Genomic DNA, 135,801 nt, shown 5'->3' on the forward strand with positions numbered 1-135,801 from the left:
CCGTAAGAGATCAGGACTCCTAATTCAAACCGAACAATTTACAGATATAGCTCGGCTATGTCTACCTGATCTCTAAACTTTCTATAACAAACATACATTTCCTATTTGAACATGTAAAACTCCCAAATATCTATCTGAATATGTTTTAATGTAGTTCAACTTTCTTTAGATTCGACCAACTCTTCCATCCGTCCGGAGACTAACTGCAGGAACAAACCTTGGTCACTGGTCACCTGGTCATTGGTCGTGACCACCGGTCGGAAGCTACTGTTCATCAGTCAGAAATTACTTTCATCTAGTCAGACACTGTTCATCCGGTCACGCGACTGTTCATCTAGTTGCCCATTAAGCCAAAATAAGAATCTAGTTGCGGTACCAGTCGAAAATGCCAAATCTTGTCATTAACATACGCCCCCTATTTTTTGGTGAAACTTGCTCACTGAAAAACATATTATCTTCCTTCTACCTTTCTTAAGACAATGATCAAGATATCGGCCATGAATACCCCTTAGGACGATGGTAACCAATACATCGGCCATATTTCTTCTAAGCATCTTGCCATACACTCAGATAAAATTTCTTCAAGTATCGTCCATTAATAGCTTTAGACAGTTTCTCTTCTTGCAAACTTTCTAGCAAATAAGAATTTACAGAGACGATACCTACAACTCTGTATGGACCTTCTCAACTCGGAGATCATTTGACAAACTTGTTGTCCTTCGATTTTATAGGCAAAATAGTTTTCCACACAAGATCACTAATCTGAAATGACTTTGCTTTTACCTTCCTGTTGTAGGCTTTGGCTACCCTTACCTTGTCTTTCTCAATCTCTCTCAAAGCCTTCAAACTTTCATCCGTTACTTCATCAATCCTATCCATCATTAGATCATAATAATCCACAGCCGACAGGTTATTCTGCTCGACCAATCTCAAAGCATTAAGATTCACTTCAATAGGTAAAACGGCTTCTTGTCCATAAACAAGTCAATACGGCGTTACTTTAGTGGCACCATGTCTAGATATACAATGTGCCCACAAAGCCTCCGATAGAACTTCATGCCATCTCCTGGGATGTTCCTCTATTTTCTTCTTGATAAGCTTAATCAAAATTTTATTACTAGACTCGGTCTGACCATTGGCCTGAGCATAATAAGGAGATGAATTAAGAAGCTTAATTTTCAATGATTTGGTAAATTCATGTACCTAGTGCGACATGAATGAAGTATCTTGATCCGTAGTTAAAGTCTGTGGAATGCTAAATCTATGAATAATTTGCTCCAAAATAAAGTCAATTACCTCCTTATGTGTCACGTTCTTGAGAGGAACAGCTTCAGTCTACTTAGTAAAATAATCAGTAGCCACCAAAATAAAGCGATGACCTTTAGATGACGGAGGATGTATTTGGCCAATGAAATCCAAACCCCAACCTCGGAATGGCTATGGTTTGATAATAGGATGCATCATAGCAGTAGGAACTAATTGGATATCACCAAACTTTTGACATACCTCGTATCCTTTATAATACCTGAAGCAATCATTAAGCATAGTAGGCCAATAAAAACCAGCTCTCTTTAAAAACCACTTCATCTCTGATTGATACGTGCCACATGTGCCTTCATGCGATCATCTAAATCTTCATTTGAGAAGCACACCATCCACAGTCCGGCGATATAAATCATCATTTAACATACTTGAAAGCTTGCCGTCGAATCTTTCTATCGACACTCTTGCTTAGATCTTTCAAGTAATCAATGAGATGCTTTCTCCAGTCTTCAATTTCAGCAACTTCAACATTCTCTCCCAATGAAGAAGATACAACTGAACCAAAAAATTCATGTTCGGCTATACAGAAATCAACACTTTCAAGCATCGGTTTTTCAATCACAAAGAATTTACCTTCACCAACTTAATAACCGGATGCTTGTTGTGCTAAATCATTAGCTCTAAAATTATTACCTCTAGACACATGATTGATAGTAAAATCATCCAAAACAGCAATAATGTCTAGACACTTATCAAGATAACTATTTAGTGATCCGTCGAAACATTGATAATTACCGGAAAGTTGCTGCACAACTAGCAACGAATCACCAAAAGCCTCTATATTCTTTACACCCATGGAGCTCAAAATTTCTAATCCTATCAAGAGAGCTTCATATTCGTCTTGATTATTAGCACAAAAATATTCTAGACGACAAGATATTTCAAAAATAGCACCTCTAGGTGACACAAAAATAATACCAACACGTTGTCTAACCCCGCAAGCCGAACCATCAAAATAAAGCTTCCATAGTTTAACAGATATAAAACCGACATCTAAATTATACTTATCATTGATCCGATGATCAACACTAAAATTTGCTACAATTTGACCTTTCATAGATTTCAAAGATTCATAAGCCAAATCATATTCTATAAGCGCATAAGCCCATTACCAATTCTACCACTCAAAATTAGCTTTTGCAACATATACTTAATCACATCGGCTTGACATGGTACTACACAAGTATTGGATAGCAAATAATGCCTTAACTTTGTGCAAGCATAATATAGCGATAAGTATAATTTTTCAATAAAGACATATCTTGTCTCCGCTTCCAAAAGACGTCGACTCAAATAAGCGATTGCATGCTCTTTACCATCAACTTCTTGTACCAAATAGCACCAATCACATTATCTCCCGCAACAATATATAGCCGAAAAGGTAATTCGGCTTTAGACGCCTGAAGCACCGGAGGAGTAGATAAATATTTTTTAATCTCATCAAATGCACGCTGCTGCTCTGCCCCTCAAGTACATTCGGTCTCATTTTTTAACCGAAGTATAGGTGAAAAAGCACTGATTTTCCCGAACAAGTTTGATATAAATCTTCTCAGGTAATTCACCTTGGCCAGAAATTTCTGCACATCCCTTTTACAAGTAGGCGCATGAACCTTTTGTATAGCTTCTATTTTATTAGGATCTATCTGTCGGTGACACAGGAACCAGGGGTCCTCGAGTCCCGAGGCCAGGTCAGCAGTTTGCCACGTTGCGCCCTCCCGCGGGGATAATCTCCGCGGGGTACGAGAAGACTAAGTCCCAGGAGAGGTTGCTCGGGGCTATAAACAGTAGTCCCCGAGTACCCGAGTTCCTCGATGACCCGAGAAGACCAAGTGCCGGGAAGAGAGTACTCGGGGCCGTGAACAGTGGCCCCCGGGCACTCAAGTCCCCTGACGACCAGAAAAGCCATGTACCGGGAGGGAGGGTGCTCGGGGCTGCGAACAGTGGCCCCCGAGCACCCGAGTACCCCGAGGACCGAAGGAAGTTAGTTCCGGGAGAGAGTGCTTGGGGCCGTGGTCAGTGGCCCCCGAGCACTCAGTTCCCCGATGACTAAGAAAGGACATATCCGGGAGAGAGTGCTCGGGGCTGTGGACAGTGATCTCCGAGCACTCGGTTCCCCGAGGACCTCAGAAGTCCTTCACCGGTGGCCCCCACAGAGGTCCAGCGGTGAGGTGTCAACCAGTGAAAGGCCCGATGCCGCATTTAAGATGGTGCGTGGCCTGTCGCTTCCAACTGCTCCTGCCACGCTCGTTGTCAGTCCCTGCCACGGCCTAGCACGGAGGCGTGGGGACATTTAATGCACGGGTCCCATCGCGGGACATCCGGCGCGCCTCGGGATAACATCGCGAAGCCCAAGGCACCCCGCCTGCCGCCCTGCTGTGTCAGGTGTACAAGACCGAGCGGGCACGCCGAGCTGTTCAGTGGCTGCCCGGTGGGCCCCCTCCGCGGCGCCCGTTGCAGAACGGCATGATGACGAACAAGACCGGATGGAGGCGCATTTTCAACCCTCCCAGTTACTTCACGCAACAACCCATGATGGTTGCTTTCCATTTATGGTGCCTCAAAACTCGCACCCTCCCTTTCTGGGCACGCTACCACCCAGCGAGTATTTAAGGCGGGACGGGCTCCCCAGTGAAAGGGACACAGAAAGTTGAGGACAGCAAGACGAGGAAGAAGATATAGGTTCAGTACAAGCACAGAAGCTCAGATCACTGAAGAACAAGGAGCCCGAGGCTCTAGGCTAGACAAATATTCTTATAACCAGCAACATCTCTGAGAGACATTCTCAGAGCATTTATAGCATATACACAGGAGTAAGGTGTTACACTCAGTGCGGCCCGAAGCTGTCTAAAAAACCTCCTGTGCATTTACTACTTCTGCATCCGATCATTCCATTCCACCTGTATCACATTTACGCCCATTTATTTCACCCGCAAAACATATTTAGAATCATCCCCTTGGCCGAATCTCAAAGGGGGTCCCTCCGGATCCCTGCTTGAGGAGTTCACCCTCCGACACTATCTCTATACCTTTCTCTTGTATAATAAAGTCTAAAAACTTCCCAGCCGACACACCAAAAGCACATTTGAGTGGATTCATTTTCAAACCATACCGACGCATCCTTTCAAAGGCTAAATGTAAATCAGCTAAATGAGAATCATTACCATCCGATTTAACAACTATGATATCAATATATACTTCTAATATGACACCAAGCAAATCATGAAAAAATAAGTTTATAGCCCTGTGATAAGTAGCACTGGCATTTTTCAACCCAAATGTCATAACCACCCACTCAAATAAACCAACAAAACCAGGACACTGAAAAGCCGTTTTAGACATATCTTCCTCGGTCACAAAAATTTGATTATACCCAGCATTACCATTAAGAAAACTAATTATTCTATGTCCTGAAGTATCATTGATTAGCATGTTGGCTATAGGCATAGGATATTCATCTTTAGGAGTAGCTTTTTTCAAATTTCTAAAATCAATACAAACTTGTAACTTATCGCTACTCTTCTTCTCCACCGAGACGATGTTTGAAATCCAATCAGCATATCTGCATGGCCTAATAAACCCTGTTTTCAACAATCGGTCTATTTCTTCCTTGATCCGATCATACATATTAGGATTAAACCTTCTAAGGGGCTGTTTATAGGGCCTAAATCCCATTTTGATAGGCAACTGATGTTCTACTAACTCTCGGTTAAGTCCTGGCATCTCATGATATTTCAAGCAAAATAATCTATGTACTCTTTAAGTAACTCGATTACTTTAACCTTGTAATCGGCTTTCATATTCTTATTTACAAATGTCGGCCTTGTAATACTACCGTCACCTACATCAACTTCTTCTAATTGATCTTCGTAGCATTGCTATGCCCCCCGGGGGTCGAAGTGTTCAACACAACTTTGATTAATTCCTTGCCTCCGGGAGTCTTCTCAAGTAGCACTTCTCTTAGCAAATTCTTGTTCTCTTCCAAAGGTTTTGGCCTATCTTCACCGACGATCACATTTTTTCCTTTAGCTGATTCGGTTTGGGTTGGTCGAATTAGAACACTCTTGTCCTGGAGATCAATTACATTAACCGGGAACGGTTGCTTGTCAACTTGCATCTCCGAGAATTTCAATCGTCCTTCGTTAATGGTCGATTGAATCTATCGACGAAAAATATTACAATCGCTAGTACCATGAGAGTAAGAATTATGCCATTCGACTACACACACATCAGCATCATCATCATCCGAATTCTCAAACTCATACTCCAGCATGTGAACATTAGGACGATCAACTTTAAATTTATCATTTGATCTCTGAAAATTTCTAGATTCTTTAGCCCGGCTTTCTAATGCCAGAGCTCTTTGCAAAACTTGGCTAACATCCTAAAATTCATAACCTTCCAGTTTTTCCTTAAAATAAGACAACAAACCCAAATAAACTAATTCGGCTAAGTCTTTTTCAAAAAGTGTCCAGTTAAAATATCGGTTTTTTTTTATCTCTGAACCTTCTAATAAACTCAGCAACATGTTCATTGTGTTTTTGTTTAACCGATGTCAAATGTGAAAGCCTCGATTCAGTATTAGTACTATAAAAATATTCATGGATTTTCTCTTCTAATTGAGACCACACATGAACAGAATTAGGAGCAAGGGATGTAAACCAAGTAAAAGCTGTTCTAGACAATGACAAAGGAAATAATCTAATTTTCAGTACATCATTGGAACTAGCTTCACCTAATTGTACAAGAAACTAGCCTACATGCTCACTAGTTGTTGTATTGTCCTCCTCGGTAAATTTTACAAAATTAGGAACCTTGAAACCACAAGGATATAGGATTGTATCATAGTGTTCGGGATATGGTTTTTGGTATGCACGAGTTTTCCTTCTAACCTTCAAGCCGAATTGCTCTCTAAGCATATTAGCTACTTGTTCTCGCATGATTTTAGTATAATCGGCTACAAGCCGAATAGGGTTTGCTATTGGCTCAAACGGTGGTGTGGATAAAATTGGCACATAAGAAGTAACAGGAGGTGCCATAGCAAAATTTTATTCAGGAATCAGCTCATAAGGGATCAAGACTCCTAATTCAAACTGAACAAGACTTACAGATATAGTTCGGCTATATCTACCTGATCTCCAAACTTCCTATAACAAACATATATTTTCTATTTGAACACGTAAAACTCCCATATAATCTATCTGAATATGTTTTAATGAAGTTCGACTTTTTTTAGATTTGATCAACTTTTTCATCCGTCCGGAGACTAACTGTAGGAACAAATCATAGTCACTGGTCGCCTGGTCATTGGGCGTGACCACCGACCGAAAGCCACTGTTCACCGGTCGGAAGCTACTGTTCATCAATCGAAAGTTACTGTTTATCTAATAAAAGAACTATTTATCTGATTAGCGTACTGTTCATCTGATCGTCCATTAAACTAAAATAAAAATCTAAGTCACGGTACCAGTCAAAAATAACAAATCTTATCATCAATACTATGCAATGCAATTAGCATGCATATTTCTTTCGTGCAGCAGAATAGAATATTTCTCTCCCTTCCTTTCGGATGATTCGTCCATATATGAGTTCTTCGTACTACCAGTACAAGCACACGAGGAAAAAAGCGAAAGACAAGTGAACACTATCTCGTCTGCATTGTCTGCTGTCCTATCATTCAATATTTCCATTTCCTCCGGCAACAGCCAAAAAAAAAAAAAAAACACTCTCAATCTCCCATTCATTAGGATTCAATTGTTACTTCAAAACTGTTAGATTTGATCTTTTCACTTAACAGGCAAAACTCAAAGAAAGAAAGAAAAAACATCCCATAGCGTTGTACTATGTGCTTATACAGATGATGGTTATGATAATCCTTTAAACAAAAAGGAAAAAAATGCTACTCTAGTTTCAATACATATGATTCTTCCAATGAGAGAACAAACAATTTAAGTTGTGAACAAGCTAAGAGTTCTCGACAGCTCCTCAATGAAATAAAATATTTCTCAAGATTACAGTTTGCTTCTCACCAGAGTCCTTCATCACCGTATAGATCTGCTCAGACCGGATGAACGGCTATTTGTCGGGTATCTTATTTCACGAGCTTTTATTACCAGATTCTCTCCTAGAAGAACTAAAAATCCCATAGCTTTTCGGCGAGTCAGGGTTAGTAGATGCATCATTTGTCTTCCTCAACTCAGATGACGCAGGCTTTGGAGTATTAAAGATTCCGAAACTCTTGCTTGTGCCATTCAATGGAGAATGACCTCTCCTTTCGTTTCTTGAGTCTTGTGGTAATCTACCTTGATTGAACCTTGGTAATGGTCGGTTATGCTGCTCCAGAGGTCTTTGTTTGTCATTCACCGCGTGGTGGACATTTCTTCTATGATCTCGCGGGGATGTTCCTTGGCTCAAACCTTGGTTGTCTCCTCTTGTCGGCTGTCTTTGAGCAGCTACCTGTTGGTTTCCCCAGGTTCCTTATCTCGACCAATTCAACTCCCTTTTAAATCCTCTATCATGCCCTTCTTTTTGGGCGAAAGATTCACTGGAAAGATAGGCAGCTGCTTTGTCAACATGATCTGAGATGGCCTGATCAACAGCTCCCAAACCACATTAAATTGTCTCGTCTTCGCTATCATTGCCAGCAACTGGTGATTCAGGGGCAGTGCTGCGGGTACCTTTTCCTGCATCTTCCATGGCCTTGCTGGAGCACTAGATATTTTTCCCTTCCAATCCTTACAGTTGAAAAATATAATTCTATTTATTTTATACAGCTGTACAGATCTAGTTAATCTACACAGTTGTAATCTGGCCCAACTAACAGATCTAGTTGACATAAGCGGTGCACTTACTCTTTATCTCTCAATTAATGGGAGAATTTCTAGAATTTTCTTTTTATTATCTATTTTCCTGATTTAAGGACCAATGAGGTGTGTTGAATCTGACCAGTAAGGACAGAAGGTAGCAGATTCACTAAGGAGTAGAATACCTTGGTTTTTAATCGTTCTTTCTCCTTTGCTTCTTTCTTATACTTCTCTTTGTGAAAATCCATGATTTTGCATACAGGAGGGTCTGATTTTCTGTGGACCTGCACAATAAAATAACGATGAACATGAAGATAATTGAAGTAATTAAAACAAATGCTCACGTTTGTTTCTCCTAAAGGCTAACAGGATATTCTTGGAAAATACGAGAAACTCGGCCAATCCTAGTATCCTTAAGCATGTAGTTCAACTCTTATCAACATCTTAAATCACATCCAAAAGCAAGGAAGAAAACCTTCATGACACTCACATCCCCCATGTGAGCATCCTTTGCAAAACACCCTAGGTAAAAGCTGAAGAACTAAAATCTTTCCATTTATGCGTGTTCTTTGAGTAGATATGATGTGCCATACTAGAAACCCATGAGTCAGTAGTTCAGAATCACTACGAAAATGTCTTTTTTTTGGGGGGGAAGCAAATGAGCAGAACGAGTGGAAGTGAAATGCAGCATGCAGTATTGTACCTCAACTAAATCCATGCCCATCCTCGCAGCTAGCTGAAGAGCTTCGTGCCTGGGGACAACATTATGCGCTGTAAAACAGAAACACACAAAACATGCTCAACGCCACAAATACTGGTGAAGTAAGAGATGAGAGTGGTAGCGCAGAGAGTACCTTCATCGGTGACAAAGGGAGAGGTGATGGCGTTGTTGATCCGGGGACCTGCGGCATCGTCGTCCTCTTCCTTGCTTTTTCTATTGACCTTATTATTTATTTATACACACACTAGGGATCATGATGATGATAAGCAGGAGGAGGAGGGAGGAGGGTTTGAGAGGGGAGGGAAGAGAAGGGAAGGGAAGAATAAGGAAGGAGGATTGGAAGGATACCTGACCTGAGGCGGAGCGGTGAAGTAGCGGCAAGGGGTTTGGTTGTTCGGGGAGGTTGAGGGCTGAAAATAATTTTAGAAATTAGTCCATCGTATAAGAAGAATATTAGTGAATTTTTCTAGACTTTTGAGAATTTATTTGATGACCCTAACAATTTCTAGAAGTTATAAAAGTACTTTTTTTAGAATTTTATTTTAAATTATACATATGATTTTTAAGTGAATCCAATTAAAATAGGTTGCACATGGATTATAGAACATATACAAAAAATTTTAAGATTTTTGGAGCAACAGAAGACGTCTATTCCTGTAATTTTTTTTACCGAGAACTATTTATTTAATTTTTAAATTAGAAAATGTAAAAATAAAAAAACTCTCCAACCCAACCAAACGAGGCCTCTTCTCTTCTCCTCTCCTCCGTAGGGCTGGGCTGGGCTGGGCCTTGTTCCCATCCCATCCACTAACAACCAGAGGAAAAAAAAACTCTTCTGTGCGGCCCAATTAGTAATCGAAGAAACTGTTGGGCTTGGATGGGATCGTGTACGTGAAGGAAGCACAGCACACTCCACTCCACTCAAAAAATAAAAAAAAAATCGAATAAAAAATCAGCAGCATGCAGATGCAGATGCAGATGCAGATGCAGATGATGGTAATGCAAACAAATCTATGGTCGCTCGCTGCCCATCTGAATCCGACATCCATCCATCCATCCATTGGTAGCTGTCGTCGGGCCACGGAGAAGAAAGAGAGAGGTGAACAAGTAGAGCCTCTAATAAAATCATAATGCTTCTGTCGTCGTTGGATTACTTATTACTATATCTAATATTCTCAGAAGCAGCCGGAGTGACAGGACATACAAGATATTTAGCAAAGTGATTCGATAGATCAACAAGAGGGACATACAAGATACAAGTGGCAATCAATCTATTCCGGAGGAATCCTCTTGGCTTCCTGCTGTCTGCTGCTGCGGCCTCTTCTTCTTCTTCTTCTTCTGCTGCTGCTGCTAATAAAAGCAGACGAGACCCGAGCGAGCGAGACCCGAGCGGGCGGGAGATGAATACGACGAGCTCCATGTCGGAGCACAACCTCATCATCGAGAGCGACGACGACGACCACCAATCCAACGCCGCCGCCAACGCCACCCGTGATGATTCACCAGGCTCCGACTTGGACTCCGACTCCGACTCCTCCTCGTCCTGCGCCACCCCACGCCCACGCGGCCCCACCCCCTCCTCCTCCTACACCCAACAATGGCCGCAGAGCTACAGGTCAATTCCTCTCCTCTCCTCATGAGTCTGTGTCCTCTCTTCTCTTGCGTTGCTTTGGAATTCAAGTTTCATCTCCGGAACGGACCGACTAGATGATTGATGAGTGGATCTGCAGCAGCAACTCATATACCACTGGTAGCTAGAGCCTTATCTGTCTGTCCTTGCTTGCTCGTGCCTGCAGCTAGCGGTGGTTGTGGGTGCTCCATCTTCCATTCCCCATCCTCTCAATTACCTGCCATGCATGCTGCATCTTTTAATTTGCTCACCACCACGTACGGCATCAATCCTACTTCTTTTTTATCCATCTATCTATACTATCATTCGGAGAGCAGAGCGATGATGGCATTTATCGAACAAGCAGAGTAAGGCGACCTTTCCATGGCCGCGGCGGCGACGTGGTGCCGAGAATGCAATCCCGTGTCTCTGTCTGTGGTCGTCATTGCGATCCATCGACTCGTTCCGTTTCCCTCTTTGCATCTCTCACTCTGCCTACCTGGATAAGATATGCTGCTCATGCGCAGCTATACAATCAGTTCGTTATTGTATTCAAGGTGCAAAAGTTTTATTCCTATTTCCATTTTGACCACCATTTTTTTTTTCATATCAATCCTCCTTCTCTTTTTCTTTCTTTCATTTTTATTTTGACAAGGAGGATGATTCTGACTAGTATCTCCAAAAAAATGGTGTCCACTATTTTGAATAAAAAGAAGAAATAATATCTTTTCTTTAGCCTAGCCTAGACTTACTGAAGGAGAAAAAAATTAATAGTTGCTCATAACCAAATAATTCTTGCTTGGGCATTTCAATCGCTCGATCCAGCTCACAACCGTGGACCAACAGCTGCCATTTCTCTGGTTTCCTCCCTGTTTCTGAAACATTTCCTGCTCAGCTCATTTTCTAACATTTTCAATTTAACGAAGGGCATCTGGTTAATAGTACTCACTGCCTCCGTAGTGAATCTGATGAATTTAATGTACCTACATGCTTTACCCCTCAACAAATATAAATATACAATGTACATCCATGGATGATAGCAACGCCAAACGGAAAAACGTTTTTATAAAATTGCTCATACTTGCAACTCCCTGGCACGTGAGATTGAACCAACATGCATATTGCATTAGTATGCATATTGGATTAGTACTCAGGGCAAGATTTATTTAATTTATATCAGGTATAATGTTTGATTCTTCTGCATGTTCTTTTACTGCAAGTTCTTTTTTTGTTTTGTAAAAGATCACATGGAATTAATAACATATCTTTTTTTTTTCTGTCTTTCCTTTTCACAGGCAATCAATTGACATTTTTAGTACCGTGCAGTCACCCAATCTGAGTTTCTTAGGGACTCCAACTCTAAGCAGATTGTCCAATTCTTTCCTCACCAACTCTTTTCGGGGCAAAACCCCTGAAATCAACTCTAATCTTGTCAAGCCACTTCTGCGCCCCACTACAAGTGATGAGCAGCAGCAACATGAAGATATCCGAAAGAGTTCCCAATACCTTCTGCCCTCAAGAAAACCCTCTTTGCAACAGATCCCTGAGGATCAAAAGCCATTGGTAGTTGGTCAAGAGATCTCTCCTTATCAAAAATGCTCTTACACCCAGGCAGTGATGAACGGTAAGCACCTACAACTTTTCTATGATTTTTTGAGGATATGTGGTTTCATTTCTGAACTGGGAAAGAAATGCCATGGTAATGTTAGGTTTAATTGATTGATACTAGTAAATCAGTTAATAGATCTGATTTTATACAGCGTGCATGTACGGCTGTCCAGAAGTGGTTTTGCTTGTTTTGTGAATTCGTCCTGATAATAGTGCCCTCAATCATCAGCCTCGCAGAATATTCTTGTGAAGTGCCATTGTTGAATACCTGAACCTAGACGCATTCCCCACAGACCAAATGTCCAGATTCAATGTACAAATGCTAAATCTAGACCAGCTCTGCCATTTTATTTGATATAGCACTGAAGCATGAGTCCATGGCCCAAACTGTTACTGCTTACTTGAGCAAACGTACGTTTGGATCAGCTCTGCTGAGCTAAGTGGTTAGAGGTTTTAAGCATAAAGCGTCAAGTGCATCAGATGGTCAGTTATGTTTGCTTCAGTATGCTCTATTCTCTTTGTCGATACGCCGCGTCACAGGTCCACCAATTCGACTTTGCTTCTTGTTCTCCGTATGAATATCGACATCACATGGTTGATGAGTCAGCACAACAATGTGGCAGTGGTCACACAGAAAATAGATCTGCAAGCTGTACTTTTGCTCCATGAACAAGCCACATTATCACGTTCTAGAGAAAACAAAAGACAAGCCCCATTATCAAATTATGTAAAGTTACCAATATAGCGATGCGGTTTTATCTTCTTTTACCCAAGGAGTTACCATGAAGTTTTAGTATGTGGGATTCTTTTAAGTTGGATCTATAACTGTTACAGGAAAATACCCCAGTCTGCAGACATTACTAAAGGTTCACCATAAAGAGCTCCTTCAGAGCCCTTGGGCTCCAGATCCTCAGCCGGAAGTCTGGCTTCTGAAGACCGTGAACCCCTCTGGCCACTGCCTCTCGAGACAGGGGAAGTTGCTGGTCTTCGGAAGGGATTGTTGGGGGGCGCATTTAAGGAGCCTCGACGCCCTTGACCTCGTCAGCCTATGCCTGTGAATCTCAGGTCCCCGAAGGCCTCTCGGGTCTCCGGCTCCGGAGTTCTCCAGAGCCCTAGCCTCCTGGAGCCCCAATCCTTCGGAGCTTGGGCAAGCTCTCCGGAGCCCGGGGAGTGGGTCATCAAGCCTTCGAGAAAAATCAGCCAGACGGGGCCCACGAGCTATCCTCCGCCTGCAAGGAAGTGACCGGTATTCAATATCGGTGCACGTGGTGATCATCCTGACATTCCAGTGCAAGTGAAGATCATTTTGACATTCGGGATAGTGCAGCGCTGTGTAGCAATTGACGACTGGCCGAGTATCGCACCCTCTGGGTCACCTACGCCACTGTATTTGCCATAGTAGATAATATCTTCTAGTTAGGGGTAAATGTATTCCGCCTGAACCCAGGCTCTGTAATTCGACCAGCCCTAAGTCCCTGTAGCATGACCGTAACTTGCATCGCTATCTCTGTAAGGGTATATTTGTATATTTACACCTCAAATGACACTACAAATACAGACCCCTGGCCATCAGACCAAGGGCCAATCTCTTGGTGGTAAACACATCGGTATTCCTTCCTCTCCACTTCTTCTCCAAACTTGTTTGTGAAAGATATTTTCTTGCATTAACAACGCGTCGTCCGTGGAGAGTCGAACAGAGAAGTACAAAGAGAGGTAGGATGTCACCTAAAAAGAAGACCATCAAGACTGCAACATAGGCAACTGACTCCTCGGCCACGCCTGTGCGAGGGTCCACACGACCACCACAACCATGCGAGCTATGTACATCCACCAGTTCCGCCACCGGACGGAACTACGACCCTCTGACCACCGCCGACCCGGCGATGGCCATGGCCCGGGCTGGCGCTGAGGCCCTGGCCGGTCCGGAGGCCTTCCAACAATAGCGTAGCGAGGACCTTGCAGCACCCCAAGGGGTTACGCCCAAGGCCGCGGCCGTGCAGACCGCCCTTCAGTGGTTCTGGGCGCTCGAGCCCAGGGGCACTCACGCCTGGGCCCACCCTCACGGCGTCTCTTGTGACGGTGCTCAGGACACCTTTGTCGAGCTGGTGTCTTCTAAGAATCTGGCTGCCGGGCAGCCTCCTCTACCTCCCTTAATGGAAGGAGGCTCCGGAGAGACCACAAGCTCTGGTACGTGCAAATCCCGCCAACACCTTCAACGCTGACCGTAGACTCCGGTACCACAGGGAGGGTACTGGTGCATCCTGCACGAAGCCGGGCGTGGCCATAATACCGATAGCCGAAGCCTTATAGCCTTCTGGACGGAGTACCTCGGGAGGCAGGCGGGACACTTGGTAGGGGAAAGAGCTGGCGATAGGCGGTCCAGGGGTCGTAAAACCAGAACGGGCCACCAGGTAGGTCTCCGGACCTTACCGAGCCACTTCGGCCTGCTCTATCTCCTCCTACTCTGCCACCGACGGTACAATACCCCAGCGACGAGGATTGAGTCACACCAACAACCCTAGCCAGAACGGAGTCCGGTTGGCCCTCGGAGTAGGGGGCCCGCCTGAACCACCGGAGTAGTGGGACCTCCGGAGTGCCTCCCATGCTGGGTTCGATACTAGGTGAGTTGGTCATGGAAAAGGACGAGGGCTCCGGTAGGAGGGCCCTAGGTGTCCAAAAGGTTCGCGAGGCCAAGACCCTTCGGCGGACGACACGAGCCGAAGAGACCAACCCTTTCCCCGTCTAGGAGCTGCGAGGGTTTTCGGGTCCCCGACCCTGCTGGGGAGGCCTTATTTTGGCAAAAGTACGCCCATGACCACCTAGCAACAATTTTCCTAGCTGGTTAAATTTTCAAGACATAAAGTGCAGCGTACTCTAAAAGTAGTTAGCCTAGCTGTTAGGGGCCTCTACAGCAGATAACTATTTGGTAACAACAGTAGACAGTAAAACTTAACTCATATCTCTGTTCAAACAGTATACAGTAAAACTTAAGTCACACCTTTGCTCAAATGGCGCACAACACTTTAAAACCCCACAACATAGAGATGTTTTCAAAACCCCCGTAAAACGGAGATATCTTGAAAACCTCTGTAAAACGGAGATATCTTGAAAACCTCCATAAAATGGAGATATCTTTGAAAACCTCCGCACACGGAGATGTTTTAAGAAAACCCTCCGGCATCTTGAAGGCGATAGCCTCCATGCCAGAGAGGTAAGAGACCCTCCGGTATCTTGAAGGCATAGCCTCCGTGCCAGCGAGGTGTAGACCCTCCGACATTGCTACATGTCGGAGAGGTGTGGAACGAGCAGAACCTCATTATCGTCGAGGTCTCAGACCCTCCGGTATTGCTACATATCGGAGAGGCGTGGAACGGGTATAGCCTCAGTACCGTCGAAGTCCCAGACCCGAGGCGTGGAACGAGCATAGCCTAAGTACCGTCGAGGTCCCAGACCCTCCGGTATTTCTACATGTCGGAGAGGCGTGGAACAGGCATAGCCTCAGTATCGTCGAGGTCCCAGACCCTCCAACATTGCTACATGTCGGAGAGGTGTGGAACGGGCAGAGCCTCAGTACCGTCGAGGTCCCAGACCCTCCGGCATTGCTATATGTTGGGGAGGTGTGGAACGGGCACAGTCTCAGTACCGTCAGGTCCAAATCAGCTTATTGATTAACCCAAAAAGTACTTCATACACATACATAAATGCATGCACGCATGTATACACTTGTGGCATACATGACAATGGCGTTGATAGAACGCGCCCTCCGCCCGCTTGCGACCATAAGACGCAAGGGGGTCGGGGGAACAACGTTCCGTGCAATGCACATTGCACGAAATGTGTGAGATGCGCTCTCCGTTCGACCGCCACCAGAAAGGGCCAAGGGGGTCGCAAATTGCCTCCCTCAATCTAGCCATCAGCGTCACCTCTGGCAACCGCCGTCAGGCTCTGGAGGCAGAGGCACTCCCTCAGCCTAGCCATTGGTGTCACCTCCGGCAACCGTCACCGGGCTACGGATGGCCCTGCCTCTAGAGCCTCTCCGCAGTTAAGGGCCGAGGGGGAGGGCCATCCGAAGCCTCACCGCGGTTAAAGGCCGAGGGGGTCGCAAATTACCTCCCTCGGCCTAGCCATCGGCGTCACCTCCGGCAACCACCGTCGGCCTCCGGATGACCCTGCCTCCGGAGCCTTGCCACGGTTAAGGGCCGAGGGTGTCGCACACTGCTTCACTCGGCCTAGCAATCGGCGTCACTTCCGGCAACTGCCGTCGGGCTCCGAATGGCCCTGCCTACGGAAGATCGCCGCGGTTAAGGGCTGAGGGGGTGGCAAATTGCCTCTCTCGGCCTAGCCATCGGTGTTACCTCCAGCAACCACCACTGGGCTCTGGATGACCCTTCCTTCAGAGTCTCGCCGCTGTTAAGGGCTGAGGGGGTTGCAAACTGCCTCCCTCGGTCTAGCTATCGGTGTCACCTCCGGCAACCGCCATCGGGCTCCGGATGGCCCCGCCTCCGGAGCCTCGCCGCGGTTAAAGGCCGAGGAGGTGGCAAACTGCCTCCCTCGGCCTAGTCATCAGCGCCACCTCGGGTAACCGCCTAGCGGCGGTTTCGGATGGCCCCGCCCCCGGAGCCTCGTCGTGGCTAAGGGGCCGTAGACTGCCTCCCTTTGCCGCAACTGCCGCCCGGCTCCGAATGGATCGATTTGAGTTGGAAATCCGGAACAAATTTGGAAATGAGTATATACTGGTATCGGATAGAAGAATGTTCATATCATGCTGGAATCTAGCAGCAACCAGGGCTGAAGGGGTCGCAAACTGTCTCCCTCGGCCTTAATCATTGGCTTCGCCTCCTTCCACCGCCACTAGGCTCCGAGACCACCTCGCCTCCGTCAAAGAACTCGTCTCATGACCTCACAAGCGGTTGTACACTCCGCCGCTAGGAACGACAAGGTCCATGTCCTTCGCCAAAGGCGTCGGGAACCAAACCCTCCGCACCTCAATACAACATGCCGCGGTCGTATTTAGGCCTAAACCTATGCGAGGCTTCGTCGCTCCAGTTGCACCTAGTACCCTACAGTCATACCTGCCATCACACCCTTCGCCCGCCAAAAAACCGCAGCATGCGAGAAGGGGGGGGGAGGGGGTCGGGAAAGGTGAGGCATGGAGGCTTAGGTGCACACAAAAACACGAAAGGCTACACGTCTGGACGATCGCCATGCATTTTGATCCAAGGAAAAACAATGAGCGGGTCCAAAGATTTAGTTATCTTCTTAATAACTTGTATATCCAAAAGACGCTTACAAAGGAAGCACCGACTAACCGGTGATACATAAAGAAACAAACGATTTAGTTATCTTCTTAATAACTTGTACATCCAAATGATGCCTACAAAGAAAGCACTGACAAATCCTAAGAGAGAAAACCAGGGGGAGAAAGAGTACAAGATGACTATCTAGGAAACCACGAGCCCTAGCAGCGGTGCATGATGCGGTGTATGCGCTTCATCTGCAGCCTACCACTGCGGAGGCTGATGCAGTAGCCTACCCCCGAGCCGTCAGAGGACGAGGATGAAGAGAACTCTTCTGCGGCTTTCTTTCCCTCCTGCTTGGGATGCCTCCTTCTTTGCTTCCGCCTTCTCCTCCTTGTCGATCTCCTTCTCCCAGAGATCCCAGTTGACCTCCCCTTTATCATCAGAGGTATCGATAATCTCGACTGGAGTGGCCGGTCGGACTGAAGATCGAGACAAAGCGGCGGGGGGTGACTCCCTCTGCAAGGATGAAAGTACGATGGCCATCGGCTCCAACCTTGCAAGCATGCCAGTGGGACTGCTCAACCTCGGAGGCACCACAGCAGGCAGAACTGACGCTGGCGTCGGAAGCGACGAGCCAGTCGAAACCATTGTCATCTGTGACGATGAGGAGGAAGAGGACGACATACTCAAGCCATAGCGGTGAAGGATTAACTAGTGACCCCTAGCTTTTATAGCCGAGCCAATTGCTTGCGCACGCCAGGGGAGGAAAACGGAGTCGTCACGTGTGTCGTTTCGCGGCACTCCCAATTACTCCCCTAGGGGGGCTTGTGGCCATGCCTTGGGTCGATCCGTGTCCATGTGGGACGTCTTGCGGCGGCTCCCTAGTTTTTTGTGTACGTCTCGTCGCATTTATGGCTCAGACCTCTTTCGGTGCATGAGAGGGTCGTGGGCACAGGACCTGTGCATTAGCCTGTCAGGCAAACCTGCACATTACCCTGTCAGACACATTGCCAGTACCGCACGTCATCCATTACCCAGGCCAAAAAACAAGGAGAATACCTTGCTGCCACACGCAACCTCCATCATGACGGTGCAAGTGGCCAAAAGACTCACCATCAAGGGAGCTGAAGGGCTTACTCCGCATAGGCCCTGGAGCGCATTGACTCTGTTAGGCCTCGTCGCGGTAAATTGCTGAGGGGGTCATGAACTCCCTCCTTCAACGTACCTGTCGCCATCAAGCTTCGCCATCGTCACTCATGGTCATCACGGAGAGGCTCCTCAATGGTGAGAAGCTATATTAGGATATATTGACTATGATGCTGGGCTGGAGCTAGTTCATTTTGCATCCGCTTGTCCCTCCATACCTTGAGGCCAGTGGATGAGAGGGTACTGTTGGGGGGAAATACCCCAGCCTGCAGACGTTACTAATGGGTCGCCATCAAGAACTCCTCCGGAGCCCTTGGGCTCTGGATCCTCAACCGGAAGTCTGGCTTCCGAAGATCGTGAATCCTCTGGCCACTGCCTCTCGAGACAGGGGAAGTTGTTGGTCTCCGGAAGGGATTGTTGGGGGCCGCCTTTAAGGACCCCGACGCCCTTGGCCCCATCAGCCTATGCCTGTGAATCTCGGGTCCCTGAAGGACTCTTGGGTCTCCGGGCTCTGGAGCTCTCCAGAGCCCCAGTCCTCCGGAGCCTGGGCAAGTTCTCCGAAGCCCGAGGAGTGGGTCATCAAGCCTTGGAGAAAAATCGGCCAGAAGGGGCCCATGAGCTGTCCTCCGCTTGCAAGGAAGTGATCGGTATTTAATGCCGGCGCAAGTGGTGGTCATCCTGACATCCCAGTGCAAGTGGAGGTCATTCTAACATTCAGGACAGTACAGCGTCGTGCTGCAATTGACAACCGACTGAGTATCGCACCCTATGGGTCACCTACACCATTGTATTTACCATAATAGATAATATCTTCTAGTTAGGGGTAAATGTATTCCGCTTGAACCCAGACTATGTAATTCGACTAGCCCCAAGTCCCTGTAGCATAGCGGTAACTCGCATCGCTATCTCTGTAAGAGCATATTTATATGCTTACACACCGAATGACACTATAAATACAGACCCATGACCATCAGGCTAAGGGTCAATCTCTTGGTGGTAAACACATCGGTATTTCTTACTCTCCACTTCTTCTCCAAGTTTGAGTCTCCTCACTAGAGGAGGCTCTCGCTGTACTTGTTCGTAGAAGACATTTTCTTGCACCTACAATAACATGCCATAAGTAGCAAAAAATTTATTTTGAAGGTCTACTGTGAAAGTTTTGTTATAATGTTATATTTATCCTGAACGCTCTCATAAATTTTGCACCATAGATAATTCTTAGAATTCGAGATGATAAAATTCTCTTGTTTTCTCATTGAGTATTTATATGCTTTTGTGCAGGAATAAATGTACTATGTGGTGTGGGAATCCTATCAACACCTTATGCCGTTAAACAAGGGGGTTGGCTTGGACTGGTGATACTCTGTTTATTTGCTCTGCTAGCATGGTATACTGGTCTGCTCCTGCGCAGTTGCCTGGACAGCAAGGAGGAACTTGAGACATACCCAGATATTGGCCATGCCGCCTTTGGCACCACCGGCCGTATAGTCATCTCGGTAAAATCTCCTTCAGCTTATGATTATACATTCAACTGTGCTTCAAGTTCTGCACATTTCAGTATGATATGCAATGGAAGAGTGCTGCTGTGCTAACTTATTTCCCCCCCTTGTTTGTGGCTTGCAGATAATCCTGTATGTGGAATTGTACGTAAGTATTTTTTAATTACCAACCAGCTATTTCAATCAGAATTAGCCGATCCAAATAGTGCATTAAAACAATTCACGCCAACCACTTGCATACTCTATACAAAAAAACACACGGCTCTGATATGTAATATTATGTACCGAGGCAACCAGACAACAAGATCAACTATAATGCTATCTTTCAAGAAAAAAAGAGGGTTCCCTTCAGAAAAACGCTCACCTCCGATGCAAACATGAGCTCATATGCGTGCTACTTCATATTATGTGATAATAGTTGTACTTTCATTATCTAAAAATGTGATGTGATAATTGATATTTAAACTGAAACTGCTAGGGTTAGACAAGAAACAAAATAATACCAACCACTCGGACACTTGTAAGGCCATGAGTTGGGCAACCTGAAACTTTTCATTCTTTCAGTAAATAAATGCACAGAGCAGGTTTAGGGTTTTATTGGTTGCGACCGAAACGTAGTATTTCTTGCTTTCCGAAGATTAAAAGTATTAATTGGTCCTAATCTGTTGTGCAGGCCTGTTGCATCGAGTATTTGATATTGGAGAGCGACAATTTATCAAAACTATTCCCCAATGCACACCTTACAATTGGGAGCTTGACACTGAACTCTCATGTATTTTTCGCAGTCTTGACTACCATCATAGTCATGCCGACCACTTGGCTCCGTGACCTTAGCTGTCTGAGCTATCTTTCAGGTCTCTATTTGCTTGTTGCTTTTCATCTTGTTGGGCCTCGTTATTGCAGGCAACACAGTTTGTGTGTATGCTCTGAAGTAGTTCAAATATATTATGTACCCTATGCATGTACCACACACTAATTCTCACAATGTTGTTGTGTTTGTAGCTGGAGGTGTCATTGCATCGATCCTTGTAGTCATCTGCCTGTTCTGGGTTGGGGTTGTTGACAATGTCGGCTTTGAGAACAAAGGGACCGCGCTGAACCTCCCAGGAATACCTATTGCAATTGGATTGTATGGTTATTGCTACTCAGGGCATGGGGTGTTTCCGAACATCTATTCTTCCCTGAAGAATCGCAACCAGTTCCCTGCAATTCTTTTTACTTGGTAATTAGCTTAATCGGGACGACCCACATTAGTCCATATTCCATAATTTCTTTTGAAATGCAGCTTTCAGATTTGGTTGATGTTTCTTGTCAGCTTTGGTCTGTCTACCATTTTGTTTGCCGGTGCTGCGGTGATGGGATACAAAATGTTTGGTGAAGCGACAGAGTCTCAGTTCACACTCAATTTACCAGAGAATTTAGTGGTTTCAAAGGTCGCTGTTTGGACTACGGTAATTGCGCTGCCCAAACCATTCCAAATTCCTTTTTTTCTTCAGTCTTTACTATGCAACAAAGTCAAAATGGTCTTAACACTGTATTTGCTTAGTGTATGGGATAATCATAACATGCTAGCACAAGTTTTCGTCATATAACACTGTATTTGCTTAGTGTCACGATTGCCAAAACTGGTCTTATTCGGATCTTTCATCTGATCGAGTAGCTTTTTTGTATAATTACTTTTGGTTCCTTCATGTTTAATCCTGTCGACAATACTCATCTCTTGTATATTTATTGCAGGTGGCAAATCCAATAACCAAATATCCTTGATGTGCTAGTTATTTCCTTGAACGTGATTCAGTCTCACAAATCAAACAGATGAAGTGTGTTCTTGTAGCTCTTTGCACTGTGGATTTTAGTACAAATTTTGGTACAGCTATAGTTGACTAGATCGAAACAAGGATGGACTAGAAATGGGTTTAATCATGGTGACGCATCTTGCCTAATAAGTGGTTCAAAAATACATGTTTTTTGTTGGATACCATACCTGCTTTGTTACGTTCTCAAACTATTGTATTCTGGTTTGCCTACGATGTCCTTAACGAATATTCACATATGCATTAACCATAATCCCGCTGGCTATGAGTTTGGAGGAGTTGCTGCCACCAAATCAACAGAAGTACTGGAACATAATCATGCTTAGATCAGCACTGGTGGTGTCAACCCTCCTCATTGCTCTATCTGTACCCTTCTTTGGTAAGTTCATTTCGTCGGTGTACTGTTCATGTCCATATTGTATAAGATCCAATTATGGCACCATCCAACAACCTCTGTTCTTGAGCTTTCACAGGACTTGTGATGGCCTTGGTTGGTTCTTTGCTCACCATGCTTGTGGTAAGATTTTCGTGTTCATCTAAGATGTTATATGCTTCCAATTGGTGCGGCTAAAATACATTTTCATTGTAGACCTATATTCTACCATGCGCGTGCTTTTTGGCAATCCTTAAGAAAAAAGTGACTTGGTATCAGGTACGAAAATATGCAGATATTTCCAATGTTGCATTCTTTCACGATTATATAAGCAGAAAGGTTAAACCATTTACTTCAGTGATATCCCAAGTGAAATAGCACAACGATAAAAAATACGATATGAATATGATTGCAATAAAACAGGGTCAAACTAAAACTGTGTAATCTGAGTCCATCACCTACATATATATATTGGTACCATTTAGAGAATCATGCACGCCTATTAATCGGATCTGTTCGATTCACAGATTGCAGCTTGCTCATTCATCATCGTGGTCGGAATTTGCTGCGCGTGCGTGGGGACATACTCATCACTGGCCAGGATAATCCAGAGCTACACCTGAGTGGACATATATAATACAGCTGTTCCTGAAATCCTACATATACAGCTCCCCGTCGATATTATGTGTGCAATATTAGGCAAACATCCGTTGATTTGTATAATTTGATTTGTGGCACGTCAAAGCTTGCATGTTAATGGATCAACAGTATGTAATAAGGCTTCGAGGTTGTGTCATGCATAAATAACAATATTTCTTTTTTGGTGCAAAAAAAATTGATTTAGTGTTCATGCTAATTTCATGGTTCAATATTGCTATCAATATGTCTTCTCGTGGCAGGTTTCTTCAACAAAAAAGAAAGGTATGAAAGGGAAAAATGAATAAAAGATATGCTTTTGTACGAGATGGAATAATCATGGTGGCAAATATGGGATGTGCGTCCTCGCGCTCCATTGTTGTGTGCATAGTATGTTTGGTCGATCAACGTTGATGAATCACCTAGCTGGAAGATTGAAAATAAAAACCGACTAGGATAATATCATTATCCCAATCGGTTCTAGTCACGAACCAATTAGGATGACTATCGTTTATCAGCCGACAATGAACTGACAAATTACACCACATATATACCACAAAGGCACAGGCATATACAACCATACATTCATTTCATCATAGATATAAATAGCCATATATTTAGAATTCATACACAACATCGCGGTCAGTAATTCATACATGTTCCGATTCACATTGGAAGTTCATTGTCGGTTCATGAATTTCACATTGACATTCACATTCAAAAGTTTGCTTTCGAAATAAAGATAGCATGAACAACAATTTAAAGTTCACCTTGCCTCTTATTTCCTCACATAGCAATAAAATGACAATAATAAAGTTAAAATTATAAGTCACATTCTAGAATGCAAGATATATACAATATATAGTGGTTGAAAACTCACATTCATTATTTGTTATTGTCATAAAATAAGCTGTTTGAGTTGATGATGTTTCTCAAGATGAAGTTCTGTTGCAGATTCTGTTAAGTTTTGAACCGTGAAATGCGCTTTGAAACATATATAAGCCGGCGCTATGAAAATGACAAAAACTTGCTACATTAAGTAAACACATATGGAGTTGAAACTGGTATAAGTATCGGTGCAGTGACAAACTTCCTTAAGATTATGGAAGCCCTTCACTTTACTCATAAAGTGGCACACATAGTACCCACAGCATACGGAGCCTGATGGCTGCTTGTTGCACTATACATAATATAGTAATAGTATCATCATTTGTGAAGTCTTTGTCATTACAAATTACGAGTAAAATGCATAAGTGTTAGTAATTACCGGGAAATTAACACAAACGGTCATTTTTTTCTTGCTCGGGTCATGCTTCCCACCTCTAGCGACATAGTTCTCGAAGGCATTGTATATAAATGAGACCAAACTATTGTCACCAAGCATAATTTAACATTTTGTAGAGGATTTTTTTACCTTTGCAAAAGGTCTATTAGTTCTTAGTACGAGGACTTTGGGAAGTTTGTGGAGTCGAAGAACACCATCAAGCTCTGATGCAGCTTCAGCATAACCATAATCCAGTGATTATCGCACATGTATCATAGCCAACAAGAGTTTGGTTAGGTTCTCTACCACGTGCCAAATCAAAAGTATTTTCATTGAATCACTTACTTAAACATGTAGGCGCTAGCAATGTACTCATTGTCTTGCAATTGGATCATAGCGCTTGTCACATATTTCACAACTTTAGTAGGAACATGTTGGACTTGTGTCTGGCATATTGATTGGGGGCTGAGCAATCTGCCAGGCTCCTTGAGGGCTTTGTATTGCACATACATGTGTCTATAATCAAGAAAATAGTTAGGCATGCCATTTATCAAGAGTTACGTGAACTATGAGGTTTTAGACACTTGCAATGTTCAAACTCTCATAAGCTGGGCGTTGAGTTTGTCGTAATGGAACATGACATGCAAGTCATTGAAAGATATCAATAATTTACCATATGGGCGTAAGAATTGCTTATACTTGTATGCCGCAATGATGCAATACATGCGCAGCTCATTGGTTGCTTTCATGTAATATGGATGCATTCGTTTCAACTCGCATGGCATTGCCGCTAGCTAGCTATGCCTCCATGCAAAACAGGCACCCTTGCACGTATTCTTTTGGAACTTCCTTCTTTTCATATCCTTGGCATTTTTTGCACTTTGTCACCATTTGACTTAGGCGAAGGCTCATTGCACGATTTGCGCTTTGATTTGCCCTTTGACCTCTTAGTCATATCGGCTTGCGTTCGATGTCATTGCTTCATAGGAGAGGTTATGGACCCTGACTTTTTCTCCTGTGTAGTCTTCACACTATTTGCTTTCTTTGGCTCTCGATGCATAGGTGATGATCTTTACAGAGCAGGTGGCAAAGAAAAGTGAGGGCCTAGAGAGGCCAACGACAAATGTACTGGAGAAGCTGACGGGAGATGTACAGGAGAGATCAGCATCAAATATTCCTGGGAGGTTGGCGCCAGATCTGCCAAGACGATATGCTTCTTGTACCATAGAATATAATTGTGGAGGGCATCTCCTAAAGTTGTGATCCCATCATCTGCGGGTATACCCAGCCTAATGCCACAATAGGCTTCATTTACCCTATACACATAGATCTTTGCGTAGCTAGTGGCTATCGGCCGGTTATGCATGATCCCTCTTGGGCTGCCTCAACTGAAATATTTTCAACTAGAACATTGAGCTTGCACGATGTTGCCTTCTGGATGTGGTCCACCGAATATATGCCGGTGTCTACTTCACCGTGGGTAGACCTAACACTACTACGAACACCGGAGGGCTGGTCGTAACAATTAAGCCTAACTGTGACCGACCGCTGAGTCATTGCTTTAGCAGTTATTCTACGACTTGGTGGAGAGTCGCCATCCACTTTGCTTCGAGTTGTTCCAACTTTTCATTCATCTCATGTTCTTGCATAGCTTTGGGTCTCTCCTGACTCCTATACGAGTCATGATGCTTGGGGAAGCCATCCTTCTAGCACCCATGACATGAGCGCGACCCTGGTGCTCCTTATTGCCAAGGGCCACTATAAGCTCATAGTTCTCTCTATTGGGTTGGAAAGACCCTTGTGAAGACTCGTGTCGAATATCTAACCATAGGTTATCTTTACATGTTTACCTTCCTAGAGTAGTTTGCTAGGATTGGCTATAGGTTACAAACCTTTTTGAACGGTAGAGTAGACACACTAGATAAACCTAGAGCACATTTAGATAGAAATTGATATAGGCTTATCTTGTAAAGTTTTTAGAGCCGATTAGTTTTAAGTATCCTAATTCACCCCCTTCTTAGGACGTCACCGATCTTTTCAATTGGTATCAGAGTCGGGGCTCACGCCTTTCATAAGGATATGCCAATTCAAGTGGCATTTGAGCCGTGTTCTAATTTTGATTGGTTAGGCTTCACCGCCTAGTGAATTGTGACGTCTGGGGTTGGGATGGATACCGGTAGTGCTCCATATTTTGACGGCACTCATTTCCCCCGTTGGAAAATTCTAATGACTTGTTATTTGCGAGCCAAATGTTTAAATATTTGGAGAGTCATTGAAGAGAGGATAAAGCAACGTGTCACAAACAAGGAGAGACAATTCGATGCTTTAGCGAAGAATATCCTTATATCATCTCCAAGCATTGATGCATTTAATCGAGTTTATTCTCTCACCAATGCTCATGATATTTGGACTAACCTCATTGAAATACATGAAAGCACAAAGGATATGTGCAATGATAAATATCATGTGTTAGTCTCTGAGCTCAATAGCATTAAACAACTTCCCCATGGAAGTGTTAATGACATATACTCACGTTTAAATATTCTTGTCAATGAGATTAATAGGCTAGGTTTGACGTCAATTAGAGACAATTAAGTGGTGAGAAAAATACTTCAAGCTCTTCTTCCAAAGTTCAAGTGGATTGTGTCCATCATCTACGACAACAACAACATTAGCAAGATGACTTCAAGCCAAGTTCTCGGCAAGATCACCGCCAGTGAGATGACTATGAATATGAAGGTTGAAGGTTCATCCTCATCCGGTGTCAAAAACCTTGCCCTCAAAAGTAATCAAGCTCATTGCCCACATATGAAAGAGAAGATGAGAATGCAAAAGCAAGAGTCAAACTCAAACGAAGATAATGATGATGAAGATGAAGAGAGCAATAAAGAAGATGAGCAAAGCACCTCAAGTGATGAAGAGATGGATCCCAAGATTGTCAAGCTCATCTCAAGATTGGAGAAGAACCTCAAGAGGATCAGCGCTAAGATTGATCATCCAATCTGTCACACCCGGTTTTAAGACCAAATCGAATGTAAACTACATGTATGCCGAGATCAAGTTATATACACGTAGTGACATCATAAGTGAGTAGTAGATACAATATCTTTTACTACAACATTACTTTATTACTATATGCAGAGGAACCTAGGCTCCCTACTGGTCCTCACTGCAAAAAGAGGCATGGAAAGGAAGATTGTGAAGTGGGCCTACAGTATTCTGGAGACAACCGTCATGGAAATCTTCGCCAAATATGGATGGATGTTTACCAAATAAGCTTTATGCTTGAGTGCATTTTCATCATGTTTGCTTTCTTGGCGTTAAGCAATTTGTTGGCATTTCGTTCATGGCCCTTGGCTCAACTTTGTAACAACGAATGATTGAGTGCATATCTTATGCAGATGCCGAAATAAATATATTTCTTTATTAAGAAAATGATCTAAGTGGGCTGGGGGAGTCAATGTGATAGAGGCTCTCCATGGGCACATGGGCTAGGTTCTGTGCCGAAGGAAAAGGACGGGCATGTGCGGTTTTTCGTAAATCCAATGGTTAGATTATAATAAGTGACTTGTTCATAATTTATTTCTAATAAAATTTCAGGCACGATTTATCAATAGTAAATATGTTATGTTTGTGTGGTCGTTCATGTATGCACACGTACATATATACAGCAAGCATGTGATGGTCGCACACTACTAAAAAACCCTCTTCACTGCCGGCCTATAAAGGGGTTTCACTGTTGTTTTTGGAGCCGGAAGTGAGACTATCACTGCCAGTTGAAGGCTTCAGCCGGTAGTGATAGTCGGGCGCCAATCGATGTTTTTGGGGCCGGAAAAATTGGAAAAAAATTGGCACCCGAGGAACCCCCACACCCACGCAAGTCACAAGTCACGCGATTTTTCGCACGAAATACGCGCACGTGTGGTTCATGGCACTCCAGCGCGCGTCCATCGGCGGCGGGACCTCCCAAGTTGCCTTCTGGGGCTCCGCCGCCACCTCCGGCAGGGTGAGACGGTCGTGGGGGTTGACGTCGACGTAGAACTAATCGTGTCGCCACTCCTCCCACTTGCTTTGCCGCACTTGGGGGATGTATCGCTCCCCCAGGCCGTCCCGCAGCCGGAAGCTGCAGCACCCCGCGACGCCCGCGGTGGAGAAACCCCTCTTCTTCCCGGCAGATCGCAGCGCGAAGAAATGCCGGAAGAGTGTCACCGATGGCGGCACTCCCATGAACATCTTGCAGAAGTGGGCGAAGACCGCCAGGATGACGACCAAATTAGGGCTCAGGTGCACCAGCTGGATCCCGTAGGTGTCGAGGATTTGAAGAAAAAACGTGGAGAATGGCGGCACCAGCCCGGCAGCCACGAAAGAGGTGAACAGGACGATGCGCCCCGGGCGGGTCGTCGCCGGCGGGAAGCTCGCCGGCGTCACCACCAGGGCCCCCTGCTGGCCCTCGGGGACCAACAACTTCCTGATCTTCCCCGTCGCCTCTTCGTTCGTCAGGCGAGACTCCGGCAGCACGCCGTCTGGAGTCTTGTCGCGACGGCTTCCTCCAGCTCTCGGCATTTCGTCGGGGGGGGGGGGGGGAGATGGTCTGGACGGTGGAGAAGGAGATGTGCTCTGATCACCTAGGGAGATTCTAAGGGCTCAAGAGCGTGAAGAAAGCAAGGGCTGGATCACGAGATGGCGTAAAGAGGAGGGCGGTTCGCTCCCCTCCCCCTTTTATACCTCAGGAATTCAAACGTCTCCTGCCACAGCACACTCGACGGGACGGTTTCCTCGATGCGGCGTAACCTCCAGGCGAGTCTCCCACAGGTCGTACGGTGTCAGCGGTTGCCAAGCGTATTTTCCTCGATCTGCGCGGCTGCCGCGCGTGCCGCCTGCTCTGTCATCACGCACCGCCCGTCCCATTGTCATGCCCTTCGGGAGTTGTGTGGACGCGTGTCCATTCAGCTCCCCGTTGGGCCATACCGAAGGCCCGGACCGAAGGGACCACCTTCTGAAAGCTCGCCACATGGCGTCCGTGCCGGCTTCGGCCTCGTTCGCGACGAAGGGCCCATCCGCAGTCTCTGGGCCATTGCCTGCCAATGGGCCCGGGGGCTACTGTCGGTGTATCAGGAACTGGGGGTCCTCGAATCCCGAGGCCAGGCCAGCCATCCGCCACATGGTGTCATCCCGCGAGGTCTCTCCTGTAGGATGAGAAAAGGTTAAGTCCCGGGAGAAGGTGCTCGGGGCCGCGGTCGGTGGCCCTCGAGTACCCCAGTTCCCCGATGACCCACGGAATCTAAGCACCGGGAAGAAAGTGCTCGGGAAGGTGTCGTGGTCACCCCCGAGCACCCTAGTCCCCCGACGATCAGAAGAGCTAAGTTCCAGGAGAGAGTGCTCACGGCTGCGCGCGGCGGCCCCCGAGCACTCGGTTCCCCGAGGATCCGTACAAGAGTGCTCGGGAGAGAGTGCTCGGGGCTGCACGCAGCAGCCCCTGAGCACTCGGTTCCCCGAGGGTCCGTGCAAGAGTGCTCGGGAGAAAGTGCTCGGGGAGGTGAATAGTACCCCCGAGCACTCGGCTCCCCGAGGACAAGGAAAGGCATTCTCGGGAGAGAGTGCTCGGGGATGTAAACAGTACCCCCGAGCACTCGGTACCCCGACGACCCAGAAAGACCCCCGAGGGGCCTACCGATGAGGTGTCAACCAGTCAGAGGCCCGAGGCCGCATTTAATGAGCGTGCGTGGCCTGACACCTCCAACTGCTCCCGCCGCGCTCAGCGTCAGTTCCTGCCATGTTTTGGCAGAGAGGCGTGGGGTTATTAATTGCACAGGTCCCGTCCCGTGCCATTCGGCTTGTCTCGGGATAACGTCGTGAGGATCAAGGCGTTCCGTCTGCCGCGCTGCTGTGGCAGGGGAACAAGACAGGGCGGGCACGCCGGGTTGCTCTGCGGCTGCCTAGTGGACCCTCTCCACGGCGCCCGTTGCCAGGGCATTTATGGTGACGGGTGACCGGGCGTGCGACGCATTTTCCACCCCCGGTCACTTCACCCAGAAGAAATGATAACGCCCTTTCCATTTATAGCATCTCGGAACTCGAGCCCCTCCTTCCGTTCGGGACATGTCGCGGCTGGCGAGTACTTAAAGCAGCCGGCGGCACAGAAGCAAGAGAGAGAGACAGAGAGAAAAGGAGAGGAAAAAAGACAAGAGACGAAGAATAGCACAACAGAGACCAAGAGCAGACACGAAGAACACAGCGCAAGAGAGCACTGTGAGGAAGGCTGAGCCCAGTCCCAGCCGAAGAACAAGGAGCTCCAAGTTCTTAGATAGGCCAACATTCTTGTAACCAGCAACATACTTGAGGGACTTCCTCAGGACAGTTATAGCATCCATACAGGAGTAGGGTATTACGCCCCTGTGCGGCCCGAACCTGTCTAAATTCCGGTGCATTTACTTCTTCTTGCGCTAGGTCAACACCCTCACCACCGGCCGTTGCATTCATTCCCATTTATTTCTCCGACGAACTTATTCAGGATCATCCCCCCGGCCGAATATCTAAAAAGGGGTCTCTCGGGATCCCTACGACAGGAGTTAATCCTCCGACACCCACGCCCGCGCAAGTCACAAGTCATGCGATTTTCCATGCGAAATACGCACGCGTGCAGTTCATGTCACTCGAACCCGGAACCTCTTAGCTCGCGCGATACGTCCTTACCATCCTACCACAGAAGTACTAGTGATACCATTAGCATATACAATCCTTTTGACATCTTCTGTCTGAAACTTCAAATAATTATTTGGATATCTAAATGACATCAAATGAAAAGTTTTCAACTACAAAGTTGCAGATCGCGTCGAGGGATACAGTTTCGATATAAAGTTTGTCCCATCTGACTTCGTATGAAAAAGTTATGAATTTTTTAAAATAAATTGTCATCCACTATCATTGCCGGCTCGAGCCAGCAGTGATAGTATCACCGTCGGTTTGTGGTTAGAGCCAGTAGTGATTATCAAGTTTCACTAGCAGTTCTTTTCGAATGACCTTTTAATGTCAGTCCTTGATATGAACCGGCAATGATATTCCATTACTGTCAGCTCGTAAGAAACCAGCAGTGATGGGTCAGCATATAAGTCTATTTCTGTAGTAGTGTTCACCCCTACTTCATCAGGTTCGACAAATTTTTTGAGGCCAAAAATGGCCTGGAAGATTGAGTTCTCGCCCTCTAAAGTTTCTGCACTGTTTTTGAAACGCGCGTTTGTGTCCATAACCGCCACCCTTACATCAAATTTGAGTAGAAATGTACAATGGTTCCTATTCTAGTGCTACTAAGGTGAGAAAAAATAAGAGAAAAATAAAACTAAAATAAATTTTTTTAACATCATATACATATATTCCCAAGACTGTATTGTGTGTGTGTATATACCCCTGATGGTTAGAAAAAAAATAACATAGAATAACTGGAGTATATGGATATACCACTATATGTGTATATATATGAGTATATGTTTGTACTACTATACATATATATACACATATGACATAAACCAGGAGTACATGCACTTTTACACCACATGAAATGATAGCTCTATGTATCGATCATGTACATCTATAAAAAAAACCATAAATATTGTGTATATATATCTACATAAACCTAAGTATATAAATATGTAGGGGTATACACACACGCGCGCACAATACGGCCTCGGGAATATGTGTATATGTTTAATTATAGCATCATATACTGAGCCAAGTATTTATGAATATCGTCATTAGTGATGTGTCATAATTGACCCGTCACTAATGATTGCCTAGGATGACCCGTCACTGATGAGTTAGTTACAACTTGATCCGTCACTAATGACTGGTTAGGATGACCCGTCACTGATGAGTTAGTCATTGGTGATGGGTCACAACTTGACCTGTCACTAATGACTGGTTAGAATGACCCATCACTGATGAGTTAGTCATTGGTGATAGGTCACAACTTGACATGTCACTAATGACTGGTTAGGATAACCCGTCACTGATGAGTTAGTCATTGGTGACAGGTTACAACTTGACATGATACTAATGACTGGTTAGGATGATCCGTCACTGATGAGTCGTTATAGGTGACGAAATGTCATAAGTGACGGGTCGTAATTTTATTCTGTCACCTATGATTGATCTAGGATAACCTGTCACTAATGAGTCGTCATTAGTAACATATCATAACTACAACCAATCACTATTATTATCAATAACAGACCATGCTATTACTTATTACTCATTTTCCGTCTTTTATCTATTCTTGATGGAGTGTGGTTCGTGTATGCATGAATGGTGATTTGAGGCCGGGTAAAGTCCTGCAGCCGGATGTGACACCTGAACCAATGAGATATGTTACACGTATGCTTGGAGCTACAGAGTCGCAGCAGCTAGCTAGATTGCAAAACAGAGCGTCTGCCATGCGTTCTTTTAGGTGACTTAGAAGTAGGATGCCATACATAAACAGATCACTGATCATCATACACAGATCACTGATCATACGATAGATACAATGACATTTAATTTCATGAAATAATAAATCACATACAGTGGAAAGAGTCAGAAGTATATATGTATTATGTACTTCAAGCTATATATATGGAGTAGTAGCACTGTTGCCGGTTGGTCAGTTCATCGACCATGTATACGTTGCATATATACATGGATCGACTGGATGCCTCCTAAACCCCTATAGCTAATTAAGCTAGGCAGCAGCTAGATGCATGCATGGTTGATTTTGGGTGCATCGTTGTCCCACAACTGTTGGTTGCAGCAGCGGCTTTGGCTCCCGGATGTCACCTCCAAACCAATCCTGGAGGAAAAGCCTCTGCACGCGTTGCACCTATACGTCAATTAGTATTGCCTACAATTGTGATGTTGCCCCCATAGAATCTTGGTTGTATCATCAATTGACACACATCTTTGTATTGTGTACTCGTAGCTACTCTCTCTCTCTCTCTCTCTCTCTCTCTCTCTCTCTCTCTCTCTCTCTCTGTGTGTGTGTGTGTGTGTGTGTGTGTGTGTGTGTGTGTGTGTGTGTGATGACTACTATATATAAGCTACTTCCGTTTGTTTTGTGCAACCTTGAACGTATTGGTATTTGAACCTTAAGTTGATGAATGGAACAATAACGTGTTGCACACAAGGTATATATCATGCAAATATATATGTACGTCCTGCTAGCCTAAGAATGAAGTTTAAGTGCGTGAAGGGCACTGTGCATTTACATATATTGCATTTTTTTCAACATGCAAAGTGGTGCATATGATCTGATGATATGTCGTCCTATCAAGCTAATTAAGCTAAGCTAGGTGTTTAGCAGTGTTCATATATAATTCTCTGTCTCCCTCTCACGTGTGCAGAGATCGATCGATATGGATCAACATGCATGCACACGACGACCAGAAGACCAGCGCTTTGACTGGAGTACGTTTTGGGACGACGAGTTGCATGCACATATTATGCGCGTCAGTGCATGTTTAATTTGCTGATGAGTATACAAGGCAAGGGAGAGGCCTACCCATTTTCAGTGCTGATCTCCATATAGCTCTCTGGATATATCATTCGAGAATCGAGATATGATTCTGGTCGCTTGACTGCTACATTTATAAGTACTCTTTTTCCTGGTTGTTGATTACTAGGAAAACTGAACTACGAATATAAATATGAACAGCTAGATAATATAGTAGTAGATGGCTTTGCATTGAGAGGTCTTGAATTATTAATTTATTGGGATACATGCAGCTAGTCCAAGTCTTGTTCTGCCTCAACAAGCTAGCCGGCCAGCTGATCATCTTGGATTGCGATCTGCACGTGGACGTGATGTGGTCAAGCTAGATAGCTGCTGAGCAGAGAGGACTGGTAAAACTGATGGATTCATGCTTGAGTGGACGGCCAGCAGCAGCAGCAGCCTGCAGTTTGCTATCTAAGGAAAGATTTTCACTGCTCACGTTTGACAAACGAGAGATGAGATTACCGAGGAAGCCATTTTGGGATGAGAAGAAAAGCCCGGTCACGCATGCATCGGGCCTCACATGCTGCCAAGCACAAAACAGTGAAATGAAACTGCTACATGAATGTATGCAGGATCTACAGTACCATCTGTTCCAGGTCCGGACTCTCTCAGACCCTGTCATCTCGATCTCTGTTGATGAGAGAGCTCCGGTCAAGCCCAAAGCCATGATAGCACTGCTCAGTCGAGATGTTGAGAGAGAGGGTCAGACGCAGTTGTACGCATAGCTTTTCCGAGTACAAATAGCTGGCACTACTGCTACCATTTCGTTTCACTTCACTTGTCGTCCACCTAGCGAGCGAGCTCCTCTTTCAGTTTAATTGGCTCTCTCTCTCTCTCTCTCTCTTGTTAGGTAGGTACCTAACTAGCTAGTTCACAGGTAGCGCGTCCTATGAGCAGGCAACAGGGCACAAGAGAGCAGCAGCCACGGAGCTACAGCTGTGGCTTCATGGCCAGCTTCACCTGGCCGCCGAGGTCCTACACCTGCAGCTTCTGCGTAAGGGAGTTCAGGTCTGCGCAGGCCCTCGGGGGGCACATGAATGTCCACCGGAGAGACAGGGCCAGGCTCAGGCACGGCTCCCCTCATCCTCTTCTTTCTCCTCCGGCGGCGGCTGCTGCTGCTGCAAGAGTGGCTAGCCCTAGGGCACCGGTGCCAATGACGACTCCTATTCCCAACCTCAACTATCCGCCACCGCCGCCACAGTACCATCGTCATCATCGCCCCAACTGCAGCAGCAGCAAGAAGCAGCATGATCGTGATGATAAGAGCTCATCGATGGCGGCGGTGAGCTTGGAGTTGGGGGTTGGGGTGGTGTGCAACTGCAGCACCGCAGCCACTACGACTACTACTACTCCAGGTGGCACGGAGGATGACGGTCTCGACCTTGAGCTTAGGCTCGGCGTCTCTTGATGATCCGCACGTACATGTGCATGCATGATCCATGTACTACATATACATACCTTGTGTGCTGTGTGAATGCATCGATCCATCCAGATATATGCAATATGCATGTATGCTACGTACGTATGTGTTGTGTAATCATGTCTGTTCGAGTGTGTGTGTTTGCGCGGGTGTGCTTGAATTCAAGCTGAACTGATGGACCGTGTTGTCAGTCTGCACTTCAAGCGTGTGTGCGTGCGTGAGTTCAGAGTTTGTTGAGCACTTGACCGAGCAAGGCGGACGCGTGGGGCATGTTCAGCTCACGAGCGCTGGAATCGGTCAAGGAAGTTTTAATTGTGTGATTGTGCGGAGTGTGCGTGAGTGCCTACGGGCTAATAAATGAAAAAAAAAACCAAAAAAGAAGGGGTTCGGTTTTTGACCCCCGAAGGAACCATCTCTCAGTTCGTTCGTTTTCATTAAGCCCGTTCGTCTCTACGCAAGCTGTCGGAGTATAAACTCCTCAAGCAGGGATCTGGAGAGATCCTTTTGAGATTCGGTCGGGGATGATTCTGAATCTGTCTCGTATGTGAAATAAATGAGAATGAATGAGATGCAAGTGGAATGGATGATCGGATGTCGGAGGAAATAAATGCTCTGAGGATTTTAGATAGGTTCGGGCCGCACGGAGCGTAATACCTTACTCCTGTGTGTATGCTATAAATGCTCAGGGAATGTCTCTTTGAGGATCTGTTGTGTTACAAAGATGTTTGTCTAAGTCTAGAGCTTCGTGCTCCTTGTTCTTCGTCGGCCTGTCTTCTGAGCTCGTTCAGTGTGTTCCGTCCGATGTGTTCCAAAACTCATCTGCTTCTCCGGGGAGCCCGTCCCACCTTTATACCCATCAGGGCAGGTAGCGTGCCCAGAAAGGATGGTGCAAGTTCCAAGGCACCATAAATGGAAAGCAACCATCATGGGCTGCAGCTTGAGGTGACGGGGAGGGTTGAAAACACGCCCCCGTCCGGTCTTCATCATCATCATTCCGCTTTTCAACGGGTGCAACGGGGAGGGCCCGCCGGGCAGCCACCGAGCAGCCCGCGTGCCCGCTCGGTCAGAGTGAGTCTGACACAGCAGGGTGGCAGGCGTTACGCCTCGAACCCTGCGACGTTATCCCGAGGCGTGCCAGATGATGCGCGATGGGACCCGTGCATTAAATGTCCCCACGCCTCCCTGCCAGACCGTGGCAGGGACTGACAGCAGGTGTGGGGGAGTGGTTGGAAGTGGCAGGCCACACGCCCTCTTAAATGCAGCATCGGGCCTCTCACCAGTTGACACTTCACCGCTGAGCCCCTGTGGAGACCACCGGCAAAGGACTTCTCGGGCCCTCGGGGAACTGTGAGTGCTCGGGGACTACTGTTCACAGCCCCGAGCACTCTCTCCCGGATATGCCCTTTCTTGGTCCTCGGGGAACTGGGGTGCTTGAGGGCCACTGTTCATGGCCCCGAGCACTCTCTCCCGAAACTTGACTGTTCGGGTCCTTGGGGAACTCGGGTGCTCGGAGACCACTGTTCATGGCCCCAAGCACCCTCTCTAGGAACTGACTTCTCTTGTCATCGGGGAACTCGGGTGCTCGGGGACCACTGTTCATAGCCCCGAGCACCCTCTCCCGGAACTTGGCCTTCTCGGGTCGTCGGGGAACCCGGGTACTCGGGGACCACTGTTCATGGCCCCGAGCACCCTCTCTCGGAACTTGATCTTCTCGGACCTCGGGGAGATAATCCCGGAGGAAGGGCGCCACGTGACACCCTGCTGTCCTGGCCTCGGGACTCGGGGACCCCTGGTTACCATGTCACCGACACAAGCGCATTCTCAGCTTGCCGGAACATCCGGTGTCACACTCAGTCTGCACGCCGGAACATTTCTCGACGTCAACAAGTGGCATCAGAGCCACGAGAAATGCTTCCGATGTCCGGTGATGGCGACGACACCGTCTCCCCCGAGACCTTTCCAGCCAGGATCCGCACCGACGATGGTGGATCTGGCAGCCGCACGCTTGGCGGCAATGACGGCTCAACCGCATACAGCGCCAGTGGGAGCCAGCAAGTGGTGGTCCAGAGGGTGGTACGGGAGTCCAGTGGCGCTCTGTCGCTCCCAATGTTGACGCGCATGAATTATTCGGATTGGGCGCTCTTGATGAGAGTAACCATGCAGGCGCAAGGCACCTAGGAGGCTATTGAGCCTGGCACGGTGGATTACCACATAGATTGGATGGCACTGGCGGTGATCTTGCGTGCTGTACCGTAATGTTGCAGTCTCTGGCGACGAAGACCATGGCAAAAGATGCGTGGGAAGCGGTGAAGGTGATGCAACATGGGGTGCAGCGTGTCCAGGAGGCCAACGCCCATAAGCTCCGGCAAGAGTTCGAGTCGATCAAGTTCAAGGACGGAGAGTCCATTGATGACTTCTCGATGCGGATTTTGGGGCTGGCAAATCGTCTTTGTGACCTCAGTGACGTGCTGCTGGAGGAGAAGGTCGTTCATAAGTTTCTTCATGTTGTTCCTGGCGTGTTCTCCCAGATTGCAATCTCAATCGAGTCCCTGCTCGACATCACAACGATGTCGGTGGAGGAGCTGACCGGGCGGTTGCACGTCGTGGAGGAGTAGTGTGCACCACCTGAGACATAGTCGGCCAGCAAGCTGCTCCTTACTGAGGAGGAGTGGCTGGCACGCGCGAAGAAGAAGGAGAAAGACGAGGGATCTCAAGGCGGCGACTGGAGTGGTGCTTGTCACGGTGGTGGCTGGTCATGCTGCCGTGGGCGTGGCAGTGGCCGCGGACATGGTGGCCGAGATGGAGGCACGCAAGGCGGCGCGCGCAATCGGTCCAAGGACAAATGTTACAATTGTAATAAGTACGGCCATCACGTGAAGGAGTGTCACAAACCTTGTCGGGAACGGCGAGATGAGGCCAACTTGGTGAAGGTCGACAATGATCAACCATCACTGCTCTTGGCCGAGGTGTGCCAGGACGCAGTGGTGCCTGCTCCAGCCCCCGTCCCTGCTCATATGCTAATGAACCAAGTGACGGGCATCGATGCCAGTGAACAAGCAGTTGTTTGGTACCTGAATACAGGGGCCAGCAATCACATGACCGGAAATCGAGCGGCATTCACATCGCTTGATCAGACGGTGAATGGCATAGTGCGGCTCGACGATGACACATTGGTGCAGACCCGTGACAAGGGAGCCATTACTCCTTAGTGCCGGAACAAAGAACACAGAGCTCTTACTGAGGTATATTACATTCCCCACCTTCAAAACAATATAATCAGTGTTGGATAACTTGAGGAAGGGGGGGTGTAAGGTGAACATTGAGGATGGTGTCATGACGATTCTTGATCAAAAGCGCAGACTGTTGGTGAGAGCACCACGGTCTGGTAACCGCATGTACAAACTGAGATTGAATCTGACTGCACCGGTGTGTCTGTTGTCTGAGGTAGGTGATCAGGCATGGCTGTGGCATGAGCGCTATGGTCATCTGAATTTTCGTGCTCTGAAGAAGCTTGGGCAACACCAGATGGTTGGAGGAATGCCGATGATTGAACACCCTGATCAGTTCTATCAGGGATGTGCTCTAGGGAAGCAGACCAGAGTGCCATTCCCACAAGCCTCTGCTTACCGTGCTGAAAGGGAGATTGAGCAGTGCCATGGACATATGTGTGGTCTTGTGACACCATCAACACCCAGTGGTAACAAGTACTTCCTATTGGTGGTTGATGATTTCAGCAGGTACATGTGGGTTGAGGTGATGAGAACAAAGGCAAAAGCCCTGGACATGTTTAAGAAGGTGAAAGCTCAAGCAGAGGGTGTTGCCCGTATTAAGCTCAGAGCATTTCGCACTGACAGAGGTGGTGAATTCAACTCGGTGGAGTTCACAAGCTATTGTGATGATCAGGGAATCCGAAGATACAGAACTGCTCCCTATTCTCCCCAGCAGAATGGGGTTGTGGAGAGAAGAAACAGAACCGTTGTGGAGATGGCTAGGTGCATGTTAAAGAGCAGGAATGTGCTTGGAGAATTCTGGGCTGAGGCAGTGAGAACTGCCGTTCATGTGCTGAATCGATCACCCACAAGAGCACTGGAGGGAAAGACACCTTATGAGGCTTTGCTCAGGAGGAAGCCCAATGTGGAGTACTTCAGGACTTTTGGATGCCTAGCTCACATGAAGAAGTTAGGGCTTGGTCAGTCAAAGCTCTCTGACAAATCAGTACCAACCGTGTTGCTTGGGTATGAACCAAGGTCAAAGGGTTATCGAGTATTCGATCCAGTTGCTCAGAAGGTTCACACAACTCGTGATGTGGTGTTTGAAGAGGTGAAGAGCTGACAGTGGGAGAATGCAGTGTAAGGTGGTGACTCAGAGATACTCACCGTGGAGTATTTGTATGATGGAGCTGCAGGTCTTCCCGGTGGAGCAACAAGGGAGCTGGGACAGCAGACTCGAGTGTCTGCTGGTGTGCCAGACAGCCTTCAGAAAACTGTTGGTGTGCCAGATAGGCTTCAGAAAGCTGTAGGTGTGCCAGACGAGCTGCTGACTCCTCTCCCAACCAGCAACTGATCTCAGCTAGGAGTCCTTCATCAAGCCAAGGTGGTCTTGAGTGGGTTTCACCACCCACCGGAGAATCACACGATTCGAAGGGAAACCCCCTTCTGTATCGCACGGTTCAGAATGTATACGCCAACCTTCCCCCTTTGCAAGTGACCGACGAACATGATGTAGACGACGAAGAGTTCTGTCTTGTGGCTACAGAAGAGCCATGGGACGTTGAACAAGCACTTGGTGAGGAGAAATGGAGGATGGCCATGGAAGAGGAGATGAAGGCCATTCATGACAACAAGACCTGGGAACTCACATCACTTCCACCGAGTCAGAAAGCTATCGGGCTGAAATGGGTCTTTAAGCTGAAGAAAAATCCTGAAGGCAAAGTGATTCGGCACAAGGCTCGCCTCGTGGCAAAAGGCTATGTACAGCGACAGGGGGTGGATTTTGAGGAAGTTTTCACGCCGGTGGCAAGGATGGAGTCAGTACGCGTGCTGGTGGCGTTGGCTGCGCACGGTGGCTGGAAAATTCATCACATGGATGTGAAATCTACTTTCTTGAATGGAGATCTTGTTGAAGAGGTATATGTGCAGCAACCTCTTGGTTTTATTGATGCTAACCACATGGATTCAGTGCTCAGATTGCGCAAGGCGCTATATGGACTTCGTCAGGCCCCTCGTGCTTGGAATTCAAAGCTGGACTCCTCTCTGCTGTCTTTGGGATTTATTCAGAGCCCAACTGAGCACGCTGTCTACCGGAGGGAGAAAGTCGGTGAAGTTTTGTTAGTTAGTGTGTATGTGGATGACCTGGTAATCTCAGGGTCAAGAAGCCAAGACATTGAGGATTTCAAGGCCCAGATGTGTTCTATGTTCAAGATGAGTGACTTGTGTCTCCTGAGTTTCTATCTCGGGTTAGAAGTGAAGCAAAGTTCATAAGAAATCACTTTGCGCCAGGAGAGCTATGCACAGAAGATCCTGCAGGCAGCAGGAATGTCAATATGCAATTCAAGCTCGACACCAATGGAAGCTAAAGTGAAGTTGACGAAAGAGGGAGGGGGTGTTCTGGTGGATCCAACTGAATACTGTAGCATTGTGGGAAGCTTGCGGTATCTAGTTAACACACGACCAGACATCGCCTATGCAGTGGGAGTGGTGAGCTGTCACATGGAGAAACCCACAACCATGCACAAGGCCTCACTGAAGCAGATCTTGAGATATATTCAAGGTACACTCAGGTATGGCTATGTTTTTAGAAAAGGGGGAAGTCTAAAATTGAGTCTTGTGGGGTACAGTGACTCTGATCTTGCTGGTGATTTGGATAATCGTAAGAGCACAAATGGTTGTGTAATTTTCTTGGGAGACAGCCCGATCTCCTGGAGTTCTCAGAAGCAAAAGATTGTGGCCCTGTCCTCTTGTGAGGCCGAGTATATTGCTACTGCCGCTGCTGCGTGCCAAGGCTTGTGGCTAGCTCATTTCATTGGTGATTGGTTGGCAAAGATGTTGGGATGTACAAGCTGAAAGTGGACAATATGTTAGCTATTGAGCTGTACAAGAATCCAATGTATCACAACCATAGCAAGCACATTGATACACGATTCCATTTCATCCGGGAATGTCTTGCATAGAAGAAAATGGAAATCGAGCATGTAAGTTCAGAGGGTCAGCTAGCTGATGTTCTGACCAAACCGCTCGGGCGTATCAAGTTCATAGAGATGAGGCAGCGTCTGGGTGTTAGGGAAGTCTGAGGCAAGACATACTTAAGGGGGTGAAATGTTGTGTAATCATGTCTGTTCGAGTGTGTGTTTGCGTGGGTGTGTGTGAATCCAAGCTGAACTGATGGACCGTGTTGTCAGTCTGCAGTTCAAGCGTGTGTGCGTGCGTGAGTTCAGAGTTTGTTGAGCTCTTGACCGAGCAAGGTGGAGGCGTGGGGCATGTTCAGCTCACGAGCGTTGGAATGAAGTTTTAATCGTGTGATTGTGTGGAGCGTGCGTGAGTGCTTACGGGCTAATAAATGAAAAAAACCAAAAAAGAAGGGGTTCAGCTTTTGACCCCCGAAGGAACCATCTCCCAGTTTGTTCGTTTTTTGTTAAGCCTGTTCGTCTCTGCGCAAGCGCGTTCTCAGCTTGCCGAAGCATTCGGTGTCGCACTCAGTCGGAACATTTCTTGGCGCCAACAGTATGTACGTCGAGTTCCATCTAATATAATGTAGTATCATAAGATCTATCTATCTCTACTTAGCTAGTTAGCTAGAGTGAACTCGTGCAGATATGCATGCCTTTTTTATTCAGATAATAATTAGTTGCTTCATGTACAACACTTCATATTAGGGCTGTTAATTTCAGCTTCGATGTCTTTGAAGTTAATTTGTAGTACTCCTACCTCAGCTTGCTATGTAATATACAGAGAGAGTAAATTTCGCAAAACTATATTATGATCATTAAAACTATCTTAAAACTATATTTTTTCTCTTCTATTTTACAAAATCATATTTATTTTGTATCACTTGATCATAAAATTACACTTTTTTTAACTATCACAAAACTATATTTCTCCCTCATATTTCATAAAATCACACTTACTTTACATCACTTTATCAGAAAACTACATTTCTGTTACAGTAAACAGATCTGACTAAATGATGTCATGTTAACCCCCACTAACACCAATTTTTCATGCTTAGGAATTCAACTCACGTCAGATCGGTAACTTCCGAGAGAAGGATCCCAAAGATCACGTAGGATCTGCTAATTTGGCAAGCAATTGTGACATGGCGTAGTCGGCCATGTCAGCAAACGGTGAAGACTGAAGTTTGTAATTATAATGTGTGGGTCCATCTTACCAGATATGTTCACGGTCTTGTGATAAAGTGATGTAAAGTAAATGTGATTTTGTGAAATAGGAAAGGAAAAATGTAGTTTTGTGATAATTTTACGATATATATATATATATATATATATATATATATATATAGAGAGAGAGAGAGAGAGAGAGAGAGAGAGAGAGAGAGAGAGAGAGAGAGAGAGAGAGAGAGAGAGAGAGAGAGAGAAGCGAGCTACAATTTTATGCGTGGCACGAGCAACCTGCATGTCGTCGAGGCCCATGTGCCCCAAGTCTGGTTTCGGCCCAAGTCCAGCGGAGCCAACCCAACCCCCCAACGGCTATCTTCTCCGCTCGTCTTCTTCCCGGCTCGGCTGCCTCTTGGTTGGTTCCCCCGACGGACCAGACCAGACCAGACCGGTGGTCAAAACCCTAGCCTTCCCCGGTCAAACCTCGCCCCTCAGATCTCCGAATCGCGCCTCCGATTCATCTTCTCGCCACTCCAATCTATCCAATTCCAAGACCAATCCGGATGGGCAATGGGGCCGATGCTGCGTCCGCGTCGGGGAGGAGGTGCCCCAAGCACCCCTCGGAGCCGCCCTTCACCGGCTTCTGCTCCGCCTGCCTGCTCGACAGGCTCCACGCTATCAATCTAGTTGGTCTTCTAGCCTCCCCGCAGCCTCCTCCTTCCCTTGCCCCTCAGGAGCACCTACAGGGCCTGGACCTGGAGGAGGGAGAGGACCCGCTGCCTCCTTGTTCCACAGCGACATCGGGGAGGAGGACAGGAGCAGGGCGGACCACGCTCCTTCACCTCTTCCAGTTAGAGGACCAAGGAGCAAACCAGGAGGAGCCGGAGCAGAGCAAGGCGGCCCCCTCGACCAGCGGCGCCGACGGCCAAGATCCGCCTCCCTACCTGCAGCGCAAGCGATCCCTTCGTCAGTCCTGCAGCGATTGGATCGCCTGCTGCGACACCTCTGCCTCCGCCAACCACTCCTCCTGCCTCCCCTCCCGCCAGTCCTTGGAATTGGATGCCTCCTCCTCCACCATCTCCGCTGCTCCTCCTGCTCCTTGTACGACAAGCAATGGCGTTGCTGTGGCCGAGAGGAGGACGGAGAGCCTCAGGTGGAACCAAGTCTGGGCAATCAGGGGCTTCCTCGCCAGGCCTGCAGGCCATCTGCTCAACAGGTCCTTCTCCGAGTCCTCCAGGTCCAGGTACGCCCACCACCCGGGCAATGGCGCCATTGCAAGTTCCTCCTCATCACAGTCGCAAGGTATTCGCCTCAACGGCAGCCACTCCGTGTCTTCCACTGGGAATGGAATGGACTCTTCTGAGATATCACTCCCGGGTGATTCTGTTGGGCACGCTCATGTCCACCATTACCGGCCCCGGCTCAAGAACAGACTCCACTGGCTCCGCCGCAGCCGCAGCGTTCACTATTCGTCACCTACCAGCCTAGCAGATGCCGGTCTCACTCCTTTCAGAAGCAGAAGCAGCAGCACCAGGAGCACGGCAGACAAGACCCAACCAGTCAGGCGCCTCAACCTCAGCCTGTTTGCTGCTGGCTTCTTTGGCACCCAAAGACATCAACACTGATGGATGCTACTAGTTCTTTCCGCTGCCATACTAGCTAGCTAACTTTATGACAGCATGGCCGTTGAATCTGTATTTATAAGGTACCTAAAAATTGTATACTAGCATGGTCTCTGGTAAGTTGATAGTGCAGATAATTTTCCCCCGTTCTTTGTACTATGTCTATGTATGTTAAAAATAGAATAAATTGCTCAACTTAGATACTCCTAGTGCCATGTTCATTCCTCTCTGTCAATCTGTCATTCTGTCATGACTATTGAGCAAACTCTGCTGTGATTGAACAATTGTTACCAACTGAATTCATACTTGTCTGCTTACAATTGACTGTGGATGGAGTTTCCTAACTGATATGCATGTTATCTATTCCAGATTTAGATGTCATGAGCTTTTGGGCAAACATTCCGTGTAAACAGGTAAAGACCATGAATCTGGATAGACTCTAATTGGCTATGGACTTCAGCAGTTGTTTTTTTGCCTGGCTTCTTCTTCTTCTGTTTAGAGCTTGTAGGTCCATTTGGTTGGTTCTGAATTGATGGTTTACCATGTTAACTTGTAGCACTCCGGATTTTGGCCAATTTAGTACCCCAATTATAAATAATTCATGATGGTTCAGTTTCACGGGTTCAACCATATTTCACATTTGAACGGATCAGTATCCGGTATGTCTCGTAAAATTTGTTTGGTTCCTTTTTTCTTTTTGATCATATGAGCTTTTGAGTACATTATTTAGCTATATGAGCTGTGATAGTGATTTTCAATGTTCTAGTTCATTGCTTTGGGTAAATCACATATGATTAAATAATTATCAAGCTATTGCCCGATTTCTGGTTCCCTTTTTCTCATTAAGTCATGGGCTTCTGACATTTTGGCTTTGTTGGCATACTTATTACTAGTACTCTCATAAAGGCAACAAGGCAGACACAAATTCATAAAAATAAAGTTTGGTGATTGATTTGTCACATGCTAACCATGAATTTGTAGTCCAGTAGCAATCTCAACACATGTATTTCCATCGCTTCCCTTGGATGACTTCACCGTGCCGTCTCTTCTTCTCCATCTCGAGCCGAGCTAGCAAGAAACGGAGCACTTGTTCAAGTAGGACGAGGACGAGGAGCAGCAGGATTCAAGCAAGTGCTTGCTGCTAGCTCCAACTAAAACATGAAGGAATGTTTGGTGGGCTACTTAATTTGGAAGCCCAGCAGCCCATTTTAATGATCAATTCAGAGGCCGCTAGCCTAGCCTAGCCTACAGACGGTCGTATTAGGGTGTCTCATATAATATAGTCAGCTTGCTAGTTATTAGGTTATTCATGTCACTAGTAGATATTTTCTCTGATCCCTTAGATATAAGTCTATCTAGCTCTTCTCACAATAAACCAAAATATAAGTTCATCAATAACTCCTATGCATCTTTTTACCTCTATTTTCTTGTTTTGTTCATATATAAATACACATAATCAATAGAGTGAACAAGTCAACAATAAGTGAAGGGCAATAGGGATCTACCTTAATTCATGTGTATAAGTCCGAATGGACTTGTATAAGGAATCAAATGAAGTACTCCCTCCAGTCTAAAATAAGTGTCGTTTTAGATATTGACACGGTCCTCAAAATACAATTTTTACTGCTACTTTTTGTTATAATAATCCCTTCGGTTTCATATTAGATGTCGTTGGAGAGTTTTAGGTGGGGTGTTTGAAAAGCTGTTGTCGGTGGGTGAACACCGCAAGCGGGAATCCTAAGAGGCCCCCTTTGAGATTCAGATGGGGGATGATTCTGAATCTACCTCGTACGTGGATTTAATGCGAGTATGTGAGATGTAGGCATGACGGATGATCGTCTGCTAGTGGGAGTAAATGCTCGGATTTTAGACAGGTTCAGGTCGTACGGAGCGTAATACCCTACTCCTGTGTGTATGCTATTAATGCTCTTGGAATGTCTCTCTCTGGATCTCTTGTGTTACAAGGTTTTTTGTCTAAGTCTAGAGCTTCGGTCTTGCTTCGAGCTTGATGAACCTCTGCTCAGCTTCTCAGACTTGTGTGCCGTATGCTTCGGCTTGTTCAGGCGTGTTGCTTCTTAAGGCTTCTACTTCAGCTTGTAAGACTTGTGCTTGAGCTTCTCAGACTCTGTCTTTCTCCGGAGTGCGCCCCCCCTTTTATCCTGTTGGGGGGAGGTTTGGCGTGCCCGGAAAGGAGGATACGAGTTTCCATGAGCCATAAATGGAAAGCAACCATCATGGGCTACTGTTTGATGTTACAGGAGATTGAAAATGCGCCTTCGGCCGACCCTGTCGCTCATTACGCCAACTTTAGCAGGTACAGGGGGACCCACTGGGCAGCCGCCGAACAACCCCGCATGCCCGCTCGGTCAAAGCTGGTCTGACACAGCAGGGGGCAGGCGACACGCCTCAAGCCCAGCGATGATATCTTCAAGCCGTTTCTTTTATGGGCCCCGCAGGGTGACGCGCGATGGGACTCGTCGTATTAAATATCCCCACGCCTTCCTGCCAGGCGGTGGCAGGGACTGACGTACTCAGTACGACAACCGTGGAGGAGTGGTTAGAAGTGACAGGCCACGCTCCCTCTTAAATGCAGCATCGGGCCTCTCACCAATTGACACCTCACCGCTGAGCCCTTGTGGGGTCCACCGGCAAGGGGCTTCTCAGATCCTCGGGGAACTCTGGATGCTCGGGGACTACTGTTCATAGCCCCGAGTGCCCTCTCCCGGATATGTCTCTTCTCGGGTCCTCAGGGAACTCCGGGTACTCGGAGACCACTGTTCATGACCCCGAGCACCCCTCCCGGAACTGGCTCTTTTCGGATTCTTGGGGAACTCCGGGTATTCGGGGACCACTGTTCATGGCCTCGAGCACCCCTCCCGGAACTGGGTCTTCTCGGGCCTCGAGGAGATGGTCCCCGACGGAAGACGCCACGTGGCATTCTGCTGTCCTGGCCTAGGGACTCGGGGACCCCTGGTTCCCATGTCATCGACAGCTGTCGTTTAAGGATTTTAGGGGTCATCTAGTCCGTTTTACCTTTGCAATTACTCCAATCTTGTATGCACCATTAACTTCATTCAACTTTTATTGTTGTATTGAATAACTCTCAGATACTTGAGTTATGATGAGTAAAATAGTAAAGAAATAACCTTATTTAAGCCACGTTGGTATTCTAAATCCTGTCTAAAATGACATCTAATATGAAATCGGAGGGAGTATATTGATAAAAACATAGCAAAAGTATACTACTATGAAAATACTTTTCGAGACAAATCTATCTATGCCATTTTCAAGTATCCAAACTCAATACATAAAAAGTAATTTGCAGCCAAAGTTAGAAACAGTTGACTGCACGCAAGCCAAAACGACATTTAGTTTGGATCCGAAGAAATAGTATAATTGACAACCTCTTCAATGGACTAGGTATAGCACGCTTTTCAAAACTAATATGGGTCCGCGTATAATAGTGTTATTAAAGGTTGCGTGTATCTTGGAATCCGCTATAGCCTAACTACTACTCTCTCTAATATCAAATATATGTTCATTAAGACATCGACAATGTCTTCAATATGATACTTTGACTAGAAATATATTATTTTGAATAGAAAGAGATAAATATTATGAGAATATTTTCCATAATAAATCTAGTAACATCAACCTTTAGCCACTTCCAATGCAAATGTTTTATAGCAATGTCTATCTCCTTTCACCTCACATATACAATAGTGAAGAAATTGTCTCTCCAATGTAAAGTTTCTTCCACATCTTAAAATATGTGCCCACATCTAAGTTTTAATTGGTCTACATTTATTTACTTGCTTCATACAACACATGAACATGGATATTGAACACCCCAATACATTTCTTAGCTTGTTTCTTGTGTTGGATGTTGTGCCTAGCTTATGTTTTATGGAAGACACTAGCTCATTATCTCTTTTCTTTAATTATTTGTCATGTCATAAAAAATCCTATGTGACATGATTATTTAATGCCTGAGAAATAAGCTAAGGTAGAGCATTGGGGTGGCCTTATATTGTCAATCTTTATGATTTTTTAATTATTGATGGCTAAAGCTAAAAAGATTTGATTCAGGATAAACCTAAATAGACTTATATTTAGGATTGGATGGGGTAGTTACTAGCTAGCTTTTATCTCTACTCTCTTCCACATAGGATATATAAATGCACATATACTATTCTAGCTAGCTGATTTGGCATTGTTGGAGATCTTACCTTACTCTACGAAAGAATACACCATGGATCGAATAAGCCAACCAACAAATTAGTAAAAAGGACTAGGAATTAGTGGAGTAATAGAGAGATTCTGGGTATTTGCCATAATCAAACCACCCACTTGTATTTTGGATTTGGACCACAGCAATAGTTTTTATGTTGATGGCTCCTCTTATATATGCATGCATGGATCAAGCCATAGCCTAGGTTGTTAGAACCAGATGAGAGAAACAATAACATCGATATCCATCCTGCCATGGAATTCTTGCGAGTTGGAACAAGATGGGAGAGGGGAAGGACACAATTTGGGGGTCAGATATATGAATTCGTATTGGGCTGGCTTGCAAAATGTTGAGCAGCGTTGCTGACGTCTTATTGCAAAATGTGCGTTGAACTGGTGGGGGTTATATTGGTCGTCGATTATAGACGTTGGAACCTAACCAACGTTTCAGATGAATTCATTGGTTGGTTTGCAAATGTTGAACCAGCGAGGTCATTCGGGTTGAGCCTGGGGTGGCAGCGATTGACGAGGAAGGATTGGCGACGGGGCACCGGGACCAGCATATATTCGACGATGGTGGTCTCACAAGAGTTGAGATAAATTAAATATTAGTGGGATCCAATCCTTTTACAAAATTAGGCATCGAATTAATATATAAGTGGTGAGATTAATCTAATTTTTGGCCATCTAGTAGTGCATGTATCTTTGTTTGCCTAGGTTGATGCACTTATATTGCTAGCACTATATGAATGGGAAGTTGGGAATGGACGTTGGTATGTATAGCTTGGTGCAATGTTCATTATCGCATTCGCAACGGCGGAGCTGGATATATGCATGCTACTTCTCCTTTTTCAGCATGTCCTCCTCGACAACACTTACAAAACCAATTACACCATTGATGTACTTGCCGTCAGCTCACGACGCATCATACACTTATCTTCTATCCATCTATAAATTTAAATAAAAAATATGTCAATTACCAATTTAATTATTATTTTTATCTAAATATGGTGTACAATTTACAAAAATACATCCAAATTAAATGAAAATTAAATTTATCATCTAATACCTATTATGTGTGTGTGTGTGTGTGTGTGTGTGTATATATATATATATAGATATATATATAGACCTAAATAATTTAATTCCTCATTAATGAAGCTTTTTAGATCGAATCTATATCTAATGAATTAAAACTCAAATTGACTGCAAGATTTGTGATCTCAACATGAAAAGATTGTTAGATTCAAGTAGATCTCATCCATGGATCAAGAATTATATCTAAATTTCAAGCCATATGGCAAACTAATCATGAATCTAGAGCAAACTAGCATGAACCTAGAGCAAACTAACCATGAATCTAAATCAAAACTAAGTAATCCTATCTTCTGCATGTTGTCAAGTGTAAGGCCTCTTTGGAATGGAGTATTCTCAAAGGATTTTTGTAGGATTCTAGTTCTTAAAGAATTTTTTTTATCCTACAGGGTCCTTTGGATCTTAGCGAATAAAAGAAAAAATTATTATGGATCACTATCCTATAGCATTCCAAGGGGAAATAAACAAGAGGTTGAACCTCTCAGAAACTTTCCTTTTTCTCTAGCTCTCTCTCCAATTCATGTATTTTTTCTATGTTGCATCCAAACATTTCACTAGAAATTATCATGTGTTCTGAATTCTTGTAGAATTGCAAGTGCCAGGCAACTCTAGTCCTTTGTTTTTTTTTTATTCCTGTGTTTTTATAATCTTGCATTCCAACACTACTGCATAGAGACTCATCTCAAATGGCTCAGGAAAACTCATCTTAGACGATTTTTGAGCCATCAACGATCGTGGGTCAGTGATAATCAGATGATTAAGGATAACACTTAAGATGATTTCTAGAAAAATCAATATTTTAACACCGAAAAATTGAGAGAGAGAAATCAACTAGGAAGTCCGCCCTCAACTATCTACATGATCACACATCGGAACTCACCAAGTCGCGCAATGTTTCGCGCTCATGCAATTAAGTGATAATCAGGTGACTAAGGATAACACTTAAGATGATTTCTAGAAAAATGAATATTTTAACACCGAAAAATTGAGAGAGAAAAAATTAACTAGGAAGTCCGCCCTCACTATCTACATGATCACACGTCGGAACTCACCAAGTCACGCAATGTTCGCGCTCATGCAATTTTAGCGACTCAAACATGTGACCTCTTAACTCCGCGCAAACTCACCTAGCCAACTCATCTAACACACATTGTTGTCTACAATGGGAAATGTATTCCTCTTGACCCTTGTTGCTCGAATCTTTTAACAATTATTTGGACATTTTGATGGCTTCAAATGAAAATGTTGTCAACTATTTGTTAGAACTCATCGAGATCTACAAGTTTCATATAAAATTTTTGTTTCATGTGACTTCATATGGATATTTATGAATTTCCGAATATCTCACTACAAACAAGGAACCAACACTTGTTTTTCATGGCTTTATCATGAACCAACTTAACCATTGTGTAATATCATCATTTTACCATCTAATTACTAACATTAAAACTGATCCTTTCTCTGACCAATATGTTTGTATCATTTCATGTTTCATCCAACTTGGAGTTGAGTTGGCACATATGAAAGTCAGAGAAGAGCTTCGATGTTTCATATATACAACATATTAATCTTTTTAAGTGCTTAAAGTCGCATATATCATTTCACCATGTTATTACTAATTTATCTTTTTTTCATGTAGTTTAGGAGTGCTAGGTACTATCATGAGCGAACCACGACGAAAGGAGTCAAGCCCGATAAGTTATGAATGCCAGATTGGTTGTGAACTAGATTTAGACACCTATAGGATTTCAAATAAAAAGTTGTTTATCTCATCAAGAGTTACAATTTTTATTGAAAAAAAATATCTCCATTCAACTTTCGTATAAAAAAATTATGAATTTTTAAAGATGAGTTAAAAACTTGAAACTACAAATATATTAATTGTGAAAATATTACCCCTGATAGTTCGTGATTGAAACCGTATGGGATATTATCCTTGGAACAATGGGGAATAAGTTTCTATCTCTGATGGTTCCAGTCGTATGCCTTATCTCAGGCAGTTCCCTGCCTGAAACGTCTGTGATCCTTTGAAACCGTCCGAAACAAAATGCCTTATATGAGTCTTTTTAGTGCAAAGAGGCCCTAAAATGATACTCTTTTTTGTCTTTGAAAAAATCTAAAATGGCACTCGATTACTAGATGTGCTGCACACACACAAACGCACACCGATCGATCGATATGATCACATGGATGGATACTCCTATGTTCCCAGCTACATTCGATTGGAGTAGATATATATGGATGCATGCGTTGTTTTTTATTGTAGCTAGCTAGCTAGGGCTTGGGTCAACCCCAAGCTAGCTTAATTATTTGAGGGCCGGCCGCGCGGGGCTCTAGAGATCCATCACGGGATCCGATCAGCAGCTAGCTACTCCTACTCCACTTCCTACTCCTTCCCGGCAAGCAATTGCAATTCAAGGTCTGTTCGTAGATCTTTCTTTTCTAATCTTTTTTTTTCAGGAAGTGATTTTCCCAAGCAAATAATTTTGTGATTAAAAATAATTTTCTAAAATAAATTCTATAAAAAAATAATTCTGTGAGGAAAATAAATCAAAGTAAACTGATTATTTTTAGCTCATAGCGTCTAGTTTATTTTAGATAATTATTTTTATAGAATCACTATAAAAACTAAAAACTATTATTTAACAGAATTTTTACTAATTTTTAAAAACTGATCTAGAAACTCTGCCACTCAAGCAGCAAGGCTCATAGATCGATCTGCATATATAGGCTCCAGCAATAGTGCTCTGCGCCTCCAGCTGGTCCGGCGCGGTCCCGTCTCTGCCAAGGAAGCAAGAAAGCTTTTCAACCAACCAAGGAATCATCAACCATGTGTGTTCATTGCTGCCAGTACTTGCCATCAGAACACTAGTACTGCAAAAACTTTAATGCAGTCGGTTTTCAAAAACCGTATGTAATTATAAAAAATTATTTTCAAATATGATTCGTAACTAGTTTTTATATACGTTTAGTGTATCTATTTATGATCGAAGATATATGAAAATTGACGATTTTCACAGACGTAAAATAAATCGTCTGTGAAAATCTATTTCTACAGACGGTTCACTTATAAAACCATATGTGGAAATCGCCTGTAGAAATGATTTTTACATGTAGTTCTCTTAAGGAATCGCATGTGGAAATAGATTTTCACAGACGGTTTCTTAAGCGAACCGTCTGTGATAATCGGTCTCCGAATCGACGTTTTTTTTTTCCGAAAAAACTTTTTTTTACCTGAGGAACCCCACGGCCGCGTCGTTGCAAATCAACGGCCACGCTATATTTTCACACTATTTTCAGTTTTGCGTTTCATAGGAATCGAACCCGCGACATCCCTCCCCTCTACCCTCGCGCGTGAACCGCCTTACTACTTCACCTATCAAGTAGCTGTGATTGAAACAGGGTATTTTATCCTTTTAACCTTTTATGCCGAAGGTTTTCACAGGCGGTTCCTTAAGTGAACCGCCTATGATAAATACTGTGAACCGCCTTCCGTAAAACGACCATAATTTTTACATATGAACTCCGATTTGGATATTTTTTTTTACTATACAGACATCTACAGAAAAAGTTACATCCAATTCTCCCTCCACTTCTTTAGGTTCGGTGATTTTTTCGAGGCCAGAAACGGCTTGGAAAATTGAGTTTTCGCCCCTGAAAGTTTCTGCACTGTTTTCGAAATGCGCATTTGTGTACATAGTCGTCACCCCTTACGTAAAACTTGAGCAAAAATATACTATGGTTCCTATTCTAGTGCTACTGAGGTGAGAAAAAAATAAGATAAAACAAAATAAAAATAAAAATATTTATGACCGTGCTGACGCTTGATGACACTTGATACTATTGTTATCACTAGTACTTCTGTAAGTAGAGTCTTGTTATTGATAGTGGGGGCCTTTGATCTTACTAGAAGTGTTGAAGTTGGTAGTATTCTTTTTTTCTCTGAGTTTACTTGCATGAATAGGACTTATGGTAACAATAGCATATGGGTGATCGAAACTTATGTGTAAAACTTCAACTGATTATTTGGATACATAAATTACTTTAAATAAAAAAGACAACTACAAAGTTGTAGATCTCATTGAGGACTATAATTTTCATATAAAATTTATCTCCATATGAGTTCATATGAAAAAGTTATGAATTTTCATATAAGCTGTCATCTATTTTTAGATGTGGTTCCTTATGTGAACCGCCTCTGAAAATAGCTCTCTATTTTCACAGATGGTTCACAAGAAAATGATCTATTTTCACATACGATTCCTTATATGAACCGTATGTGGAAAGCGTACCATCTTCATATGCAGTTCATATAAGGAACCGTCTGCGAAAATAACCATTTCCACAGGCGATTCCTTATGTGAACTGCCTGTGAAAATGGTATGATTTTCACATGCGGTTCACATAAGGAACCGCCTGTTAAAATAACCTTTACACAAGCGATTTCTTCTGTCACCCGCCTCTAGAAATCGCTCAGGCGGTTTGCCATATGACCCGCCTGTAGAAATGCACTCTGAGTATTTCAAAAAATAGTTTCTGTAGTAGTGATAAAAATAGTAATCTTAGTCGGTTTTTGGCTCCACCGGCCTCCAAATTATCACAATCGGTTGAAAAGTTATTATCTCAATTGGTTGGTGTAAACAACCAACTGGGATAATACAGTGCATTCTCACAATCAGTTATTGCCCTTAACTGACTGGGATAATTACTTTTTCCTAGTCTATTTCACTTACGAACTGACTTGGATAATAACTGGCATTATCACAGTCGGTTGTTTACAGAAACCAACTAAAATAATGCCAGTCCTATTTAGTAGCAACTTCTTCCCCGAGCAGCCATAGTTCAGACAGAGCAATTGCGATCTGATCAGTGGCAGCTCGAGTTGCTCCTTCATACTACTACATAGGGTGCTATAGGAGCATATTTTGATGGAGGGCGTGGAGGATGATTAAGGTAAGTGATCTACCTAGCTTATTGATTACTTAGTTTTGATTTAGATTCATGGTTAGTTTGCTCTAGGTTCATGCTAGTTTGCTCTAGATTCATGGTTAGTTTGCTCTATGGCTTGAAATTAGATATAATTCTTGATCCATGGATGAGATCCACTTGAATCTAGCAATCTTCTCATGTTAAGATTACAAATCTTGCTTCAATTTGAGTTTTAATTCATTAGATATAGATGGGATCTAAAAAGCTTCATTACCGAGGAATTTAATTATTTAGGTGTGTGTGTGTGTGTGTGTGTGTGTGTGTGTGTGTGTGTATCTAGTAATTTAGGTATACCAATTGGACCCTGTTAACGCGCGACCTATCATGCTATGGGCGAGCGACAATGCTCCCCCTTCCTTTTTTGGTGCGGCCCCCTCCTTGCTTCCTTTTGTCTGAGCCATCAACTATGCATGCAATTTATGTCCACTATGTCAAAACAATACATTAGTGACAGGTGATAACTATCATTAGTGATGGGTCCTATACCCATCACTCCGAATGTGTCACTAATGATGACATATTAGTGATGGGTCCTGACCTGTCACTAACGACGGTCATTAATGACGGGTCATAGTTAAGACCCGTTACTAACGTGCGTCTCCTATGACCTCTTGGGGTCGGTTGCCTGTCACTAATGGCAGTCTTTATTGATGGTTATACACAACACACATCACTAAAGACAGTCATTAGTGACGGCTATGTGATGGACGCTCATCACTAAAGACTGTCATTAGTGACGGGCTTCATGAAGAAAGCTGTCACTAAAGACCCTCATTAGTGACGGGTTCTGAAGGATGCCTGTCACCAATTATCTACATTAGTGACGTGTTATAATTTGACCCATGACTAATGACCTACATTAGTGACGGGTTCTCGTTTCACCCGTCACTAATGTGCTAGGCCCCCTAGGGAGCCTTCCCTTCTTCCTGACTGCATCCTGAAGCAAAGTCAGGATTTGACAGTCGTCTTCTCCTGCAAACATATCCACCATCAAACATATATATCCACCCACAAACATATCCACAAGCAAACATATCCACCATATCGACATCAGGATAAAACATCGAGGTCACTCAAGTTTAAATAATAATATACATAAGTCAAACAGAGAACTACAAGTCAAACAGGGGAGGGGGGGGGGGCGATTGTGTACATCGAGATCACCTCAAAATAACTCCAAATTACATAAGTAAAAAATAGAACCACAAATTACTTAAGTCAGTATGCCGCCTCCTTACAATAGGACTCGCCTTTCAAAGAGACGATTTCGGTCATTATGAACGAGGCGATCCGTCCTCGAATGTTGAAGAGTGCGGACTCCTCGATGTTGCCGTCCGATAAGCTGAATTCTGCTGAATGAAAATAGTAATAGAAAAAGTAGGCAGTTAGTGTGAGCAAAATCATTTTATCATCGGATATTAGTAATGAATGAAAGCAGTTATGAAAAGACTGTGGAATTATCTTACAATTGGGGATTTCATATCCTTTGCTGCCATGATTAGCAGCATGTGACGCGTAATGTAGAAGCTGTAGGTGTTGTCTGGTGGTTGTTGGTGGTACTAGAAAGAAAAAAATCCGTTAGTTCGAAAGAAAAAAGGTAGTAGTAGAGTATTTGCAAATATATTTGCTAGCATTTACCACAAAGACGGTCTTATGTGTCAGTGTGTGGGGCACCTTCGAATCATACTTTGGATCAGAGCGATTACACATGTCGAAAGCTCTACATGCAAAGAGGGATCGATTAGTCAACATTTATAAAAAGTTTGAAAAATTCACTATGTAACCTAAGTCATGGAAAACTTACTCATCAAAAATTTCTTTGACCAAAGTATAGTCATGTTCTCCCCGTCCACCGTCATGTCCTACTACTGTTCTTGATGAATCGTGGTACCAGATCAAGTTCTACTTGAGGGCAATGACCAGTAAGATCCAATGACCACTTGTGTTGTAGGCGGCCATCTAGTAGTTATTTCTCGAAAAATGGCTCATTGCCCTAGCCACATATCCCACAACGGTTCCCTATCTCATTGCATCACCAAGATCGTTATCATTTGGGGGTCAAGGAATCCGAAGGGCTCCTTCTTGCTCGATTCTTGCACCATGTGTCTACAGATAAGAAGTTAGTTAGATTGGAGAATTAGTGGTAATAATTAATGAATGTCTAGTTTAAAGGACTTACAATGTTCAACATAGTAATAACCCCACATCCATGCCATCGAGGTTGAAGAGGTCGTATAAGTCGTTGAAGCCCACGAGAAAGTAGTTGTTCCTATTCAAGAACTGACGATTCTAGTACTGGATGACAACATAACTCTACTTCACTCTATAACCTTGAAGGTAGTAATTATGCAACTCGACACAAAGGTTGTCCCGCCCTCCGAAGTGGATCTACCGTCGGCAAGGGCTTCCCAAGCTGGAATTTTGGGTTTGCCTTAGTCCAAATTGCCCCTATGTCGTGCTTCTCGATGATTGAGTCCTTACCAGAGGGCTTGGACTTCTTCAGCAACTGCTTCTTGGACCCTAGCTTGGACTTCTTCTTCTTCTCTCGACCGCCCTCAGGTTGCCTAGCTGTAGACGATGAAGTGGGCAAAGGCGACGCAATTGGCTCATCTCGAGGTTGAGGTTGGGGTAGGGAACTCGTTGCACTTGAACATCGAGACAAATCGCTCCTAGATGGTTCCGTGTCCACCACGATGTCCTCCTTCTTTCATTGAATCCTTTAAAGACAAGCTTCACCATTTTTCAGATCTCATCATTGGGGGGGCGGACAAATCTGTATCCACGACATTGATATGTACAAAATCCATGAAGACCACAACATAGTCAGAACGTATTGGGACTGTATGTAACATCTGGACATCTGGATGCACCTGGCCCTTTGCAACCTCAATTTGGTAGCCACCAGGTCTTATGACCAACGAGCATGGCGTGGGCCCATCGAGAAGGCATATAGTATGCGTCTAGCAATGGGGCTATCACCCGCTGGTGTACTAGGAACTACAACTCCCTATGACGTAAACCTTTGCAGGAGGTCTTCATAAACGCTCTCCGTGATTGACTGGGTCAATGCTTGCACATCGATTGCACCTGACATCTTCCTCTTCCTAGCCCTAGGAATTGGACATGCCTCGCTCGCGACCTAGGTGCTTAGAGTTTCCCAGCGCAGTGGAGAGCTCATCATGTTCTCTGACCTCGATGAATAAACCTTCGGATGATTGGACTACTATTTCTTTCACCTTTTCAGCGGCTGCCTCGGTTTATGCTGGATTTGAAGGTGATTTCTCCACTATCTAACAGTTTACCCCTCGCTCGCAAATACGATTGCAATCATCTCGAGAATTGCAACCAAGGATTCTCGTGATCTTTATTGGCTAACTTTTCATCCTCCACTTGCTATTTCTCCCTTTTCCCCACGTACCCACATGTGCCTAGGTTGTGGTTATGCTTGTTATTTGCCCAAAGCTGTCTCTTTGTTGAACTCTCCGTTTGGAACATCTCTGAGCTCTTCAACCCCACAAAAAGCTTCTCAATCATCCCTTTTCATATATGGGTATTTGCTGAAGGGCTCCAATCCTTTTTCCATATACTCTTCCACAAGCTTGCTCTTGTGGCTTCTCCAAAGTTTGGCGACCATTTCCATAGCAGCCCTATAACCCTTCACCTTCATGTTCTCTGGGAACTCCAGAAACGTATGGATGTTGTCATTGAACAAGGCGTTCTTTTGAGACACAATGAGGTCATCGAACTTCAGAAGGGTCAATGGCACCCTCTCCTGAGCATTAAGGACTGCGAGCTTCCGCAACCTCTGTAGGGCCTTCTTCTTCATAGGAATGTCATCATCATCGATTTCTGTGATGGTAATCTTGTCCGTCGACCACTTTTCTTATGCCCTTAGCCTTCATGCTGTGCTCCATTGGGACCTGTTTGCACAAACGTCTGATTAGGAGCTTGTCCTTCGTCAGAGGGTCCTGATGAAGACTCATTGGCAGACATCTAATAGATACGAATATACAAATACAATTGTATAAGTATTAGTAACTATATTCACTTTTAGGATTTTCCTATAAAAATATGATATATTTCTTATCTATGGCGAATGATCCTAGCTAATTTCTACATAGGGAAAGATATGCCATAATCCCATTCGAGTATATGTGGTCTGAGTAGGTTTCTATGCTCTTATATGGCTCTAGAGAAAATTTTGTTAGCCCTCTCCCCACTGTTCTCCAAATACACTTCTCAATAACAAGTCAAGAGTGTGTGTATCCGGAGAACAACAGGGAGATGACATCGAAATTCTCTCTAGAACCATACAAGAGCACAAAAACCTACTACGCAGGCTATATCCTCGAACTATCCAAAGTTCATGGACAATTTAGGAGCATCTTCTTGTAAATATGACGAGTTGCCAAGTCATATTTATAATTAAACAGTCCCGAACAAGAGACGTAGGTTACGCAAACTGGATTACTTTTAGGAATATAATTAATATAATTACACCATAAACATATCAAGATTTGCACCTAATAGCACCATAATTTCACCACAATAGCAACATAATTTCACTTTTAGGAATATAATACCACCATAATTGCATCATAAATATATCCAGATTCTACTCAAACCCTAGAATCTAGCAAATAGTAGCAAGAGGAGGAGGAAAGGGGATGCAAACCTTCAAAGGCCAAGGGGTACAATCAACATGTATCAAGATTTGGGAGAATGAGTAAAATCGTTGATTCCAATTCAAACCCTAGAATCCACCATATATGAGCAAGATGAGGAGTAAATGAGGGAGTCAAACCTTCAAAGGCCAAGGGACAATCCCAACTTCAAATCACCAAGATTTTGGTTGGTCTTCAATAGAATCATGAAAAAAATTGGCCCAACAGCCGGCGGACAGACACTGTCTGGTCAAACTGCTCAGCGCAGAAATAAACCTAAAATCATTAATTAGTGATGGGTGATAAGGAAACATGTCACTAATGTCTCAAATGACCGAGACATTAGTGAGGAGTGTCCTCATAACCCGCCACTAATGAGTGGCCCCGGCAGTGAGCCGTCCGAGGCTATATTTAATGGCGTGTGCCCTATCCAACCGTCTAATGACTAGATCATTAGTGACGGGCTTTGAGGTGACCCGTCACTATTATCTTTAGTGATGGTGAGTAAACGACCTGTCACTAATGACCCCTCATTAGTGATGGGTCTTCGTCGGGTCCTTGCTCGGGCCACACATTAGTGATGGTCATCACTGGATCCGTCACTAATAGTGCATTAGTGACGTGTTCTGTTCGGTCGTCACTAATGCTGTGTCACTAAAGGTGGTTTCTTATGTAGTGGTTAGCCACTTGATTTACATCTAACGAGCAAAAAAAAAAAAAATTCAGATCGGACAAGCATGCTGCTCTCGTGATGATGTCAACATACTAGTGGTTGTTTTGGTTCATTTGATTTACCATAATTTTTTCATCGAGTATCTGCTCCGAGTTCTATTTGCACCACTATGTTCTATTTAATGAGAGCTTTACAAAGCGGGGTCCCGATTGTATATGTTTTGGAGACATATATATCTGCTAGCAAGTCATAAAGTTGATAGCAACTTCAATGGATGTTACATAGCAACTTTGTGAAAAATAGGTAGCAACTTATGAAAAAAATAGGGTAGCAACTTTAGTGAAAAAATAGGTAACAACTTCAATGAAAAGTTAGGGTAACAACTCTGGGAAACATTGATAGCATTTTCACTGAATATGGTGGCAAACTATGCAGAGGTTGTGTAAGAAACAAAAAATTACTATGAACTAAAAGCCTAGAAATTATTTCGCAAACTTTATTATGGTTTGTACCACGTCACAAGAGAATGAAGGCAGCCAACCCACGTGCACGCGGTCTGACATGACGTTGCTGTATAAAGATTCAGAAAAAGTCCATTTTGCCTCCCTCAACTATTGCCCGAGTCTGTTTTCCCCCCTCAACCGCAAAACCAGTTACACAGGCTCCTTTAACAATTAAAACCTTTATTTTTCTTCCCTGAGCGGGTTTGGACGGTGGTTTTTTCCGATGTGGATCACACATTGCAGTGGCCCCACATGTCATGTGATAGCTAGCTCTACTATTCATGGGATCCACTTGTCATCCTCTTAACCGAAGTCGGGGGGCTCGCTTTTCGGCCGCACAGAGCAAGAGCACGGCCACAACGGCTCTAGCCACGCTCACCGGTGGCCGGCGTGGCCGATGAGCTGCACGGTGTAAGACCCGCGTTGCCGGGATCTCCTGTGCCTCCTGTATCAGTCCCTGGATTACGTAGCTGATACGCACAGTACAGCAGTTGTAGTATCACAGTCAAACTTCGTACAATACATTAACGTACAGTGTACTTTAAGTTACAAACCACATTGTCTCTTACAAATATGGCCTAGCGGCCTTCATGAAAAGCACAGCGGAAAAAGGACCCAAGCCAGAAGCAGCGAGGGTGCGAACACGACACTTAGACTACTCTTCGTCTCTGGCTTCGCCCCCAGCAAAGTCGGCGTCATCTTCTTCATCTGAATGACAGCAAGAGTGAGTACAAAAGGTACTCAGCAAGCCCTATACTACTTTCAAGGGTTTCATAGATGCATAATGAAGTATTTCAAGGATAAGGCTTTACGGAATAGTTTTAGCGTAAAGCAATCTATGCAGGTATTAGTTGTATCATCAATGATTATCTTTAAAACTGTTTTAATAGTTCAAAACCAGTAACAAGCTTTATCTGGGGGTTTTTGGTCCTGGGAGGGGCTATACCTCACTCCGCAGTCCCTTTTATCACAACTGGTGTACCTCTAGTATCACACAGCTTCTGGCGGAATCGAGCCAGGAACATTAACATACGGACATCTAGTCCACACACTCACTCATCAAGACACACGCACCCTGAGTCTAGTCAACGCGATTGCTGCTTTCGCATGTCCATGACCGTGGACACGGCTATTCGAATAGTTTTACACTCTGCAGAGGTTGTACAACTTTACCCACGCGATATGCTCAGCCTCCCACTGTTGCATGCAGGGGAGCGAATCATACCGAGACCCTCCATAACACCTTTCCTGCCGGGCTTTTCCACGAGACACGCCCAAGTACCAGAGCTGCATGCTTCCGAAGGCCAGCATCCCTTTTTAAGCCTTGGTCGGTACTAGAAACCTCCAAGCATGCGGGACAGGATAGTACTTGCCTGCTCGTTGCTCTCAGCCTCCTGGTATGATGTCCGACCCAGTCCAGTGAAAGGAAAGTCAAGTCCTGCCCATACAGGACGCATGGTTGTACGTAGTGGCTAAGCTAGACGGGCCGCAATGACTCGGTCCTTAAGCGGCCGGGGTGGGCATCTCCCAGCACGAGTATTCCTACAATACCACATGCCCCCAAGAGCATCCCCTCCCACAGAGGACTACTCTACCTGCCCCCGCCAAAACAGTTTTCACTAATTTTTACACACCACCCACCATATCCCACACACCGACAAGGATCTCACATCCATCACGAAATTCATATCCATCAAGGATTCATGGTATATGACTTGTCATTGGATAATGATAATTTATCATCCCCGAGGAGATGCAGTTTTAAAAGCGACGCCTCTGAGGAGACGTATTCAATCCTAAGCATGCTAGATATCAAGACGTCTTCCATCGTTAATATAGATAACAATAGGTAATCCTAGGGTGATATGTATTCTGGGTGAAGTTAGTTATTGCATGGCAAGTGTTGATAGGATTAACTACTACAAACAATTGCAAAAGCGTAATACATAGCACATGCAGTAATATTCCCAGTTTTAGTTGAGCATGTAGATTATCGGAAAACATAGGTTCAATATGATCAAGGAAAATAGGACTTGCCTTCTCCGGAGTTCTCCTCTTGATTTTGGTCAAAGTCAGGATCCTCCTCAGCCCGAATAATCCCAGCACAGATCTCGCAAAACAAATGTCCTTGTTCTTGCTCTTGCTCCTCTGTAATTCACAACTACTATCAATACGGCTAAACTAAAGAAAAATCGATCAACACCCATTGAAAATCCAAACAAGTCTTAACGAACACCACGAGGTGACCAATGAGTAGATCTTAATTTTTGATGAATTTCGGCGAAAGAATCGCCGAAATCGGAGCCAGAACAGAGAAGTTACGGCTCTCAGAAGATTTAAATCTAGAAAATTTAGAAAGACAATATTCATGGGTGCGGCCCATATGAACAGTGACCAGGTGGGGCCCACTTGGGCTCCACCTGGGCCTGGATGGGTCGGGCCTGGATCTACAGTAATGGGCTTGCACAGTGCGGCCTACAGAGTATTTGGACTGGCTGCTAAATGGGCTACTGGAGCTGGGCCGGCCTGCTGAGGCCTGGCCCGCTGGCGGTTGGCTGCTTGGGCCGAGCTAGCGGTGCACGGGCCGAGACAGCCGTTGGGCCGAGCCGAGGCCGGTCTGGCCAAGCCAGGCCACGGCCCGTTGGCCAGTTTGGCATGCGCGCGGGCGTGCGCGCGTGCCTACGCGAGCGGACGGTGGAGAGGGAGAAGTTTGGCCGGCGGCGAGCAATCTTGCGGCGGTGCGCACCAGAGAGCTCGCCGGAAAAGTGTTCCGGCCAAAGCTTCACAACGACGAAGGCACGCCGGCCAACTTTGAGAACTGGCGGACTTGGCAGGGGGCACCTTGACGGCAGCCGGTGGCGGAAACGATGCCAGTTCGTCGCCGGAGGGGGAACAAGACGCGGAGAGAAACGGGCGGCACCTCCCCTGTACGGGAAAAGGGCCAACCTGCAAGAAAAAGAGGCATGGGGCCTCTTTAACACACGGCACGATGGCCGGTGACCACACTACTCATACGCACGCGCCGGCGGCGGCCAGACGCGGTGGCGGAACCACAAACGCGTCGGCGTGCGGCTATCAGCCAAATTGGCACATGGGGTGGCCTACTTAGCTAGCCTAGGGATTCTAGGGAGGCTAGGGGGCTCACCAGTGAGGTCGGACGGCGGCAAGCGGCGGCTGCGGTCGGCGGTGGGGACGACGAATGACGGCGGCTCGGGCTTCGCGCGAAGGCAGCTCCCGTCGAGCTTTCCGGGCCAACAGATGGTGGCACGCGGGCAGCGTCGGCTTAAGGTCCTCCTCGGCAGCTCGTCGGCGATGGCGTATGGTCGACGGCGAGCAGTGGCGAGGCGAGAAACGGGGCGGCGGTGGCGGATGTGGTGAAAGGGATAAGGAGGGAGCGCTGGCCTGCTATTTATAGCTGGGGGGGGAGGCGGCACTAAGGTGAGGGCGAGGGACATGTGAGCGGGCGCGGGTGTGCACCGCGGGTCGACGGCGAGCTGTGGAGTGCAGCGAGGCACGCGACGCGGTGGCGGTGGCCTGTGGTCGGCCGACGCGCGGCAGGCTACCGCCAGCACGCGTACTGCGGCGCCAGCGCAGTGGCCGGGGCAGGGGCAGAGAGAAGGGAGAGGCATGGGCTCGGGGCGGAGCTGTCCCGCGAAGAGCGGCGGCCAGCGACGTGGCCTGCAGCGTTGGCGGGGAGAGAAGGGAGAGAGGAGAGGGAAGAGGGGCGTGCGGCGATGGTCGACGCGAGGCAGCGGGGTCGGCATCAGAGAAGGCGGCATGGCCAGAGGCGCCTTCGGCTGGGCGCGCGCGAAGCTGGGCCGTGAGACGGCCCAGGTGCGCGGGAGGGGAGGAGGGCGGTCGGGTGGGCCGCGGGCGCCGGCGTGGGCCGCACCCAAAAGAAAGAGGGAAAGAGGCCGGTTTAGGCTGTGGAAAGAAAGAAAAGAGAACCGGCCCACTGAGAATTTGGAGGAGAAAAAGAAAGAGAGAAAAAGAGAAAGAGAATCAAACATATCTTTGGAATAATTCAATTTGGAAATTTTTATTTGGAACTTGACTTTGGATTAAGATCAACTTCAATTATTTATTGGGAGTTGATTTAATCTGGATCTCTGAGCTTGGAGATAATTTGATTTAAGCTGATCAGAGTCTAAGAGTAGGTTTGAATTGAGAGACATTCAATTCAAACCTCCACACAAAGAATCATAAAATCCAATAATGCATGACAGTCAACCTAATGCAGTGATCATGCTAGAATTTGCACTGGTAAACTTTGGAACAACTAGTCAACTCAATACCTCCAACATGTATGAAGGTGTATGCACTGGCATACATACACATCCCTGTACATGTACTAGCTTACTTAATTATCCTTAAAAAGTTTTAATTTGGAGCTAATTCTGTAATTATACAACATGCTAAACACAGGGTGTTACAGATCTACCCCACTTAAATGGAATCTCGACCCCGAGATTCTGAAAGTCCCTTAAATAGATCCGGGAACTCCTTCTTCAGTTCATCTTCACGTTCCCAAGTTGCCTCAGCTTCTGTATGATTACTCCATTGTACTCTACAGAACCTGACAGCTGTCCTCCTGGTTTGACGGGTTGTCATATCCAAGATTCGGATGGGTTTTTCCTTATATTGGAGATCTTGCTGGAGATCCTCAACTTCCAAGGGAATCTGTTCTTCTGGTACTCTCAAGCATTTCCTTAACTGTGAAATATGAAATATGTCATGTATATCTGACATTTCTGCAGGAAGTGCCAACTTGTAAGCCACTGTACCAACCCTACTCAGTATCTTATAGGGTCCCACATATCGCGGTGCTAGTTTACCATGAACTTGGAACCTCCGAGTACCTCTTATCGGGGACAGCTTGAGGTAGACGTAGTCTCCTACTTCGAAGGTCAGGTCCCTCCTTCGGTTATCTGCATAACCTTTCTGTCTGTTTTGAGCCGTCTTAAGATTCTCCCTGACCTTGGCAACTTGTTCTTCAGCATCCTTAATTAATGCAGGTCCGAAGAGTGAACGCTCTCCTACTTCTGACCACAGAAGGGGTGTTCGGCACTTCCTCCCATATAATGCCTCAAAGGGTGACATCTTCAAACTGGCTTGATAACTGTTATTGTAGGAGAACTCTGCATATGACAGGCTTTTCTCCCAGTCCTTGCCATAGGTGATTACACAAGCTCTCAGAAGATCTTCCAAGATTTGGTTTACTCTTTCTGTCTGACCGTCAGTCTGTGGGTGGTAGGCAGAACTAAAGTCCAATTTAGTTCCCAAGGCAGAATGCAGACTCTTCCAGAATCTTGATGTAAATTGGGGACCCCTATCAGAAACGATCCTGCTTGGTATCCCATGTAGCCTCAGGATATTATCAATATACAAATATGCCAACTTGTCTCCACTATAGGTTGTCTTGACGGGTATAAAGTGGGCCACTTTAGTCAGACGATCCACAATAACCCATATAGAATCATTACCCTTCTGAGTTCGGGGTAACCCGACTATGAAATCCATGCCGATTTCATCCCATTTCCATGTCAGAACCTGTAGTGGTTGCAGTAATCCTGCTGGCCTTTGGTGTTCTGCCTTGACCCTTTGACAGGTGTCACACCGAGCAACGAACCCTGCTATATCAAACTTCATCCATGTCCACCAATACTTGACTCTCAAATCTGCGAACATTTTGGTGCATCCGGGATGAATGGAATAGGGAGAGTTGTGGGCTTCATCCATAATCAACTCCCTAAGATCATCTTTATCTGGCACACATATCCTATCTTTGTACCAAACAGTACCTTGTCGATCTATTCTGAAACCAGGTGCTTTATTCAACCCAAGATTCTTCTTGACCTTCAGAATTTCACTATCTCCTATTTGAGCTTCACGAATCTTTTCCTCTAATGTTGGACGCACCACTAGAGTGTGGGCTTGCCCTTGTACTATATGTAGATCTAAATGCTGAATTTCCGCAAAAAGCTCTGGCCTTATCTCCTGCATTTGTAGGCCATGACTATAGACTTTCCTACTTAAGGCATCAGCCACAACATTAGCCTTGCCTGGATGATATTGGATACTTAGATCGTAATCCTTTATCAACTCCAACCACCTCCGTTGCCTCAGATTTAACTCTGACTGAGTGAAAATGTACTTTAGGCTCTTGTGATCAGTATAGATCTCGCACTTATTCCCGAGAAGGTAATGTCTCCATATCTTAAGTGCATGTACTACTGCTGCCAATTCCAAGTCATGGGTTGGGTAATTTTCTTCATGCGTCTTTAGCTGTCTAGAGGCATAAGCCACAACCTTGCCGTCTTGCATCAGCACACAACCCAGTCCTTGGCGTGAGGCATCACAATAGACCACAAAATCCCTCTGGATATCCAGTAACTTCAATACTGGGGCTGTAGTCAGCCTCATCTTGAGCTCTTGGAAACTTTCTTCACAGGCTTCATCCCATTCAAATGTGGCATCTTTTTGGAGAAGCTTCGTCATTGGTTTGGCTATCTTCGAGAATCCCTCAATGAACTTGCGGTAATAACCGGCCATTCCTAAGAAGCTTCTAATTTCCGAGACATTGATTGGTTGAATCCAGTCAACTACTATCTCAACCTTGGAAGGATCCACTGAGACTACTTGAGCCGTCAAAACATGTCCGAGAAATGCCACTTCTTGAAGCCAGAACTTACATTTACTGGATTTGGCATAAAGTTGGTGTGCTCTTAGTCTTTCCATAACCACTCTCAGATGTTGTTTGTGCTCCTCTGCACTCCTTGAATAGACCAGAATATCATCAATGAATACTATTACGAAGTTATCCAATTCATCCATGAATACTTTATTCATCAGATTCATGAAATATGCCGGGGCATTGGTTAGTCCAAACGACATAACTGTAAACTCATATAATCCATACCTCGTCACAAAGGCGGTTTTCTGGATATCACTTTTCCTAATCTTCATTTGATAGTACCCAGATCTCAAATCTATGTTCGAGAAATATATAGCTCCTCGGAGCTGATCAAATATATCATCAATTCTTGGCAGTGGATATTTATTCTTGATGGTTACTTCATTCAGGGAGCGATAATCCACACACATCCTTTGACTCCCATCCTTCTTTTCTACGAAAAGAACTGGCGAACCCCAAGGTGAAGAACTTGGTCTAATGAAGCCAATTGCTAGCAACTCTCTAATCTGTTCCTTCAACAACTCCAGTTCATTAACTGGCATCCTATAAGGTCTCTTGGCAATTGGGGTTGTCCCTGGTAAGAGATCAATCACAAACTCCACCTCTCGATCCGGTGGCATACCAGGTAATTCATCAGGAAACACATCTAGATACTCGCATATTACTGGCACATCTTCAATTAACTGCTCGGCCATACTGTATGCCATTGGGTCAGTCCGGGGATTCTTGGGCTCAAACTCTACTTTGACCCCTTTATGATTGACCAGTGTAACCTTTCTGCTTGCACATGCTATATTGCCCTGGTGCTTGGTCAACCAATTCATTCCCATAATGACATCTATTCCACTTGAATCTAGAACTACCAGGTTTGCTAGAAACTCTACCCCACTTAACTGGAGTTTAACCCGGGGGCATCCGAAACGACACAGGATATTTCCCGCAGGGGATTGAACCATCTTAGGGTTCTTAAGAACCACAGTAGGCAACTTATGCAGTGTAACAAACTTTGAAGAGACAAACGAATGCGAAGCCCCAGAATCAAACAAAACCGTTGCAAGGGTTGAGTTAATGGGAAACTCACTGAGTACAACTTCCGGTGCTTCCTGAGCTTCTCGAGCGTCAATATGATTGATGCGGCCTTGTCCAATATTCCTGGATTGACCCGCTGATCGATTTCCTCCTCGTCCTGCTCCTGCTGCTGGGGCTGAACGGGCTGGTGCATTGTTCGGGTTAGCTTGGGGGCAGTCCTTCATAAAGTGCCCTGGCTGGTGGCAGATGAAACAAGTCCTCTGCGTAGCCGCTGGCGTCTGAGCACTGCTCTGTTGAGACCTTCCTGTATTGGAGCTGCGAGAACCTGATGCTGCTGTACGGGATATGGATCCCGAAGCTGGATACTGCATGGTCGGCTGTTGTTGATACTGGACTCTCTGCCTCTGGCCAAATTTGGTTCCTTGGAACTTATTGCCCTGTTGTTTTCGATCAGCAAACTTTCTCTTCTTTTCTGCCTCGAGAGGTGCGCAAGCCTCCTCTAATAGGAGAGCTTTGTTCATTAATGCATTAAAGTCAGTATAGAACACTGGCAAAAGCTGCACATACAAGCTGTGCCGCAACCCCTTTTTGAACCGATCTTGTTTCTTCTTATCAATCGATATCTCCTCCGGCGCATATCGGGAAAGGCGGATGAACTTCCGAATATACTGATTGACAGTCATTGGCCCTTGTTTCAGCTCCCGGAACTCGTCAGCCTTCATCTCCATAATCCCCGTTGGCACATGATACCTCCTGAACTCCTCACAGAATTCCTCCCAGGTGATGGCCTCGGCATCTGCCGATGCCTCGCAGTAATTTTCCCACCATTTTGCTGCTGACCCAGTGAGTTGGTGAGCGGCAAGCTTCACTCTGTCCTGGCCTTCACAATTGATAACCTGCAGCTTCCTAGTGATTGCCCTGAGCCAATCATCAGCCTCAAGGGGATCATCAGTACTGTCGAAGCTTGGAGGTCTAACTCTCATGAATTCTCCTATCTTACTCTGAGGTCCATAACCTCTGTTATTGAATCCCGCTTGCGCGATTGCCTCCATCAGACGGGTCTGATTTGCCATTACTGCCACCAGATCATTCTCCGGTGGTGGGGGCAGCTGGGTTCTCTGACTGCTGTGGTGGCTCTGGAGAACTTCATGACTGGGCTGTGGACCAGCACTCCTATCTCTCCTTCTGTACTGTTCTCCTGAATTCATCCCTCGAGATCCATCAGTACTACCCGAGCGAGATCCTCTCCTATGGACTTCACCAACAGGTACTATCTGGCGCTCCGCATGATGACGGGTAGATCCCTCAGACGAGTCCATCTGTTTCTGCGATAAGAGAGGGAGTAAAAGCTGAGATACAGCTATAAGGTAGGGGCAAGTAAGGTATAAGCAAGGACATCCTTGCTAATCACACAATCAAAGATACAACAAGAAGCAACACCATATATCATATACAAGCAACATGTTCTAAGCAAACCTAGGACTATCTCAACTAGGTCACTAGTACAAAAGCTCTCGACCTACATCGGCAAAAGCGTGCTTCGCAGAGCATCTGACTACATGGTTATCTACAACAAAAGCTATATCAGGGCCTATTCCTACTGCTAACTACACATTATGCGACGTCCTCAAGTGTCGCTTGGGGACCTGTCAGCGGTACTGCCGACGGCTGACTCAGTAGGTGAGTAAGTCCTGGCTGGTGTTGAGGTGGTGGCGAGGCCGGTGCCCCCGTCTATGTCGAAGTCATTGTCGTCGTCAACGAGCTCACGCTCGCTGGGGTCCTCTTCCTCGGAGCCATCGACTGGTAATTCTATGTCACCGTCCTGGATCGGTTCCGCAGGCGCTAAACCTCCAGTGGCTGCTGGGACTGGGAAGGGTCCGACCCGGCCATCTGCTATGGCCTCTGCTATGCGAGCCGGTAAGAGGGGAACACCTGCGATGAAAACGTCCTGAGTTCGACTCACCGGTAGATGGTAGGTACTCTTCCTCGCGGTAGTCCTGGTCCGGGAGCCACTCATGGCGTGCCCTCTGTTGAGGTCCCGTGTGTGAGCCCTCACTGCTCTCTGCCAACCCTCGCGGTACCTCACCACGGTGTCCTCTGCGGCGGCTGCCTGGACTCTAGCCTCGTCTAGCAAGATACGGAGAGCTCGCTCCCGTATCTCCGACTCCACTGCCCTCTGACGGGCACTCTCAAACAGCCGGTAGTAGTCGTCGTACAGGTGCTCCTGAGCGTGGACGTACTGGGCTGTAACTACTGCAGTGGTGTCGTCCTCAACGTCTCCACGTCCGGAGTCCGCCATCGCTGACATACGCGCGCACCAGGCAGCGTACTGGCCAGCACTCGCTGGAAGGTGCCTCATAGGTCCGCGAGTCACCTCCCGCACGTGAATCCCACAAAGGTGCTGAAGGGCCTGACTGGCCGCCAACTGGTAGGTGTCAGTGAACCGGACGCCTACGGTGTGGACGCGCCACGGCTGCAAACTGACGTCTCTCGAGCAGTCGAACATCTGTAGGTACACCTCACACATCTGGGAGCCACACTCCTCGTACTCGCGCCCAGTGTACTCGGGCGTTTGGTGTACCCCAAGCGCATGCAGGCTTCCCACAACATCTTGGGGAAGTACGGCACCCGCTCACAACGGACTGTCGTCCAGTCCTCGTCCTCCATCTGCCAGGAAAAGGGCAGATCAGAACCAGAATAACAACTCCAATTAAACAACCAGAAAGTATCAGAGAAGGAAGTTTTATAACATAGTTTTTGACAAGCACACCGACACGGCAAGACTATCCTAAGGTCACATCCTACAGCCAAGCGTGGCTCTGATACCACTCCTGTAAGACCCGCGTTGCCGGGATCTCCTGTGCCTCCTGTATCAGTCCCTGGATTACGTAGATGATACGCACAGTACAACAGTTGTAGTATCACAGTCAAACTTTGTACAATACATTAACGTACAGTGTACTTTAAGTTACAAACCACATTGCCTCTTACAAATATGGCCTAGCGGCCTTCATGAAAAGCACAGCGGAAAAAGGACCCAAGCCACAAGCAGCGAGGGTGCGAACACGACACTTAGACTACTCTTTGTCTCCGGCTTCGCCCCCAGCAAAGTCGGCGTTATCTTCTTCATCTGAATGACAGCAAGAGTGAGTACAAAAGGTACTCAGCAAGCCCTATACTACTTTCAAGGGTTTCATAGATGCATAATGAAGTATTTCAAGGATAAGGCTTTACGGAATAGTTTTAGCGTAAAGCAATCTATGCAGGTATTAGTTGTATCATCAATGATTATCTTTAAAACTGTTTTAATAGTTCAAAACCAGTAACAAGCTTTATCTGGGGGTTTTCGGTCCTGGGAGGGGCTATACCTCACTCCGCAGTCCCTTTTATCACAACTGGTGTACCTCTAGTATCACACAGCTTCTGGCGGAATCGAGCCAGGAACATTAACATACGGACATCTAGTCCACACACTCACTCATCAAGACACACGCACCCTGAGTCTAGTCAACGCGATTGCTGCTTTCGCATGTCCATGACCGTGGACACGGCTATTCGAATAGTTTTACACTCTGCAGAGGTTGTACAACTTTACCCACGCGATATGCTCAGCCTCCCACTGTTGCATGCAGGGGAGCGAATCATACCGAGACCCTCCATAACACCTTTCCTGCCGGGCTTTTCCACGAGACACGCCCAAGTACCAGAGCTGCATGCTTCCGAAGGCCAGCATCCCTTTTTAAGCCTTGGCCGGTACTAGAAACCTCCAAGCATGCGGGACAGGATAGTACTTGCCTGCTCGTTGCTCTCAGCCTCCTGGTATGATGTCCGACCCAGTCCAGTGAAAGGAAAGTCAAGTCCTGCCCATACAGGACGCATGGTTGTACGTAGTGGCTAAGCTAGACGGGCCGCAATGACTCGGTCCTTAAGCGGCCGGGGTGGGCATCTCCCAGCACGAGTATTCCTACAATACCACATGCCCCCAAGAGCATCCCCTCCCACAGAGGACTACTCTACCTGCCCCCGCCAAAACAGTTTTCACTAATTTTTACACACCACCCACCATATCCCACACACCGACAAGGATCTCACATCCATCACGAAATTCATATCCATCAAGGATTCATGGTATATGACTTGTCATTGGATAATGATAATTTATCATCCCCGAGGAGATGCAGTTTTAAAAGCGACGCCTCTGAGGAGACGTATTCAATCCTAAGCATGCTAGATATCAAGACGTCTTCCATCGTTAATATAGATAACAATAGGTAATCCTAGGGTGATATGTATTCTGGGTGAAGTTAGTTATTGCATGGCAAGTGTTGATAGGATTAACTACTACAAACAATTGCAAAAGCGTAATACATAGCACATGCAGTAATATTCCCAGTTTTAGTTGAGCATGTAGATTATCGGAAAACATAGGTTCAATATGATCAAGAAAACTAGGACTTGCCTTCTCCGGAGTTCTCCTCTTGATTTTGGTCAAAGTCAGGATCCTCCTCAGCCCGAATAATCCCAGCACAGATCTCGCAAAACAAATGTCCTTGTTCTTGCTCTTGCTCCTCTGTAATTCACAACTACTATCAATACGGCTAAACTAAAGAAAAATCGATCAACACCCATTGAAAATCCAAACAAGTCTTAACGAACACCACGAGGTGACCAATGAGTAGATCTTAATTTTTGATGAATTTCGGCGAAAGAATCGCCGAAATCGGAGCCAGAACAGAGAAGTTACGGCTCTCAGAAGATTTAAATCTAGAAAATTTAGAAAGACACTATTCATGGGTGCGGCCCATATGAACAGTGACCAGGTGGGGCCCACTTGGGCTCCACCTGGGCCTGGATGGGTCGGGCCTTGGATCTACAGTAATGGGCTTGCACAGTGCGGCCTACAGAGTATTTGGGTTGGCTGCTAAATGGGCTACTGGAGCTGGGCCGGCCTGCTGAGGCCTGGCCCGCTGGCGGTTGGCTGCTTGGGCCGAGCTAGCGGTGCACGGGCCGAGACGGCCGTTGGGCCGAGCCGAGGCCGGTCTGGCCAAGCCAGGCCACGGCCCGTTGGCCAGTTTGGCGTGCGCGCGGGCGTGCGCGCGTGCCTACGCGAGCGGACGGTGGAGAGGGAGAAGTTTGGCCGGCGGCGAGCAATCTTGCGGCGGTGCGCACCAGAGAGCTCGCCGGAAAAGTGTTCCGGCCAAAGCTTCACAACGACGAAGGCACGCCGGCCAACTTTGAGAACTGGCGGACTCGGCAGGGGGCACCTTGACGGCAGCCGGTGGCGGATACGATGCCAGTTCGTCGCCGGAGGGGGAACAAGACGCGGAGAGAAACGGGCGGCACCTCCCCTGTACGGGAAAAGGGCCAACCTGCAAGAAAAAGAGGCATGGGGCCTCTTTAACACACGGCACGATGGCTGGTGACCACACTACTCATACGCACGCGCCGGCGGCGACCAGACGCGGTGGCGGAACCACAAACGCGTCGGCGTGCGGCTATCAGCCAAATTGGCACATGGGGTGGCCTACTTAGCTAGCCTAGGGATTCTAGGGAGGCTAGGGGGCTCACCAGTGAGGTCGGACGGCGGCAAGCGGCGGCTGCGGTCGGCGGTGGGGACGACGAATGACGGCGGCTCGGGCTTCGCGCGAAGGCAGCTCCCGTCGAGCTTTCCGGGCCAACGGATGGTGGCACGCGGGCAGCGTCGGCTTAAGGTCCTCCTCGGCAGCTCGTCGGCGATGGCGTATGGTCGACGGCGAGCAGTGGCGAGGCGAGAAACGGGGCGGCGGTGGCGGATGTGGTGAAAGGGATAAGGAGGGAGCGCTGGCCTGCTATTTATAGCTGGGAGGGGAGGCGGCACTAAGGCGAGGGCGAGGGACATGTGAGCGGGCGCGGGTGTGCACCGCGGGTCGACGGCGAGCAGTGGAGTGCAGCGAGGCACGCGACGCGGTGGCGGTGGCCTGTGGTCGGCCGACGCGCGGCAGGCTACCGCCAGCACGCGTACTGCGGCGCCAACGCAGTTGCCGGGGCAGGGGCAGAGAGAAGGGAGAGGCATGGGCTCGGGGCGGAGCTGTCCCGCGAAGAGCGGCGGCCAGCGACGTGGCCTGCAGCGTTGGCGGGGAGAGAAGGGAGAGAGGAGAGGGAAGAGGGGCGTGCGGCGATGGTCGACGCGAGGCAGCGGGGTCGGCATCAGAGAAGGCGGCATGGCCAGAGGCGCCTTCGGCTGGGCGCGCGCGAAGCTGGGCCATGAGACGGCCCAGGTGCGCGGGAGGGGAGGAGGGCGGTCGGGTGGGCCGCGGGCGCCGGCGTGGGCCGCACCCAAAAGAAAGAGGGAAAGAGGCCGGTTTAGGCTGTGGAAAGAAAGAAAAGAGAACCGACCCACTGAGAATTTGGAGGAGAAAAAGAAAGAGAGAAAAAGAGAAAGAGAATCAAACATATCTTTGGAATAATTCAATTTGGAAATTTGAATTTGGAACTTGACTTTGGATTAAGATCAACTTCAATTATTTGTTGGGAGTTGATTTAATCTGGATCTCTGAGCTTGGAGATAATTTGATTTAAGCTGATTAGAGTCTAAGAGTAGGTTTGAATTGAGAGACATTCAATTCAAACCTCCACACAAAGAATCATAAAATCCAATAATGCATGACAGTCAACCTAATGCAGTGATCATGCTAGAATTTGCACTGGTAAACTTTGGAACAACTAGTCAACTCAATACCTCCAACATGTATGAAGGTGTATGCACTGGCATACATACACATCCCTGTACATGTACTAGCTTACTTAATTATCCTTAAAAAGTTTTAATTTGGAGCTAATTCTGTAATTATACAACATGCTAAACACAGGGTGTTACACACGGGGAGCTGCAGCATACGAAGGCGAACTCGAATGGGGGCTCTGTTGCAGATGGGTGTGGCTGGAGTCGGTCGGCGGCGAAGAATGGCAGCAGTGGCGCTTGGTCCTTCAGAGAGCACTGTGCCGATGGCGAACTAGGCCATGGCTTGGTTAGCTAAGGATAGCAGTAGCTTCACTACGCTCTAGCGAACCCGCTCGTGGGGCTCCCGCCCGATGGGCACGACCGGCGACGGGGAAGCCGCTCGGCGTTGCAAGGGTGCTTGGCAGAGGGCTGGCCAGCATTGATCTTGAGCCAAATTGGTGCTGGAATCAACATCCACGGGTCGAGGGGGATGTCATCGCAGTGCCAACTAGCCTAGAGAGGCACTGGTTCATGTCGATGGTTTGGCGCTCCTCAACGCGGGCAATGGAGACCGACGGTGAGGAGATTGCCTATGTCGGACTGTACAAGGGCAGATCCACAACAGTGAGCAGCCAATGAGCAGCATGAGTGACCAGGGAGCGACCTCACCGTTGTGGTGGATTTGCTGGTGCGGTGGAGCTCGGCCTAAGACTAGAGGTGGAGAAGAAGGCCCTAGGATCGACTTCTTTGGCGGGGAGGCGAGGACCTAGTGGCTATGACAGCACCAGGAACTCATGGCGCACCTTCCTACTACGGTTTCTTTGACAGGGTGTGGCCAAGGGTGGCAGCAACTCGAGCTCCTTCCCGTCGACCGCCGCTCTGCTCGGTTATGGAGCAAATGGGGAAAAATAACGACGGGAGAGAGGGAGAAGGAAGGGGCTAAGGTTTCGGTGCCGACCGACTTTGGTGAACCAGCAAATGGGGAAAAATGGTGGTGGCGAAACGGTGGCCGGCACGGTGCTCTCCAAAGGACCGATCGTCGCCACCGCCGTTCTTCGTTGTTGACCGACTCCGACCACGTCCATCTGCAGTAGAGCCCCCATCTGAGTTCATCTTTGTGCGTTGTAGCTTCCCGTGTAGCTCACCGGCCGCGCCAGCCACCGGTGAGAGCAAGGCAAGAGCCGCCATGGCCATGCTCTTGCTCTGTGCATCCGAAAAGTGGGCCCCACGAATTTGGTGAAAAGGATAACAAGTGGGTCCCACGAACAATAGAGCTAGCTGTCATATAACATGTCATATGATATGTGGGGCCAGTGCCACGTGTGATCCACACTATGTGAAAAAAGGCCATAAGCGACGGGTGATAACTATCATGGATGATGAGTCTCGCATCTGTCACCCTGAACGTGTCATTGATGACTAGTCATAAGTGACGGGTTACAACTTAACCCATCACTATTGAAGGTCATAAGTGACGGGTCATTACTGTGACCCGTCACTTATAAAAAGTCATAAGTGACAGGTCACAGTTATGACCTATCAATTATGACTGATTAACTTTTTTCGTGTTTTTCAGACACGAAAAAAGTCCAAAAAAAATATTTTTTTTCACCCGAGCCATCCCAACACAAGGGCTATCACCACTCGCCACGTGTCACTTGCTATTTTCACACTATTTTTATACTCTGTGTTCTGTAGGAATTGAACTTGTGACCTCCGCTCGCGCGTGTTGCCTCTTACCACCTCACCCTCACGTGCGTTCTAAAGGAAGCTGGAGGGCCAGCTGGTGTCAATCTTGAGCCAAACTGGCGCGAGAATCAGCATCCTTGGGCCAAGGGGACGTCATCGCAGTGTCAATTGGCCTAGAGAGGCACTTGTTCAGGTCGATAGCTTGGCGCTGCTTAGCGGGGGCAATGGAGATTGATGGTGAGGAGATCGCCTATGCCGGACTATACAAGGACGGATCCACAACAATGAGCAGCCAGAGAGCAGCATGAGCGTCCAGGGAGCGATCTCACTGTTGTGGCGGATTTACTAGCGCGGTGGAGCTCGGCCCAAGATCAGAGGTGGAGAAGAAGGCCCTGGGATTGGCTTCTTTGGCGGGGAGGCGAGGACCTAGTGGCTATGACAACACCAGGAACTCATGGTGCACCTTCCTGCTGCAGTTTCTTCGACGTGGTGTGGCAAGGATGGCAGCAGCTCGAGCTCCTTCCCGTCGACCACCGCTCTGCTCGGTTGTTGAGCAAATGGGGAAAAATGGCAGCGGGAGAGAGGGAGAAGGAAGGGGCTAAGGTTTCGGTGCCGACCGACTCCGGTGAACTAGCAAATGGGGAAAAATGGTGACGGAAGACCGTTGGCTGGCACAGTGCTTTCCGAAGGACCAAGCGCCACCGCCGCCATTCTTCGCCACCGACTGACTCCGGTCACGTCCATCTGTAGTAGAGCCCCCATCCGAGTTCACCTTCATGCGCTGTAGCTTCCCGTGCAGCTCACCGGCCACGCCGGCCACCGGTGAGCGAGGCCAGATCCACCATGGCCGTGCTCTTGCTCTGTGCGGCCGAAAAGTGCCCCCCCCCCGACTTCGGTGAAGAGGATGACAGGTGGGTCCCACAAACAGTAGAGCTAGCTGTCATATGACATGTGGGGCCACTGCCACGTGTGATCCACATCGGACAAAACCACCGTCCAAACCTACTTAGGGAGGAAAAACAAACAATTTTAATTGTTAAAGAAACCTGTGTAACTGGTTTTGCGGTTAAGGAGAGAAAAATAGACTCGAACAATAGTTGAGGGAGGTCAAAAGAATTTTTTCTTAAAGAGTCCCATGCCAATTCCTAGATAAACTAGCCGGCCAGAAATGGGCTACGGATCTCAGTCTCGGTTTTACTGCATTATTAATTGAGCCCGGCCGGCGCTGATGGGCTTTAGTGGCCTGGCCCATTTTTCTAATTTAATTCTTTTTTGGGGCCAGTAGCAAGGTTCCTTTTTTTTTCTTTTCTTCTCATCAGAAGAAAACAAGTTTCTTTTTTTTTTTTCACCAGGGTCCACGTTTAGCTGTCGCAAAGGAATGGGACCTTTACAAGATGAGCACTTAAATCTCGATGCCAATGGGACGGTAGATGGGAGAAAATCTCTCGGTGATAGTATATTTTAATTTGGGGTACAATGTGATGTACACACAAACATGATCAATTTTTATTTATTAGATGGATGCATGGATATATATAATTAGGGTCACGTTTGATTTTGTTCGATCATAGTTCAGTTGGCTGTCGCTGATCAACTGATCACTTGCAGATCTGCTTGGTCGTGCTCGTTTAGCTGATCTAGCTGCTGCTGCTGCTGCTTCTTGAAGAGCTTGCGGTCGAGGTGCTGCTTGAACGTGCGCGGCGTGAACATGGCGGGCTGGGCGTCGGTGACCAGCTCCGGCAGCGGCCGTAGCAGCACGGCGTCGGGTGGAGGCTCGCAGAAGACGACCCAGGAGACGCGCACCGCCTCGCGGTTGACGAGGCCGCGGTGCAGCACGCTGGTGTAGCGTCCGTTGCTGAGGATCTCCAGGGCATCGCCCACGTGCACGATCATGGTGCCCGGCTCCGAGCGCGCCGTCACCCACCGCCCGCCGTGGAGCACCTGCAGGCCCGGCACGCCGTTGTGAAGGATGAAGGAGAGCGCGCTGACGTCCGTGTGGGCCTCCACACCCACGGCCAGCTCCGGCTGCGGGCACCTCGGGTAGTAGTTGATCTTCATCTGCAGGAGGAGGCCCTCTGCTTCTTTCGCCGCTCCTGCTGCCTCTGCCTGGGTGAGCTCCTTTTCTAGCCTGTCCTCGTTCTGCAGGCCGAGCCCCAGCGAGAGGATGGCGAGCAGCCTGGACGCCACCTCCCGGACACGGTGGCCGAACTCGCGGGTGGCGGCGATGTAGTCGGGCGGGTGCGCGGGCCAGAGGGCGTGGTCGGCGAGGCTGTCGGGCAGGAGGAGGTGGAAGAGGTAGTCCTCCCACTCGCGCTGGCCGCTGGCGTTGGTGGCGAGGCGACTGCCGTAGCCCTGCAGGCGGCCGGCGGCAGGGTCGTTGGCGTAGGCCTCCTTGGCTTGGATGGGGAGGGCGAAGAAGGCGGTGCCCGCGGCGCGCAGGCGGTCCATCAGGACGGCGGGGATGCCGTGGCCGGCGATGTGCATGACGCCCCACTCGGCAGCCGCCGCGCGCACCGCCTCCACGCACTCCTGCTGCTGCTGCTTACTGGTGGTCATGACGAAGGGGGAGATGTCGACGACGGGGATCCGCGGTTCGTCATCCGCATGGGTGCGGGCGAGGTCGAAGGCGTCGCCGAGGCCGGCACGCTCGTGGGCGGGGCGGACGTACTCGGGCGGGATGGCGGAGAGGCCGCTGAGGCTGAGCGACTCCACGCGCGCCGGCGGCTGCTGCAGCATCGTCGACGACGACTCCATGGATGGATGGATGGATGGATGGACGGATGGATGGATGAGTAGCATGCATGTATATATATACACATGCAGAGATAGATCGTAGCTGATGGAGAGACACACAGCACTAGAGTACTAGAGCAGGTAGCATAGCATAGACTCTCCACTCCACCTAATGGAGTAGGTTGATGGAGTTTTTAGGTTGCAACAAACAACTCGCGCCCTTGCTGCTTTGACTGACCGCTGCTGGTTGGCGCGCACGTGCCTCACCGACCCACCCCAGCGACTGGTCGCTCTCGGTCTCTTGCCGGCCCATTCACACAGGATTGACATGGGCTACCATGTTGGGCTGCGAATCGTGAAAAAGTTCGTACTAGTACGGAGTATTTCCTTTACCAAGAAAAGAAAAGTATACTACTCTTTTATCTCTACGCGCTTACTGACATACATACATACATACATACATACATACATGAGTAGCTCAGCTCCTTGGTCATCAGAGTACGTACGTGGGTGGCGCACTGGGAGGAGGACCCCTGCTAGCTGCACCACGCCAACAGCTAGCAACCCTTGCTGCTAAGCTGGATGACGGCAAGGCCATGCGTGCCGGACACCTTTGACACGGAGCAAAGCTTCTTTACCAAAGGAAGGTAAAAAGATGGTCTTTGTTTTTAAATATTCAAAGCCATTGACAGCTCATACTCTCAAATTTATCTGACATTTTGGACCTCCATTTTATTCTAACCCCTCCTGCAAATTGTGACTGGCCATAAAATAAAAAGGTGGCCAAGATAGACAAGCACCCCTCATGCAGTTGGGCTTGGATCCATCTCATGTCATGTCTTTCAAACTGTGTTGGATGGCTGGCTGTTTTGATCAACAAAGAATTCTTTGAGCACAGCGAGCTTAACTACAAACACCCTCACCACCTCTTAGTGATCCTGCACATGAACATGCATGAACCATTTTCAACTTCAATGCATCAGAATTGCGCAGCATGCATACACAAACAAAACAACAATAATCTGCTTCCTTCATCAGCCGCCTTCTTTACCACCAGTACATAAAACAAGCCATAATTCAGCACATTTCAACAGACAGGTAGAAGAATGAAACATAACTGTCCTTAAGAGTCATACTATCTGCGAATCACCGTCGCATGTCTGGTACTCCTGTAGCAGGTAATAACAGAAGCGAGTATCCCCACGAATTAAAAACATCTTTCTGCATACATCCCTACCGTTTGATTGATGTCACTAGCTCAACGCACCTCCAGGTGCACAAAAAGAAACACCACCTACTGTCCTGTCCAACAAGCTTTTGCTACACACAAAACCTCATATTATCATCAATAAGCAACCTCACCACATAAGCTCACAACGTTCACTGGGACCCATTGAACTTCCCCATCATCTTTTCTATGATAGGGCCCACCTTAGGATTGGCCTGGTGCCTAGCGAAGCTGGCAGGATTGTTCATCACTGCAACCAATTAAAACACTGGGTGAAATGACTGAATGTGTTTAAATAGGAGTACAAGAATGTAACCTTGCAAATATGCATGTAGTTCTAGAACGAAGGAAAATCGCTGATTTTTAACTCGATTCTGTCTAAACATGCTTTGCTAGCCATATTTACTTGGGCTTGCATGGGAACTGTTATACTAGCATTTGGACCATGCAAACCACCATGAACTATCAAATATACCATCGATTCAACACACAAGTCGTTGTAGGGCACTAGTACTGTTCACGAGAAGGTAAAAACCAAATGTAACAGGCTATTCTGATAAGATCTTCTGAGAGCACTAACCCATAAGTCAAAACCAAACCCATCGTTGATTTGAACTAACATTACCCGCATGAGCACTCTCAATTCTGATTCCACAAAGCTATATGTGGTATATATAACATGACTCTTAAGGGGAATTGAATAACCAACCGGCACCTCAGCAGCAACAGAATCGACCAAGAAGATTGATTCTATTCGGATAACATAATAGACAGGAATCTGGAACTTGAAAAATAGCATCAATGCATCACAAGATTCGTGTTGGAAGCTTACCATCTTGAAGAGCCGCCATGACCTCTGGGTCACTGAATGCTGCCATCAGGTCAGGGTCCTGTTGAACAAAGCAATCAGAACATTGTAGAAGGGACGATCTTCCACTACAAAGCAGATGATAAGGAACAAAGCCGAGAAGGTAGCAAGCTCTTAAGTACTTACGTTCAGGATTTGACTCATATCGACATTACCAGGAACACCCCCGGGCATGGCACCCCCAGGGAAACCCCCAGGCATGGCACCCCCAGGAAAGCCACTGGGCATGGTACCCCCAGGAAAGCCACCAGGCATCCCTCCAGGGAAACCTCCACCAGGCATCCCTCCTGGGAAGCCCCTGGGAGATGCACCTCCTGATGAGCGACTTGATGATTGCTCCTTCCTCTTTGCCTTTTCATAAGCAGCCTGATAAAAAAATACACAAGGCACTACTTCACATACAACCATAAGCAGCACCCTTGAGAAGTAAATGCCTGGAGGCTTGTTTGAGTGTGAATTACCTGTGCCTCTGCCCTTCGACGAAGCCGATCACGCTCAGCTCTCTTTTCTTCCCTCTCTTTTCTCAGCCGCTCATACTTCCTGTGATGTTCCATTATCTTGTGTGCATTAGGTTCCACCTGCAAGATCACCAAATTCAAGATAATATGTGCTTGTAAGCTTGCCATGTAAATAGAGAACATATTTCTCAAAAAGTTCACCTTCTTGAGCACAGCATTGATCTCCTCATCATAATCCATGTTTGATGCTGTGTGCAGATCACGAGCAGCTGCCTCCCACTTGCCAAGCATGGCATAAGCCATTCCACGAGTTTTATAGCCTTTTGCAGAGTCTGGGTTAATCTGTGTGTGTGGGGGGGGGGGGGGGGGCACAAAATGACAGGTTAGGTACAAACGTCCAGTGTAATCTACAGGATTAATGCTTTCTTAATTTTCTAGGTTTCAATTCCACCTCTTGACAACTTCTAAGCACGTGTTACATAGCATTTTGCTTGAGAAGAAATGAAGTACAAGATGAGACAAACTTATCACCTCAAGAGCAGCATTTGCATCACGGATGGCAGCAACTGGTTTCTTCATTTTTATAAACACAGATGCTGGATGAACATATGAATTTCACAACACAATTAGTACTCGTCACATGAGTAATTTCATCATGCATAGGTGGTAAAATATGGTATTTATGGAGCATAAATGACTGCCAGTTACCTCTAGTACCATACATGATTGCCGAGAGCGGATTCAGCAGTATTGCGTTGGTAAGATGTTCAACAGCATCTTCGAGTTTACCTGTGATTACAACACAAGCAACGCCACAAATTGGAGAGGAGAATCAAACATAATCCAGATTGCGATAAGCAGAAAAGGATCGATGAGGTCAAACTAGAGTACCTTCTGACATTGCTTCCATAGCCTTGCCTTTTGCTTCTTGTGAGGCATCACGATTTTCCTCATTCACCTCGACTGAAGGATCTCCCATCTGCCACAGCGAAAACAGTGTCATGGACATTAACAGAAAGGCTCAGGCCATCATGGCCAGATGAGACTCGGAATTCCTAGACTCGAGAATTAATTAGTGGGTACCTTGTGCGGTGGGTCATCATGGTCAGATTGTACAATGTCTCCTTCAAGCTCAAGATCAGACTCCACTATCTCTTCATCGAGCTCATCTGGCTCGGTAGTGACATCCCTCATATCCAGATCTTCATCATCGTCATCGTCAATGTCATCCATGGGAGATCTCTGCATTGCATATTAATTAATTAATTAAGACGAAAGAGGGGTCCATGAACCCGGGTGCGCAAGAGAACAACATTGGAAGCAGCCATATGTGACTGGCACGGAGAAGGAAAGAAGAAAAAAAAATCAAGTAGAGCAAGCAAAAAATGTAAATCATTCATTCTGCACCCTAGTAATTTCACTTGAAGAGATGGTTTTGCAAAGAGGAACATCCCTAATATATGAGAGTTTTCTTTTATTTATTCTTAACAAGAGGCTGCAGAATGAAGGAAAAAAAAAAGAAGGGATCGGAGCAGGTATAAATTTACAGGCGGATGATGGAAGTTGGGAACGAAGCGGCTACCTTTGGTTTGTCGAAGGTGGAGGCGGCGGCGGGGATCTTGGCACCCAAGCTGCAACAAGGGCCAAGTCATACTCGCAATTCAGATCACAAGGGGGCGGCGGACAAAAGGAAAGGGGAAAAGGAAGAGGGAGAGGAAGGAATCTGACCTGTGGAGGTAGTCCCGGAAGAAGGCGAGGTTGGGGTCGGCGAGGAGGGAAGGGTCCTTGTTGCACGCCTCCACGAATTCCCGAAGCTCGCGGACCTTGGAGGCATCCATCGTCTCGTCGTCTTCCTCCTCCTGATTCTTTTGGTTCTTGGATTGGGGTTAGGGTTTTTGCTCTCAACTCGTCTCGCGCTGCTCTGCTCTGCTTTTGTTGGAGCCGTTCGGGATGGGATGGGATGGTCTGTTCTGCTCTCGTGCTAGACAGAACGTGCAGAATTACCTCTGAATTTTATATAAATTACTTATTTTTATGTATGTTGCTCCTAAAAATTCCGCTCTCATATTTCGTCTCTATTCTACACACCTATTTACCTACCCGTTATACGGCAAAAATCCAAAATTAGACAACATACGCGACCGTATTTACCAAAATAGACAACATGTCAGCGTATTTATAATTTTAGCATCCGTATTCGGCATACCGTGTGCCGAAAATGGCACTGTAGCACCGTATTCGGCACACGGTGTGCCGAAAATGGCACAGTAACAGCCGTGTGTTTGAATTTCGTTTTTCCTCTTTTTTTCAAAATTGTAGTCTTCTGTTACTCTAAAAATATTAAAACTTTTTTTTACATATTCCATAATCCATGTGCAACCCATTTTAATTGGATTCATCGAAAAATCCTTTGTATATTTAAAACTAAAATTCTCCAAAAAAGACTACTTTTATAACTTGTAATAATTGTTAGTGTCTCAAATAAATTCCAAACAATCTAGAAAAATTCACTAATATTCTTCTTATGTGATGTACTAATTTTTAAAATTATTTTCAGCCCTAGTTTATATAATAAAAAAGTGAGTTCCTTTTGTAATGCTTCATTTATATGCATTTTATCATTTCATGTCAGCGAAGTATTACAAAGGAACTCACTTTTTTATCATATAAATTAGAGCTAAAAATAATTTTAGAAATTAGTCCATCATATAAGAAGAATATTAGTGATTTTTTCTAGATTTTTTGGAATTTATTTGAGACACTAATAATTATTACAAGTTATAAAAGTAGTCTTTTTTTGGAGAATTTAAGTTTTAAATATACAAAGAAATTTTTCGTGAATCTAATTAAAATGGGTTGCACATGGATTATGGAACACGTAATTTTTTTTTAATATTTTTGGAGTAACAGAAGATCACCGTTTTGAAAAAGGAGAAAACTAAATTCAAACGCACTGCTGTTACTGTTCATACGCGGTACTGTTTATTTTCGGAGTATGGTGTGCCGAAAATGTCACTGTAGCCCATTTTTTGTACACCGTGTGTCAAAAACAGTGCTACAGTGCTATTTTCGGCACACCGTGTGTCGAATATGGGCTACCATATTCGACACACGGTGTGCCGAATACGGATGCTAAAATTGTAAATACGCTGATACGTTGTCTATTTCAGCAAATACGATCGCATATGTTGTCTAATTTTAGATTTTTGCCTACGTTATACACGTCAAACGCCTCGCGTATATGAATAGATCCAATGACTAAGTTGAGAAAAAAAAACACCACCCACCCACTGTCAGTGACTCACCCACACACGGTCGCGTCGCCAACTGACAGGTGGACCCAAAACGATGCCGCCGGTTGGATACTTACTTTCATATATATATATATATATGAGGAAGGTGCACACAAGAATACTTGTTGCAGCGTAGCGTGCAATCGATCAAAGGACAGGACTTTTTTGCTTCATGGTGCCAAGCTAGAAATCTTTTTTGGGGGCCTTGGTTGCACAAGCCGAAATTAGTGTTCAAACCTTCATCATAAACGTTTTTTTAAGCCTGCAAATAATACAATCATTGGAGACTAGCAGCCCACATATCTTATTCGAGATACAGGAGTTTCATAGGGACATTGTATTTGTATACTTCCCACAAAAGTCCTATGGAACTTTCTTGCTTAAATCCATGTAACAGATCAAACTAAACTCAGAAAATGTGGTAAACACTACAAATGACTCGTACCAACATGACGACAAATTGGTTCCGCATGAGCTAACTCATAACACATGGTTATGTTAGGTGACAACTGCTGAATCCGATTACCCATTCCAAAACCTTCAAAAGTTCAAATACATGCGAAGTAATTAGAGAAGGGCCAAGGGTGGGACTACTTACCTTCTTTTGTTTACCTACCTATATTTACCCCCAAATACAAATATACAATGCAATAAACAAGTGCCATCTGCAAATTTAGGGTTTACTTGCATATCCAGGACCGATCTCGCTTTGCAAGTCAATGAGAAGAATACACTGTGTAGAGCAGAATGCAGGAACAGAATCTCTAATGCTGCTTGGACTGGATTTTTTTTGTTTTGTTTTCCTATGCCTCTTCAGAAGATTCACCCAAAGGGACCTCAGTTTGTTCACTCGCTACAGCAGAATCCTACTGAAAAGAAAATAGTTAGATATACAGGCAAAGTAGATGCACAAGCTACCATTGTGCTGCACTGATGCAAAAAGGGGCACCAATCAGGAGACATTACGTGCATTTTATCCCAGTCCTTCAGTTTAGAACCAAGCATGTATGTGCCACGCAGAGGTGCTCACCATGGTTCGTCTTCATCTTCCCCGATTTGCTTAAAAAAAGGTAGATCAACTATCTCCAGGCGAATTAAAATTCAATTATATATACAAACATTGCTTAAAGTAGGTTTAAACATTCTGATGTTGCTCAGACAGCTATTCGCCTAAGAGTCACTACACATCACCTGACTTTTTAATTTGTGAAGGCAGAAATTTCGCCTGATATCTTTAATTGGTGCTAAAAAGATTAAGAAAACCCTAGGGTGCCATTTTTTTCCAATTCCCCTTGTTATTCTTGCCATGTGATGAGAGGTCTACATGTCAACTACAAATCTTTCAAAAATGTTTTTTTAAACACAAACCTTTGCAAATAAAACAATAGGACGAAAGTTTCTTAAACCAGAATTAATGCGACTTAGTGTAAAATGTACTTCAATAGTTTAATCTGAGGTTTTCTAAACCATGTGAACAACCACCTAGGGGTTAAGTGCAATGATATAAAAAGTTACACGGTAGGTGGTGAGGGTGGTGGGTACCACCTACCACCTAGGGAACCTAGGCAGCGGACTAGTGTAAAGGGGACATCAGGCATGTCGCCTTTGTCAAGGAGAGAAAAGGGAGGAGAGGAAGGAGGTGTTGGCGCAGGTCGTCATGGTGGCCATGGTCACTGCTGATCAGCCAACTCCTCTGATGGTTATAGTTGCCAGATATAGCCCACCTAGGCCCTCTAAGTCCACCAATCCGTCCAATTTGCTGACTCTGGCAAAAGAGCAACGGCCAAGCGGCCACCTTTTAGAACATTAATTAAGTGTAATTACTCTAATTACAATGTACTTGTCCAATCAATGGACTAGCAACTTAGCTAGCTTGATCAACAATCCAGCATTATAACTATGGGTTAAATAGCTTACTCACCCTTACGAGAGGTTGTCTAGCTATAAATTTTGCTGCTCAACATCTCTTGCATCTCTTAATGCATAATGGTAAAACCCTCATTGCCACAATCCCAAACTTTAACAAAGGGAAGTTATAATGGGTTGAGCTCCATGACACTACGTGCTCAGACTCACGTGCATAATGACGGTAGTGTGCTATGGATGTTGCTTGAAGTTTCATGCCAAGTTACAGTATGGAATTTTTTTGCACACAATTCCACCCATCAATCTATAAATGTAGTGATGGAAAGTAGTAACATGTTCCTGTCACAAGTTCATCAAATGACATGCTGTGCAGTTAGTCTGTTGATTTATTTAAGAACAGACATTGAAATTTTAGCCTGAAACAATGTTTGCCAAGAGAAAAATGCAGCGGATATGCGCCTGATGTGAACTAACTTGAATTTGAAGATAGAAAAAAATATATTAGCATCAGAAGCATGTAAACTAAATGGATCAATTCTTAGTAAAGAAAGAGTTAGTAGTCACTACCTTAGAGAAGTTAGAAGAGGCCTACCACTTTTGATCTTGATGAGATAATTTCTTCAGTTCCACAAGGAATATGTTTTCTTTCTTTTTCTAAAACTGTCAGGATTATCAGGAGATTGTTCAGAATATCCGGATATCATTGTAGAAAGGTTGGTGATTGTCAAAATGGAATGCATAAAAATAAACATGAGTACATGACATGTACAACAAAAGTGTAGTATAACGGTAAAATATCAAACAAATGCTGCTTATGCACAGCAATGGAAGGCAGCACCGCAGCAGATGCTGATGTGTTTGCACTTCTTAAGTGCTATGTTCTTAGGCACAATATCAAAAAAGTCTGCATCTGCATGTATTTATAGATCATATATCAAGGGTTCAAATTCAGAGCTGCCTTTCCCACCTTTAATTCAATGGTCCATCAATTGTTGTGGTTTTTATAAGGCTATAGATCATATATCAATAGGTCTAATTCAGAGCTGCCTCTCCCACCTTTTATTCAGTGGTCCATCAATTGTTGTGGTTGTTATAAGGCTAGGTAACAGAGTTCTACAGTCTACACTGCTAAGTACAATGCAGACTAGCCCGAATCTGAAATTTGAAGTTCCAGATAAGACCTAATTAGATAAGGACTTACCAAAATGCGGGACCAGCTCATCCAATTTAAGTCTCACAACTCAAAATCTTGAAAGATCCACCTGCACACGCTAATTGGAGCTTTGTAAGTGACGTATATTGAGCAAAATATCAGTTGATTGCTTTCAAGCTGGACTAAACTAGCTACCACATCACAAACTAATATGGCTTGACCGCTTGACATGCTTACATGCTGATGCTCATCTGTCTGGTACGATGTCTATCCAGAAAGTAGAGAACAAAACTGCAGAAGCAATCCAGGGCTCCAGGCCCACGATTCTACCAGTTCTACAGAATTTACCAGTAACTAAATTCACTCTCTAGCAAGTGTTTGGACAGGCACTTTACATATTGGACATTGGGCTCCTCCGATTAAAAACACTAGAGAATTGATGAAGATAACCATAATACAACAACATTAACTACATGGTGTTTCTTACAATGAAAAGTGTGTATGGGTTTACTGTTATCTCTTTAGAAGCTTTTTCCTATATCAATGAGCACAAACATGCTGGAAATAGGCACTGAAAACCATAATATAATCTGTCCACAGTGCTTCTAATAAGCACTGTTTTATCCACTACTTTCGAAAAGGATCTTTTCCACTACTCTGTTTTTTGTAAATAATTTCCCCCCAAATAAACGTCCATCAGAAGGGAAGTAAGGAACCCACTATAGCTTTCAACAAATAAATTGTTTCCTAGATGGCCCAAACCAATTTGAGTTTTAGCAGATGTGGAATAGAACAATGACCAAAATAATTCACAGCAGAATCCAAAACTAGCAGAGGATGAATATCTACAGCATACTAATTACTAGCACAAAAAGGTGAAAGACACACCTTTGGCGTTTTTACTTCTTGCTGGGTTCATTCAAACCTTTCCGAGGATTCTGTGCTTTGCTCAACTGTAAAGAAAAACCAAATTTCAATAACTACCAGTGCATAAAAAATTCAAAAGCATGTGAATCATTGTTCGCTGTCAATTAGTAGGTAGGTAAAGTTGTTTTTTTTTTTGCGCATTGAACCATGCAATTCTCTTTGTTGAATAAACATGGACAACCGAATTAAGCATGCATGAGCTCATAAAATGATGTGCTTCAGAAAGAAATAAAGAGTGGTCACCAACAGCTTTCTCTGTCCTAAGACTTGGAATACAACCCATTATCATATAATGGATGAATGCCCAAAACAATTAAGGAAGCAGCAAAAAAGCTTTGGGTGGAGCAAATGGCAGCTCAGCTCACTGCAGTAAAGAGAAGTAGCGTGCCAAGATGTATTACATCAGCTTTGGGATCGAGATAAGCTTAGTGTGCTTACCGCATTGAACAGCCTGGCAACTGAATCGCCAGCAGCCGGATAATTCATGAAAAAGATATCAGAGGGAAGGCATGCAATTAGTCAACAACGCATTGATTTTGATGAACAATAAAATCAGAGATATGCAAAATGGCATGGTATTAAACAGAACATTACCCCCCTTGCGTTGCAACCTTGATGAGCTCGTTCTCTTTGTTGTCTATGTGGTTTTTGGGTATGACATGACCCTTCTCTGCTGCCTACCTTGATGAGCTTCTTCTACTTCTTGCGCTTGTTGGGGTTTGGGACGGCGGCGGACGGAGGAACTGATAGAGCTTGAGGGGCTGCGGCCACGAATGGTAGCGTTAGGGTTTGCTTGGATTTAGGGCTCGGCCGCCTCCTCCAGTTTCGAGGGATGGGAGGACGCCGTGGAGGAAGGTGGCGGAGTGAGGTCAGGGGCCATAGTGGAGCCGAGCGGGTGGGCTGGGCACCATTCACGCGTTCCTTCCTTCGCTTGCTCACACTTGGCTCGCCTCGGCCCGGCCGTGCCTTTTTCTAACAGACTCCGTCGGCACCGCACAGGCACAGGGAAGTCATGAGCTGACACGCCGGAGAGAGAAGAGCAGCAGCGGAGTGTGGACTACTCTACTCCCTAATAAATCTAGCGCTCTGCCTGGATCTCCGTATCGGTCGGGGATTCATCACGGCAGCGGAGGGAGAGAGGAGATCAGCCATGCCCCCTCGATCTCTCGCCGTCTTCGTTGTCGTCCTCCTCCTCGCCGCCCTCTCCGCCAGCGCCGCCACCAACAGAAAGAAGGATCAGGAGGACGACCTCCAGTACCTCATCGACAACGCCGATGACATCCCCGCCAACGACCCCGACGGATGGCTCCAAGAGGGCTCCCCCGACGACGACCTCCTCTTCGAGGACCACTCTGAGTCTGAGCCAGAAGACGACCACCACCAGCAGATCGACGAGACCCACGTCGTGGTCCTCACCGCCTCCAACTTCTCCACCTTCCTCGCAGCCCGCCGCCACGTCATGGTCGAGTTCTACGCCCCATGGTGCGGCCACTGCCAGGCGCTCGCCCCGGACTACGCCGCCGCCGCAGCCCACTTCGCCGCCCACCACCAGAACGACGTCGCCCTCGCCAAGGTCGACGCCACCGAGGACACCGACCTCGCCCAGAAGTACGACGTCCAGGGCTTCCCCACCATCCTCTTCTTCATCGACGGCGTCCCCAGGGACTACACCGGCGCAAGGACTAAGGACGCCATCGTCGCCTGGATCAACAAGAAGCTCGGCCCCGGGGTGCACAACATCACCACCGTCGACGACGCCGAGAGGATACTCACTGGGGATGAAAAGGCCGTCCTTGCCTTCCTCGACTCCCTATCCGTACGAACTGAACCTACCCCTCTTCTTTCTCTTCGCACCCGATTCTCTTGTCCAGTAATGCTGTTGCACATATCACTCTGCTCAATTGAAATCCACCAAATGGTACTGTTTTGTGCGGAATTCGTACAGTTTGGCAGGCAGTAAGCATGAACCTCATAGCTCATTTCAGATTTCGAACAGACCCACCGGCCACCACCACCACCAAAAAAAATCCTTTTTATCCTTGCATATCATGCTAATCTTCAGTTTAACAGTGTCGATATAGTACATCTCAAACCTGAAAGGCATCACTGCTATTTTTCTCAGAGGAAGGAACACACCCAGCTGTTCTTATACTAGTTTTTGATAAAGAAGCATCGATGGCTACAAGTTAGGATCTGCATGATCTATCTCCATGTGTCTAGGACCAATGGTGATGGTTGAAGATGATTCGAAAGAACAAAAAGGAGTTATAGATAGTTAAAATCGGATGAACTTGTATGTTTAGACCTTGGATGCTACTTTGATTCTGCTTTCATCTTCTCAAATCCTGTAGGGCGCTCACAGTGATGAGCTTGCTGCTGCTTCAAGGCTGGAAGATAGTGTCAGCTTTTACCAGACTTCAAGTCCTGATGTTGCTAAGCTTTTCCACATTGACCCAGCAGCAAAGCGCCCATCCTTAGTATTGCTGAAGAAAGAGGAGGAGAAGTTGACCTTCTATGGTAGGTATCTTCATCTATAAGTTACTCTAGCTTTCAGTAGGAGCCTTCTCCTCTATTTTCTTTTTCTGCTGTTTTTTTTAAGCAAAATTCTTATGCTGGTATTGGCTGTTAAGTTGTATGTAATGCAATGTGTATCATGCAGATGGGGAGTTCAAAGCATCCGTCATTGCTGATTTTGTGTCTGCAAACAAGCTTCCTTTGGTTATCGCACTTACACAGGAAACTGCCCCTTCTATTTTTGATAACCCAATCAAGAAGCAGGCATGTCATCTTGTCTACCATGTGATTCTTTTTCTGCATTTTCTCACATTATCTGTCCATGTATTGTTCCCTTACTGAGCTGCTTTGTCTTTGTCTCTATTTTTTTTAAAGTCAGATTTTACTATTTGCTGTTGCAAACGAGTCTTCAAAATTTCTTCCCATCTTTAAGGAAGCAGCAAAATCATTCAAAGGAAAGGTAGTTCTTTATATTGACCCATTGGATGCTTGATGTACTTCTTTCCTTGTCTTGTTTTATGTGCTATATTCAAATTTACATCCAATTCACTAGCTATTTTCCTTTTAGTTTTTTAGATTTCTTGGTGTCTTTTACTAACCGCTGATGAGGTGTGTTGAATCGTGTGTAGCTTTTATTTGTCTCCGTGGAGCGAAATAATGAGGAAGTTGGCGAACCAGTTGCCAACTACTTCGGTATTACTGGACAAGAGACCACAGTAATGCCTTGTGTTTTTCGTCATCTTTGTTTTACCATTGGTTTCTGGCATAGAAATAGTACCCATCACTGACTTTAATTTCATTTCTTTGTGATATCATTTTGTAACTTCCTATGCTATGGCTCTGCAGGTTCTTGCATACACTGGGAATGAGGATGCCAGAAAATTTTTCCTTGATGGTGAGATGTCACTGGACATCATTAAGGTAATTGCTGAAACATGCCCAAACATTATGCACCTTATTACAAGGAAAAATTGGTAAGAGTGTGGTCAACGGTTTACAAGAGAATGGTCGTTATGTTACTTGTTTGAAGCTGACTTGCGTGTTTTGCTAACCGTTACTTGACTTTAATTGTGCTTTCGATCCATGTGTTTTTTCTGTAATATTGTATTATATATAACTTGAAAAGCTTGCATGTCTTTGTGCATTATCAGTTAATTAATATGCGAATTTTCTCATAAACAGATTGTAGTGTGCTTCTTTTCTCAAAATTAGCACTTTGCACTTTGTTGTAGAAGATATTTTTGAAAAATCAGTATACTGACCTCATTTTCAGTATTTTTCCATTGTTTATGGGAAGTTCTGCTAGTGCTAGGGAGGAGGGACTTGGGAATCAGCTGTATTTATTGAAGAAAATTTTGTTTCCTCATCTATTTAATATCTTTAATTTTTTGGCCCTTACACAGAAATTTGCTGAAGATTTCTTGGAGGATAAGCTCACACCATTCTACAAGTCTGAACCAGTACCTGAATCTGTGAGTCTCGAGAATTATCTGATATCCCCTTTTTTCAGTCATTATACTTCGCTGAGACATTCTGCATTGTGTTCCCATACAGAATGATAGGGATGTCAAAATTGTTGTTGGGAAAAATCTAGATCTAATAGTTTTGGATGAATCTAAAGATGTCCTTCTGGAGGTATGTCTTACCAGATTTCTGAGAAAACAGAACTTATATGTTGTCCTTAGCAACATGTCATTTTGGCTGCAGATATATGCACCGTGGTGTGGTCATTGTCAGGCACTGGAGCCTACTTACAACAAACTAGCCAAGCATCTCCGTGGCATCGACTCCCTTGTAATAGCCAAAATGGATGGCACTACCAATGAGCATCCGCGCGCCAAGGTCTGTATTGCTGCCTTTGATGGTTGGTTTTGGTCAAACTTCAGTTTTCTTTAAACTGGTTATTACTTCCCTCTGTTCTTTTTTGGCTTTTTTTTTTACTTTTTATGGTGCGATATGTGACTTTGACCTTAACTTTTTTGTAACTTTATGTCACTAGGATTTAGAAAAACTGCAATATTACTGCACCGGTTCTAAAACATAAGAACAGCGGGAACACTCAGTCTAGGAGGCACTGCAGTGTCTGAACTTTGTCGTGCTGTGCCATCAGTAGTCATAAAACCTGCGCGTGTACGATTTGAACCATCAGGAGTTGTTAGGGCCTGTTTGGTTGCTCGCATGCCCTCAGCCTGACTGTATGAGTCATACAGGCTGAGTTGAGATAGGCTGGGGAGATGCAGTAGGGTCTGTTTGGTTGATTGCATGTATTCAGTCTGGTTGAGAAGAGATTGTGTTTGGTTGTCTGCATGAGTATATGTTGTATTACAAAGGAACTCACTTTTTTATCAAATGACCTAGGTTGAAAATATTTTTATAAATTAGTACATCACCGGATAAGAATATTAGTGAATTTTTTATGATTTTTAGAGAATTTTAATTAAATATTGACTTAGGTTTTTTAGATCAAACTAATTAAAATGGGTTGTTAGTGACCTCTAATTTGCTCACGAAAACATTTAGAATTTTTAGACCTCTAAATAAAATCGAAAGTTAAATAAAAAAATTTGTACGCACAGTGTTTTTGCATCTCCCCAGCCAGGCCCAATGGAAACGGCCGATTCCAGCGTTTCCCCAAGCCTGGCTGGGCGGATGCAGCTGCATGGGCGGGTGCAGGCCTCGAGCGTTGATCCAGGCATCCAAACGAACGTCTCCGTGAGCGTACTGCATTGGCGGATGCATGCACGAGCTGAGCCACCCATCTAAACACGTCCTTAGACATGTGAAAGTTACATTTACCTTTGTTTTTTGCTCAAAGTTGCACTGTCTTATGATGCACGAAAAAATATGGATCTGTTCTTGGTCTGCTGCTGCATGCATGTCAAAGTGTATTTATTTCCCACCTTTGTAGCATGCCCCACAGTGTCATGGTATGATATGCGAATCATTGCTTCAGTACTTTGGTAACTTACAAGCAATGCCTGGGGAAGCTGTTGCCCTTTTATTTTTTTGACGGAAAAAAGCTCCTGTGATGATAAGAAAAGTTCTTGCCCTTTGATTTTTTTTATTCAATGCTTGTGAGAGAAACCCATGGTACTTTGACACTAAGGATTATGACCTGTGATGCAGCGTACCTGTTTCGCTTTCCCCTCTATACATGCTGAAGCTTTAAGCGTGGCTCTTATTGTGGACATAATTTGCTATATTTTCCTTAAGTTGTCTTCTTGAATTTCAATGGATGGGCAATATAATTAACTGTATGCCCAAACGCATATGTTCAATTTTACTACCATACAAACTTTGCACGATACAGAATTGACACTTGCTTCCTGTTACAGCCCGACGGATTCCCCACGATTCTCTTCTATCCAGCAGGGAAGAAAAGCTTTGAGCCTGTAAGTGCTTAACTCTATTGTTTCATTTGTTGCTGGGTGGTATTTGTTAGGCATTGATCACATTATTCTCAGTAGCACTATATTTGTGTTTCATTGGGATTGTCTCCAAACTGCTTATACTCAGCTAGAACTGAAACGCCTGTCTTAGGTTCAGTATGAAGTTGGCTCCTCGCTAAAAAGATTCCTACATTGACTGCACTGCGTACCTATAAACATTTCATCATTTGTCTTAGAGTTAAGCATTATTTACTCCCTACAGTATTTTTTTTATTTATGGAACACGCCCTACAATATTCACTCTCCGAAGTCCACATCGGTTCACTATTTTGTGATTTGAGGAATAGCAGGTACAGTAGATAACCAGTGTAAGATAAAAGGAGGAGCTGGAAATGGGCACAAAGCGCCAAGGGCTTTGGGTTTGCTCGCCATAGTCAATAAAAGAGTTTAAGTGTTTCTCTCGTAGGCTCTAGCTTCTCTGATAAGCCCAGTTTATGAGGTTTCTGGAGAAGCTCAGCTCTCCTGAACCAGGTGTTAATGGACCCCAGTCAGCCAATGTATTGTTTTGCGACTCCTAACATATGAACATTGATTGATTCATTTGTTGGTTTGTTTGCTAACCTTTCAGATCACTTTTGAGGGGGACCGGACCGTGGTAGAGATGTACAAATTCATCAAGAAGCATGCTAGTGTCCCTTTCAAGTTGAAGCGCCAAGACTCATCAACGACGAAAACTGGGAGCACTCAGAGCCCAACTTGGGCCGAGGGTGAGAAGAGCTCTGGTACAAACCTGAAGGACGAACTGTAGGGCATTAAAGGATCAAACAACTCAGTGCTGGCTGCTAGTTCTGAGGTGGATCTTCCTTCGCAATCTTTCTTTTCTGGAGGAGGGAGGAGGAGAAAGCAATGCTAGTAGTTGGTCAAGTAGAGTGAGAGGAGTTGGGGATGAGTCAGATTGGAACAGGTCGGGATATAATAATCGAATAAATAAAAAACAAATCCTTTCCTTTCTATGCTTGTTTTGCATCAATTGCTTTCCTTTCAGTTTTGGAGAAAAATGGATTCGGTGCTCACTGTCTCATATTTCTATTTATACCATAGAAAGGAAAAATGGGCCATTCATACAACGAGGTTCCAAAAAACAAAGGAATGGGATATATACAATCAAACCGAGCTGGAGTGAACTAGAATGAACTGAACTGAAGATGGTTGGATGATAGAATGCAGCGAGCTACGGCGGAGGCAGAGCGATCTCAAGGTCTGCCGCTGGGGGCTCCCTGGGACCACGGCCACGGCCTTCTTCTAATTCTTCTTCTCCGGTTGTGGTTGTGGTCGGCGACGCCACACGCCTGGCCCTCCATCTGAGAATCTGGAGGAGGACGGAGTTGGCGCAGATGGAGACGCTGAAGCCAGCAAAGGTGGACAGGATGATAGCGATCACCGCTTGCATGCGCACCTGGTTCAGTGGATATACAGCAACTGTGTCAGATTGATTATGCCAATGCATGCGACGGCTGATTCAGCAAGGGTAGAAAAAAGAAAGATCTGCTCCCTTACGTATCTGTAGAAAAGGTTGGTGAAGAGTACAATGAAGAGGAACTGCACCGCAGAGTAGATCCACACATATCTCCTTGACACCATCTTGGTTGTGGTTAGAGAGGAGAAGAGGCCGAGGACGCAGGCGAAGGGCAATGAGATGGCCAGAGCAGCTGTGCCATGGTCGCCTACCTGCAATTCATTTCGGAGTTCATTCATAGGGCTAATTTGGTATAGTAGTTACTTGAAAAACTCAACAGCATGCAATATATAGCCAGGTAGAGACAGAGTGCAGCAAGCAACCAGCAGCTGTTCCAGGAAGCAGAAGTATGCGAGCATGCTGATGATCACGAGGATTGGAGTGCCGTGCCACACTCTGTATCGACGGCTGCTGCTGCTGGTCGAGTCAGCTTGCTGCTGCTGCTGAGTAGCCTGAGCCACCGCCGCCTGAGGAGTAGACGGATGATGGTCATGGAGGCGGCGCAGGGTGACGGGGAGGTTGAGCACCTCCTGGCTGCAGACGTCGCAGGTGCCGTTGCCCTTGATGCTGAACCACTTGATGGCGCAGTCCCTGTGCGCCAGGGCCAGCTCGCCCTTGCAGCAGCACTCCAGCTTCAGCGCCGCCTCCTCCGACAGCGCCACCATGCAGATCCGGCACACCGCCTCCTCCGCCGCGATGTCTTCTGCTGCTGATGCTTCGTTGCCGGCGCCTGTCTCTTCTGGATCAAGTGATTCTACTCTGAGCCGGAACACTCCAGCAGGGCCGGGGCCGGGGCCAAGGGCAAGGGCAAGGGAGCTGGAGTCCGCCACTCTCCTCAGCCCTGCTTTGGTGTTGAATCGCCTCACGCTCGTAGGCACCGACTGGGAACGGCATATCCGCTTCAGCTTCTCCTCCTCCCCGTTCTTCTTCCTTTGATTCTTGTTAAGCGAATCAAGGGATTGGTTAGCGGAGGGAGTGCAAAGGTTACACACACTCTTGAAAAAGAAAAACAGTTGGATCGGTCGGTGCTTACTAGAGTTGCACTTGGATCAATGTAATCCAAGGTGGACAACGATGACGGCGCCCTGGGCATCCTGAAGCTGAAGAGCTTGGAGAAGGACATCGACCGGATGCCGCCGGATGCCGATGTCTCTTCTTCGTCGGCTTGAGATTGAGCAACAGGAGCAGTGGTCGTTGTTGATCTAAGGCTGCGTGCTGGCAAAAGGCAGCTCGTCACCGACAGCGGTCGCTTCTTTGTGGAGGAAGACTCGTCTTGGTCCTCTGCAGATAATGTGCCGCCATGTTCGATTGGAAGGCCTCCGTGTGCGCCATGTTCTTCATCTTCTTCCATCGACAAGCTAGCTGCATAGCTGCCAACAGTGTCTTCCTCCTGCACACACAATGGATCAAATTAATCAAAGCCCAAACACGGACTGTCTTTGGGAAAGAAGAAAGTCGATCGATGAACAGAGCAGGCAGCTCACCTGTGGTCTGTGATGAGCCATGGCAACCTGCAGACTGCAGACACCTCTGGTCTGCGAACAAGTAACTTGTGCTGCCGCTGGCAGCTGCTTCTTTTCTGCTTTTTCCACGGTTGGTTAACTGTGGTGTGTCATGCATTGCATTGCTAGCAGCGATAGCAATGAAGCAGCGGATAAAGACGGATGAGACTCTGATCAGTGGAGTAATAATAAGGAAAGCTGATTGGGGTGGGGTGAGGTGAGGTGAGGTGGGAAACGGAGAAACAAAGATCATTGCCCATCGGTTGGTGGGCCGGACGGACTTGCTTGAGAGAGAGAGAGAGAGAGAGAGAGAGAGAGAGAGAGAGAGAGAGAGAGAGAGAGAGAGAGAGCGATCGGGTGAGAGCGCGCGCCGGTGTCTCTGTCCATTGTTGAGATGATAAACTAGCTAATTGCAACTACCATCTCGCAGTGCAGTGCAGTACAATACAGTCCTTAATTGTTGCAAATGCATGACCCGTCACCCAATTTCTGCCTTGGGAAATACCGAGGAAAAAAAGAATAAACGCTAGTGTTTGGTTATCATTTTCTGTCTACTATTTAAAATGCTCTTGCGGTGACAGACACATTTGTCACACTACTCCTCCCTTCTCCAATCCCAGATTAACATGTTATAATTTAAGAATCCAAGATAAGTTGTTCCAGTTTACTCTCCCCAAATTAAGTCCAAACTCTCTCAATGGTGGTACATGGTTGAGATTTTAATACTTTGCACTCTGCTTTCTTCTTTTGCTTTCTTATTAGGATAAATTTCTCTTATGTCACTGAAACTTTTGGTATTGCCATAACATTGAGACATTAATGGCATATAAGGGAACTATAAAAATTTGTAGTAGCATAGGAGGAATTCTCTCTTCTTATTAAATATTCTTTTTTTTTTCACTTCTTCTGAGACGACGTTCCCAAAAAAGAAAAAGAAAAACTTCTCCTGAGATGATTCTTGAAGAAATTCATACGAAATATCTATGCAATGTGAATAGGAAGATGCAGCCAAAGATGTCGGAAATAAGTCACTGCCACGGAAATGGATTGGCTGACAAACGCAAGCCATTTCGATTGCTAGGTTTTGCCAATACTCGCTAGCCAAATATCTTTCTTTTTTATTTTTTTGACATGCACTAGCCAAATATCTTGCTGGTTTGCAATGGACGAAGGTAGGAAGGCAGAGTTACATCAGGAAGAAGCCAATATCTGCTGTCCTCACAATCATGCGTAAGAAGCTAAGTTTCCTGATAGTATTAATTAGCGTTGATCTTTTTCCTGCAGTACTAGTAGTGCTTTGGAGTCACCTTGCTGTTGCTTCGCTGCTACTACCTGTTTTTGAACTTGTCCACATGGTGTCCAATATATACATTTTAACATTATTTTTATAATTATTTCTTTGTGAAATCTATTAAATATATAGTCATATGAAAGTATTTTCATAGCGAATCCACACATATCATTTGCATATATTGAATCCTAGGAATTTTATATGTATTAATTGTCAAAGTTTTTAAATTTTAATTGTATGTATTATAAAACATCTAATATATTTGCTCTATGCTTCAGGGCCACCGTTACAAACCCAGATCAAACACAAGTCTTTGTTTTTCGTATCGGATTAGTTGCATGCCAAGAACAGCGAAACCCAGATGCTTCAATCAAGAAAAATGAAGCCAAGATACAACAAAGACGCTTCATATCCATATAGGAGCACTGATAATGACAGCCTTCGGAAGTGCTTATGAAAAATTTCTCCGGTGGCATATCTTCTTATAGATACTACATATAAATATAAAAAAAACTAGTTGTCAAGTAAAACATGGGACGAAAAATGCACGGGAAATTAGATCTTTGATGTCGCGTCTTTGATCTCCACCAGGGTGATAGCCTGCCACAAGTATACAGGTATATATTAAAAGATATCGTTGAAGCAGAGATAAGGGACAACTAGAAAGTATTATGTGGTACACAATGAATGTGAAAACCGGGCATGCCTGGTCCTGTCCAGCAAAATCATTGTCCGGAGTAAGAAAAAGCATACAATGGCATTCCTTCCTGCAAAAGTAGATAGCTCAATTCAAGCAAACATGCTCCTTGACAGCTCATCATTTTTCTATATGATTTTCGTTTCAAGGAAAAAGAACTAGAAATTACACTCCAAAGTTGTCTATAAAAAATAGATAGTATCAATACACGCTAGGTACGGCAGGTTGATTTTTGCACTTTTGCGAAGCATGTGCCTTCATAGCAAATACTAATTCTATGGGATTGGATCAGAGAGAAATAGGCGGCCAATCATTCATCCAACACAGCAAGTGAAAAGAACCTCACCCAGTTTTGCAAGAGAAGCAGAGCACTACATAACCTCAATACTTTTTATGAACCACCATCGCAGATATTAAAAAAAAGAGTTGATAAACAAACCTCTCGCGCATGGGAACACATGGGCAATTCCAAAATCCTTGTGCTACCTCAGCAGCTTTGTCATCATAATGCCTAATAACATTTGGATGATGAAGGGAAGGAAAAATAAGTACAAGCTGTATAAAAAAAACGGAAGAGCATTTGAGAAAAAACCATACATAAGATAAATTACCTACAAGGGCATAGAGGAGCTCCGAGTTGATCCTTATGGTCAGCAAGTCCCTGCATGCATTTTGTAGTTTTCACTCATCATAAAGTAGACACACGAGGCATTCTCATTAATGCTCTATCATCAAGAAGGGGTTGCACAATTCCATATTTATATTTATCATCAAGATGATTACTCTTAGAAAATCATCGTAGAGTACTTAAATTCAACACATATTGCATAACTACCAGTTGGTATCACGAAATGACTTGAGTAATACCAGGAGCTAGCAGGTGGCAGAATTGTTCAATCTACTACAGTCCCTTGTTGTCTTTTTGGTCTCTTATGTACCCATGTGCTTTATATACTGCTTTACAATGGTAATGCATCGGTTGTTCCCTCAATTCCTAAAATGGCATTGAAGCTGACATCTTAAACCTAACCTCTAAACACACCCTCCACCAATCCACTGGCCCCAGGAGGTGTATCTCCTGGGTTGGGGGCAGGAAAAAAGAATTGCTTAGCATTGCAGTTTGCCACCTTTCTCGACCTCGTGGCGCTGTTTACCACAACCAGTGTTGGCATATTGCACGAATTTTAAAGCCATCTTGTCTGCATATCTTGTGGCCCCCTTGCGCAGATGAGCTGCCGCATGGCTGTGGAACCCTGCCACACGGCAGAGGCAGTTTGACCTCTATGCAAAAAGGGAAGCTGTAGGCCCCTGGAGGATTACCAAGGAGTCACTGGCATTACCCAGTGACATCATCATAGTTGTAGGCTCATGCAAATGCTCATGAGAGCAGTAGCACCTAGAATGAAGGCAGAGGGAATTAGTTCTCTCTGATACGTATGGGGAGTAACATTGGTATTTATGTTTCTTTCTATCAGCTGTATTCTTAGTACAAAGTAGCTTTTGTTCTTCCCCCAGTGCAGGGATCTATTTATACTCGTAGACATGGTTTGACCTGGTTGTAACTGTGGTGGATGTGTTTATTTGGTTTCTCAACATTCCGTGTCTCATGCTTTTATGACATCTGCACGGGGAATTTGAGTATCTGCCACCCTTACAAATGGCACTTCAGGATTTATCACCATGTCCCACTGTCATTGGCTCAGAGTGGCTCCACATGTCAGTGAGATAACGGTGGCAAAGTCTGAAGGTGCAAATGAGCATCCACTAAGACAATGATGATCTCCCCACTACATCCTCTTGTCAATGGTGGTTGACACAACAACTGCCATAGTGGTGCTCGCCATAACTAATCACCGTTTGCGCCTCGTTGCTATGCTCATCCTCTACTAGGCTACAACCATGGCTTGTCATGCTCAGGATCTTTTCTAGTCTTTTTATCCTTCTTTCACATAGATGCGGAGTCATCAAATTAAGTATTCCAGATCTCCATACAAAAATTAAAGTGATATAGATCATGTATGGTCACAACCATTAGTGCTACGTACAGTGGTTGCAGACAGGTATCATAACTACATGGACGAGCCATGCTGTGGAGGAAAGAGCGGAACACTAAGTACAAGGGGTTGCAGACAGGCAATTGTAACTATTCCTGTATCTTCCGCTATTTGTAACACAGTAAAATATCCTTGTGCAACATGGTTTAGAAAAATGCAGCTAACGAAAAAATCAAAATATTTGAATGTGGTTCCACCAAACAAGGTCATCGGGATAATTGACTGTATACCACCGGTGAAGTCCCCATTTTTCCACTGCATAAGAAATTCTACATAACCCATATTAACTGAGAAACAAGTAGGAGTTTCTTAGATAGCAATCCAGTATGTGTCAAAGAATGACTTTACATAGAATATAAAAGCTAAGTATTATTGCCTTACACGCGCTGACTGAAAATTAAGTGAGATTTTAGCAAATGATTCTAAATACAAACTATGGTATTCTACATATTTAAGGAAAAATAATAGCCCATTATATGAATCTCGCAGGCAAAAACACACGCCTGAAGCACTGAATGCCTACATGGATAGCCTGGCTCAGGCGTCCAAAATCGAATGCCACAGTTAATATGGCAAACCTATGCTAATCCATCACCACGGCTCGGGTTGCCTGGTCCTCTCACATCAAGAATCTTTCTTCTTGGATTTGTACGGTTAATTCATTGTACCACTCTTTTCCTTGGGTATGTTGAGGCTCAGAGCGCATCTATTCTATTCCTACCCTACCTAGGACTAGGAGAGGAGTCGGGATGGTTTAGTACCTTGATGACGACGGCGGTGACGGACTTGTCGGCGCAGAAGAAGGTGTTGGAGCGGCGGGCGTACTGTTCGGAGAATTTGCGCATAATGTCCACCGACTTGTCGTCGGAGGCTGCATCCGCTCCTCCGGCTGCGCGCGCAGCCCAACAAAGATTTCATCCCAATCAATTTCACTATTTCAGTCAGTCAGAGAAGTAGGAATAAGGGTTGGCGTATACATACCTTGAGCTCGGACGCCGCATCTTCGGGGGCGTCCTCTCGGCGTTGGTGATGGGCGGAAGAGAAGCCCCCCGCTCTCGACGGTGGTGGTGGACATCGCCCGCCCGCCCGCCCGATCTACAGGAGGAGGTGGTGGTGGTTGGATGGAGGACGAAAGGGGGGAGTCAGGTTGGAATGCTTGAGGAGTTGCTGCCTTCACTATCGTCTCGTGGTCGAGGAGCTTCTCTTCTCCGTCGTCTCATCTCCATCTACGGCACGGCCACAACCACACGCGCCGGCCGGGCCACCTCCGCCGCACACCACACCCACCCCTGGATTGTTACAGGCGAGCGGCAGCAGCCATTGGATGGAGAAATGACGGACAGGATCTGTGCTGTCGGAGATTTTCTTTGACTATTTGCGCAAAACGCCCTCAATAAAGGGAATCCCTCCGATTCTCTACTACTTATCTTACTACTTAAAAAGACCTCTTCCTCCTTTCAAAACCATGCCCAGTCACCACCTCCATCCTCCACGACGCCCCTGCTCCGCTCCCAGCTTGCCCTCCTCCTCATCCTTTCTAAACCGTGCACAGTCGCCGCCTCTATCCTCCACGACGCCCTCCTCCGTGCCTAGCCCGTCGCCGCCTCATTCATGCCACCGCCGCCAGCTTACCCCAAAAACTGCACCTGATCAATCCCGACCGTTCGTGTGTCCCATCCTCTTGGTCGCTCCAGTTGCACCACCCTGGCTGCCACCTCCGCCGCCCATCTCTATCGAAACAGAAGGCTGGAGCCGTTCGGAAGTCGCCGCCCGACGCCATAAGTAACTCGGGAGTAAAAAGAAAATAAAATTAGACATTGTTTGCAAGAAACAATACGACTTTATTTATTCTTTCAAAGAGGAACGAGAAGGTGTTCGAAGGATGGGACATCAGCAGTGATTTTTCTCACTGGTTCGGCCTTAATCTATTTTGTAAATGTATCGATAGCAACGAGAAGGTGTTTGAAACCCTTGAGGGCTTTTAGGAAGGGTCCCAAGATATCCAGCCCCTAGGTCGCAAAGGGCCAGAATAGGGGGATGGTTTGTAGTGCTTGTGCAGTTTGACGAATCTGCCGGTTATGAAACTGGTATTGTTCACATCTTCTAACCAATTCACATGCATTATAGAGGGCAGTGGGCTACCAAAATCCTCATCTAAAAGCTTTCCCGACTAAAGTTTGGAAGGAAATGTGGACTCCACAATTCCCATCATGGATTTCATCGAGTAATTTCTTACCCTGCATTTGAGAGATGCACTTCATTAAGACTCCATGGGTTTCTCTACGATAGAGGACACCTCCGACCAGGGTACACATCCTGGCCTTCTCGATAACTCTCGTTGATTCAACTTCATCCTCAGGTAATGCTTGATCTTGAAGAAACTCACGATTCTAGTGAGACCTCGACATTGTGTGAGTTCTCGAGCGCTTCATCCTTATCGAGAATTGCAACTCCTTCACCTGTCCCTACATTAGGCAGGACTTATGGCTTAGGGAGTCGTTCAACGAACACCCCAGAAGGTACTAAAGATCGAGCTGAAGCCAGCCTTGCAAGTTTATCGGCTAGGAAATTCTCCCGTCTCGGGATATATTTGACTTCTAAATTGGAAAAGTGGCGCTCTAGCTTCCTGACCTCCGAAAGGTATGCGGCCATGGTTGGGTCAGAACACTTGTATTCCTTATTGACCTGGTTCACTACTAATTGTGAATCCCTTTTTACTAGTAGTTGACGTACTCCAAGTGAAATAACTACTCAGAGGCCCGCCAGTAATCCTTCGTATTTGGCCACATTGTTAGTCATGAGAAAACCGAATTGAAGGGCATACCTCATGGTTTCCCCTATTGATGAAGTGATTATAACCCCAACTCTTGAGCCTTGGAGCGTCAATGATCCGTCAAAGTTCATCATCCACGTCTCGTGGGTTATTTGCTCTGGCACGATATCAAGCTCGGAGTTGGTCCATTGAACCAAGAAGTCGACTAGGACATGGGATTTTATGGTTGTGCGGGGGACTAAATGAACATCGAATTCCCTAAGAGTACCTCATTGTTGCGGATAACATTCCCCAGAGGAAAAACTGATACAACCATAACTCTATTCACTTAGAAATAATGTCGAAGTTTGCGTTAAGATATCAATACTGCGTATAGGAGTTTTTGTACCCGAGGTAATTATCACGTCCCAAATTCTTAATCACGCAATTAAGCATAATCATGTTTCTTAAGTATTTGTTTAATTTTGCATAATTGTAATTCGGAACGCTAATGCGCTTCGTTAAAAGTCAATTGGATGAGAGAAAGAAATTCGGGAGAGAAAAGAATAGAATTCGCAGTTAAAACGGACTTTTTCTCTTACCCATGGGCCCCACCTTCCCAACCACCCAAATGGGCAGCCCCACCTGCTCCCTCTCACTCCTCCCTCACTCCCCACGTCTCCCACCCGTGCAGCAGTTGCTGCCTCTCTCTCACTCCCATCTCAAGCTCTCTCTCACTTTCTCCTCAAATTCGAGCTCTAGAGAAGAATTGGAGGTAAGCATGTGGTACCATTGCATTCTAGAGCTCATAAGCTACTCATCCATCCAATTCATTTTCGAATTCCCGGAGGATTTGAGTCGTTCTTGGCTCATTTTGGTGTTTAGGGTTAAAACGCGAAGAACACCAGAATTCTTCGTTTCCTGAGCATTTCCTCCACTTCCCGACGGTCACCCAACACCACAAGCATCTTGAGTAAGTCTCTCAGGCTCCTCATGGCAAGAATTCGTGATTTGGTTGATTGATTTCGAGTTTTAGCGAAGTTCATGAGTTTTTGAGGTTTTGGACCAAAATGAGGATTTGGATGAATTTGATTTAGGAATTGAGTTTCTAGGTGGTTAGTCGGGTTCTAAACTCTCTAAACTCTCCCAAACATATCCCCCTTTGGAGTGGAAAAGATTGCAAATCAATTTGGCAAAGTTTCTCCTCAAATAGGAGCAGTTTTGGAAAGTCCGAAACCTCCGGAAAATTGTCCGGAGGTTCTGCAGTCTGTAATCTCCGCAAAAAGTGTGAATAGTCCGCAAAAGTGCAGAGGTTCCGTATAAAAGTGCAGAGGGTCCACAATTACTATTCATCTGGCGTGTTGAGGCTTGTAAAATTTATAATTAATTCATCCGAACTCCAAACTCGTGAGATCAGTTGCGTTAGCTTTGTATGAGTGTGAACTACATGTTAAAAATATTAGAACTCCAGAAAATATTTTTAAGAATTAGTGAGTTAATTAAATGTATTTCGGCTTGTTTAGATCACAATTAGTTGTTGCCACGTCCTAAACTTATGAAACCACTTTTGTTAGCCTTGTATTAGCATGCTCTATACATTAAAAATACTATGAGCCATGAGCTGAGTGTTTGAATTTCGTTGGTTAATGAAATATGCGCTAAGGTTTAATGAGTCATTGAAATGGTTTCAATCTTTAACATTTCGTAATTAATTGAATCTAAACCCCTTATATAGTGTATGACCATGTTTAGGTAGAGTGTGTCTAGTGTCGAAGTTAAATCGATCGACGAATCATCGAAAACACATTTTCAGCCCAGGTCCGAAGTGTCTGGACAAAAGTCTAGAGGGTCCGCACATGTCCGGAGTATCCGGAGAAAAGTTCGGATAGTCCAGAGTTTGCCTGAGTTGCGCAATGTTCGGATGTTCTGCATAATTTTGCGGATAGTCCGCATATGTCCGGAGGTTCCGTACTTTCGGTAACTTTTCAAATTGGTTTGAGTCCTAATTTTGTTCTAGCTCGCATGTTTGCACTTTTAACATGTTTTGCGCATCTTATGGCATGCATTATTGCATTTTATCCATACTCATGGTATTGCACGCGTTGTTGTTTTTAGAGAACACCGATCTGACAATCCCGACGAGCGAGGGCGATCCGGAGTCACCCCACCTTTCTGATCCAGGGCAGCAAGGCAAGCATCTATCATATTGCACCGTGTTAACATGAAATCTAAAATGTTAAATATGCTTATGTATGTATGCGTGTGTCGTCTGGTACCCTTGGGTAGAACCTAAGCCATTGCATTCTTCTACCTTGGTCACCTGTTTCGTGTATGTTCCTTGTAGCCTAGAGATGATGTTGTGTCTAGGTGTAATCTCGACTTATATGCTTAGCAATGCATTAGGTCATCGGTAGAAGATGAGTGGCAGCATACTCCGTTGTTCGTGAGCTTAGGGTTGCTCCTATTTTACAGTTATGTTTATGGTTACAAATATGGTTGAGTTGTGGTGGTTGGTTGAGTGGTGAGTATGAGGCGAGGGGTGATCGGTGCTAGGAGGGTGTTTAGCCTGTCCGGATGTGGAGTTTCCCTGGGTAGGACGGTAGAGGAAAATCGGGCACCGTAGACCGCTTGCACCGGTTAAGCACCGATCGTCGGTATAGTCAGCTTTAGCACTTACCTTACTCACCACACGCTGATATAATGGTAGAAAAGCCGAATACCTTCGCAACTGTGGCTTTGTGGGCCTGATCATCGACAGTGTGAGCGGGCGAGCTTGTTAGCGGTGCTAGTTTGCTCCGGGAGTAGTTCTAGCACCATCACGCCGAGTGATGCACGATCCACACGGTTGGGGTTGGTTGGGAAAGGTTGACATGGGTACCCCCTTGTGTGCACTTCATGAGTGGCACAAGCTGTGTGGTCCCTGTGTCGTGTGGGTCCAGGAGTATCACCCATGCAGGGTGTAAAAATAGTTCGAACTACCGCGCTCTAGGTTATGAGCATGTCTATCGCTTATCTGCACCGGTCGTAGAGTCTCAGTTGTGGATGATGGTTCGGCTATGTGGGTGTGGTTCGGATCCGGTGTGGTGGTCTGGGCATGGTGATCAAGTTGGCACCTGTTATACTTTGATACACTTGTTGGTAACGTTTATATATGTTTAGTTGGTGGTGCAGGGTTGTTTCATATATGTTGGTTAAGCTAGTTGCTCAAACCTATGTCTAGGTTGCTTACCGCTTAATTAACTTAACCATGTTAATTCTTGCTTCCAGCTTAATGCATGATCCTTGGAGTCGGGAATATATATACCTATACTGTGTAAGACTTGCGAGTACCTTTGTACTCAGGGTGCTGCCCTTAAGTTATTGCAGATTTACAGGTCGGCGAGGAAGAGGCGGTGTTCGACTACTTTGTGTCTGCCGATCAGGGCGGCACACAGGAGTAGCACCTTCTCCTCCAAACTCGGTACTTTTGGGATGGTGCCTAAGGGAATGTGGCTTCATCTGCTTTTGTTGTATAGGTTTATCTTCTGCTGCGTAGTTGTGGTTTTCTTTTTTGATATAAATTGTGGAAACAGATGCATGTTTAAAGACTTGTAATATAAATATTTATTACTCGCTCTTTATTAAGCTATGTTGTGATGTAGTTGGAAGGCATGTGTTCTGATCCTTGGGTACAAAACATATACCGGAACTACCGGGATGATATTCTGGTTAATCATTGAGGTTATGATTATGAATAATGATCCTCCTGGTGATCAATTAGGATATTATTTGGACAGTTCCTCACAGTAATGTACCTTGGGTCTATTGTCACGTCCTAAATTCCATAATCGCGTAATTAAGCTTAATCATGCATCATTAGCGTCATAATTATTTTTTAGGTAAATTATTTTAGCGCACTAGAGCACTTTGTTTGAAATCGATTAGATGAGAGAAAGAAATTGGGAGAGAAAAGAATTAAATTCACAGTTAAAATAGACCTCTTTCTCTCTAACATGTGGGATCCACTCGGCCCCACACCTCCTCCACTCCAAAGGGGCAGTCCACCTTCTCTCTCTCTCCTCCTCACTCTCCCTCACTCCCGCCCGTGCAGCAGGACCTGCTGCTCCTCCCTCTCTCTCCTCTCTCAAGCACTCTCTCCCTTTCTTCCTCAAATCTGTGCTCTAGGAGCCGAATCAAGGTATGCATGTGGTACCATTGCGATCACAAGCTCATAAGCTTCCCATTCCTCCAATTTGTTTGCTCATTCCCGAAAGATTTGAGCCAATTTGGATGTCAGGGTTGAATACTCCGCATCAGTCGAGGGGTAATGCTTGATATCATAGTAGCTGTCTGGGTTCCTTCCACAAATTGTGGCTAATTGACGAGGTAGATTGTGATATGAATCTTCATATGTTTCGAACCTCATCTCAATAGCCTTCTGTTTCGCCCTCCATGCCTTCACGTAGTTTATTGTGTACTGGAACATTTGCGCAATAGCACGAATTATTGATCGTGGCTCATACCTTAGGTTGTCCACAATCTCCCCGTACATAACATTAGTAATAAAGGTAGATGACAGGTTTCAGTGGGCGAACTCTATTTCCTCAATGTGACAATTATGTTCCTTGACTGAACACTGCCAGTAATCTACCCATTTCCCTCTGAACGCATGCACCCGCCAAAGACATTGAGGCACCAAACACTTCACATCATACTCTCTTTTACTAGATTTAACAACCTTGAACTGCCTCCGAAGAGACAACGACCAGAATTTAACTGCATTAATAACTGCCTCCTTTGTGGGGTACATAGCACCCTGAGACACCTCGTTCTCATGGTACTACCACGGTGTCCGATCAACCTCGCTAACTATCATCTTTGAATTTAATTCATGATCTCTCCACTCTACAGGCACTGGAGTATTACCCTTCTCATCAGATGAATCCCCATCGGCAAGGCCTTCCTCCAACTCTTGATCCTCCAACTCCATCTCTTCAATGATGTTAGGGATATGCTCCCCTTCATCGGCTACACCCATCGGTTGCATCTCTGGAATATCTCCAACATCTGCCCTGGTCCCGACATTAACCTAGTCTGATTCATCTTCCACTGTCTCACTTGGTCCCGCTACTGCTTCAATAGAGTTCACCTCCGTTTGATCTTTTAGGTACGCCTCAGCTAACAACACCAGAGACATGCCACGTTCACAAGATATATCTATATACTGCCTCCAAATTGATGTGGCTTCGATCGGAACAAGCTCCCCAAAGTATCCATAACTAGTACGGCTGAAGACAGCTTTCAGCTTTAGCTCATGTTGCTGCGAATCCAGTTGGAAAAACTGCATGAGCTATTTGCACACACCCACAATGGTCCTCTCATTAGCTTTACTAAGACCCTTCATGACATGACAAAATCCAAACAGATCTACACCGTTAGGACCGTATCTAATTTCACCATCACCATAATATATCTGAAAAATTAATTTATCTACCATCCCTGAAAACATCCGCAAATATAACTAATGTTAAGACCGACGAACTATATTTCTCAGTATCGGAGAAAAAACCGATTCATACATAACAATAGGTTTTAAATAATAACCCTACCCAAACTTACCTACAAATATTACTCTATACGATCTACATTTAATAGCTATTCTATTATGTTGGAATTAATATTCACAGTATACTACCATTTCTAAACGCTACATCCTAGATCCGTCTATTATCATACAGTGCTAGCTCCTATGTTACACAATGCAACCCTACAATTATTACTCTATAAAATCTACATGTTTAAAACTAACATACTACAAATAATATTCTATATTTCACTGCTATCCTACCATGTTCTAAGTAAAATTGACAATTTTCTACTAAATATAGTATTTTCTAAACCCTAGGTCATACATGTGTAAAACCTATATCATATACTAATACCGCACTAATTAACAACAATAAAAGTATAGAGGAACTTACCAGAAAGTGATATTTAAATCCGCAAATCAAATGCAACAGAGCTTCACTGGGCTCTCTTCCTCTCCTCTCCTCTCTCCTACCTCTTAAAGTTTTTTCTTTTTTCTGAGTAAAATGTGAATTTTACCTATTTTTGGGCCCTTTTATAGAGGAGGGAGCAAGGGTAGAGGCCGGCGGGCGCGAGCGGGTAGCCCCCTTACCGCCCCCTGAGAGGGCGGCAAGGAGCTGTACCCGCCCTCTCAGGGGCGGTAAGGTGCAGGCTCGGGCGAGCACCCCCTTGCCGCCCAATGAGGGGGCGGTTAGGCCACCCGCCCTCCCGAGGGCGGTTAGCAGGTCTAACCGCCCTCTCAGGGGGATGCAGGCGTCTAGTTTTGCAATTTTTTCCACAAGAAATCTATTTATTTAAATTTTTAATCGAAAAAATATAAAAAAACTAGCTCAAAGATTTGGGGGGACTGGGCCGCCGGCCTGCTGTGTTTGTTTGCTACGCAGGGCAGGTAGGGTTGTTGCCTTGTTGGGCATTTGGGCTGAGATCCAAGAAACCAAAGATACGACCCAACCAAAGATTTGCCAAAAGAGTTGGGCATATACCATATTCCTTGTTTTTTATACCAAATTCGGCCCCTCATGCGGCCACATCATCGCGTCATTACAGCCGCCCGATTTGCTGCGGGAAAGAATCTGTTCGTTCATCCCATCTACTGCCTCTCGGTGCTACTTCTTTTGGAATCTAGATCCATCCAGTCCTCGATAGCCGCCAACCTCCAAATCCCAATCCATAGCCCATCCACCGCCGGTTTCGAGCTAGGGATCCGTTGGCCACGAACCCCTGCTCCCCTGAGCCGCCTCCCATGCCAGCTCGCGTGCTACCCGACCCGCGCCTGCTGCGCCGCCTCCCCCCACCTGCCTGCCACGGAGGAACAGACCGCTCTGCCCATCCGCCGTCGTACCAGCCGGTCCCTGTCCTCGATACAACGCCTTCCTTGCTGGGATCGGAGAAGAAACATAATGGGAGGAGGGAGCCTAACGCCGACCTTATCCCTACCCCCCATCGCTCACCTTCCGCAAAGCTGCCGATCCACACCTCCGGCAGCCTCCGCCCATCACATTTACCACACAAACGTCCACAGTTTTGTTCATAAGCTCTCCTGCTACTCTCATCCGTAATTCTTTTTCCATGTGTTAGCTAGCTTTCCTCTGAATCCCCATCTCTCCCTCTATTCTTGTGTGCTTTGTATGTGTTCAATCAACCTAATACATTTGATAAATATTAGTTGCAATTTCCTTTTTTTTCCTTTCTATATTGCTCTTTCATCTGTGCATAATCTATCCGTGCTCTATATAGTTCCTAAATGTGTTATGTTCTTAGCTGATTATGTCGTATGTTTATTGTGCTGGTTAATTGACTACCTGTCAATGGATACTCTTACCATTTACTTGATGAAATGATTGGATCCCCTATCAATTGCTTGATGAATATGACTCAGTGAGGCAAAAGCTAAAGGAGCATAATTTGCTTTCAGAAGGTCTGTAGTTGTGCCTCCTTTTGTGTACTGCAGTAATTCCATAAATTACTAGAAAAAGGGCGCACCTTTGCCGCGCCTGTTGACCCTCGACTGATGACCCTTTGCCCATGCTTCTTCCCGACCAGCCTGCTGAAGAAAAGAACAAAAGGATACATATTATGAGTTTGTATGTAAAGGAGAGCAGAGATTTTAGTGCATGCATTCTGAAAAGTATGATTGTGATTGGACATGGCATACCGCAATTACTTCTTTTGGCTGTGGCCTCTGAACCTTTGGATGGTCGCAGAAATTCTTGTACTCTTCAGCATCCCTAATTACATATGAACTCAACTGCCCATTGGAAATAATTTGAAACGTTATCTAGTCAGCTTTAATTTACCTAATTGCATCGCACCAAGCTTTTTGGGCAATCAAGTTTACCTAACTTCTTATGCATGGAACATGGGAAATGAAAATGTGGGAATGATCTTAAAGTAAGCAGATGCATCTTTTTATAGTTGAATAGGAGATCCCATTTGCTCAGATGGTCTCATTTTTGGCAAAGTCAAAAGCAGAGGACGACGAACTGAATACTGCTAATAAACTGAGAAATATTAGTATGGATGCATTCATTTGTTCAGTACATCAATTTCACGACATTGCAGGATCTCAGAGGAAGTATTGTCATATATTTTGTAAAATATTCTGTGCATCCATTAGTTTAGAACAAGTATGACAAATTCAAGCTCACCTCAGCATCACATTTCATCTCGTTCGGACAGGGCTTTACCATGTAGAATATCTGTAGGGACCATAATTTATCATTATTTGTACATATGTAGAGCACATAATATATTGGAATATAGAATCAACAAAAATAGTGCTGAAATCTAAATTTCATTGTCAAATCATCTTAATACTATCCTACTAACTGGCATATGAAGTTCTACTATCAGCATTGAAACAGCCTTGTTGAAAACGAATTTGTTCGGTTTCAGACTTTAAACAACATCTTGTTACGTCATATTTTTTAGATGTATCCTTTCTTGCAGAGTAATGGAAACATTTTTCTCAATACCCCAAACTAATGACATTATCCACAGTCACACATAAAGGCAATACATATCTCAAGAACATAGCATGCAACATGGCTAAGGAATTGTTAATCTGGTAAGGTTAACCCGGACGAAAGGATTTTTAAAAAAACAATAAATAGTTATAGGAGTGAATCGAATGTTCATCAAAATAGTGCAGTGGGGAAAATATATCTCTTGATCACAGATTTTTTTTTATGTGTGTGTACTGTCAGAGAATATAAAATAATATAATTGTTTAAAATTACGTTCTTTACCAATCTGGACAGCTTGCGAAATTCTCTACAACTTTACTTCACATTGGAAAACTGGTTCGGCCTATAAGGTGATCGGAAACTGATTAGATCTATTACTATCCAGAACCACGTCAGAACACGGCAGTCATCTTTAAACAAGCATAACTCCCAAACCACATGGCCAATAAAGCTGAAATTTCATGCGAGTAGAGTTCATTCATCCCTATACAACTTCCTAATCATCACCTTTTCCATTAAAAGACTCTTTAAGGTCACCAAAAACATGACTGAACCTCAAATACAGATTTTGGCAGTGTTATCAAGATAGTTAACTTTGAAATTGCATAACTGATAAACCATCCAACGAAAAATTCTGAAATTTTGCTAGCACATAAATTTTGAAGTTCTCTACAATTTCTCAATTGCACGAAAACTTAATTCAGCCTCTAAGATTCCCAAAAACTGAATAGATCTAAAACTATCAATGCTTGAAAGACAGCAGCGCGAGGCAAACTTAATATTTCTTAATACACAAATTAATCCTCTAGTCCCCTGGCTAAAACTCACCAAAATACACGTATAAAGCAGGGGGGATAGATGGATTTCATCCTTACCTTGGATCCTTCAAACCCTAGGGCAAAAACCACGCTTCTTCTTCTCTCCTTCTCCTCTCTTCCCTCCCTTCTCATCCTCCTCCTTCCTCGCGTCCAGCAACAGCAAGGGGAGGCGTCCAGCAACAGGGGGATGACGGCCAGGGGGTGGGAGGGAACCGGTTCCTCTGACGTTGGTGGAGCAACGTTAGAGGTGCACTGTAGCATCAGATCTTGTCCGCCCATTTGTGATCGAACGGCTCAAAACTGCCCGACTGCCCTCTGACGTCAAAATCTCCAACGTCAGAGGATCTCGTTTCGGGTGGGAGAGGGGAAAAGGCAGCTAGGGTTAGGAGCCAGGGGGCGGCAGGAAGAGAGGAGGGGGTCTCGGTCTGGACTCTGGAGACGCGAAGGACTCGGCTAGAGAGGAAAAGGAAGTCGGCATGTTCCTTTTTTTAACTATTTGGAGCGAACAAAATCATAACTTCACAATCCGCGAACTCCAAACAGGACATCCGCCATCTCCGATCGCAATCCGCGACCCGGGTTCGATCCCTGGCGCTCCCCCGGGGCAATCGTTCATTTCCTCTGCAAATGGATGAGTGTGGGTCCCGTTTCTGAAAAAAAAATTACAATATAGTATTATACATTAATAATAACCCTGCATAATATAACTAAGGGGATGGCTTTTCATCCGACAGTTGTAAGTATAAACAACTCACTTGTATGTTACTGTATAAATGAACTAGTAAGTATTTGTACTTGACTTGTTAATGTTGTCAATAATTTGTATTAACTAATAATTTATGAATAACTTGTATGTCAATTTGTAACTACAATCGAACTAAATTGTAAGCATGTATATACATATTACTTGTAAGCAGTGCAATCAAATTGTAAGCGCATAAGGGTATATTTGTTTCAGCTTCGAATTGTGGCTTTCAGTTTTTACAATCTAAAACTGAAATAAACAGACAATTTTTTGTTATAATTTTTTAAAATCTGTTGGTTAGATTGTGAGAATCTGAGAAGCTGATTTTTCTCGACTTTTGATAGATTGTGAAAGTTCATTTTACAAAATTGTCTATGAAAATTTTTTAGAATCTACAATCTAAAAGCTTTTTACAATTCAGCTTTTTACCATCTAACTTTTCACAATACAGTTTCTATAAATTATTTTTTAGAATCTACAGTTGAAACAAACAGTACCTAAAGCTAACTTACGACTATGTTCAAATATAATTTTGGCGTCCTATATGTTCAATGGATAGAGTTGCCCGACAACTAATCTCGTAAAAATAATCTGAACCGAGTAGACAACACTGATATTTCTTACTAGTGATATCATTGTAACGTACAACCAAGAAATGTTTTTTTAATATCAATGGGAGTAGTACATTAATTTCTTTGAAGAATCTCAGGATTGATAGTCTAGGTAGACATCGAATGAAGATGTTTACCTCTCAGCAGCTGGCATCTTTCCTACCAACTTTTTCCAATAATACTTTTATATTGTGCTCACCAGGTGCACTGTTGGCAATACTAAATCGCGCACCAAACAACAAAACACTCGGGTTGTTACAGGTTGATGCTATGACTAATTAGGTTCAAAGAATAACAAAAGTTTATTTGTGCAGAAAATTCAACATTTTCACAAAATATTTTTGCCATTTCCTTAGGGCTTTGCTACTGGACTGATGTTGAGCATGTCTTTTTTTGACTTGGCCTATGACGCTGTCAATGCAATTGGTTTTCTGAAAGGAAACCTTTGGGTAAGAAAAGCAAGATGTTTAGTTGGGCATTTGTAACCTTTTCTTATCTTTGTAACTTGTGGGTTACAGTTTTTTGCTGGAGCACTTCTGTTTTCAACAATTGCTGATGTTTTTCCTGAGCCAGATTGCAGTTTGGCAGATAGAAATGACAAACAGGTCCAACTTCCCTCAACATAGTTCAATAATCATTTAGTCACTCTTTAATTGGAAAACTAACAACGGATTTCCACTCTATATTTCATTCCGGAAAGAAGACTGAAAATAGCATAGCAGGAAAGGACCTTATGATGAGACATCGGCGAAGAGTTATCTTTAGTGTAGTTGTCACAGCAATTGGTAAGTCTTAAACAATGTTTATAGTTAGTTATATTGATGTCATCTTAGACAACAATTTTTTAGTTCTATCAATATTGATCGATTTATATGTGTTCAACCTAACTCATGAATCCTGAAAGAACACAAGCACAGAGGGGAATGGAGGCCCGGCCTGCTCCATCCCATTGCCGGTTGCCCACGCGTGCCTGCCTCGTCATCTGTTATGTCTGACATACCCCTCCCATAATAATTAATGCCACGGGAGGAAACACGGAAGCTCTGCGTCCGCCCCAGTCGCCTCGGCCGGTGTGGTGTGCCTACTAGGGAAGGAAAACAGCATGGGCATCGATATTAAATGGAAGCAGTTTGGTTTAGACGACTACCTACCCTGCGACCAGTCCGACCAGTAGAGACTGGTCGCGGGAAGTCCAGCGGGGGTCGGGAGTGCGGTCGCGTGGTGCCGAGTGGTCGTGTGATGGACGCTGCTTAGAGAAAAGGAACTAGTCTATCACGGCACTCCAAGGTAGGCGCGTGCATACTCCGTAATGATGACCATTGCAACCGTGTAGATAAGGATGGGTCATTTAGATGGATCTACTTATAAGGTCCCTTCCCGCCGGTATTATAAGGGGAGGGAGTCCGGGCTTGTAAGAGAAGAAGAAGAAGAAAATAGACTCCATACAAGAAAAAATACACATGATATAGGGCTATTACCCTACGAGGGGCCTGAACCTGGATAATTCTTGGTGTTCTTGAGCAACACACCCGCACATTCCGTAGACACACCTTGAATGTAGATCACGCACCCACTGTCCAGCATACCCCGAAATCACTGTCAGGAATTTACCCTCGATATTTGGCGCGCTAGGTAGGGGGGCGCATTTTCAAGTCTAGGGTGTTCTTCATCGAATACGACTCAGGAGGTCCCGAGATGTTCCAGACTCAGGACATTGGATCGGGATCCGAGGGCTGGCCCGTCTAGCCTCTTCTTGCAAACCTGCCTCGGTCGGAGTTTTTGAAAAAAGATTCACACGACCACCCACTGCGGTCTTGGACCGACGTGGAAGGGATGCTCCGCTTGGAAACGGGACACTAGAGGCAACACCTTTGGAGGCAATGCCTCCCTTGGTGCCGTCGACCTCGGGTAGCCATCATGTGGTCGCCTTGCTCGATTCGGGTACGACCTGGATGGATCAAATCTCGGACTACCTTCAGAATCAAGTAGCCCCTGACGACGATGTGTCAGCAGAAAAGGTCATGTGGGCTGAACGCAAGAATCCTCCTTGGTAGAGGGACGCCTCTACCACCAAGGGAGCAACAACCCCTTACTGAAATACATCGCTCAGGATGGGGAGAGCACAGCGTTCCCTAACATCCTCGGAGGTGGACAAGGAGGATGAACCTCACACCGCCCTACAGGATGCTTGCGAGCAGGTGAAACGGTGCGAGTTATGTCGGCTCCATGGCCGAAATACTGACCTACCAGCCCGGGCACTGTAAAACATACCGTGCTCTCGACTTTTCGCTGTTCGAGGGCTCGATATCGTGGGACCATTCCCTAAAGCCCCAGGCGATCCTAAACCCCTACTCATGGCAACCAGCAAATTCACAAAAAGGTTTGGTGTCGAGCCTGTTAGGGAGATCACCACTACAGCAACGATTAAAGCTCAAGCGAGTGCCGGTAACGCAGCTTGGCAGTCCAACTCACATGAATACGGACAATAGAACCTGATTTGCCAATCGGTGGTAGCACGCTGGCCATCTCAGATGGCCAGCCAGTTGGGCCCGGCCACATGGCCCGGCGAGGACAACGATAAAAACTCGAGCGAAGAGTCCCGTGGGCGTGCTCTATAGCCCGAGCAGCCAGGTCCTAACAGGGCCTCAGGCACGGCCATGACCACCAGGCGCAAGACTGGTCGCGGGTCATTGGTGACCTCCAGTTTCCCGGCCTCACGTGGTCAGATTTACCGGAGAGGTCGGCCACCAGTTACACAACTCGCGAAGCGCCAGTTCTGTGTATAAGGCTGCTCGGCGACGAGCCTGTTTTTCTATTTTGCAGGACCTTCCGGACAAGCGTGGACATGACATGTAAGTTTTTTAAATCCAAGAAATCGAACTTTCTATGTTGCAGGACTCCACGGGTAAACACGGTCTCCCGCCAAATTGTAAGTATTTCCATTTCAAGGATTTGACCGCTTAGTCGGCAGTCTTCTGGGGACTAGAACTATTAGGACATATGATTTGTTTCCTTGCAGCTAGGTTTGTTTAGCCCGCTCGCTCATGTTGATGGGACGAGATCCAAAGCTAACCCGCTCACACGGTGTCAGGGTAAGGGTGTCCGAGGGTTAACGACCGTGATTAGCAGGATATTATAGGAGATTTATTGAAGGTTTTGCTCATTTATCATCACCATTAACAAATCTTACACGAAAAAGAGCAAACTTTGAATGGAATGAGCAATGTGACAAATGTTTTGAAGAACTAAAGAAGAAACTTGTATCTTCTCCGATACTCACTTTACCAAGAAGTGGAATTGGATATGTGATCTATTGTGATGCATCAAAAGTGGGATTAGGTTGTGTGCTAATGCAAGAAGATAAAGTGATTGCATATGCATCCCGTCAATTAAAACCCAATTAAATGAACTACCCTACCCATGACTTAGAATTAGCAGTTGTAGTATTTGCATTAAAGATTTGACGTCATTATCTCTTTGGAGAACATTTTGAAATCTACACTAATCATAAGAGCCTCAAGTACATATTTACTCAGAATGAGCTAAATATGAGACAAAGACGTTGGTTGGAATTAATTAAATATTATGATATTGAAATAAATTATCATCCTGAAAAAGCCAACGTTGTTGCTGATGCTCTAAGTAGAAAAGCATCATGTAACATGGCTACTATGATCTCCAATCAAGTAGAAATACTGAAAGATTTGGAAAATTTGGAAATCATGGTTGTAAGAAATAATCCAGAGATCCAACTCTATGCTCTACAGTTTCAGCCAATTTTACAAGAAAAGATAAAGGTGAAGCAAAAATATGATGAGTTCCTAAATAATATAAAGGAAGGATTAGGAGCCAGGAAATCACTTGACTTTAAAATCCATGAAGATGGATCATTTTGGTTTTGCAATCGCTTATGTGTTCCAGATGACCAAGAAATAAGAAAGGAAATATTAGAGGAAGCACACTCTACCTCTTATACTATTCACCCTGGAAGTACAAAAATGTACAAAGATTTAAAGGGGATATTTTGGTGGAATAATATGAAAAGAGATATTGCCAAATTCATTTCTGAATGTGATGTATGTCAACGCGTAAAAGCTGAGCACCAGAAACCAGGTGGTTATTTACAACCTTTAGAAATACCAGTTTGGAAATGGGAACAAATTGGTAAGGATTTTATTGTTGGAATTTCTCATACATCAACTAGACATGACTCCATTTGGGTAATTATCAATAGATTAACAAAAACGGCACACTTTATTCCTGTGAAGCAAACTTACTCCCTTAAGAGACTAGCTGAAATATATATCAAGGAAATAGTGTTACTGTATGGTGTGCCATTAGCTATTGTTTCTAATAAAGATCCTCGTTTTGGAAAAGTCTACATAAAGTTATGAGAACAAAACTAAACTTCAGTATAGCATATCACCCGTAGACAGATGGACAAACAGAAAGAGTCAATCAAATTTTAGAAGATATGCTAAGGGCATGTGTAATAGATTTCGGAGGATCATGGGATAAACATCTACCATTGGTAGAATTTGCCTATAATAATAGCTACTAGTCAACTATCCAGATGGCACCATATGAGGCATTGTATGGAAGAAAATGCCGAACACTAATTCGTTGGAATGAAGTTAGAGAGAAGAAATTTCTTGGGCTAGATTTAGTACAAGAGACAGAGGAGAAAATTAAGGTTATAAGAAATCGAATGCATATAGCCCAAAATAGACAGAAAAGTTATGCCTATAACCGTAGAAGAGATCTAGAGTTTCAACAAGGTGATTGGGTATATTTAAAAATCTCGCCAATGAAAGGAATCAAAAGATTCGGCATCCATGGAAAATTAATCCCAAGATATATCGGACCATACCAAGTAACACATAAAGCTGGGAAAGTCGCATATCAGTTAGAGTTACCACAACACCTACAAGGAGTACATAATACCTTCCATGTCTCAATGGTGCGAAAGTGTTTGCGACGGCCAACAGATAAAGTCGAGATGCCATTATTACAACTACAAGATGACCTAACATATCAAGAATATCCTATTTGTATCTTGGGATCAATTGATCGTAAGTTACGTCAACGAACAATTCCATTTGTTAAAATACAATGGAGTAACCATAGTGAGGAAGAAGCTACCTGGGAAAAAGAAGAGGATATCCGCAGAGATTTTCCCTATCTTTTTTCAGATAGTGGTGAGTGAAATTTCGGGATGAAATTTCTTTTAAGGGGGGAAGGATGTGAGGAACAACATAATTATATACAATATAATGAGATGTTTGGCTAATTAATTATGATATTTGAGTTGATCCACGTATTAACTTAGTACTTAAGAATAATTGCAGCTTACATTGCATTATGAAAGTGAAAAGTAAAACTTTACCATGGCTCATGACTATTGTGCCAACCATTAGAGATGATTGCAGAAATTCACTTCTAGGTCCACTAGTACTATGGGCCATTGGATTGCAGGTGGCAGCACACAGTACATCTGACTCTAGTCTATCATGTAAAAAAAATACTATAGGTGCCCAATGTTTTGTTTGGATAAAGTTCCAAGTCACTGATAAAGCATAACTTTTTACCTTGCTTATCCTCCACGTCATGTGACTCTAGCAAAACCATTGTTTTCCTTTTTTTTTCAGAACACCAAATCCATAGGCACCCATAGGCTTGTATGAGTTTAATTGTTTTGACTTAAGTCCACTGATACTACAGGACACTGACTATTGGGCCATCAAAGTAAATCTTGATACCTATACTAGTAGCGCACGTAGCTCAGTTTGGATTATCTTGGAGCAGGGAACACGTTAGCTTGCATGTTTATCATTGCAGAATGCAAAACTTCCGTAGTGGCCAAGTCATCAACGCTTATAAATAGAGTAGTAAACCACCTGCTACTGACCATCCACAACGAGTCTTCTTCCAACACTCACACAACCACCTGTTACTGACCATCCACAACGAGTCTTCTTCCAACACTCACACACCTCCACTCAAGTCTTCCTCATACAATACACACGTACACACACACTTGCACTTCCATATTAGTATTAGTCAAGATCATTAGTACCATTAGGGTGCTATAGACTATAGATAAACTATAGTTCGGGTAATCTGTCAAGTTATAGTCCGGGTTTTTCATCGAGATATATAAACATCGGTTTTCAAGCGTCAGTGTTGGTGAATCAAGAACCAGGGGTCCCCGAATCCCGAGGCCAGGCCAACAGTTTGCCACGTGACGCCCTCCCGCGGGGATCATTTCCGTGAAGTACGAGAGGACTAAGTCCCGGGAGGGGGTGCTCGGGGCCATGAACAGTGGCCCCCCGAGTACCCGAGTTCCCCGATGATTTGCGAAGACCAAGTGCCGGGAAGAGAGTGCTCGGGGTCATGAACAGTGGCCCCCGAGCATCCAAGTCCCCCGACGATCAGAAAAGCCGAGTACCGGGAAGGGTGTGCTCAGGGCTGCGATCAGTGGCCCCTGAGCGCCTGAGTACCCCGAGGACCCAAGGAAGGTAGTTCCGGGAGAGAGTGCTCGGGGCTGCGAACAGTGGCCCCTGAGCACTCGGTTCCCTGAGGATCCGAACAGTCAATTCCGGGAGAGAGTGCTCGGGGCCGTGAACAGTGGCCCCCGAGCACTCGGTTCCTCGAGGGCCAAGAGATGGCGTTTCTGGGAGAGAGTGCTCGGGGATATGAACAGTGACCCCCGAGCACTCGGTTCCCCGACGGCCCAAGAAGTCCTTCGCCGGTGGCCCCCACAGGGGTCCAGCGGTGAGGTGTCAGCCTGTGAAAGGCCCGATGCCACATTTAAGAGGGTGCGTGGCCTGTCACCTCCAACTGCTCCTGCCACGCTCGGTGTCAGTCCCTGCCACATCCTGGCAGAAGGGCGTGGGGACATTTAATACGCGGGTCCCATCCCGCGTCATCCGGCGCGTCTCGGGGTAGCATCGCAAGGCCCAAGGCGCCCCGCCTGCCGCCCTGCTGTGTCAGACGAACAAGACTGGGCGGGCACGCCAGGCTGCTCTGCGGCTGCCCGGTGGGCCCTCTCCACGGCGCCCGTTGCCAACACCATCGTGACGGCGAAGACAGGGCGGAGGCGCGTTTCAACCCCCCATCACTTTGCGCAGCAGCCCATAATGACCGCTTTTCCATTTATGGCGCCTTGAAACTCGTGCCCTCCCTTTCGGGGCATGCTACCGCCGGCGGGTATTTAAGAGAGCCGGCGGGCACGGACAAGAAGAGGATTTTGGAGGACTCTCAGACACACAATCTCAGAGATTGAGGAACTTTGAACACAGACGCCAAGACTCGAAGAACCCTCAGTACAAGCATAGAAGCTGAGACCACCGAAGAACAAGGAGCCCGAAGCTCTAGGATAGACAAACATTCTTGTAACCAGCAACATCCCTGAAGGACATTCTCAGTGCATTTATAGCATCCACACAAGAGTAGCGTATTACGCTCAGTGTGGCCCGAACCTGTCTAAAAATCCATCCAGTGCATTTACTGCATTCTGCATTAGATCATTCCATCCCACCTGTCATCGCATTTACCTCCCACCGCGGCGCAACCAAGGCCGGTCCATCCTCGGGTGGCGGCCAAACCGACCGGGGGGCCTCCAAGCGGAGTGCCGCCCCCCTGGCCACTACCGGAGCTCAGAACCTCCGCTTGCACCTCAACGAGTGGAGGGCCGCCGATTACGCGCGTGTTACCCTTGAGCGCCAGTGGGAGTCCCGGCATGAGGCCGAAGCTGAGGAACAGGCCTCCTCCATGCCGACCCATGACCACCGGGGCTCCCCGCCTCGCCGGTGTTCATCGCCCAAAGGCGCTACCCGCGCCGCAGGGTACGGCACAGGCTGCCGTGCCTTCACCGGCGAGCTCCGCTGGGTCAAATGGCCCACCAAGTTCCGGCCAGAACTACCGGAGAAGTACGACGGGTCCATCGACCCTGTCGAGTCCTCCAAATCTACACCACCGCTGTCCAAGCTGCTGGCGGCAGTGAAAAGGTGATGGCTAATTATTTCCACGTTGCCTTGAGGGGCTCTGCCCACTCTTGACTTATGAACTTACCCCCAGGATCCATCGGCTCCTGGGATGACCTCTGCCACCAGTGTGTGGCAAACTTTCAGGGCACATTCACACGTCCCGGCCTGGAGTGCGACCTCCACGCCGTCAAATAGTAGGAGGGGGAGACGCTACGGCACTTCATACAGCGCTTCAGCCAGGTCCACAACAGCATCCCGCAGATAACCCCCTACGCTATTATTATCGTGTTCCGGTGGGGTGTCTGCGATGAGCGGATACTCGAGAAGCTGGGCACGCATGAGGTCGAAACCACCGTGGAACTCTTCGCGCTGGCCGACAAGTGCGCCAAGGCGGCGGAGGCTCGGGCATGGCATGTTCCGCGCCCTGAGCATCCCACCGCCGATCAACCAGGTCCTTCCCGCTTTGATAGGCGGGAAAAGAAAAAGAGAAGGAGGCACGAGGCAGTCCCTGTCGAGCCGACCTAGGGCCCCACCCATGGGCCAGCCCAGGAGCCCGACCGTCGGCCAGATCGTCGGGCGACCGATGACAGAAGACCTGCGCCCGCAAGGGCTCCGGCCCGAGCCCCTCCTAGGGCTCCGGCTCCCGCGAGGGCTCCCGCTCCCGCAAGGGCCCCCGCTCCTGCGAGGCCCGAGCTGGGGAAGTGGTGCCAGATCCACCAGACCAAGTGGCATGACCTCACGGAGTGCGGCACGGTCAAAGGTCTCATCGAGCAGCTCCAGAGGGACCGCGAGGAGCCACGCAGGAGCGGCGACGATAGAGCAACCCCTGACAACCAAGAGCTCGGCTTCCAGGAGCCTGAGCACACCATCGCCTTCATCGACGGAGGCGCATACACGCCCTCCTCCCGCCGCAGCGTCAAGACCATGCGGCGTGAGATGTGCTCGGCAACCCCGAGCACTGAGGCCGCAAGGCCCCTGAAGTGGTCGGATGCCCCGATCACGTTCATCCTGGCCGACCACCCCGCCAGTACTGCAGGCGTGGGGCGACTACCCCTGGTAGTGTCCCCCACCATCTGCAACGTAAGGGTCAACAGGGTGCTGATCGACGGGGGTGCAGGCCTGAACCTCCTTTCCCGGGAGGCCTTCGAGAAGCTACAGGTGCCTTCCAGGCGTCTGAAGCCATCGCTCCCCTTCTACGGGGTCACGCCCGGGCACTCCCTACCCCTCGAGCAGGTCGAGCTACCCGTGACATTCGGGAGCCGGGATAACTTCCGGACGAAGAATGTCACCTTCGATGTCGTGGAACTTCCCCTCCCCTACAACGCCATCCTCGGGCACCCGACGCTCGCTCGATTTATGGTGGTCACCCACTACGCGTACCTCACGGTCAAGATGCCGGGCCCTACGGGCCCTATCTCTGTGTCCGTCGAGACCAGAAGCGCCGTCTCCTACACCGAGCCGTTATACTCAGCCTTGGTCTCAGCTCGGGCCAAGGTCGAAGGTCATCCAGGGGGCCCGGGACCCTCTTCATCCAAACCCCGACTCGCTGTCGATGCCTCCGTTCCTACGAAGGAGGTCGTGGTGGGCGAAGACGCTTCCCAGGTTGTCTGAATCGGCGGTGACCTGGGCGGCAAATAGGAAAGCGCGCTCGTCGCCTTCCTCCGGGCTAACGTCGATGTGTTTGCATGGCAGCCGTCCGATATGCCCAGGATCCCTAGGGAGGTGATTGAGCACCACCTAGCTGTGCGCCCAGACGCACGGCCGGTGAAGCAAAAAGTTCGGCGGCAGGCGCCCGAGCACCAGGAGTTCATCCGGGAGCAAGTAAGTAAGCTCATTGACGCTGGTTTCATCCGAGAAGTCCTCCACCCCGAGTGGCTGGCGAACCCAGTCATCGTCCCAAAGGCCAACGGTAAGCTCCGCATGTGCGTCGACTACACCAACCTAAACAAGGCTTGCCCAAAAGATCCTTTTCCTTTACCCCGCATAGATCAGATTGTAGATGCAACCGCGGGGTGCGATCTTTTATGTTTTCTAAATGCAAAGTCTGGTTATCACCAAATTCACATGGCCATAGAGGATGAAGAAAAAACTTCTTTTACCACTTCGGTGGGGGACTTATTGCTATGTATCAATGCCATTTGGTTTGCGTAACGCTGGGTCATCTTTCCAATGCGCTGTGCGCATTACCCTTGACTCGCAGGTTGGCCGCAACGTCGAGGGTTACATCGACGATCTCGTGGTCAAATCCCGAGACCGCGCCACCCTGCTTGAAGATTTAGCCGAGACTTTCAACAGTCTCCGCACTACCGGCTTGAAGCTCAACCCCGAGAAGTGTGTTTTTGGGGTACCTGCAGGCAAGCTCCTCGGTTTCTTGGTCTCTAGCCGAGGAATCGAGGCCAACCCAGAGAAGATCTGGGCCATCGAGCAGATGCGACCCCTGGCTCGACTCAAGGAAGTTCAGCGCCTCGCCGGCTGCATGGCGGCCCTCGGGTGCTTCATCTCCAAGCTCGGGGAGCGAGGACTCCCCCTCCCCCTCTTCAAAATCCTGAAGAAAACCGGTCATTTCGACTGGTCGCCAGAGGCCGAGCAGGCCTTTCGCAACTTGAAGAAATATCTCACCTCGCCGCCCGTACTGGTGGCCCCCTCCGAGGGCGAGCCAGTACTGCTCTACGTCTCGACCACTCCTCAGGTCGTGAGTATAGTACTGGTAGTGGAGCATGATGAGTGCTCGGGGCAAGTTGCTGGGTCCCAGCTCCCGGTCGCCCCCGAGCACTCCCCAGTCCTCGCGGCTCCCCCCGATCAGGGAGTCGAGCCCGATCACTTGGCTCCTCCCGACCAGGGAGTCGAGCCCGAGCACTCAGCCAGCCCCGACCACTCCGCCGAGCTCGGGGGCTGTGATAAGCCCTCGGGTGAGGCCGCAGTCCGGGCCCGTCGTGTGCAGCGACTGATGTACTTCATCAGTGTAGTCCTCTGAGACGCCAAAACAAGATATCCCCAAGCCCAGAAGCTGCTCTATGCCGTGCTCGTCGCTTCCTGGAAGCTACGCTACTACTTCTAGGCACACAAGGTCTCGGTGGTTACCACATACCCACTGGGGCCGATCCTCCGGAACCGAGAAGGCACTGGGCGCATCGTCAAGTGGGCGGTGGAGCTTGCAGAGTTTGATCTGCATTTTGTCAGCTGCCAGACGCTCTCTGACTTTGTGGCAGAATGGACGCCCGTCCCCGAGATCGACCAAGAAGAGATTTCCGCATATCCCGGGCACGATGCGCTCGGGTACTGGATTATGCACTTCGACGGTTCCCTAACGCTGAAAGGCGCGGGGGCTGGAGTGGTTCTCACCTCCCCAACGGGTGAAGAACTCCGGTACATCGTGCAGTTGCAGTTCCAAGCAACCAACAACATGGCGGAGTATGAGGGCCTCATCGCTGGCCTCCGGGCCGTGGTGGGCCTCGGGATTCGTCGCTTCCTGGTCAAGGGAGACTCCCAGCTGGTCGTCAACCAGGTGTCGAACGAATACCAGTGCACGGATCCTCAAATGGCGGCGTACGTGGCGGATGTCAGGAGGTTGGAGAGGCACTTCGACGGCCTGAAGTTGCGGTATATATCTCGCCGCGATAATGCTCTAGCCGATGACCTTTCTCGCCTGGCCTCTTCCCGTGCGCGCGTCCCTGCCGGAGTCTTTGAAGAAAGACTCACACGGCCTTCCGTCCTGCCTGCCGACCAGGACGAAGGGGAAACCTCGAGCCTAGTTCAGGGGACCCAGACGGCGCCCTAAGTGGGGAGCCCCGTCAGGGTGTCGCCGCCCGGCGAGTGCGCTGCGCTTGCTGGTAGTTCTCAAGATGCCTCGTGGATGGACGAGATCTGAGGGTACTTGAAAGAAAAGTTCCTCCCTGGGGATGATGCCTCTGCCAAAAGAATTGCACGGCAGTCCAAACGCTATGCCATGGTAGATGGGGGTCTCTACTGGCGCGGCATGGACGGTGTCCTCCTGAAATGCATCACCCGGGTACAAGGCGGCGAGCTTCTCGCTGAGATCCACGAGGGCGAGTGCGGTGAACATGCATTGTTCTGCACGCTGGTCGGGAAGGCCTTCCGGCAAGGTTTCTACTGGCCTACAGCTCTCCAGGATGCTTCCGAGTTGGTTCGGCGCTGCAGGGCATGCCAGTTCCACGCAAAGCAGATTCACCAGCCAGCTCAGGCTCTTCACACCATCCCCCTTGTCATGGCCCTTCGCGGTCTGGGGGCTGGATATCCTGGGTCCATTCCCCCGAGCGATCGGGGGCTATGAGTACCTCTACGTCGCCATCGACAAGTTTGCCAAGTGGCTGAAGGCGGTTCCAGTCATCAAGGTTACCAAGATCACATCGCTTCAGTTCATCCACGGTATCACAAGTCGCTTCAGCGTACCGAACAGGATCATCACCGACAACGGCACTCAGTTCGCAAATGCCCTGTTCGGGGACTACTGTGAGGACCTCGGCATCAAGTTCTGCTTCGCCTCTGTCGCTCATCCTCAGAGCAATGGGCAGGTCGAGCGTGCCAATGCTGAGATACTAAAGGGGCTCAAAACCCGGACCTACGACGTGCTCGCAAAGCACGGGAAAGGGTGGATCGACGAGCTGCCTACTGTGCTATGGGCCAATCGGACCACGCCAAGTCGCGCCACCGGGGAGACTCCTTTCTTCCTCGTGTACGGCGCTGAGGCGGTCCTCCCCTCCGAGCTCACTCTTGGCTCCCCTCGGGTGCATGCCTACTCCGAAGGCGAACAGGAATAGCGAAGGCACGACGACGTCAACTACTTGGAAGAGTGCCGGCGGCGTGCCGCCGTTCGAGCAGCCCGCTACCAGTAAAGCCTGCGGCGCTATCATCAGCGTCACATCCGGGCCCGGTCTCTCGAGGTGGGAGATCTAGTTCTCCGACGCGTCCAATCGCGCAAAGGAAGGAATAAACTGTCCCCTATGTGGGAAGGCCCCTTTACCATGATCAGTGTCCTGCGAGAAGGCTCTTTTTGGCTGGCTGTAGAGGATGGGCAGCCGCTCCCAAACGCATGGAACATCGAGCATCTACGCAATTCTATCCGTAGGTGGCATGTTTGTGCTCGGGCCAACCAGGCCGGGGGTCCCCCCGTCCAAGTTGGCCGGGGGCTACCACTAACCATGTAAGTCACCAAATCTTGTACAAAATTGTCAATATATATTATCATTGCTCAGTTCCTATTTTCAAATCTTTTTCTCTGGAATCCATATGTTTAATCTGTCTGGTGAGATGCTCGACTGTGCGAGAAAAACATGCTCTCTCATTTTCCCCCGTTGATAAAAGAATCCCGATCGGTATGCGCGTAGGCAGTTGCCGCCTGACCTAAGTCTGTTGTGGTAGGCTGTGGTGTTCGGTGTCATGGCAGTACCCCGAGCATCACCGAGCCTCTAGGGTTCTCGGGTAATCCCACCGCTCGAGCAAAGAGTGGTCGGGAGCCTAGACCCTAGGGGCGGGCTGTCGGTGCTCGGCCTGGTCAGTCCTTCCCGGGCGCCACCAGGCCATAGGACCTCTGGGTTATGCCTCTGTCTGCATACTTTGCCGGTCCGGGTATTCGAGAGGTCTCGGGTCAAAAACGAGAGCAGTCTATAATGAGTACCGCACTAACAGAGTGCACCAAACAAAGAACCTTTTCCTATTTTTTCTTAAGCTACAGATAACAACCGAGAACAAAAGCAGCTCGACCACGAGGGCCTCGGTGCCCAGGCCGCTGCTCAAGCCTAGGGGGTCCTCGGGTAGTCCTACCGCTCGGGCATGAGTGGTCGGGACCGCCTGGCCCCTGGCTCCCTCTCATACTTTCCAGTGCTCGGACGCTCCGACCGAAGGAACCAAGTTCCCAGGCACCCCGAGCTCGGAGCGCATACCTCTCTTGGATCGGTCGGTCGAAAGGCTGACAGGTATCTGGTGAGTGGTTAAGGTCATACGAATTTACATTCTTACATATTCAGCAATCTATTGTTCTCGAGTTATTCTCGGGACCCTCGCATTCTAATCTGTTCGGCGAGATGGTCTCCTCGCGCACAAAACCCTGCCCACGTGTTTGCTTTTCCTGGAATGATAGAACAGACAGTAGAAAGGTGTACCGTACGAATGGCAATGTCTGACCGAAGTCCCTCATGGTGATCGTGGTGCTCGGCCCGCTTAAAAGTACCCCGGGCACTACCGAGCCTCTGGGGTTCTCGGGTAATCCTACCGCTCGAGCAAAGAGCGGTCGGGAGCCTAGACCCTGGGGGCGGGCTGTCGGTGCTCGGTCCGGTCCGTCCTAGCCCGGGCACCACCAAACCGGGGGGACTCTTGGTCACATTTCCGCCTGCACGTGTCTCCAGTCTGCTTGTTTGAGTGGTCGCAGAATGGGAAAGAGTTCACTGGTCGTGGCGTGCTCCGTGCTGGATCGACCTATCTCCCGAGCAAGGAAGTTCGTGCCTTTGTCTCTTGACTTAGCCGCTGCGGACTCGCGAGGGCTCGGGGGTTGAACGCACGGAGTGGCCTCACTACTCGGACGATGAGTGGTCGGGGAGACTTCGTTCTCGGGGGGGGGGGGGGAAGGTCGGGCTCGGTCCGACTAAGTACTCCTCGGGACATCAAGTGAAAAGAAGGAAGACTTCATCAAGCATCAAGACAACACTGGAGTTGCGATCCCAGGGAAAGGCTTCCATTATATTCAAAAAAGGACAGCTATTCAGAGGGATCACTCCCATATTTACATCAAGTCAAGAAAAGAAAAAACAAAAGCCTAATCTAGGTCGGCGGACTCTGGAGGCGGCGTGGAGTCCTTGCTGCTGCTGCCACTGCTCGGCGCTGGCGCCGGCTCTCGCATGAAGCAAGCCGCCACCTCGGCGGCGACGCCCCGGACAGCCTCCCGGGCGACCCCCTCCTCAGCCTCGACCACCCCTTGCCGGGCTGGCTCCAGCGAGAAGTTGGGGTCCTGGCTCCGGTAACAGGCCAGGACGTGCTCGGCCACTGCTTGTGCTAGACCACGCCCTTCCCGGGAGGCTAACTCCTGCACGGCCCAGGGAAGCGCCTTCAGTCACCGGCTGATCTCCTCGAAGCCGAGGGTGATGTGGCTGATGGTCGCTCGCTCCATCCCCTTCTCGCCCACGTAGACTCGCCCGAGCCCGGCCACCCTCACGGACCTCAGTGCTTGCTGAAGGATGTCTCGCATCATCAGCTTTACGTTGGCCCGCTCGGCGGTAAGGGTCTCGAGCTCGTCCTTCGCGATCTACAGCCGCTCCTCAAGGCTTATCTCCTCGGCCGCGCTGGTCGGGACGACGCTGGTCGCTGGGGCTTCGGCTTCACCTGCTCCGCGAGGGTAGAGAGGGCCTGCTCCCGGGCAGTTAGCTCCACCTCCCACTTGGCGACCTGCTCCTCCCGAGCAGTTAAAGCCGCCGACGCCGAGGTAGCCTCCGCTTCACGGTGAGTCAGCTGCTCCTCCCGGGCATCCAGAGCCGTCGTCGTGATTCCGACGTCGATCTCGCAGATCGCAACCTCCTTCTCCCGACGGTGGACTTCGGCATGGCTCTGCTCAAGCGCGTCATTCTGGCGGGCTAAGTCTGCCTGGGAGGCCTCTACCGCCTTCTCGCGCGGCAGGATGGCATCCTCCCGAGCCCGCACCAGCCGCTCCCTGGCGAGCAGCTCTGCGGCCCGCCGCCACGATATCTCACCCAAGCGGGTGGCTTCCTCTTGCGCGGCGACAACCTCCTCGCGCACTTCATCCAGGGTCTCCCGCTCCTCGGCCATCGCGCGCCTCTCCCTCTCATGGGCGGTGCGGGCCGAGGCGATGCGGGCCTCCAAAAGACGGCCGACCTCCTCCAGCCGCCCCCTCTCCGCCCCCTCTCCTCGATGAGGGCGGCGCGCTCGGCCTCGAGCTGTGCTCGTTCCCCTGCCATGGCCACCTCCAGCCGCTCAATCACCTTCCGGGCGCTTCCTAGCACATTCGGGAGGGGTTCCGTGGCCTGGTTGGACGGCGGCCGGGCGCTGGGTCCGCTGCGAGCCCTCTCTACAGAGGCGCTCGGGGTCCCCGATTGCTGCCTTGATGGCGCCGCCCTCGCTGCGGCCATTTGCCCCGCCCTCGAAGTACTAGGGGCGGGCTCGGCTGGCGCCGGCAGCTCGGGCGCGGCCGCTGCCCTCGGCTCAGAGCTCGGCGGCGCCTGCGGCTCCGGCTCGGCCGGCACACTCGGCTCAGGCGCGCTCGGCTCTGGGGCGGGAGCCGGCCTTGGCACTTCCGATCGCCATTGGTCTCCGGCGGCGTCCTTGGGCGGCCTGAAAGCAAAAACAGGTTAGTCCCCGAACTTACTCAAGGCGAAACATGCTTGGGGAAAAGAAACTTACGCAGTCTTTGGTCCTCGGTATTGTCATCGCGATTCCGGGATCTTGAACTCCGGGCCCGACAGCTTCGGCCCTGAATCTGCCCTCCTTCTCTTTGACGGGGGGCTCTGCGGGGCCGCCGCAGAGCCCGTCTCTGCCAGCGGGCCGACTTGGGCACTCGCTGTAGACCCGCTCCAGCGCCGGCCTTGGTCTCCGAGTTTCCGAGCCCTGGACCTCGCCTCCGTCGCGGACTCCGCGCGGGACGACTGGCCGCCCCAGCCTCCCTCCTTCGCGCCACCCACCGACGGCCGCTGCCGTGGAGGCGACGGCGATGACGAGGATGATGGCTGGGGCATGAACGTCCGGGGCCGCTTTCCTTTGTCCCCCGGCGCCACCGCCGCTCCACTGCCTGCGGGACTTCTTCCGCCGGCCTAGTGACTGCTGCCTGCGGCAGCCCCACAACCGACCTACGGCCTGCCGCCCGCGGCACCCCTGCCACCGGTCTGTGTCTGTCCACCCGCGTCCTCCCTGCCGCCCGTCGGCGGCCTACCACCTGCGGCGTCCCCGCCGTCGGTCCTTCGGTCACCGCCGGTCTCCTCGTCCACCCCGGGAATCTGGATGGTCCTGGGGTTCCGGCGCCCTGGCCGGTCGACCAGACCCTGGGTTTCGAACTCGGGCAGCGTCGCTTGCAGCGCCACCCGTCCCGGGTCCACGCAGAGCGCTAACTGCTCCCAGGGTAGCACCGCCCGAGTCAGGTCTTCCATGCCGGTCACCACCCGGAGCAAGCCCGACAGCGCCGCCTCATCCAGGTCCCAGTCCTCGTCGATCTAGGTCCTGGTGATGTCTTAGGGCCCGGTGTACATCCAGCAGGGGCGGGCCCGCTCCCGTCGAGGCGCTAGGTGGCGGCGTAGGTAATCCGCCACCACCACCACCTACGTCAACCCCGCCTGGCGCAGGTCGTCGATGCGGTTTAGCACCGGCCGCATCTGCTCGTCCTTCGCTGGCGCCGTCTCCCAGATTGACTTTTGGGGTTCCGCCACCACCTTCGGCAGCGTGAGGCAGTCGTGGGGGCTGACGTCGACGTAGACCCAGTCGCGCCGCCAATCATCCCACTTGCTCCGCAGCACTTGGGGGATGTACACCTCCGTCAAGCCGTCCCGCAGCCGGAAGTTGCAGCAGCTAGCGACGTCCGTGGTGGAGAAGCCTCTCTTCTTCCCGGTCGGCCGCAGGACAAAGAAGTGGTGGAACAGCGCCATCGGCGGTGGCACTCCGATGAATATCTCGCAGAAATGCGCGAAGATCGCTAGAATGACCACCGAGTTCGCGTTGAGGTGCGCCATCTGAATTCCGAATGTGTCGAGGATCTGGAGGAAGAACGTCGAGAACGGCAGCACCAGTTCAGCTGCCACGAAGGAGACGAAGATGACGACGCGCCCTGGCCGGGCCGTGACGGGTGGGTAGTTCGCCGGCGTCACCACCGAGGCCTCCCGCTGGCCTTTGTGCACCATCATCTTCCGCACCTTGTCCGCCCCCTCCTCGTTGATGAACCGTGACTCTGGCAGTATACTGTCGACCCCCTTATCACGGCGGCTGCCTTCTGCCCTCGGCATTGTGTTGAGGTGGGGAGCGTGCTGGAACGGTGGGGGAGGAAGGATTTGCTATGGGCCGGAGAGAGGGCGAAAGTTCTGGAGCGCAAGGAGGAAGAAGAAGGCAAAGACTTGATCACAAAGATGGCGTAAAGAGGGGGGCGGTTCGCTCCCCTCTCCCTTTTATATCCCAGGGATTTCAAACGACGCCTGTCGCGATGCGCTCGGTGAGACGAACTTCATCGGCCAGCGCAACCGCCAGGCAAATCTCCCTCGGGCCGCGCGGATGTCAGCGGTTGCCAGGCACACTACCCTCGATCTACGTAATTGCCATGCGCGCCGCCTGCCTCGTTATCGCGTGCCGCCTGCCTCGTTATCGTGCACCATTTGCCTCGTTATCACGCGCCTCGGGAGTCGACTGGACGCGCTTCCGTTCGGCTCCCCGTTGGGCCGTACCAGAAGCCTGGGCCGGAGAGGCCAACGCCTAAAAGTACGCCATGTGGCGTCGGTGCTGGGTTCGGCCTCGATGAAGACGAAGCCCCCATCCGCAGTCTCTGGGCCATCGCCTGCCAATAGGCCTGGGGGCTGCTGTCGGTGAATCAGGAACCAGGGGTCCCCGAATCCTGAGGCCAGGCCAGCAGTTTGCCACGTGGCGCCCTCCCGCGGGGATCATTTCCGTGAAGTACGAGAGGACTAAGTCCGGGAGGGGGTGCTCGGGGCCATGAACAGTGGCCCCCAAGTACCCGAGTTCCGTGATGATCTGCGAAGACCAAGTGCCGGGAAGAGAGTGCTCGGGGTCATGAACAGTGGCCCCCGAGCACCCAAGTCCCCGACGACCAGAAAAGCCGAGTACCGGGAAGGGTGTGCTCGGGGCTACGATCAGTGGCCCCTGAGCGCCCAAGTACCCCGAGGACCCAAGGAAGGTAGTTCCGGGAGAGAGTGCTCGGGGCTGCGAACAGTGGCCCCCGAGCACTCGGTTCCCCGAGGATCCGAACAGTCAATTCCGGGAGAGAGTGCTCGGGGCCGTGAACAGTGTCCCCCAAGCACTCGGTTCCTCGAGGGGCAAGAGAGGGTGTTTCCGAGAGAGAGTTCTCGAGGATATGAACAGTGACCCCCGAGCACTCGGTTCCCTGACGGCCCAAGAAGTCCTTCGCCGGTGGCCCACATTGGGGTCCAGCGGTGAGGTGTCAGCCTGTGAAAGGCCCAATGCCGCATTTACGAGGGCGCATGGCCTGTCACCTCCAACTGCTCCTGCCACGCTCGGTGTCAGTCCCTGCCACGTCCTAGCAGAAGGGCGTGGGGACATTTAATGCGCAGGTCCCATCCCGTATCATCCGGCGCGCCTCGAGGTAGCATCGCAAGGCCCAAGGTGCCTCTCCTGCCGCCCTGCTGTGTCAGACGAACAAGACTGGGCGGGCACGCCGGGCTGCTCTGCGGCTGCCCGGTGGGCCCTCTCTACAGCGCCCGTTGCCAACTTCATCATGACGGCAAAGACAGGGCAGGGGGCGCATTTTCAACCCCCCGTCACTTCGCGCAGCAGCCCATAATGACCGCTTTTTCATTTATAGCGCATTAGAACTTGTGCCCTCCCTTTCGGGGCACGCTACCGCCGGCGGGTATTTAAGAGAGCCGGCGGGCACGGACAAGAAGAGGATTTTGGAGGACTCTCAGACTCACACTCTCAGAGATTGAGGAACTCTGAACATAGACGCCAAGACTCGAAGAACCCTCAGTACAAGCACAGAAGCTGAGACCACCGAAGAACAAGGAGCCCAAAGATCTAGGATAGACAAACTTTCTTGTAACCAGCAACATCCCTGAGGGATATTCTCAGTACATTTATAGCATCCACACAGGAGTAGGGTATTACGCTCAGTGCGGTCTGAACCTGTCTAAAAATCCATCCAGTGCATTTACTGCATTCTGCATTAGATCATTCCATCCCACCTGCTATCGCATTTACACCCATTTATTTCTTCCGCAAACATATTCAGAATCATCCCCCCGGCCGAATCTCAAAAAGGGGTCCCTTCGGATCCCTGCGATAGGAGTTCACCCTCCGACAGTCGGTTCTGCCAAAATTTCATATCAGGACAAAGACGCTATATCTTGGTTTTCTTAGTAAGAGGCAAGCTGGGTTCGACACCTCTATCCTATTACTATTATATTTTTTTTATCAGCAAGCTGCGTTGACACCCATCTTATTTATATCGTGCTTTTATATGTAAGCTGCGTTAACACCCGTCTTATTTATATCGTGTTTTTATTTGCAATCTGTGTTGCACCCTACTCTATTATTATTATGCTTTTATCTGTAAGCTGCATTCACACCCTCTTAGAGTAACATATTTATATCAACATTATTGTCTATTTATATTTCAATATTGTATTTCCCGTTATTACGCATTATTATCCATTAATATTGCAGTTTGATATTACATTTTAAGTTATGTTTGTATTTCTAGAATAGAAATACATATGTTCAATCAATTATTCATACTGTTGTCGATCACTAATGGTAGAGTGGATACTGACGTGGGCAGTCGATACATTTTGAGTTACCAGGAGTGCCTAGTGAAAGATCTAGTTATGTAGCCGGAACTATATTATTCACCTGTATGGTGTGACACGTGCATTGAAAGTATCATTTGAGACTGTCCATAGGAAGAACTCAGGTCTCGTCGTGGTACAAAACACGATGTAATATTAGTGATTAGACAATCTGTGTAGAGTTAAATAAACAATAAAAA

General features: G+C 46.8%; 11 protein-coding genes and 1 long non-coding RNA gene across 16 annotated transcripts; 4 read left to right on the top strand and 8 right to left on the bottom strand.

Annotated features, from left to right (window-relative positions):
- Positions 1–8,128: 8,128 nt before the first annotated feature.
- Positions 8,129–9,889, bottom strand: LOC133923281 (translation initiation factor IF3-1, mitochondrial-like). Its single transcript, XM_062368683.1, has 4 exons — positions 9,809–9,889; positions 8,978–9,065; positions 8,827–8,894; positions 8,129–8,407 (listed from the first exon to the last, which is right to left on the bottom strand). The coding sequence occupies exons 1-4, from the start codon at positions 9,887–9,889 to the stop codon at positions 8,222–8,224; spliced, it is 423 nt and encodes a 140-aa protein (XP_062224667.1). The 3' UTR covers positions 8,129–8,221.
- Positions 9,890–10,015: 126 nt separating this feature from the next.
- LOC133922892 (amino acid transporter AVT1C-like) lies at positions 10,016–22,981 on the top strand. Its single transcript, XM_062368420.1, has 12 exons — positions 10,016–10,459; positions 11,749–12,077; positions 19,729–19,943; positions 20,071–20,094; positions 20,620–20,800; positions 20,949–21,168; positions 21,262–21,397; positions 21,684–21,703; positions 21,997–22,139; positions 22,234–22,277; positions 22,350–22,412; positions 22,661–22,981. Exons 1-12 carry the CDS (start codon positions 10,245–10,247, stop codon positions 22,754–22,756), a joined length of 1,686 nt encoding a protein of 561 aa, XP_062224404.1. The 5' UTR covers positions 10,016–10,244; the 3' UTR covers positions 22,757–22,981.
- Positions 22,982–34,442: 11,461 nt separating this feature from the next.
- LOC133923282 (transcriptional regulator SUPERMAN-like) lies at positions 34,443–34,961 on the top strand. The gene has a single exon (XM_062368684.1). It carries the CDS (start codon positions 34,443–34,445, stop codon positions 34,959–34,961), a length of 519 nt encoding a protein of 172 aa, XP_062224668.1.
- A 7,724-nt stretch (positions 34,962–42,685) lies between these two features.
- LOC133920743 (uncharacterized) lies at positions 42,686–44,224 on the top strand. Its single transcript, XM_062365336.1, has one exon. It carries the CDS (start codon positions 42,867–42,869, stop codon positions 43,926–43,928), a length of 1,062 nt encoding a protein of 353 aa, XP_062221320.1. The 5' UTR covers positions 42,686–42,866; the 3' UTR covers positions 43,929–44,224.
- Positions 44,225–62,861: 18,637 nt separating this feature from the next.
- On the bottom strand, positions 62,862–63,858 carry LOC133923283 (uncharacterized). The gene is made up of 2 exons (XM_062368686.1): positions 63,225–63,858; positions 62,862–63,004 (listed from the first exon to the last, which is right to left on the bottom strand). Exons 1-2 carry the CDS (start codon positions 63,856–63,858, stop codon positions 62,862–62,864), a joined length of 777 nt encoding a protein of 258 aa, XP_062224670.1.
- A 13,829-nt stretch (positions 63,859–77,687) lies between these two features.
- LOC133922893 (leucoanthocyanidin dioxygenase-like) lies at positions 77,688–79,086 on the bottom strand. The gene has a single exon (XM_062368422.1). The coding sequence runs from the start codon at positions 78,988–78,990 to the stop codon at positions 77,782–77,784; it is 1,209 nt and encodes a 402-aa protein (XP_062224406.1). The 5' UTR covers positions 78,991–79,086; the 3' UTR covers positions 77,688–77,781.
- An 837-nt stretch (positions 79,087–79,923) lies between these two features.
- LOC133922894 (FAM10 family protein At4g22670-like) lies at positions 79,924–83,477 on the bottom strand. The gene is made up of 11 exons (XM_062368423.1): positions 83,207–83,477; positions 83,061–83,109; positions 82,562–82,720; positions 82,370–82,457; positions 82,187–82,267; positions 82,010–82,074; positions 81,680–81,820; positions 81,482–81,598; positions 81,147–81,386; positions 80,985–81,042; positions 79,924–80,402 (listed from the first exon to the last, which is right to left on the bottom strand). Exons 1-11 carry the CDS (start codon positions 83,314–83,316, stop codon positions 80,305–80,307), a joined length of 1,206 nt encoding a protein of 401 aa, XP_062224407.1. The 5' UTR covers positions 83,317–83,477; the 3' UTR covers positions 79,924–80,304.
- A 1,589-nt stretch (positions 83,478–85,066) lies between these two features.
- Positions 85,067–89,446, bottom strand: LOC133922898 (uncharacterized). 3 transcript variants are annotated; one of them, XR_009910547.1, is made up of 7 exons: positions 89,312–89,429; positions 89,156–89,175; positions 88,679–88,743; positions 87,839–87,899; positions 87,205–87,297; positions 85,738–86,536; positions 85,070–85,640 (listed from the first exon to the last, which is right to left on the bottom strand). It is a non-coding gene; the product is annotated as an uncharacterized LOC133922898 (long non-coding RNA). The 3 variants fall into 3 exon arrangements; XR_009910546.1 differs by having other exon boundaries at positions 85,067–85,640; positions 85,738–87,297; XR_009910548.1 differs by lacking the exon at positions 89,156–89,175 and having other exon boundaries at positions 85,067–85,640; positions 85,738–87,297; positions 89,312–89,446.
- On the top strand, positions 89,445–95,631 carry LOC133922895 (protein disulfide isomerase-like 1-4). 3 transcript variants are annotated; one of them, XR_009910544.1, is made up of 12 exons: positions 89,445–90,533; positions 91,069–91,234; positions 91,377–91,495; positions 91,611–91,691; positions 91,861–91,947; positions 92,078–92,152; positions 92,635–92,703; positions 92,786–92,866; positions 92,939–93,073; positions 94,567–94,623; positions 94,968–95,151; positions 95,249–95,386. XR_009910544.1 is itself a non-coding variant. In XM_062368424.1 (11 exons), the coding sequence occupies exons 1-11, from the start codon at positions 89,868–89,870 to the stop codon at positions 95,426–95,428; spliced, it is 1,716 nt and encodes a 571-aa protein (XP_062224408.1). In that variant the 5' UTR covers positions 89,445–89,867; the 3' UTR covers positions 95,429–95,631. The 3 variants fall into 3 exon arrangements, 1 of the variants encoding a protein (XP_062224408.1); XR_009910545.1 differs by having other exon boundaries at positions 94,971–95,151; XM_062368424.1 differs by lacking the exon at positions 94,968–95,151 and having other exon boundaries at positions 95,249–95,631.
- Positions 95,632–95,682: 51 nt separating this feature from the next.
- LOC133922896 (uncharacterized) lies at positions 95,683–97,922 on the bottom strand. The gene is made up of 5 exons (XM_062368425.1): positions 97,621–97,922; positions 97,170–97,526; positions 96,460–97,074; positions 96,178–96,348; positions 95,683–96,076 (listed from the first exon to the last, which is right to left on the bottom strand). The coding sequence occupies exons 1-5, from the start codon at positions 97,639–97,641 to the stop codon at positions 95,852–95,854; spliced, it is 1,389 nt and encodes a 462-aa protein (XP_062224409.1). The 5' UTR covers positions 97,642–97,922; the 3' UTR covers positions 95,683–95,851.
- A 1,398-nt stretch (positions 97,923–99,320) lies between these two features.
- Positions 99,321–102,915, bottom strand: LOC133922897 (ferredoxin-thioredoxin reductase catalytic chain, chloroplastic-like). Its single transcript, XM_062368426.1, has 6 exons — positions 102,662–102,915; positions 102,442–102,569; positions 100,238–100,287; positions 100,066–100,137; positions 99,636–99,696; positions 99,321–99,529 (listed from the first exon to the last, which is right to left on the bottom strand). Exons 1-6 carry the CDS (start codon positions 102,753–102,755, stop codon positions 99,485–99,487), a joined length of 450 nt encoding a protein of 149 aa, XP_062224410.1. The 5' UTR covers positions 102,756–102,915; the 3' UTR covers positions 99,321–99,484.
- Positions 102,916–111,963: 9,048 nt separating this feature from the next.
- Positions 111,964–114,133, bottom strand: LOC133923284 (uncharacterized). The gene is made up of 4 exons (XM_062368687.1): positions 113,839–114,133; positions 112,646–112,696; positions 112,153–112,245; positions 111,964–112,044 (listed from the first exon to the last, which is right to left on the bottom strand). Exons 1-4 carry the CDS (start codon positions 114,058–114,060, stop codon positions 111,964–111,966), a joined length of 447 nt encoding a protein of 148 aa, XP_062224671.1. The 5' UTR covers positions 114,061–114,133.
- Positions 114,134–135,801: the final 21,668 nt, after the last annotated feature.

This window comes from Phragmites australis, chromosome 6 (genome assembly GCF_958298935.1).
Source record: "Phragmites australis chromosome 6, lpPhrAust1.1, whole genome shotgun sequence".
NCBI classification, from domain to species: domain Eukaryota; kingdom Viridiplantae; phylum Streptophyta; class Magnoliopsida; order Poales; family Poaceae; genus Phragmites; species Phragmites australis.

Excerpts from the sequence above, each read along its gene's own strand:
- LOC133923281 (XM_062368683.1), bottom strand. The coding sequence starts at position 9,889 with ATGTCGGATTCAGATGGGCAGCGAGCGACCATAGATTTGTTTGCATTA. Across the intron at positions 9,066-9,808 it reads CTGCATCTGCATCTGCATCT|GTCAATAGAAAAAGCAAGGA; the intron begins GCATGCTGCTGA and ends ATAAATAATAAG. Across the intron at positions 8,895-8,977 it reads TCCCTTTGTCACCGATGAAG|CGCATAATGTTGTCCCCAGG; the intron begins GTACTCTCTGCG and ends TCTGTTTTACAG.
- LOC133922892 (XM_062368420.1), top strand. The coding sequence starts at position 10,245 with ATGAATACGACGAGCTCCATGTCGGAGCACAACCTCATCATCGAGAGC. Across the intron at positions 10,460-11,748 it reads CAATGGCCGCAGAGCTACAG|GCAATCAATTGACATTTTTA; the intron begins GTCAATTCCTCT and ends TCCTTTTCACAG. Across the intron at positions 12,078-19,728 it reads CACCCAGGCAGTGATGAACG|GAATAAATGTACTATGTGGT; the intron begins GTAAGCACCTAC and ends GCTTTTGTGCAG.
- LOC133923282 (XM_062368684.1), top strand. The coding sequence starts at position 34,443 with ATGAGCAGGCAACAGGGCACAAGAGAGCAGCAGCCACGGAGCTACAGC.
- LOC133920743 (XM_062365336.1), top strand. The coding sequence starts at position 42,867 with ATGGGCAATGGGGCCGATGCTGCGTCCGCGTCGGGGAGGAGGTGCCCC.
- LOC133923283 (XM_062368686.1), bottom strand. The coding sequence starts at position 63,858 with ATGCCGCCTTCTCTGATGCCGACCCCGCTGCCTCGCGTCGACCATCGC. Across the intron at positions 63,005-63,224 it reads GCCGCCGTCCGACCTCACTG|GGGAGGTGCCGCCCGTTTCT; the intron begins GTGAGCCCCCTA and ends TTTCCCGTACAG.
- LOC133922893 (XM_062368422.1), bottom strand. The coding sequence starts at position 78,990 with ATGCTACTCATCCATCCATCCGTCCATCCATCCATCCATCCATCCATG.
- LOC133922894 (XM_062368423.1), bottom strand. The coding sequence starts at position 83,316 with ATGGATGCCTCCAAGGTCCGCGAGCTTCGGGAATTCGTGGAGGCGTGC. Across the intron at positions 82,075-82,186 it reads AATCATGTATGGTACTAGAG|CATCTGTGTTTATAAAAATG; the intron begins GTAACTGGCAGT and ends ATGTTCATCCAG. Across the intron at positions 80,403-80,984 it reads CATGGCGGCTCTTCAAGATG|TGATGAACAATCCTGCCAGC; the intron begins GTAAGCTTCCAA and ends AATTGGTTGCAG.
- LOC133922895 (XM_062368424.1), top strand. The coding sequence starts at position 89,868 with ATGCCCCCTCGATCTCTCGCCGTCTTCGTTGTCGTCCTCCTCCTCGCC. Across the intron at positions 90,534-91,068 it reads CCTTCCTCGACTCCCTATCC|GGCGCTCACAGTGATGAGCT; the intron begins GTACGAACTGAA and ends CAAATCCTGTAG. Across the intron at positions 91,496-91,610 it reads ATAACCCAATCAAGAAGCAG|ATTTTACTATTTGCTGTTGC; the intron begins GCATGTCATCTT and ends TTTTAAAGTCAG.
- LOC133922896 (XM_062368425.1), bottom strand. The coding sequence starts at position 97,641 with ATGGCTCATCACAGACCACAG. Across the intron at positions 97,527-97,620 it reads TGGCTCATCACAGACCACAG|GAGGAAGACACTGTTGGCAG; the intron begins GTGAGCTGCCTG and ends TTGTGTGTGCAG. Across the intron at positions 96,349-96,459 it reads GCTTCCTGGAACAGCTGCTG|GTAGGCGACCATGGCACAGC; the intron begins GTTGCTTGCTGC and ends AATGAATTGCAG.
- LOC133922897 (XM_062368426.1), bottom strand. The coding sequence starts at position 102,755 with ATGTCCACCACCACCGTCGAGAGCGGGGGGCTTCTCTTCCGCCCATCA. Across the intron at positions 102,570-102,661 it reads ATGCGGCGTCCGAGCTCAAG|CCGGAGGAGCGGATGCAGCC; the intron begins GTATGTATACGC and ends CTGCGCGCGCAG. Across the intron at positions 99,530-99,635 it reads ATTTTGCTGGACAGGACCAG|GCTATCACCCTGGTGGAGAT; the intron begins GCATGCCCGGTT and ends TACTTGTGGCAG.
- LOC133923284 (XM_062368687.1), bottom strand. The coding sequence starts at position 114,060 with ATGGGCGGACAAGATCTGATGCTACAGTGCACCTCTAACGTTGCTCCA. Across the intron at positions 112,697-113,838 it reads TAGGGTTTGAAGGATCCAAG|ATATTCTACATGGTAAAGCC; the intron begins GTAAGGATGAAA and ends TGGTCCCTACAG. Across the intron at positions 112,045-112,152 it reads AGCCAAAAGAAGTAATTGCG|CAGGCTGGTCGGGAAGAAGC; the intron begins GTATGCCATGTC and ends TCTTTTCTTCAG.